Below are 124,153 nucleotides of genomic sequence, written 5' to 3' on the forward strand. Positions count from 1 at the left end.
AATAAAAACCATTTTTTACATCATTATATTTTATATAAATTTTATTGTAAATAAGTGTAATTTTTCTTGAAATACAAAATAATTTATTTGAAAGAAACTTATTCTCTGTCATTTTCAAAATTCTTTTAAATATTATTATATTATCATTTCTTTCCTTATTAATTCTAATATTCTCCCTAACTTTAGATATTTCGAAATACAGTTTCAATGACAGTTTCATGACTCAGATTTAAAAGCTAAACATTAACAATGATAAATCGAATCCAAAAAATAGAAAATTGAATTATACTATAATTTCATGTTATTTTAACTAATTAATGTAAGTTATCTCAATATATTTACGAATTGAAGTCAATCCAATACTGAAAAAATAATACTATAAGAGAAAGAATGGAAAGAATATAAAAATACACGAAAAAATTTCTCTCTTTTCTCAAATATTGATCTACAAATATCTAAAATATCTAAAAATAATTTCCACGTGAAATTAAAACTCGTGCCACCGTGATTCTCAATATCTCATTTTATAATTCTTAATAATTATCTTGATTCTTGATTAAAAAATAAATAAATTCGATCGATCTGTCGCAATTTCAAATTAACAAAAACGGCATCTTTCTCCTCCCACCATCAAACGATCCACGTTCTCGGATGTGCCCGCGTCGTTGGTGGATTCCTTCCATGGAGGAATCCACATAGAGGAACCCTTCGATTCGTCTACTTGACGCTCTCCTCGTTCGACCCTCGCCTTCGAAAACGAGGCGACAGGGTTTCGTTGCCCGAGGGTGGGCTCGAAGAAGCATGCAACCGAGGAGGAAGGGCCGCCATAAAGGAGAAACGCAAAGTTTCAAGAGCCTCAGCGTCTTCAAAGTTTCTCGAAGTTGAGCAAAAAACTTGGTCATCGTTCTCGTCGCAATACCAAGAATCAGTTCATTACTTGTGTTGCTCGTATTTAGGTCATCCGTCTTATCGCCTTGTCGTTCCTTTTTTCGCGATCGTTTTCGTGAATTTTGGAAGAATAGAAAAATTTTACTTTACTAAAAGTTGAATATTTTTGATTTACGAAGGTAAATTTATTAGAAAACTTGTTTTATTTCAATCAATATGCGATATATTTGCAAATTTAGTTTTTCTAGAACCATTGTTCTAAAAAATTGTTTAATTATTAAAACAACAAAACTGTTAATCTTATTAAGTTTATAAATTTGTATATATTTTAGCATATTGAAATGTTCTTTTTTTAATGTAAACATAAATATTATAGCACAATAATAGATATAAGTATAAGAATTATAAAAGTAACAATTTCATGTTCCAATAAATTTTCATTTGTATGCTATAATATAAAACTTTCGTGATATGAAAATTAATTATTAGCTATACCCATTTGCATTTATCAATAGTTAAGAAGTTATTAAAAAAGTAAGTAATTATTCTTTCTTTTTCTTATTACCTAAACTAATTTATTAAAATTATTATCTCAACAATTTTGAAATTATGATAAAACAAAGTATACAACACGATGATTAAAATTCAACGTAAAATACTTTTATAATAAAAAAGATTTACTTTTCCTTCAACATACGTTCAGTCAAAATTCATAAATTAATGATTGGTTTCGAAGAACAATCGACAAATCCACAAATTTTACCAAATCTTGTAAAACCAGTTTTTTAATTATTTTAAGTCTTTCGTCTGTGCAGGAACTTGATCCAGCTATTATATCTGTTTGAATTAAGATTGATTTCAAATAAAAGGAAAAAGAAAAATAGAAAATGCTTAATATTCAAGAAAGAAAGGTAATATTCATAAAGAGGGGAAAATATTTCGATATATTGAATCGAAATGAAAAATCTGAAACACCATCACCACCATCACCACCTAATTTGATATTTAATGAAACACGATATTAAAACATCGGATTAAAACGGCGCAACGAGTTAACGGAGAAATAAAGGATGAAAAACTTATTCCGAAGTGGACAAAGAAGCAAAGAATCGGGTGGTGGGGGACAAAGAAAAAGAGGACAAAAGGCAGAAGATTCATAGATTCCAAGAGAGAAAGAGAAAGACTCGTTCATGGAATTACAAATCATCGAAAAGCCGTGCGGGACGAGTTTTCCACAAAGACAAGTAGAAATTCGCTGAAAAAAAGAGCGTATTCTATTCGTTACAAGCTCGCGGCGAAAGCAACTCGTAGGCAAACGATGCACGCGGCCGTGAAACGAACAGTTTCTCGACTGGCGCACGTACACATACACATAATACATATATACATAACAGTTAGGTCAGGTATGGGGTGTACGTTACAATCAAATACCGAAAACGGGGAAGGATTAAAAAAGCTATCTGCCGCGGGGATAATAAAAAGGAAAGGATGGAGGAGCGAAGAAGGAAAAGAAGCACAGAGAGAGGGAGAATGTGTGCGTGCGTGTGTAACGACAAGAGGGTGTCGAGGAAGAAGACGTGGACGAGGACGTGGACGAGTAGTATATACGAGGCGGGGAGAGAGCAAGGATGACGATAGGGACGCGAGGCCGAGGTGGAAATGGAGGTGGTGCCCGGTGGTGGTGAGGAACATATCGGGGCAGAGACGGGACGTTTGTGTGAGTGGTTGGAAAAGCTAGATGGCAAGGTGGAAAAGAAAATCGCTCGCAGGCTATTTTCCGGAGGAATTTTTATTGGTGGGTCCGCCATGTTGGGGCAGGGGTGGGGGTAGGCGGGGGTGGCAGGGGACGGTTGGCGATTGGCGGTCGTCCGGGGCAACGCATCCATCCCTCCGTCCAATAGGGCGAGGCGAGGGGAACCTCGTGCTCCTCGCCGCCCGAGCGAAGCAAGGGGTCGGAAGGGAGCGCTGGTTACAGGCAACAACCCCCCTACCACGGGCGGCAGCAGCCCCTTCTAAACGTTCTCTGCGTTTCCCCCCGCGGAGTCACCGGGATAACTGCATTTCGTGGACAGAATCCCACAAGAACTCACGGCGAGCGGTCGCCCCTCTAACACGGCCGACTACTCTACCATCGTTTCGGCTTTTTCCTCCACGTAACGCGTTACGTAGCACCGGCGACGTTTACCGAAGGAAGGGCGCGCGAGTCATCCTCGACCGGCTTCCGTCCTCGTCCTCTCGTCCTTCCCGTCCTTCTCGTCTTCGCCACCGTCTTCTCTCTAGTCCCTTTGTCGTCTTCTTCGTCTCGCTCGCCTCGCCGCGTTGCCCGGTCCGCATTATCCGCGCGTCCTCCGGCCAATCCTACCCACCAATCTTTCCTACCCCCCCGCGCGCTTCTCGATCGGGGCACGCGCCATTTCTCGCCAATTATTTCGATATTTCAATTTTCAAGGACGTACCGTGTCTCTGCGTCATATACTTACACCACCCGCCCCTCCTCCTCCCCCACCCCCTCCACCCCAGCTCTAACCCGCGCCTAATTGCATCCACGGGATAATAAGATTTGAATTTCGAATCGAGGCCACGGTAGCGAGGTAACGTCCGCTCGCGATTAACCGAGACGCGTTTCTCTCTACCCTCTTCTTCCTGTTCCCGACGACGAACCATCGTCCACGTGCATTTCTTCCTTCTCGTTGTCGTCGAGGAGGAAACGGTTTTCTTTCTCTCTCTCTCTTTCTGTCTTTTCTTTCTTTTTTCGTTTTCTTCCCTCTTCGCCCCCTCTTCGATCGGCCGCTTCGTTGTTCTGGATTCTGTTCGGGGAACATTGTTGGGATTTGTCGAACATTTGTCTGGTGAATCATCGTCTACGCCCAAATTTGGATCAAATTTTGGAAATCGTCGAAAGTCGTACACGAGGAGAAAAGTAGAATATAAGTTGTCGTATCCATCCATCTGAGAGCTCTGTCGCGACATCTCTGCGATCGTTACGAGTTACCAACCGGAAAAGGGGACAGTGATCTCGTCGATTTGTCGCAAGTATTGGGACGAGTAGTAAGACTTAATTGAACGAGTTCGAAAACGTGACGAATTATATCGCAGTGCATTTCTAGACGATTCACCAAGATAATCAAGGATTACGATTATTTTTGCAACTTTTTTGGGAGGATGAGAAGAGGCTGTGAATGTTGGCCGCGAAATAACTGCCGATAATTAGCAAGGATTTAATCGAGAGTAACGTAGAGGGGGAAAGAAAGAAAGAAAAAAGAAAGAAAGAAAAGGATTCGAACAACAAAGTTAATTGAAACAGTGTCGTCGATATTGTGTTAAAGAAGTGAACATTCTGAATGTGTGTAAACAAATAATAAAATTGTTTGTAAAATTCAAAGTTACATTTTATATCTACGAGGAATAACATTCAAGATCCAATTGATCGAAATTTGCCAATCGTTCGTTGAAGTCGCCAGGAAATCAACGTATCCTCGAATAAATTCGAATATATAGAATCGAATCGAACATATGATTCGCTGATTTAATTCGAAGAAAACAGTTACATTTTCACAAAATAAAAAAAAAAAATAAATAAAGAAGGGAAACATCCAAAATCTGATACACAAGATTTAGAAAAATCAGAAAAATATTTCTTTCTCTGTTTCTTAAAAGAAACCAAAAAAATTCTGATGGAGATCTGATAAAATCGGGAAGGATTTGAAATCTGATCAAAAATCACTGGAAACCGATCCAATTGAAATTTCGAAGATCGCTTCTCTTTCCATCGATCGCTGCTGAAAGCACAGAAATCCTCGGATATAGATCGAAACTCGAACAGAAACGAGGATAAAAGGATAAATCAAAAAAAGAAAGATCAGTTCCTCCTCCGAAGAGGAACATCGGATGATGTCCTGGTAGGTGGTGACAGAACGCGAGGATCATCCGGTTCGAGAGACCTCAACAAGGTCAACCCGGCATCACCCTGGCTAACGACTTGTCTGGAGGTACCGGGGGTCCCGGTGCAGGCGGCGTCGGTTCCGTCGGGGGCACCTCCGTCGGCGGCGGTGGTGGCGGCGGTTCATCGTTGCCGACGACCGCCCTCAGCCTCGATCATCAGCAGTTCAACATATTCCCGGCGATTTTCAGCAGGCAGTTGAACTTTTCCGCGGCGGCTGCCGCCAACTGCGGCCAGAACAAACTGATGGACGAGTTAAGGCCGAACCTCGGCTTGCTCGGTGTCGGCCTCGTCGAGAACGAGACATTCCACTTGAACCAAGAGAAGAGAAAGTGCAGCAGCACGAGTTCGAACGAGCAAGATTTCAGTCTTTACGGGGTGCACCAAGGCCTCGAGGCTAGCCCGCCGACACCGGCCGCGACGCCGGGAAGGAGCAGTGTTGGGGCTACCTCCACCGTTGGTAAGTAATCCTTCCCTCTCGTGATAAGTTTCGTACCGATTCATATTTTCGTATCACTCTGTTCAGATATAGTTGCAATCGAGTCTTTAGCTGGCTAAATAGAACGTATAGTTATGCTTCAGAGTTGTGCGTGAACTTAAACCCATCGAATCGATGTGTACAAGGATCTTTGGATATTTAGATTCGTGTCATTTTATTCGATCTTAAAAAGGTACATTCAAATGAGTAAAATATGTTACTAATAGAGATATTAATTTGAGCGATGGGTTTGAGTTGATTCACTATTCAAAGTGATGTAGCGATATTTTAGCGATAATAATAATAATACGTGTTTCAACGGCTCGTATCATTTTATGTTATTTGACATAATTCTAAAGCGGCCTACAGATGCTGAAACGTGTTGCGACGCATCGATATGAACGATGGGCTCGAGTCAATAGCTCACCCAACGCTGGTAGTGATACAGTGTGAATTATTGACTTAGACCCATTGCTTGGGTCGATGCGTCATAACGTGTCTCAAGATGTGTACCGGCTTTTAGATAGATGGCTTGCTCGTCTTGTGTTATTTGATACAATCGTAAAACAATCTATGGATGCTGAAACACGTTGCAATGCTATTGGCTTAAGTGATGGGTTCGAATCAATAGTTCACACAATGCTGAAAATTGACTAAAATTGAATCGATATATGCATATGTGTTTTAACGTATATGAAAAATTTAGATTGCATCATTTTATGTTATTTGATATATTTCTGAAGCGGTCTAAGGGTGCTGAAACACGCTGCAATGAAGATATTGATTTAAGTGATGGGTACGAGTCAATAGTTCGCGTAATATTGGAAATAGTATTGCGATATTTAACATTATGTAAGATATTGACTTAAATCCATCTTTCGATATATGCATCATAGCGTGTATAGAGGGCTTTGCTACAAGCCTGCTTTATTTTGTGTTTTTTGACGTAATTTGGAGACGGTTCAATATTGGAAAATATTGCAATGCATCGACTCAAGCAATATTTAATATTTTCTTTAATTATAGGAATTTAGTATGAGTCAAAAATAACATTGCCATCTATCATTCGATTGTTAAGTCAATGTTAGATACAGCGATATTTCAGTTTAATCTCATCGAACATGCGTGTAAGTTATTTTAGAGGTAAATCTAAGATATCTTTTTTGTGATAAGTCATATAAATTGATGTACTTACATTTATTGAAATCCAGAATGACTAAAAAGTTGTATAATCTTTTTTAATTGAAAAAATCATCCATTTAGTTTAAATTAATATAATAATGATATAATGAATTAAAATAAATTTAAAAAATAAAACATCTATAAAAAGATATTATATAATTATTTATATGAAAATACTTTCATTAATTACTATATATGATTAATGGCTTTTTACATCGATTGTTGACGTAACTATGAAAAGTTATCGAATGTTAAGCAGTTCTGAAACGCCGTGAAAATGATAAGATATCGATAAAGATTCAAAATATTTTATTGGGTTAGTATAATAAACATGTTCAACAATTGAAAAAATTTTGTTATATTGTTATATTGTTTGTCGAATTTCAAAGAAATGTTTTATCATATCTATATTTAAAATACTTAAAACACTACATACATTAAAACAATACACATACTTAAAATATTTAACTAATTGATTGAAAGCAACTGAAAGATATCCTGAAAAAAGTAATTTCATTCGTTTTGCTGCAATTATCTTGTTCCATTTGATTTTTATATTTAATTATTGTATCTGGGAAATAAACATATATTATTTATCTGATTTATTTAATACGAAAAAAGGTCAATTTTATGTGGTTAAAAATAAAATCATAAGATATAGATTATTAATTGTAAATTCTATATAAAGTTACATATCAATATTTAATATTCTTACAAAGAAACGAACGAATTTATTGCACAACTTAATATTATATTTTAACATGTTCCACTCATATACATTCAGTCACAAAAATCTTTATGTATGTTTAATTAATTTGTATTAAATTGACGATTCGAATAAAAGTTTCGTAATTATGTAGATAATATAATGGGTTATATTATTTGGAGCAACTTTTTTTTTAGTGGAATATTATTTCGAACGAATCAATACTTAAATTGTCTTTTTCATTTCTTTAAATACAATTTTATAATGATGCGAGAAAGAACGAAATTTTTAAACTTACAAAATGTAGAGATTTTCAATTAAACTCTATCACTCTGTTGTAAAATATATTCCTAGTCAAAATTGTGTTCAAAATATTAAAAAACTTGAAAATTTTGAAGGTTAGTTTTAATTCAATAAAATTTTCCGTCGATAAAAAAGATCATATAACCATAATCTTATTGCTCTACATACCTACAAATAAACTTTATCAAAATTAGAATTTCCACAATTTAGATATGCGTTAGATAAGTTCTTTTATATTGAATTCTAGTGTACGAAGATTTTATGTACTAACTATACATATATCAAACGAAATTCTAATTTAATGCGAAACTATTAATTTCATATGAATCAGATTTTATGATTCCCTATCATTTTTTTTTTTTTGGTTATCTGTAAAGCAGTGATATATTAATACATAAAAAGAATAAAATTTTCTCGATCATTTTTTTAATTCTGTATATCGCATCGAAAATACAAAGCTTATACACATTTATTGCAGTAAATAATGATGGTAAAAATCAAGATAATTTCAAATTAGACATTTTGTATATTTTTTGTTATATTTTGTATTACTGATATTTTATATATAAATATTATATTGTTATTTTTATAAACTATTTTCTGGCATAAAAAACTAACAATATTTAATATTTCAAAAACACATATATAAATAAATATATATAGTATAAATAATATATATATAATAAACACATATATAAATAGTATATATATTATTTATAAAGATTATTATAAAATTATTATAAAGATATTTATAAAAACTACTGATAAATAACGATAAATCTTATTTTTGTAATATTACCAGATATATATTTTTTGCAAATTTTGCAATTATCAGAAATTCCAGTAATCCCATTTTTATAGAAAAGCTTTATAAAAACTTATCATAGATATATCGAAATTTTAATTTATGAAATAATAATATTTGGATTTCCACATAATGGAATTTATTTCTCTTATTTTGATATTAATTTCAAAAACAAATATATTTTGAAAAAATCTTTGAGTTTAAAGGATTAATACTTACAAAATAATCATTTGTCATTTTTTTAAAATTAATTTGTTTTGTATAAAAAAAATTTCAATTATTGTCGATTTTCACGTTTATAATATTGAATTCATCAAGAAATTTTTCTTTTTTAAATTTCAATTCTAATTTAATATCTATTTTTAATATTTTTAATATTTTATTTAGATTTTTATGTATCTATCTCTACAATAATTCTTAGTTATTTAGCACAAATTATTTATCAAGCCTTCAAGTTTACTATATCTGATTTTTTTATACTACAAACATATAATTGATAATATTTTCATCGCTACGATAATAATAACATAATATTTATAATTTATTTGTCTTCCATTTTCTCAATAATGAATAATAAACTTCACAAATCTTGACATTATTTTTTTTTTGTAAAATGCGTTCAAACGTGAACTTTAAATTTTTATATGCATTTAAAAAAATAAAAATTCATTAAAATACAAGAATTCATAAATATAAATGTTATTAATATCATAGCTTAACATAAATAAAAATAATAAATATTATTGGCCAACTGAATAATATTAACAGAAAATTTTTTGAAATTACATCAAAAATTAATGACATCAAAAATTTTATATATTGATACATAACATGAATTGTGACATTAATTTTAAAAAAATGTGAATTTTCATAGAAGGCTTTTTAAAATTTATTTCAATTCTTTTTTATTTATAATTTTTATTATTAACTATTATAGAATTACAACATATATTGATCAATCATTCTAATTTTTTATTCTATTTTTATATATATCATAAAAATAGAAACATACAAAAGCAAATTCGAAATTTTTTTTTTCAATTATATCATTTCCAAGCATCGATATACCGAATTTGTCGAGTCAAAGTTTAAATAAATATTGTTTTCGACGAAAAGCTATAAATAATCATATTAATAATTGGGCCACATTATTGCAACAAGTTAATATTAATCACGAACGAAAAAAATCTGTACTGTACTGTTAAAGACGGGATTCGAGGCGGAAATGGGCAACGTGTCATCTCGATATAGATGAATTTTCCGGTTGTTGAGCCTCGAGTACACATGTACGTCGACAATACGATCATGGTGTTGACAATGGGGTGAAGGGCTATACCATATGGTGGTACCTGTTCTATAGGCTATTATTATGTGCTTGCAGGATTTAAGAGAGCTTAGCACCGAGGGCGTGTTAATGGGGGTTCGTTCGAATCATTGGTTATAGACGTGTGTCGAGTCTTGTCATTGAAGCGAAATAGCGCTATGTCTATCCTTCTTCCTATAAATTGACAGTGACTACTGCCAGAATATGGTCCAGCTGTTAGTTTCTGTTAACAAGTTTGAAAAGTAACAGTGAAATTCTGTGAAAAAAAAAAGTAATAGTTTTCAAAATGTAAGATGTTATAGTTTAAACATATGGAGATCGAGTAATATTGACATATTTTGTCTTTCATTTAACAGCGCAGCAGTGGTGTAACAATAATGAGATGACATGAGATTACATTTTATAAAAATATTTATAATTAACATATAAATTATTATATATCATATATCATATATCTTATACTCAAAAGTATCCTTCTTTATTCTGTACAAGATATAATTTGAGATTTGTAAAAAAAAGAATTTACAAATTATTCTTTTTTTTTAATTCTTAATAAAATATATAGGAAGTATTGTAGCATAATAAAATTTATTTTATGTGAAAATTATCGTAATTATCAGTAATTACGTACTTATAGATAAAAACGCAATAATATAATTTCATAAAAATAATGCTCTTAAATCTTGTTGTTTGAGAAGCTCTTGTGAAAGCTATTTAGAAAGAAATTATCATAGTTTATCGCAGTAAACAATAATATTAAATTTTATCTAGTCAACAATAATAAATTTATTCCATAATTATATCTAGTAAACAAATAATACATAGTTTAAATAACTAATTCTGAAATAAATAATTTTAAATATAAAACATCGTATAAAGTTTAGAAAAATAATAAAGATTAATTTTAGTTATTAAATGTTATTAAATAGTATTTATGCGTTGATTTTATAAATTAATTCTAACAATTTTATTAATTCAATTTTTCGTAGTTATCTTATTAACAATAAATGTGCAAACAGCATACAAATGGCATGCAATCATTGTATCAAAACATTTGGATTGCTAGAACTCGATAATATGTTGTTAAGCGAACGTATTTTTATTAAAACATATATAACAATGATATATAATAAATAAATAAAAAAATAAAAAATTTTTCAAATTATAACATCAGCAATATTACGATTTATTAATATGTCATTGATATCTTTTATTATCAATTTATGTCATCGAAATAAATAGATCACATATACTGGGTGGATTTAAAGTTTACATTTTTTCAAAAGTATCTAAAAGAAATTTTATTATTCTTACTAATCTTCATACAGATATAAATAACTATAACTGTACATACAAAATATTATTTTATGATACTACTTTATAAATTTAATTGTTATTGAATTGTTATTAAAAAAATTGAAAAATTTTAACAAATATATGATCTATTTAATCGAAACACTTGATAAATTTATCTATCTGATAGTAAACTTAATTTTTGTTTATCATTTATATGAACATCTTACATATAAAAATAATTCATTTAATGCATCATTTCGATACAATCAAATTTTTCAATGTCAAAAAACGTTCCAAAAAAAAAAAAAAAGGAAAGAAAAAAGAGAAAAATTGAAGTCGTTAATATTGCTAAATGTCAAATTCGCTTCGAATGAATATTTAATTTAATCTCTCGTTAAAAGTTAAAACGGTTCCGTGCTTTTTCGTTAATTCGTAAAATAAACTTTCGAAACTTTCAAAATTTTTTTCATTAATCCATTCCGTTTCGAAATAAAATCCAAGACCTTTTTCCTCCGCCCTCCCCCTCCTAGCCAGAAGTAATGTTGAAAAAGAAGAAGAAGAAAGAGGAAGAAACAGAGAGAGAGAGAGAGAGAGAGAGAGAAAGAAAAAGAAAATACGAAGTTCAACAGGTGAAATTTTATTATATTTCTGCAGATCTTATTATTCGGTAATGAATTTCACGCGATGGGTCCAATTTAACCGGAGAACGGTTCCCGCGTTTTGTTTCTCCCTTCAAGGTCAGACTTTTTCAGAAACGAGATGAAACCGCCATAGTATTCTAATGCAAATGGAAAACTCTGCAACGTGGGCGAGAGGAGGGAGGGAGGGGGAGGAGGTGGGGGTGGAAGGGGAAAAAGAAGAAAGATATGATGAGAGAAGGGAGAGAGAGGAACGAGGAGGGAAAAATTAATGTCGTTAACCTTCCGCGTTCTCCACGGCATTAAAAGTACTCAAGCGATGGTCTTCCACGCGATTCCCTAGCCCCTTTTAATACGCGAGCCCGCGAAATTTCTCTTGCTACAAACGATGCCCCCCCATCCCAATGTTTTTAAAAAAGAAGATTTAATATTACCATACTTTCGAAGGAAATTACGAGAACTACTTGGATTTCCGTGCGGTTCATAAAGTTTATTTTCTATTTCGTGTATTCAGTTTAAATATTTTCTTCGTTGCGAGCAACGATGATGGTAATAAGAATAGAAAATGAGAATACACGAAGGGAGGGGGAATTTGATGAACGATCACCCGTACGAAATGATTTTTGAATTGTACGAACGGAAAATGGGAATATAATAATGGCGATGACAATAATAATTATCGTGATTTAATTTCTTCTAATCTAAAGTCGGAAATGTGGCTTTTCGCTTCACGATTATCTGGTTCTTTATCGTTTCGAATATTTTATAAAAATCGGATAATATTCCCGATGTATTTATTTGTACAGTTTCTGATTTACTGTACAAATTGTAGCTGCAAGCCAAATGTTTTTAGAATGTTTTTTTGCAATAGATATAAAAATTTGAAAGAAAATGAAAAATTTTACATTGGAGTTTATCGATTATATGGCGAGGGGTTAATAATAAATGCGATTTTTATACGTTCGTATAAAAAAAATTTTTAATGGTTTTTTTGACATAAAAATAGCGCAGTATCTTCAATTTTTGTTTGATAAATCCTAGCGTGTATACATTGTAAAAGAAAACTATAGATATTTTATCTTGTTAATTAAATTATTTAATTATTTAATCGTAAAATGATAAATCTCATGATTGAAATTTGACAATTTTGTAAATGAATCTTTCGATTTACATCGAAAGATTATCATTACACGTATAATAATAAATTTATTTATTTAAGGAAAATTTGAATCATTTTTCTTTTTTATAGAAAAGTACGAATTGATATTTTGACGAGAAATTAATTTATTTTTAAAAGTATAAATATATTTTTCAGATATTAATATTATGAATTAATAAAAAGGAAAAATTTGAAGAAAAATAATTTTCTTGGAACAATCAAAATTAAATTAAAATTAATTTGAATTTTACATTATTTGATTATGTAAATTTTTATGATATTTTTATTTTATTAATTAATTTGAAACAATATATACATATAATTTGCTTTAAATAATAAGAAATAATAAATAAAGTAGAACAAGCAATATAAATTATATCAGATTCTATCTCTAAATTTTTACTCGACTTGAAAATAATGTAAAATTGTAAACCTCCAATAATAAATGTAATTTTCATATTAAAATTGATAAAAATTTAATATCATTGTAATAAAATATGTTCTTAAATAATATTATAACTTAAAGACATTGTAAAAATTAGTGATAAAAACAATCAAATATTAATGTAAATATTGCATTTACTTTTTTTATTTTAATTTAGAAGATATAACAAATTATTAATTTATATTGTATAAAAATATATATATTATATTATTATATATTAACTAACAAGCAATATTCTCCAGAGATAGAATTTATAATTTACCCATCAGATGGAAAAAGAGATTATAGAGAATGAGGATGAGACAATCTTGTACTTGATTTATACAATAAAATCTTGAATTTGTATATTTGAAATCTTGAATAAAAAAAAGGGGGAAAAACTTGTTTGCACATTTAATATTATAATATTTTCATTTCAATACAATATTACAGACAATATTACAGACAAGAAATTCTTAGGTATAATATCATACAAATATCATGGCATTTCTATCAAGTACTCGTAGAATAGTTTAACAGACAAATTCGTAATTAGAGGAAAAATCGGTAGATAGAGTTGGAAGCACAGAAATAGCTTTTCACTAACTGGAATTCGAGGGCAGATGGCAAAGGAAACAGCTGTGAAGGCTATAGAGAGATCTGCATTATTAGTAATCCTATAGACCGTGTCATTTATTAACTCGTTCACCTCATTAAAATCGTCCTTAATTATTTCGAACGTAGCACATTTCAAGCCAGATAACAATCTCATTAAAAATCATTTTAGAAAAATTATATTTAGAAGAATACACAGGAAAAAATAAAATTCAATTTTAACGTAAATTTTTATTGAAAAATAAATATATATATTACATTATAATTTGAAAGATATAATAGTGTATTCGTTTTTCCTTCACATAATGTTTTATTAATTTTAAATTATAATATCTCTTAAATTAATAAAACTTTTCGATATAAATAATTATAATATTTTTTTAAAATTATGTTAAAAATGACATAATTCCATTTAAAAAATTAAGTTAAAGTTAATTTCATATAATTTTTACATATCTACCAAAAAAAACTATTAATGTAATATATTTTCTTACACCAAATAATTTTTGCAAGAAAAAACATTATGATATATTATAAAATATACTGTGTTATGTAGAAATATGAGATTTTTATTTTATTTTTTGATGTGAAAAAGCTCAAAATAGTAATAAATAAAAAAATTAAAGATTTGAGTAATTCCATATATAAGATGTTGCATAAATGTACATAAATATTGTCGATCTTATAAAATTTCTGACTTTTTCATTAAAAAAAGACACATTATAATAAATTCTATATTAATATGACATTATTACTTTTGAGGAAAATAAGTTATGAAATAATTATGTTAAAATATATATATAATAGTAAGATTTTATCGAAGTAAAAACATAGATCACAATTAAACAAATAATTTATTTTATTTAATAATAAGCCATATATAAATTGTGTTCCCGTACAATACAATGATGAGCCTATTATTATCATAATAAACACTATATTTATAATTCTTTTTGATATAATTTTATTCATATTCTATCAATCAAGTATTTTCATATTTTTACAAATTTGTCACTTCAGTTCTTTCATAATCAAAAATATAATTAAAATTACTATTATCATAATATTAATTTCTACCTTTTCTGTTTATTTAAAATATAAATTCAAATAAATTTCATATCTTGTATAGAAACTTTGTATTAGAAACAAAAAATTCCATCAAATAAAATAAAAGATAACAACTATTACTATGAGAAAATCTTTTAATCATCATAACATTTGTAACATAATATTTGTATATACAGAAACTTTCTGTTACAATCTGCATTATAAATAAAACAAAAATAATTATCGACAACAATTATTATAACGAAGAGCATTTTAATCGTCTTAATATTCAAAATCTATCAATACTCTCCATTATGATATATACATCAATATCTCGATATCTCATATTTCTATCCAATCTCATTCATATATACGAGAAGTATTTTTCCAGATATTTTCAAACTCTATAATAATTGTACCCTATAAATATATCGCCTCTATCCTTCGATCTAACAAGCGTATAAAATAAACGAGGGGCACGTTAGCGGTTTTGCTAAGAAACAGAAGATCATAACGGGGGAAGATACCCCCCCGTCTTCACGATGAACTTGACCGAGTTTCACTGTTCACCGGGTAACGGGGCAAGGTATGTAAAGTGGACAGCATTCATCCTTGAACATTGAATCAGCATGTAACATGATTAGGTCATTAACGCCCTAACCAAGTTAGCATAGTGCGAGGGACTTCGCTCGCCGCCGTTACCCACCGTACGTTCGTATGTTCGTTCATAAAGCCGATACCGTGAAACAACCAAGACGAACGTGCACTTCTATATCGGGATACCATGCGACTCATAACAAACGATCTGATGAATGGGCGGTCTTTCTTACCATCGGACGATATGATTTTTCGTTCCATTTTCCAATGAATCGATGATGAGTGGTGGACTTATTACATCCCGTGAAATATATATTTTACATGAATATTATATTATAATCGTGTGTTGTATTAATGTCGTGGATTGAATATAAAAATTTAATATTTTTTTAACGAAACTTTTGCGAGCAGAGTATAAATAAATGTAGCAATTTCTTTTTAACGGATATCAAAGTTTTTTTTTCTTTAAATATTGTCCTTTGCGATGGAGGTAAAATAAATTTTTAAATTGTAAAATAGTTTAGTTTAGTTTGTAATCGTCTATTAGTCTGTGTGAAGAATAGATGAAATTGTTTCTTTTAAAATTGAAGAGAGGCTGATTTTAATCCCTCGACGACATTTTCTGTAAATGATAAACAATTTGTTTCATATGTTCAATTCGTTCATTTTATATACTCATACATATAAAGTGGAAAACAGAATTTTTCAATAAGATGAATTTTCTTTTATACAAATATTTTTGAGATTGATTGTATATATTTGCTATTTTTGTTTTTTCAATTGTTTGGATGAATTTATGTAACAAAAAATGTTTTGAATTAATAATAATTTAATTGCATTAAGTGTACAATTGGCAATGAAAAAAAATTTTAAAAATATTTTATTTTTAGTGATTTTGAAATTTATTGTATTTTATTTTTGAAACTAATTGTAAGACCAAATATTACTTGAATAATATACATATAATATAATAATAATATTATTGATTTATATTACTGATTATATTATTATTATATTATATATTACTTTAGTCGTAATTAAATACAAAATAAATGCAGAATGTATAAAAATAAAATTAAAAATTGCATAATATTTTATTGATATACAGGATGTCTTATTCGAACATCCAATTCATGGAATTTTCTCTTAAACTCTTTATTTTTGAAAAAAATATTTGTGATACAAATGAAAATTGTTTTATTTTGGAGGAGAACATCTCAATAATCTTATCACAAATCTTATTTTAAAAATCTTCCCGTTTCAATTTTTTCAGATTTTAATTTTTGTTTTGAAATCGTATATATTATTTTTATTAGTTATGTTTTAAATGAATTAAATATTTCTTATTTTTTTAAAATGAAACGATTTTAATACTCTTAAATAAAATGTACAACTATTACATGAAAATTTTTGTTATAAATTTAATAATTTTTGAATTATTATTTTTTAATGTCAAAATCTGATTTTTTTTATGAATATAATAATAATTTAATATAGTTTAATGCATAATAGTTTAATTATAGTACAGTTGAAACGCTATGATGTTTCTCATTACGAAAAATCACAATATTTTTAAAAATTATTGTTTATTTATTATATTGTTTTAATCGAAGTTCAATAAATTTATTTATATTATTTATATTATTGCAAATTTAATATCTATATCTGAATAAGAAATTTACTTCACTTTTTTTTTTATCAATGTTTAATATTTGCAGATTATAATTGGAATTTTTTAAATTATTTCTTATTATTTTTAATTTTTTAGTTATATATAATAGGAAATTAAATTATCCCTTTTATTAATTTAAATCGTTTATTAAAAAATCAAAATGTTAATTAATGTGATTTGCATTATTTAGAAAAGACATTATGAAGAAATATTTGTACATTTTGTTTTTTACATTTTACGATTTGCATAATATATGTAAATATTTTTCATGAGAACAATTAAAATAAACTTCAATTACATAATAAAATTATTTTATTACGTAAAAATCGCAAATATAATTTTTTATTCCAATTTTCTTATTATTTTTATCCTAGAAATTAATAAATAAATTGAATAAATTAAATAAATAAAATTGTTCAATGGAAAATATTGCAAATTTCAATTAATTTTCTATTTGATGAATAAGAGTTTAAGAACAGAGAATTATTTTAAAAACATCGTTGTCTTTATTGTCTTTAAAAAAACAATTAAAAGATTCTATAAATTTACTTCTATATCTACTATATCTAAAATTAAGCAATCAAACATATCATGAAGAGAAACCAATGAAACAATTTCATAAAAATCATTAATAATGAATAAACAATGAATCATAATGATTATAATTTCATTGTTAATTTCATGCCAATATTCTGAAATATTTGTTCCATTAACGATATCCATTTAAATAAGCTAGGAAAAAATGTAAAAAGAGGAATCCGTTTTAATTGCTTTGCTCTATGAATATAGATCTATAATGCTTAGAACGATAAAAACTAATTGAATCTGATTTCTTTTTAATTCCAGGCGCGGAAGGAGCGTTTAAGAAACTAAAACCTGACCCCTGTGCTTCGAGTCCTCACATAGGTCATACGCCAACCACCGCCAGTTGTCCAACACCTGCTCGACGACGGCACAGGACTACATTTACGCAGGTTTGTTTTTAAAAACATTAAAAATAATTTTGTAATCTTTGAATTACAATTTCCCTAAAATTTTTTAACATTTTCCGATAAAATTGAAACTTTACAACACAATTTTAATTTTTATACCAACTTTCGTGTTTGTTTTGTGCCCATTGATTTTTCAAAAATACATCTACACTATAGAATATAATCCGTATATAATATAATTATTTCAAAAATAATGGTTGATAATAATTTGACGCGTATTCATAAACTTGGAATTATTCTGAATTAGAATTCAGGAAAAAGATAATGCATTTAAATATTCAGCAAATAATTTACATGTATATTTTTTATTCATTATAATATACAGAATGTTAATATACTTGCGAGAGCTTTGAATGGATTGATTTTAGAAGCGAAAATAAGCATAAAAGTTGATATATAAAAATATTCGTTAAATTTTGAAGCTGTAGAGTATTGCAGAGTATCGTAGAGTAAAATTGAAAATTTTCTGATTCTAAAGTTTTCATCTAAAAATTATGATTATTTTTCACGGAAATGAACAATTCTTGAAATAAATTATAAAAAATAGTAGCAAAAGAAAATACAAATCTATTTATCACAGAATAACATTTTTAAAACGGGAAAACGATTTGAATTTTTTCGAATAAAAATGACGAATAAAAAAATTTGAAAAAGTTGCAACTAATCGAAATCACAAAGAAAACAAAGATTTCTTTTTTACAACTTTTTTTATCTGTAATGAAAATTTGAAATCGATGCAAAAACAGGAGAAAAACTGGGATTATCATTATTTTTCTTTTATTTTCTTCGTGATTCAATTACAAATTACAAAATTTTGACTAATTTTTCAAAAAAATTCAAATCGTTTTATCCAATTTCAAGAAAGTAATTCCATTTTATATATATAAATCTATCCTTTTATATTTTTGTTATGCATAAACGTAATTTCAATAATTCGTTATTTGTTTCTAATATTTAATAAATTTCAACATTATGAATTTAATCATTATTAATTTAATTATAGATTACTTTAATTTTTTTTCTGTCTATATTGAAGCATTTCAAAAATCATTCATTTCCATAAAAAATAATCATGATTTTCGAATTCAATCAAATCCAAAAATATCCCGAAATGATAAATTTGAACCAAAAATTTTCTTGAACAATATTATATATATTCTTTACAATTAAAATTCGTGTGAGACGAAGCGAAATTGTTCTGTCTTCGTCACATAACTATCGCATTGTATTCTCTGCCTCTTTTTATCTAGCGCAAACTTAAATTGCTTAGAAGTTTAACCTCAACCTACATTTCTGTGCACCAAATTTCATACTTATTTTGATCGATTCTTCAAATATATTCCACGAATATATTAACATTTTGTATTTCGAATTTTTAAAGATCAAAACGAAGAAGATTATACTTTTATAGAAGTATATTTCTCGAAATACAAATATAACAACACCTATAATTTTTGGTACAGAAACTGTTTCTAAAACTATTTAAATAGCGTGATCATAATCATAAATAATCTAGAGTTAGTTGCCTATGCCATCCATCGATAAAAATCTGCCAAGAAATTCTTATATTCGATATACAACTCGTAATAATAATTTCGCACGAATTCATATAATTCGAGTTAGAAAAAGAAAAAAAAGAAATCTTGGCTTAAATGTGATACATTTCCTCCAACCACGTTCAATTATTGTTACGGTTCTAGTGTACATAGATAGATACTATATAGATAGAGGGATTATTTACGGATAAACTCGTTGCACACTTTTTCGATTACCTCGATACGAGTTCTTTCGCTATAGCGGCCAAATTTCCTGCCGGATAGTTCAGATCGGCTTCACTACGGCCCTCCCAATTGTTTCGCAGGAGCAGCTGGCAGAATTGGAATCGGCATTCGCAAAATCTCATTATCCAGACATATACTGCAGGGAGGAATTGGCAAGGTCCACCAAATTGAACGAAGCTAGAATTCAGGTGAGTATCGTACTTTTTCTAGCTCAAGAAATAGGAAATATGAGAAGTTGTTTCGTTTATCTTCTTCTAATGTATTATTAACCTTTTGAGAATGGATATTCTTTCGATTCTCTCTGATTTTTTGATAGGTACAGATGAGATTATATGTAATTAAAGAAGTAAATATAAATATTTGGAATAAAAAAAAAACATTTTAAGATCATAGAAAACGATTGTATAACATTAAAATTTTATTCAATTTATATATATAACATTGATATCGTTGTAACTGTGACATTTGTTTGCAAAAGATTAACATTTGGGAAACAATGTATAGCTATAATATGCCGAAATATTATCATAATATTATTGAATTTATTATCTAGTCTTTTTGCAAAATAAATTAAATAATGATGAAATTTGATGAAATGATATGACTGTTTATTGTAATAATAATCTTGTATTAGATTGATTCTATCATTGATGTTCACTTTTGCTTGAATATCTTTGCAAAGTTCATTGTTTATTCTTTTCATCATGCACAAAAAAAATATATATCTGTATTGAATGAATACAATTTATGTTTCTATTAATTGTAAATCACAAGTGCAATATTAATGATTATACACATTAAGGGAAAATTATCGACAATTAATCGATCAAATTTTTCACAATAGATACTCGTGAAAATGAATGGGTTGGTAATTTTTTATTTCTTTAAATTTTTTATCTCTTTCGAGAATGTTTCAAAGTAACTTAGAAAGGATATAAATTATATTTCGTTTGAATACATTTTATGTTATTTTTCATAAAATTTTCATCAAGTTTTTACATGCTGTTTTCTCTAAAACTTTATGTATAGATGTATTCTACGCGCACCTATCTTTTTGGCCATGAGTCATGCAATAATTGAATAAAAGACGCATGTAGGGTGACAAAATGAAATTACGCGCGCAAATGTCGATCCAAGATACCCTCGAGTCTTTCGAGGGTTGGAGAGTCGATCAATGGAAATGGAGGCGTTTCGAATAAACTTTCTCTGATATTCACAGTAAAGTGGTAAATACAAAAATTATCCATATCGATGAAAGATTATAAGCATTGTTTGTTCGTTTAACGTCTTTGAAAAAAAATTTCTACTTTATTATTTGTTTTTATTCCTCTTAACATTTTAGCAAAGAAAGATTATAGATAATTATTTCTGTAGTCAGATCAGCAAAACTTGATGTATCATTTCTTGAAATTGAAAACTGAAAATTCAAAATTGAGATGTGCGTTTTTTTGTATCTACAATGGCATATAAATAGAAAATATTTTCAATTAATTGTAAAATAATTGGTATATTATCGAAAATTTTATTTCTGTTTATTTGTGTAATACAGGAAAAATGCATTGTACATTTGTAAATTTAGAATTTTTAAAAATTTTTATTCAGGATTATTCTTACTATATATTCTTATGTATTTATTGATAAGATTAATTTATAAAAATAATGAAGTTTAAAAAAAAACATTGTATTTTAATTATAACTGAATAAATTAAAAAATTTTTGTATAGAAAAGCGCAATATCTCAGATTTTGCTATCTAACAATAGAATTAATTGTTAAGAATTTAAAGAAAAAAATGTTATATTAACAAAAATATTTATATGTTAAAAGTATTAAGTAAGAAATATTAATAAATTACGTAATTTTATTTTATCTTATTTTTTTTTCAAAATAATTGAAGCAAATTAATAGAAAAAAAAACTGGATCTTGATGATATATTTTAAAAAATATTAAATATGCAATTTATTATTTATTTTTGTTACTATATATAACGAATTTTAAAGGTATTTTTTTAGTCAATATTAAATTTTAAATAAATTCATTTTAATTATTTTAAATAATAAAATATTATAATTTTTAACAATTATTTTTGTTAAATTAGTTATCGATTAACTTTTCTCGTGAGACAAAATAAACGTCAAGAAAGACAAATTTATTTAATATTTCATGAAAAATAAATTATTTTTTATTTCTTTTTGGCGAAAATAGTTCTTTTAATAACAACAAACGTTTATATTGTTATTATTTCTAATATCATCCGTTTATTACAATAATCGCTACATTTATTCAATAATAAAATTATTTCAGAAATTTTCAATTTAAAAAATAAACATTATCCACAAACAATTAATTCTTTAATTCGTTATTTTTTACTTTACTTCAAATTCGATTGAAATACATTACTCATCAAATAATAAATACTCCTATTTAATTTAATACAAGCATAGCCTCGATTAAAATTTATCAAACGACGAATATCTTTATTTAAAATTATTATTTTTATTAAATTGTTACTCGAATTAAATTCGAAAAAAATTTAAAATAACGACATCTACATTAAGAATTTTCTTCGAAGCAACGTTTAGGGAAAAAATGAGACCCATCCATATGCATCGTCTGGAAAGTGAAATATAAACATGCAATAGATTCGAGGTGGTGCGGTTTTTGACAACGTTAAAGAATGGACGGGATGAAGGGGTACAGGCAACAGTTAGGATCCAACCGTTGCAGAATCACTCGGGTGGACCCCGAATCCTGAGCGGTACATATTAAAACAGCCAGTGCGTTTCGCTCTTTTGATATATAATGCAGGACGGTGTTGTTCGAGTTAAAAGCCCAGGAACCGCGGTGACTTAACCCTGTTAAACTGCGATGCCAAGTAAAACGCGGTTTGCTTTGCTTTTACTCGTTGGTTATAATCCATGCACAAAGTGTCCGGCCAGGAAATGGCTTCACCAATGCGGCCGAGACTTTCGAACGCGTTCGTTCGTTTCCAACCCTCAAATGGCACAAGTAGTCCAGCGCCGGTCTTCAATGTCGTTTTCAGTCATTAACTTTTGAAACCCAGTCGAACCCCTTGCCTTTTTCTATCGAAATGTTTTTCCGTTGAGAAATTCTCGTTATTCGCGGTATTAACGGTTCAATAAGAGAAAAGGAATGAATCGTTCGTTAAGGAAACGAGATTTACGTGCGCGGTGATGATTTATTGGAAAATTTACGTAATCTAAAAATCCTGCTTTGATGATAAAAATTTGTTACGATTCTAAAATACGATGAGAAAATTTAGATAACTATTTCGATATAACTTGATAAACTTAAACACTCATTGTATGTAATAATATATTTTCGTATTACGTCGTTTTTCTTGATATTCCTTTAATTCGTGTCAATTTTAATTCTTCATTTCGCGCTTATCGACGAATTATTATTGCACATTCGTAATTGTGAAAGAAATATGACATCTGTGGTATCAGAGATTCGCCAGCATTGGTTTGAGTGTATTGATAATTTATCTACAAAATTAGGAATAAGTGGCACAACATGTTTTTGATATTTTCTTCAACACGATTTCGATAAAACGAATTAATCGTATTATAAGTACATTAATTGTATACTTGTACTAATTGAAACGATACATTGCAATTATTCATTTTTGAAAAAATTTTTCAAATTGAAAAATTTTCGTATTGTGAACAGAATTTCATATTTTTATATTAGTACAGTAGAATATTAAAAAGTTTGAATTTTTGTAATTTTTGTAATTCAAATTTTGCTCTATTTCCCACTATTATAGAATTGTATTTAAAAATGGGTTGAAAGAATCATTTCATCTCTTCAAAACCATATTCTACTAGAAAAAAATTTGCATAAATATTAATATATTTGTGGAAAAAATCTTTAAAAGATCGATTTTAGAGGCAGAAACAAAAAATATTTAATCTTAAATTTTTACAAATTTTATAAGAATTAGATTAGAATTTCAATAATAAAAACCACAAAAACAAAAATTAAATTATTAGATATATTCAAAAGGGCGAAAATGAACATCTATTTCAATTCTTTTCGATCGTAAAAATTCGTTGCACAAAGATCCACAATCTATCGAATAATATTAAAAGATCTCCCTGTTTCTCTTTTATCGATAATATCCCATGCCACGGAATTCTCTTTAAAAGCTCCCGCGCCAGCTACGGCATTTTGTATTTCGAAAGATGGCGACACGCGGACACAGGGTGCTGTGTGGATGAAAGAGAAATAGGTAGGGAACGGCGGCGGTGGCAAAGTTGAGATGAGTTGGGGTGGCGAAGGGTGGGGGCGGGTGGCGCTGTACCGGAGGCTGCCATTATATCTGAGCCGCCATTTTAAATTGAATTTTCTCCACCCTAGATAGATCTGAAACGTCTCGAACCTTGCCGAGGTTCTTCCTCCTCCTCGTTGCGCGACGCCGAGGGGTAAGAAGATGAGGAAAAGTAAGAGGGAAACCCCCGTGCCTAACCCTCCCCTCTCCCTATGGCTCTCCATATCCCTATCTTTTTCTTATCTCTCCAACCCCTGTTTAGCGATGGATATCACACACACTTTCCCTGTCCTCACTGACACCAGAATTTCCCCTAACGAGGAACAAACTAAAACACGCGGGAATGTAAGTAGGGAAGTTGATTGCAATTTCAATGGCGTTTTGAATTCGTCGAGGAAGGCGAATGGTTGATTTCGAGTGGAATACGATTCTTCGAATTAATTCTCGATGAATAATAACCGATCAGAAAACGTAGGATAATAATAAATTAGGATTACTCGCACGTTTCGCAATTTTTCTTTTTTCCTTCGCTTTTAATGAAATTTATTTAAAGGATCTGGAACTGGATTTGAATTACAAATTGAAAATGAATAATTAATCGTATATTTCATGTAGATTAATAATTTGTCGATTGATATTTTACTATTTTTTTTATTAAAAGTGTTTATATATGTGTGATAGCGATTATTTATGATAAGATTTATATCAGTTATGTATGATAAATGATTGAAAAAATATATATATATTTGACAAAATAGAAGGGAAAGTAAAACAATGTATATAAGAATTTTATGTGTTAAGGATTATAATTGAAGAAATGAAATGCTAATTATATGTATGTGTATTTAACAGTTGATAAAAAACTTAATAAAATATACTAATTAATAAAAATTATTATCAAATATAGTTCAGACTTTTAAATTTTACTTAAAAATTTTATATAAAAAATCTTGTACATTGCGAATAATTTTAATTTCTTAAACAAAAGTTGTAATGATTATTTTTTAATGCAAGTTTTTCTTATCAAATTTTATTATACATAATGATATTTAATATTTATTAAAATGTGGTTTAAAAATTAATTCAAAATATTAAAATTAATTTAAATTAATTTTACAAAATATCTGTCTTACAACAGAATTATTTTATTTCCTTAATTATCTTAAAAATAATAATTAAAACTGAACTAATTAAATTTTATCAAATCTCACTTTATTAATTGTACAAAAAATTTTCTTTCAATTTAGAAAATCTTTTTTTAATTTATTCTTATAGCTTAAAATTTTCAGAGAGTCTTTTTATTAGAAAGAAATATCAGTAAAATTAAGATTAGCGATAGAGTAATCAGAATGAAGTATCTTACTCGTCATTTATATAAAATTATTCTACTATTAGAAATTAATTCTGTATTTTTTTAAAGATAAAATTATTATTTATTTAAAAAACAATCATTTTTATTTTTTGAAATATTCGCCATTTTTCTTGATTTTGTTACATCTTTCAAGTAATTTTCGAATAATGACAAAATAAATATGATAATTGTGAAATAATAAATTCGAACTGTTTTTTTTTGCATTTTTTCTAATGTTTGAAAGCATATAACGAAATAATATCGAAATATATGAATAAAAATTATATGATAAAGTTAGATTCAAAAGAATAGATTCAAAAAGAATTTTTTTCATCAAACAAAAATTTGATTTTAATTTATAATTATTGTATTTAATATCTCGTCGTCATTTTTGTTTCAATAAGAAATTTTGGTTGTAATAAATCAATTATTTGAAGTTTTTTTACTGTTTCTAAACTTTTGAATAGTACATTTAACTCAGTTTTAAATGGATTTGCAAAAAACAGTAATAACAGTTTTTTCACGTACAATTTTAATTTATAATCAAACTGTTACATAATTCCATGATTTTTAAATAATTAAATTTACGGGCAAAGTCTAATTTTCGTTACGCGATCATATCTTTTTATAGTGAAACGTAAGTAATTTAAAAAGGGGAAAATTCAAAAAATTAAATTTCATAATTTTAAATTTTGTTAATATTATTTTGTTACATTCTGCCTTTTCCAAAATTCATTGAAGCAATTTTAAAAACGGCGATGATAACATCTATGATAATGATAATAATAAAAAAAAGGGGAGCATCGTGGTAAGAGAATAATTCTCGAATCACCGCACAAGAAATCCTATTACGTCGAGGAAAAAGAAAGGTGAATCCGAGCTCCAATATTGAGTTAGCTAAGTTTTCATTCGACCTTTTTACTTCGATTCGACTTCCGATCGAAGCCTACCTAGTGGGCGTTTTACGAGAAAATTGACATCCAATGTAAGAGGAAATAAGAAAAACTGGGAGACGAAATAAAAATTGTCTGCGCGTATTCCTCGTTTTTCCTATCGTACAATACGATTTTCCTATTGATGCATTTGATAAACAAATAAAATTTATTATTATGGAATGATAATATTATACAGAGCGTCCTAAAAACATAGGTTAATCGAAGATTTCTGAGATAATTTCAAACAACTTTTTTTCTTTGTAAAAATTTTAAACGAGTTATTACAAAAAAATATTGATCAATCGTAGAATCCGTAAAGTTCGCCGTCGATCGAACAAATAAATTTAACATTATGCATTGAAGCAAAATATATTGAATATTTATTGGACAAAATATCGAATTATATTTTATTCGCAAACAATGAATAAATTTGTTTATTATCTAAGGTTCAATATGATATTATTTTCAAAATTTAAAAAATTTTATATATACTATGTTATAAAAGGAATCTTATATTATTTGATGAAAAAATATAAAATATAAAATAATAATTTTTTATTCTAAAAATATTAATTTACTCATGAATGCATAAATACGTAAAATACATTCTAGAGTTAATATATAGATTTGTACACTTTTTGAAATAATTTCCTTAATCTTTTCAAAATAATATATTTGTCCAATAATAATTAATATAATCTAATATTAAGATAATAATAATTATTGATATTGCAAAATTGATTTTTATTTTCTTTAGTTTATTTATGTAAAGTAAATTATCTTTAATAATAGTTGTCATTAGAAATAGCCATATAAATGGAACTTTGTTGTAAATACTAATATAGTAATTATTTATTTACTTCCTATATATTGTAAACACATTTTTTAGTAGACATTTTGATAATATTCCTTATAGTTTATCTATAATTACTTTCGATATTAATTGATGATTATAATCATTTTTAATCATTATTAAAATATTAAATAATGTGATTTTTTTTTATACGTTTATTAATTAAAATATTTTATCGTATCTTAAAAATTTATAACGCTTTGGTGTATTATTTAACACGTTACTTTTGACTTCACTTGTAACTTTTTATCCTTTTATCCTATTAGAATTAAGAATTTCGAAGAATATTGAATTAGTTTGTAGTTTAATTTCGAATTTGGATTAAAAGTTATATACATATAACCAATAAATTCCCTAGATTTAATATCTCTAGATTATTTTTATATATAAAATTATAACAAGAATTTAATTAAATTAATTAAATTTATAATGAGATACTTGATATAAAAATGTAGAATATATCTGAAAAACTTTAAAAATTATTAATTTGACTTACAATTCATTTCAAAAAGATTTGAGACATGAAAATATTAAATATCCAGGAACGTTTTTTCTAATTAAAAAATTAAAGAAATGTAATAATACAATTCTATATGAAAAATTATACATAAAATAAAAGACTTTTCTAATTATATAATATTTAAGAACATGTAATCTATGCTCAACATCATTGTTCTGAAATAATTTATTCTATCCCTTCAAAATTATTTTTAACCTTGATTTTGATTTTCAACAATTTTTAATAAAATCTATAAAAGAAATGGATCCTGTACAATATATTCAATTTACTCCATATATTAAAAAAAAAGAAAAAAAGATAAATGACAAGAAAGAAAGAAAGAAAGAAAGAAAGAAAGTAGTAAGTACTTAGATATATTTTCTTACAGAAAGTAATCCATTATCTCTGGATCCATTTTCTGTCTCTATACATAGGTTAGCTATCAGAGTGCACGATATTCTCTTAGGTATACAGAAGGATAGTTTTCTCGGTCGTGGTCCTCAAAGTAGCAGACATTTTGAGCTGTTCTCCCCTTGAGAGAAAGATGAAGAGAGAGCTGCACTTTCGCTACTCTCCTCGTTCTATCTTTCTCTATCGGGGAACATAGCTGGAGGGAGGAGGGTTGGAGAGCACGGTTATTGAATTACGAACTCTTAGCTTTCCAGTTCTTGTAGGGTACGCGCCTTAAGGGATGCGCGCAAGTATGTTCGCAAAAAGCTCTTTCAGAGAAGTTGTAAATAAAAGGAGTCATCCACTTTTACAGAATCTAGTCAGTTAAATGTATCTTATATATATACGATTTGTATATATGTATGTATATATGTATTTTTTCATTTGCAAATTTTCGAGAGATTTAAAAACAAGAACCATTTAATAAAAATATATGACTGAATATAACGTTAGATTAAAGATTTGAAGCTGAGTGAATACGATTTTAATATTATTTAATTAATTGTTTTAGCAAATTTTATATTATACGTTAATGTGAACTCCTCGATATCAAATTCTCGAGTTTAAAATTCAACATAAGAAATTTCTCAAAAATATTAAGGAAAGAAACAATCTTCCATTGGTATGAAAAATTATAATTGACAATATATATATAAATAAAGGAAGAAATTATCAATAGCAATCAATTAAATTAATCAAATCGATTAAATCGTAATAAATTTAACTTTGTTTTTCAATGGAAAAGATGTAGATAGAATTTGTTAATCGAAGTTACTAAGTTAATATTATTTTCAATAAAGCTATAATTAAAAATTCATTTCATTTTTATTTTTATAATTGTGCAATTTGATTTTTAAAATATTATCATTTAATTTTTATATTTTTTTTTCAAAAGGTTAATTCTATTACGAAAAGAAGAAATTAGTCAGAGGAACGTGAAAAAATGTTATGAGATTATTTCTGTAGTACAATTATGATAAGATGATTTTCGTAATACAATTACATATAAGAAGAAAGAATAGATATATATGCGATATCCTTTGAATGAAATCTATGAAACTGTATAAATATAAATAATGTACAATTTTAATAAATTTATGAATTTTTTTATTTCTTTTAAATTAAAATGAAATCGGATAAAAATTCGGAATTATATGGGATGATATATATAACTTTTAAGAGAGATAAGTTAATAAAATAATATTAACAAATAATAATACAATAATACAATCATAATTTATTTTATTTTATAATTATATATTACGAGCCATTCGACTTTTATAAATATTATACATACAGATCAAAACTTGTTAATTCATATTTCTGCCATATTCTAAACGACTAAAATAAACATATTTAATCTTAATCTTATCACATTTGAAACTATAGCGAAATGGCGAATATTGATTTTCGATAAGTATAAAAATAGTTATAAAACGGCGAAAAATGTAATGAAAATCAAAATGAATATACATAATGATGACAACATTTATACTAAACACGTGTACAAAAGAAAAAAAAGATACGCGAAACATTTTTTTTCATTTTTTACATTTTTTATTATGAAAAGTCCAATTATACACGTCAACTACGATAGAATAGAAAATTTTTCATAATACATGACCGATCTCAAAAACGATCTTAAAAGATTGTTGCTAAATCATGTTATTGAAAAATTTGTATAATTCTTTTTATTTTGAAAACATGAAGATATATGTGTGTTGAAACAAATACGGTTATTTTCATCTCTTGGCAATCTCAGTGGTTTTAGTAGGGTTAATTTGAGAATATGACGGCGGAATAATTCAAACCATTTAATAATGTAGGTACTCATAAATATAATATCCTTTTAAAAAGACATCAAAGATTAGTGATGTCTTTGTGTCGTTTGGAAAAATTTATAAACTGTATATCTAATTGTATAAAATTGCTTATATTTTATTAGAAATTTTATTTATCGTTATTCAACCGATCGTAAATTTGTAATAAATTTGTAATAAATTTTAATTAAATACTTTGAAATGATTTTGTTTAATTGTAAATACTTGTTCAATTATATTATCAAGGAATAAATAATTTACTTACAACGTAGTCATAATCTTTCATCTCGTTACCTCGTGTTAATTAACTAAATAAAAACTTTATATTTTCTTAATAATATATTTATTTAAAAAAAACATTTTTATAAATGTGCAGTTGTATCTTTCAACTTAATCAAATTTTTAAAAAATAAAAAATTATTAAGAAATGTTCAAATATCAGAATAATTTATAGTTATCATTTTAATTATTATTTATCATAAAAATTATATATTTTTTGTATATAAATATAGATAATAATAATACATAAATAATTATTATAAAATAAGTCACGTTTTAAGTATAATTTATATCGCAACGACATATTTATATATATTTAGATATATTTATTTATAGAAACTTATAATATATATATATCTATTTCATTCAGTATACTATATCTCCATTGCATATTATATATGTAATATATATAGATTATCGAAAAAAATTTAATAATTATTTTAATATATTATATAGAAATTATTGCAATAATCTGTATTTAAATTTTTCTATTTATTCAATCAATCATATTTTTCTTATTGCACAAATATTAATATCTACCAATTTATAAAATAAAACAGTTATATCATATTATTTATATAGAGTGATGTTATATTTGATAAAAAAGAAGATAATTTTAGAAGTATTCAAGTAAAATAAAAATAGATAACATTTTTGAAATATGAAAAGCTCTCAATAGATAAAAAAAAGTAAGCACTTGTAAGTGTATTTTCTTTCGAAAAACAAATAAATAAAAAGAATTTATATAATTTTATATAAACTAATACAAATGAAATAATTTTTTAATATTTTAATATTAATAATAAAATATCTAATATTTTATTATTGCAAAATATACATTCAATTTTTTTATTAAAATTTGTTTTTACTTAAAGTTTTTAGAAATTAATATCATTGTATTTATTTTTTTAAAAAAAATTCTTTAATAATTATATATTATTAATTTTTCAAATATAGGAAACAAAAAAAAACTGGAACATTTTTCAATGAAATATTGATAATTTTTCAAAATATACCTAAATTATTTGCAATCACATAATAGAATAATAGATAAAATTATGAAAACAAAAAAAATCAACAAATTAATAGGATATTATAGTACTATTTTTTCATAAAGAATTTATTATTTTTTATTATATGTAATATAATTATACTATATCCTGAATATATAATATACATGTATATATATATATATGTATATATATATATATGAATCTCAATATTATTATTATATTAATTACAATTCTATTAATTAAATTGTGAATATTATTTTGTAATATGATAATATTTACATTATATTATAAAACAATATTATCTCAATTTATGATTATATTAAAATTTAAAGAATATAAATTTTTAAATTTTAAGTTTTAAAGATATGTATATTGCAATTCAAATTAATTACATTTATAATACGTTTTGACTCTTCGATATATTTCATCTTTCCTTTAAAAATTTATAATAATAAATTAAATTGAATTAAGTAGAATAATACGAAATAATTTATTAAATTTTCTTGTTAATCATTTTTTAAAGACATTCACACGCATTTTTTTTTTAGAAATACATTCTATAAATACATGCTGTAGTATTAACAACATTTAGATCCATCATTTTTATCGATTCGAGTCCTGTTCATTTTACACAAGCATGTATTAACATGTATCTGCGTATGTGTAAAGTGAAATGTCGTTATATTTGCTGAGTAATATAATTTGCAACGATGCATACTCGAATACTTTGAACTTTGACTTTTAGATCGAGGCTTTATCATGGAGTAATATATCACCATAATCAAAAATAAAGGCTTAAAAAAGAATAAATGAATCGGAGTACTTTTTGACGCGAGATAGAATGTCCTCAAAAGGAATGTTTCAAAAATCTATGTTTCAATAAAACATCAAAAATCATCTTTTTTTTTACGCATTTTATACAGATACTTACATGTATACGTTACAATATTTAATCTCCATTTTATCCAAGACAAAATCTAAATTAAATTCGAAATTTATTATTAAATCTACTATTATATCTATTTTAAGTATGTAGTAATATTAGATATTAATAATATTATATAAAAACTTAATTTGGTGTTTTTATAATAAATTATTTATATTTGATCCATACATTTATAATATCTTATTTGATGAGATATAAATGGAATAGTATAATTTGTTTCATTTCTTAAATTATCAATGTAAATTATTAGCATCGAAGAAATAAAAGTGATTAATTTAGGAGAAAAAGACAGTTTACTAATGATATGAACATTTGATAAAAATTGATAATATCAAAATGAACAAATATTTCAACTCTTATAAATAACTGTCGATAATTATTTATAAATGAAAATTGTCGAAATATCATTTAGCTTATAATCATTTACTACACTATAAATAATTTTTTAATGCTTCTTTTAGATACATACTTAATCCTTATTGAATGTACGCATATATTATAATCATAACGATAAATAACCAATTATCTTCAATCATGATTTTCAACTTAAATCATAAATTTTTATAAATATAATTAAATAACAATCATTATTATGTTTATAAAAATTAGATTAAAGATTAGAAAATATGCATATATTTATACTTGAATACAAGAAATATATATTTAATTAGATATATCATAATTTTAAAAAAATAGTAATTTTCTTTTTTTTCTCTATCTATTTTACATTCGAAATGTGGATATATATATATATTTTAATTATTAGTATAAATTTTTATCATATTAAAAATATGTAATTATGTATCTATAATATTTATTTTTTTTTATTATTTAATTTATCTATCTATTATTTTCGATTCAATTCTACTTTACAACATTTATAAAATTCCAAAAAATATTTAAACACAAAAAATTTGTTTACTGTACATTGAAAATAATAAAAAATAAAAAATAATTATACAAATATTTCTAATTATATATTATTAACAAAATTTACTAATCCCTGTTCTACTAATAACTTCTAATAATTATTTTTAATAATAGATTCTCGTACCAGGCAACGAGAACTTCGACGTGAAACTAATGACTCAGGGTGACACGTAAATTCAAATTATTTGGGATGCAAGTATCTTTTGTGCAAGTGCAAATCGGCTCATGTGCCGTGAATTCAAATGCGGGTCGTAATTGGTTATGCATGGTGCTTCGCTTGTTCCATGATTTCCGTATGTGCAGTTTAAAATGATGTTGGTATATTCAGATACTCACGTATGCACAAGTGCGTCTCTTTTTGAAATTATCGGCACAATCTCTTTGTCTAACAATATTATTGTCGATATTATTGTATTCAAAAAATTTAATTTACAGAAAGAAATTATATCAATCCTCCATGCTAATGATAATATTTTATATAAAATTTATTAATTGTTTTTTCAAAAAAATTTCGTAATAATAATTATTAAATAAAACTTTTTGTTTTCAAGACTTTAATTATTTTATTAATTATCTTATTGGTTAACTTATTATACTTGAGGTTTCAGATCTATAACTTTTTAATTCATAAAACAAAATATTCAATTAAAACTAAATAGATATTTTTTAAACACTTTTATAATGAAAAATATATAAAATTAAAGGATTGAAGTTTAATATTTACGTAAATTAAAAATGAAATAAAATCTCTTTTTTTATATTTTTTTATAATTTATAATATAATCAGTACGATTATGCATGCTAAATGAAAAATTTGTCATGAAACAGTTGTAACTTTTTCATTCTATGCATATTATGATATTTCATTTGTAGCGATAATTTTTCGTAATTTTTATATTCTTTCTTTTTTTTTCATATTTTATGTTGACTTATTCATCTGCTACAGAATATTTTTCAAAGAGAAGTACAGATAAATACATTACAAATCACACTTCGAAATATGTTACGAAAGAAAAAATTTATGGAATATAAAGAAAGAAAGATAACACTATACGATGATCAACTCAAACAGAAATAACAAAAAATAACAAAAAAAAAAACAAAAATAACATATAAAAAAGATATATACGGAAAATGTAGGAAGCAACAGAACAGGCCTGATCGAGCCACCCTCGTGTATCACTCGTTTCACCGCACGATAATGTATAAGAACGATAGAGAAACAGAGAACAGAAGAGAGTACGCATATGTATGTTTATATATATTCTCTGTATGCGTGTGCGTGAGAATGAGAGAGAGAGAGAGAAAGAGAGAGAGAAAGATAGTGTGAAGAGGAGGAGAGACGGTGTACAGTAGAAATGTCGATAAAACATGTTGGCCAATGAGGAAGCTTGGAGTGACGTCACAGTCGTGGCATTGGCCAATCAGGAGGCACCGGTAACATCACCACGAGGGTGGAAACAAGTCGACCCCAACCAGGGGAGAGGCTTTTCTCTTTCTGGGGGGTTGCACGGGAAAAGGGTCGGTTGGGTAGGGAATCACGAGAACCCGGAAGAAGAGAGGGGAAACGAAGAAGGAGGCACTGGTAGGAAGGGTGGTTGTAGGCGGGATAAGGGGGTAGGCGATCAGGGGTTCGGGGATTCGGTGTGCATACCGGGGAGCTGGTGGTGGCGGTTCAGGCAACCCCCAATATGGGTTTACTAATCCCGCGAAACAATGGAAATTGCCCGATGCAAAATGGCGATAGATAAACTAGTCTACCTCGGGGAGTCCGAGAAAGGACGAAATATATATATATATATATATATATATATATATATATATATATATATATATATGATATGTGATATATATATATATACATATATACATATATATATATAGCTCGGTATGGATGGTGGAAGAGGACACGGTTCGTTTACGCTATGGTTAATGCGTTTCGATAGATTGAATTTTCGAACACGCATTCGAATATTGCCAGATTTTCCACGTATTTTGGTTTTTCATTTAATGGGAAGGATCTCGATTAATCTACTACTTAGATAAATTACAATATAATATTTTATATAAAAAATGAAAAGTATATTATCGACAGAAGTTAAGAAATGAATTAATTGTTTGTGAATTTCTTTGTACTTTTTATCCTCTGAGATCGGTAGGTTAGGACTAAGGATAACAGAGGGAGATAATGGTTCATATGTCATTAATTAATAATTTTTTCCAATATGTATGGATAAACTTGAAAACGAATTTTATCTTTTAACTTCAGTAAGTAGGTAAGTTCAAATTTTTAAAGTTGTAAAAAATTGATAAAACTGAACTAAATTTTCTGGATATAACTGATTCTTCTTTTCATTACATTAGATAAATTATATATAAATGTATTAGACTTGTCTAATTCTTTTGCTGATCACTGAGCATTATATTAAAAAAGTGGATTTGTCCGGTTTTTGTGCGTCTTCGATTAAAATAGTTGTATTGAAATCAAAGAATATTTGAAGATTTATTTATAGTTATAGTAGATACAATAGTGAAAAATGATGATAAATATATGTGTTTTGTAATTTAATTAGAAGGGCCTTGATTAACCTAAATAATAATTTGATTAATATTAATCTAAATAATTTGTTAGTGTTGAATATTTTAAATAAAATATATAGGAAATAATTATTGAAATAGATTTCTTGAAATAAAATGATATTTGAAGATTTATTTTAAAGTTATAATAGTAGAAAATATTATTTAAAATTAATTAAATTACATTAAATATAATTATTAATTATAATAACAATTTATTAAATTGTATTGGAAATAATTATTTAAATATATGTGTCTTAATTTATATTATTTCAAATATAAGTTTTTAATTATAATTTAACAAGAAAAGTGAATAAAGTAAATGATAATAAAATGAATAAAAAAATAAATATAGAAAAGGAAAATAACTTATTTATAAACTCTCTTATATTTTTAATAAATTTAAATATTGTGAAAAGTCTAATTATACATGTCAATCACGATAGAATAGAAAATTTTTCATAATACATGTCCGATATCAAAAATGTTAAAAGATTACTGCTAAATCATGTTATTGAAAAATTTGTATAATTCTTTTTATTTTGAATTCTTTTTATTTTTATTTTGAATATCATAAAGATATATGTGTATTAAAACAAATACAGTTATTTTTATCTCTTAGCGATCTCAGTGGTTTTAGTAGGGTTAATTTGAGAATATGACGGCGGAATAATTGAAACCGACACTTAATAATGTAGGCACTCATAAATATAAATGTCCTTTTAAAAAGACATCAAAGATTAGTGGTGTCTTTGTATTGTTTGGAAAAGTTTATAAACTATATTTAATTGTATAAAATTGCTTATATTTTATTAGAAATTTTATTTATTATTATTCAACCGATCGTAAATTTGTAATAATAAATTTTAATTAAATATTTTTATAAATAATTTCATTTAATTGTAGATACTTGTTCAATTATATTATCAAGGAAATAAGGAAAAGGAATAAATAATTTACTTATAACGTAGTCATAATCTTTTATCTTGTTACCACGTGTTAATTAACTAAATAAAAACTTTATATTTTCTTAATAATATATTTATTTAAAAAAAACATTTTTACAAATGTGCATCTTTCAACTTGTATCTTTCAACTTAATCGAATTTTTAAAAGATAAAAAATTATTAAGAAATGTTCAAATATCAGAATAATTTATAGTCACCATTTTAATTGTAACAATTATTTATCATAAAAATTATATATATATATTTTTTTGTATATAAATATAGATAATAATAATACATAAATAATTATGTAAATCACGTTTTAAATATAATTTATATCGCAACGACATATTTATATATATTTAGATATATTTATTCATAAAAACTTATAATATATATATCTATTTCATTCAGTATACTATATCTCCATTGCATATTATATATGTAATATATATAGATTATCGAAAAAAATTTAATAATTATTTTAATATATTATATAGAAATTATTGCAATAATCTGTATTTAAATTTTTCTATTTATTCAATCAATCATATTTTTCTTATTGCACAAATATTAATATCTACCAATTTATAAAATAAAACAGTTATATCATATTATTTATATAGAGTGATGTTATATTTGATAAAAGAGAAGATAATTTTAGAAGTATTCAAGTAAAATAAAAATAGATAACATTTGAAATATGAAAAGCTCTCAATAGATAAAAATAGTGAGCATCTGTAAGTGCATTTCCTTTCAAAAAACAAATGAAAAGAATTTATATAATTTTATATAAATTAATACAAATAAAATAATTTTTTAGTAGTTTTAATACTAATAATAAAATATTAGATATTTTAGAAAATATTATTTAAAATATATTAAATATAATTATTAATTAAAATAACAATTTATTAAATTGTATTGAAAATAATTATTTAAATATACGTGTCTTAATTTGTATTATTTTAAATATTATTTTTTAATTATTATTTAACAAGAAAAATGAATAAAGTAAATGATAATAAAATGAATAAAAAAATAAATATAGAAAAAAAAATAACTTATTTATAATCTCTCTTATATTTTTAATAAATTTAAATACACGAATATTAATCTTTCACTTATTTTATGATGCACAAATATTAAATAAAATTAAAATTAAAATTAAAATTAAAAGAATTAAATATTCTTATCCTAATAGTACAAATATGCAATAAACACATGTTCATTTAAGAAGGAAATCACTTTTTGATATTTTAAATTAATCTTTTATTATTTCTGCAATCAGTATTTTAAAATTATAATAAGTATAAACTTTCTCTGTGTAAAATTTTTTTTTCTAATCTTTAATCTGACTTTTCTAAATATAATAAAATTCTCTTTTATATATTTCATTAGTGAAAATTTATGATTTAAGTAGAAAAATGTAAATGATTTTATCTATTGGCATCGAAAATTGCAAACGATATGCAATATTTGATAAAAAATATTATTTTCTTTAAGCAATTTAGGTTAAGTTATTAAATGAAAAATAAATACAATGATGATAAGAATTAGATATATGAAAAATGCAAAAGAATGATTTAAAAATATGATTATCATGATTTTGATATAAATCTAATTTAATAAAAATTTAATTTAGTAATGTGTAAATACGTTTAAATATGTTCCTAATATTATATGCATATAAATGAATGTAAAATCGCTTATTGTATGTTGTTGTGTATAATTTATAATAAATATTTTAATTTTTTAAAACAGAAATTACAATTAATCTGATATTAGATAAAGTTGTAATTTCAATAGTATATTTTGAATAACTTTGCCATAAAACGAAGTTGTTTTCTCATTAAATAATGTTAGAATAAATATGTAATATTATTATGTTAAAATTCTTATTATAAATATAATGCAAGTAAGTTTTTAAATTATGTATATAATGTAAAATGAAAATATTACTTTTGATTTTAGTTATTCTAATTATAATGCTATTAGTCAAGACCATTTTATATAAAAAAATAAAATATATGGCTGGACTCTTTTGCATAATTAAATTAATATTATTAACGAAGTTTTATAAATTACCACTATAATAAATTCTTTTATAAAGAGAAACTTTCTAATAATAAAAAATTTTTTATGAAACAAGCAATTCTATAATTAAATTATTCTAATAATTTAATTATTCTATAATTAAATTTTACAAATTACAAACTAGATAATTATTACAAATTCATTGTAAAAATTAATTTAGAATAACAAAAAACTATATATCTATTACTTGTTATTTGTCAATTTATTAAATTACGTACATAAAAATTTATAAATAATCTTTATTGATATATAATATAATATACTGAATAAATAAAAAATAAATATACAATCCAAAGATATTTATTTTTTAAAATAATATTTATGCATCTCGATTTATTTTATGAATAATATCAAATATTATTTTTAAAATTAACAAATTTTTTTTAGATTTTATTGCATTTTTATTTTCTTTGTACTAATAGGTCTGGTTTCAAAATAGAAGAGCAAAATATCGGAAACAAGAAAAACAACTTCAGAAGGCTTTGACTCCAATTCCTGCTTGTCAAGGTGCTATGATGAGAAATATATATCCTGGTGCTAGCAGAGGTTATCAACCGTATCCTCATCCTCATAATAGCATAAATGGAATAAATCGCTATCCTCAGGCAAGTTATATTTATATTCATTTATTTGTTTTTAAATTAATTTTTATATTAATTTCATTATAACCACCATATTTATTTTGATCAACTATCAACAACATTTTTGTACTATTATGATTGTATACTAATATTTCTCCTTACTTTTTAAATAATAAATAATTTAAAAATTTTATATTTTATATAAAACTAATATAAATTTAAAAAAATTGCTCTATATATAATCCATATGTTCTAAATACATATAAATATATTTAATAAAATCAAATTTTCGATTAGGTTAAATTTCTTCGTAAAGTAAAGTACGATAAATGGATAATAACAGATAAATTTTACTGTATCCAGTAAAATATGAATATTTCAAGATATTAATCCACTATCACGTTCCAATCGTGATATATGTGTATTAATTAAATGAAAAAAAAAAAGGAAAAAAGAAAAAAATTCGTTAACGGTGACAATCGATGCATCACGCCTAACAAGCAACGTATCGTATCTCTACGAATGAATTCGATGCGTTTCTCGTTAATGATTTTAACCGAGGTATTAAATTGAAGTGCACCTGAGCGTCCGGCGCATCGCTATCGGTCGATGTAGCTAAATTGCATTTCGACTGATTAGTTGGGTCGGACGGATTACCGAATGCCTACCGGTTTAATTAAGCCAATAATTCGTCGAGCGTATCGGTTTGCCAATAAAAAAGCTTCGAGATCCTCTTAATCGATCTTCGAAGTCACGTTTGAAATACCGGAATAAAATTATTCGATGATATTCAGTGTAATATTTATTTGATCTATGTAATCTTTATCGATTAATTCTAATCATTATTTATATATTTATAAGTTTATAAGTTATTGGATACTTATTAATTTTAAACATAACCTCATTAATCATATTAATGTAAATTTGTTTTTTGTAATAGTTATAAAGTTCTAAGTATTTGTTTAATATAAAATTTTATGATTGATCTTGATTATATTGATTTTAAATATTAAATTTGAAAAAATAATATATAGATTATATTTTTTTGTAAAATAAGAAAAGTTTTTAAATTTGAATAATAGACTAACATGCATTATTTAATGTTTTTATTAAAATATTTTAAAGTACTTTTTGTTTATTTCTCTTCGAAAATAATATAATTTTTTTACATTACGAAACTATTAATATTTATATTCATAAATTTCAATTATTAAAAATTTGATATCATTAAATAAATAATATTCAATATTATAAATGAATATTGCTAAATGATCAACAATTTTTAAATACCTTTTACACTCGTACATATTATTCACTTCAATCTTAATGAATAGTATATTCTCTTAAATGATTTAATGGAACATTTTATCGTATTACCTTCGTGTAATGAATAACTAATTTACATATAAATTTATGTTTATAGATGGGCACGACGTCCTATCCAAGTATGACCCAGCCATTTTCTATGTCACATTCAGCATCAAATATGTCTGCAGTTACTGGTATGAGACAAGATGCAATGGGTAAGTGTATATTAATTTTATCTACATATTAAAATAATTATTACACATATTTAATCCATTAATTAATTTCATTAACTGACAAATTTTATAATATAATATTTTATTATATATTATATATTATATTATAAATATATATAATTATATATTATATTATATAATTCCAAATATCATATATTAATTATTGAAAAATATTCAATATAAAAACATGAAAAGAAATAATAATTCAAATGTAACTATCGATATCATTATTGATAAAAACTAAAAATAATTCTCATTTTTTCTTTTTAATTCGAAGTTTATTATTAGAGATATTGTTAACAATATGTATCTATCTATATATATATATATAATATATTACTTAGAGATTAATATGTTATATATATTATTATATATATTATACTATTATATATATATATATTAATACTATATATTAATAATATATTAATATTATTATTAATATTATTATATAAAATGAAATAATATTAATATTTGAATATCTTGGTTATTGTTATTATTGATAGAAAAATCTAAGTTGTATATTATTGAATCGCATATAATTGGATATAAATAGTTTTTTTTATAAGTGAACTTATAGAATTCAATGAAAATCAATTTCATTTTTTTAAATGATATATTTTTTTTTTTCAATAAATATATAATTCAAGATTATTCAAGCAATTATCAATGAAAATCTATAAAAAAAAAATAATTTTATTTATATGAGGAATAAAATTTTTTAAATTTAAAAAATAAAGTTATACAATATGAACTATATGAAACTATATGAAAATAGTAATTTAATAAGAACAATACGAAGAAAATAATGAAAAATTTAAATTCTTCTTTAGAAATACAAACAAGATTTTTATGAAAATAATCAGAGATTAGTTTTTCTTTAGTTTCTTTATTTTTTTTATTGTGTAATTATTTATTAATTATTAAGGTGTTGGTCTAAAATTATTAAATAACTCAGTAAAATGTTGGACCGGAAATGACGAGATCGGACATCCGTGCAAATATTCGTTCGTTCAGTCCAAGACGTTTTCCCCATTTCCGCTCAAGCGCCGTCTTACATCATTTCCGGTGCAAGATGGAATATCGCTTTAAAATCAAATCAAGACTATTCGCGAATTGCCTACTCACTAGTGTTGGTGTTCTTATTCAGTATCGAGTGTAGGTCTTCGCTCAATATCTTTGGTTCTTATAACGATTTAACGTTTTAATTTGATGGAAAATCAAGAGATTAATGATAAACCTTTTGGAAAATTCATTAAATCGAATCCTTGAATTATTAATTCTAATATAAAAGAAAAAAATTTACTTTCGTTTTTCAATCGTTTTTAATGAGAAAATGACAATGAATATTTAATATTAATAATAATAATAATATTTAAATATTATTAAATTCTTAATTAAAATATATATATATATATACATATATAGAATTGAATCTTGGTAATTCAAATCTTAAGATCAGATCTAAAATCCAAAGTGATAAGTTAAATGAATAACCTATAAATGAAAAGATATCTATGAATATATTAACATTATGCATAATATACATATTATGAATTAATTCATTTTTCAATATTTTTAAATTGAAAAAAATTTTTTTCTTAAAATGTTCAAATTAAAATATTTATAAAATATTTAGATTTAAAAAACACTACAATATTTTAATTCGTGCAAGTTGTTCAATTAATACCAAAATTAATAGACAGTTTCGTTTTAATGAAACTAATAATTGAAAAGAGTAATAATAGTCATATAGTAAAAAATAAGATAAATTAATTTATTGCTTTATTTCAGGAATGTCAGCCGAAGATGAATGGTACAACAAAAGTATTTCCGCTCTGAGAATGAATACGGCACATCATCCTAACCTCGCTGCACCAATGCTACAATATCAAACATAATTGTAAACGTATATGGAATGGATGATTCGACGAAATCGTTATGAGATATTATATTTGACTGCGTATCTTCATTCAGACAATTGAAAACGTGTTGTCAAGAGAAGAAGAGGAAAAAATTGTTTCAAAAATACTATGAAGCATTAAATTAAGAAAAAAAAGTGAAACGAAATCAAATTAAATCATGTGACATTTTACACAAGAAAAAAAAGAACGAAAAATTCGAATTTCTAATAGACACGAAAATAAATAATCGTGTTCCCATTTTAACGTCTTACCAGGATTATTCATTTATTAATAATGTTATTGATAGAGAAATCAGTCCTGACTATTGCGTTTAAATTAACGAGAGATATCACCTGACATTTCATCATAATGTTAACGATATTTTGGTAAAGTAACTTTGTTAATATCATTTGATATTATTAATAAAAAAATATATATATATATATTATTCATGTGCGGCGTTATGCATATACACGCGGATGATATGTATATTCCATTAAATATATGTATACGCACATAACACTATGATTATTAGTGAAAAATGGTTATGTATGTACACAAATTTCTATTATTCTGTACAAAGCGTAATATATTTCGATCAAACTTTGAGTTTTTAAATTAAATAATACATGTTCTTAGGATCGTCATTTTTTTCTAGTAGTAGTAGAAATGCATATTGCCGCGTAATGCAATTTTGCATTAAAATTTATTATGAGATTATTCGTAGAACATAAATACGATATGTATATATTCGTTTTGTTGTTTGTTCCTTTTGTTTTTATTTGTTTTTATCAGGGATGGAACATTTGGAATTTTGAAATTTTTTTTATAAAAAAGTCGAAATCTAGGTAAATAATAATATAATTTAAATAATGTAAATAAGTTACAATAATATCGTGAGGATATGAATTATATTTTTATTTAATTAACAATTTTTAAAAATCAAAATGATGGCTTTTATTATTATTGGCTGATTATGAAGCAAGAATTTAAAGAATTTATATAAAATCAAAATTTGTTTGTTTTAAATACTTTTCTTGATAAAGTATATTGAATAAAAGAAAGAAAAAAATAAAAATTCTAAATTTCAAAAATTTTGAAAAATAATAATAGTTTTAAATTCGAATTTAAAAATCAGGTTTCGATCCATCTCTTATTTATATATCTTTCACGCGCATTTTATACCAATAAAAAAGAATATTTAAAAAAATGATTTTTTTTTTTAACTTTACCATTTCTTTTTTCTTTCTTGTATATGATAAATGCTATGCATAATTATAATTAAAATAATCGATATGCACACATGAAGTGGAACTCGAGAAGAGCGCACAGTCCATATCTTTTTGTTAGTTTCTTAACAACGATCCAAAACAGTTTCGTTAAATGAAGGAGATTGTAAATAAAGAAGAGATACGTATACAGTGTAATCAACAAATATTCTAGCATATGCGATTTTTCAATGTCCTTTTAAAAATGTAAGCATACCTAAACTTAGTGGAATATTAGATATTGATTTGTGTGCTTATGTTGGATAGAATTTTAAATAATCGGGATGAGAGATGAGAATAACTGATAATGTGTCTTGCGTTTGAAATTTGAGAGACGTCAGGGGTTTGTGAATAATTATACAAATTTATATTTAAGGGTACATATTTTGTTTCTGTCATATAATGCTCAATCAAATATACTCTGGATTCTGATAATTTTACAACAAAAATTTTGTATCTGTCTTATAAAAATAAAAACAATGTACTTATAATATCAATTGTTTGTGAAAAATGTGCTAAAATTATTTTAGCAATTAGATAAGATGTTTTCAAATATTAATATAAATCAATATAAATTAATAAATTAATTGTACTCTTAAACAATATTTCTTGAAATGAAAGCTTATTTTAATATGTGCGTGCGTAATATAAAAATCATATACTAAATTATAAACGAATTTGATTACTTATAAATATATTTTAGTTAGAATTTTTGAAGAATATAAATTTTTCTTTTCTTTTTTTTATTATGTGATGATATTTAATAAATAGGATCCAAATATATAAGTATTAATAAATATTAAAAATTATAAGTTCTTATAAATCATATATTTTAGGCATATATATTTATGCTTATATATATTTAAATAAAACAAATTAATTATTACACAAATAAATATATGGTGATGGAAAACATATAATATGTTTTTAAATTAGATAATATAGATTTTTAATTTTGATTTAAAAAATTGTTAATTAAATTTTTATTTATTGAAATTAAATATGATTTATGTAATAATGCAAATACATTTGAAAATAAAACTTTCCAAACTTATTGTCGAGAATTATTTTTTATTTATTTTTTATTAGATATATTAAAAGTAAAAGTTAATATCGAAGAATTGAACTTATAATGTTATAAAAAATGTTTTCAAAAATAAATTTCGAAAGTATTATTATAATATCTGAAAATTGTTTTAATAATATGTAAAACATTATTTAAATATTTATAATATAATTTTTAACAATAATTTTTTAATACTTATATTATAAAACTTATATTTTTGGATTCTAAATAATTATCAAATAAAAAAAAATTATGTTAACTCCTTAAAATTGAATTTAACCTATATTTTTTTTGTTAGCTGCACTAATTAATTGACTATATTTTTTTTAATTTCAAAATATTGATTTATGAACGATCATTGAGTTTAAATAGAATAGAACTAAATAAATATACTTAATTTATTTCAAAAAAATGAGAAATTACATATGTAATTATAATTTAATTTACGAAAGCTAACGTGTTTTTTTATTAGATACAATACTTCTATGAAAATAAACAAAGTATTTAAAAAAAATTCTATTCTATTTAAACATTTTTGAACATTCTCCCTGACGTCTTTCAGTGGTGATATTTGGATCTGTCCAATCAACAATCGTCTATATTGGTGTCATTTTTCGATAATTGTCTAATTAATATATTGATCGAGAATGAAGCTGCAGACTGCATTGTTTTCATGTAGTTTTGCTGCAACCTTAACACTAATATCGCCCGCGATGTTCCACGCGAAATGTTCCTAAAAATTTGTAACATATCACACGATATACAAAACATATATGCATTAGCATACATGTAAAACATACGCATACGTGCATTTCTATTATGATATGCATGGGTGAGAAAAACATTCATACACGTACATGCACACATACACACATTAATAAGTATGCCGAGGAGAAATGATGAAGTGGAGATGTATACCGGGCAAGCGTAATATAGTTTTAAGCAAGGGTCACGTATTGTACGTATGTGTTGTACATAGCCTAAATAAAAATTACATTTAAAATTATTCGCTGTTCTGAAATATGCATCCTATTATAGTGATAAAAATGTGAAACGAAAAAAAAAAAATAACAAATAGAAAAAATACTAATTTAATAGAGATATCGAAAACATATATGTATATACATATATATTGTATCAAAATTGATATTATTTGATAGCAAATAAAGAAAGAGAAATATTAATTGGATTAAAATATAAGATATCATCAAAAGTCATTGTAAGATGATTTCTCGCAAAAAAAATAAGAAAATATATTTAAACATTGAAGTAATTTTTTAAGATAAAAAATTCATTTTAAAAAATAAAATAAAAATCAAAAAAAGATGTTATAAAAAAAGATGAATTTTCAACTTTGCTGTTTAATTATTAATAATTAAAAATCGATAAAAATATCTCTAAGTACAGATTTTTTTATAAGAACGAATATAAATAGTTCAAAAAATAAGGCACATAATAGTTAATCTGTTTTTTCTGCAGTCGAATATGAAATACTTGCCATATAGGTATTTTTGGATTCGAGAGGCAACAATAAATAATATTTCTTCATAAATAAACATATCTATCATCAGTAATTTATTATCAATAATTTATTGACGATAAATTAAATCCTTTTAAAAATAGATAAATTTTAAATCGTTATAACTTTGAAGATAGTAATTTTCAATCAATGAATGATCATTAAAAATATGAATCCCTATCCTTTAAAACATTTTTTCATTTATCCTACGATTACCAATTCAAATATCGTTATGTAGATTCCAAGTTATAGACAAGTAAAACTGGTCAATGACAAACGCAACTAGTTTTTTTTTAAACACATGCATTTGTAAAAAAAATAAATAATATATTTAAAAGTAAAATTCTCGAAAGTTGCTCTTAAGAGAATTTTTCACGAATAGATACTCTGATATCTAATAACTTTCACTTTCAATGTAATATCTATTAGCAAAAAATATTTATCGACAACAACTTTCGAATATTATTTTCAAATCTATTTGTACAAATCTATTCGTATAAATTGCAGCATTTGCAGATTTATTCATAATTTCTATTTCAAACATCGTAAATATTTTAAATTCTTATATCTTGGCAATTGATTGAAATATCAAAATAAAACAAAAAAATGATTTTAATTGCATAATTTTTTTTTATTTCTCGAGAAAATTATTGAGGAATATTGAATATTATATATATTTATTGTAATTTATTACATATTATCTAAAAAATATTAAGTAAAAAATAATTATATCAGTAAAACAATACTATTAATTTATACGTGAGAATTTTTAAAAATTGATACAAATTTCTAATAATAATTAATAATGAATATATATAATAATAAATAAAAATAGGAAACTAATAAAATAAAACATGTATTTTATTATATATAAATTATTTTTAATAATCTAATATAATACAAAGGTTAACATAAATTAATAGCGCTTATATAATTTATATACATTAATTATTACGTATAAATTTAATTAAATTTAATATTTCATATATATAATGAATGAATAAAGTTTTAAGCCTAATTAATCTCAAAAATATTATAATACAATTATTTCTATAATTATATTATATTATAAATCTATAGTTATATATCATATTATAAAAATAAATCTATAGTTATGAAAACTTAGATTCAATAAAAATAACAATACATTTTAATGTTTCAAATAATCCTATGATTTCATTAATATTACATATGATATTCATAAAATGATCATTAAAAGGAATTCAACTATATATTCGTTAATAATATATATATATTTATTTATTTATATATGGCAAATAACTTTTCATAAATTGTTTAATAGCATGCACCAGTTTGAATTATTAGTTTTAAAGTAAAATAATAAAATAAATTAGTAAATTTGAAAAATAAATTAATAATCATATCTTACTATTAATGTATAGAAATATGATATATTTTTATGTCATTTAAATCTTTTCATTTTAAATTTCATTGTCAAGTTTTATGTATGAAGATATAGAAAGTTTTTGATATAATATCAAAAATCTATTTCTAAAAATTATTATATTGCTTAATATTAGATTTACAACAAATATTTATATACTTACAAGTTTTGTACAATATACTAAACGGTTTTTATTTTATATATTAATTAATTTACAAAAAATATGCAAAAATATATATAAAAAAATATGAGAGACATAAATAATATTAAGAAATAAAAAATTACAAATTACAAATTATGAAGTGACTTTATCGATATTTATCTTTATCAGAATATTATAATAAAAATTATCATAGAATAATTAAAATCTAAAAAGAGTTAATTAAAAATTATTTGAAATATTTTACATTTTTATAATATTTACTAAATAGTAAGTTTAGTGAAAAAGTAATAAAATAATATAAGTAAAATTTTTTAAAAAATTATATATTGTTCCTCTTATGTCAGAGATACTAATGTGCAAATTTGAATAAAGACATAGATAGATATATTTCTTTTATTCTTATAATGTATATTATTTATAAAGTATATAACAATAAAACAATGTTTTATAGTGAAATTGAATTCTGATGTAAATGTTGATATCTTAAAAATATTGGTAATTTTTCTTCGATAATTATTCTCTTAAGATGCATTTAGATTATTCTAAAAAAATCAAACGTAAAACGTAGAATAAAAATATTCATTTTTTTTTTAATAAATTAAAAAAGTTAAATTTTGTTGAAACAGAAATAAAACATTTTCTCATTTGGTTTAAACGTATCTTTATATAAAGTGTTAATTTCGAAATATCTTTGAAAGTTCAATTTCAAAAACTGAAGCAAATATAAAAATTGATATACAAAAATTTCGATTAAGAATAATTTATTAATTTATAAATCATTTAAATTTTCGTTACATGAAACAAGAAGATATAAGATAAAATGAATGGTGTGATTATAAATCTATTTTTCTTCATTTAATTTATAAATTAAGAAATTTAAATTCTTAATAAATAAAATATCTTAATAATTAATTGATATTTTAGTAGTTTTTGTGTTTATTTTAGACTCTAAAATCAATCCTCCAAACATTTTTTACGAATATATTAATATATATTTTATATTATATTAAATATAAATTTCTATAATGTATTCTAAAAGTTAATAAGATTTCAATTCTTTTTCAACTTTATTGATGATGATGATAATGAATTATTAATAATTAATCAAATATATTATTGTGCTACAATAGATAGTATTAGATATGTGACAAATTGTCAGATTTGAACAAGTAATTAAAACAATATATATTCAGCCCAACTATAATGAGTACTTTTTATTTCTTTAATTATTAAATATTATTAAAATTAATAATTCGTTAATAAAATTAAAATTTTATTTAACTTTACTTTCACAAAGGAAAAAGTTATTTGAAATTATGTTAAGAAATATCAGTTAAACCTTATTTGCAGAAACTTGAAACATGCTGTATTTTATATTTATATTAAGATATAAACTTTTATAAGTTATAAAATTGCATATCCATATCTCTTGCATAAAAGGAACGAAGAATCGTAAAATTTTATTGTAAAGTACCCAATTCTATATATAATATCAATCTTTGGAATTATATAAGTTTCTCTTTTAATTTAACTTTATCACAAATGAAAGAAGGAATTTTCACAAATGAAAGAATATCATTTTCCTTTAAGTTTTCTCTTAAAAAAACTACTATGTAATATACAAGTATCTATATGATATCTATTACATTTACAACAATATTTATTTATACTCGCTAATTAAATAATAAAAATGCTTTTTGTTAAGTTAGACAGTATTAATTTTTCTTGTAAATTTTACATGATTTTGCACGTATAATTATAATATTTCTTTAATCCTTTTATCAGGCAATCATAATTTAAACAATATATTTAGAATATTATTAATTTCATAAATTGAATTTAAAATTGTATGTATCTTTTATATATTTTCGCTCAATTTATTTGAAATAAAATTAAAAAAGTGAAATAATATATTATATTCAATTAGTGATGTTTTAGTACATGTATCAGAAGAATTTATGAACTTATATGAATATATTTTTGAATATATTTTTTTTTATATATTCGTCTTTCATTAATTTTTGTTTTATTTTTATTTATAAAAAAATACTATTATTCTTTCTTTATTTCATGTTTTTGCTTTACTTATTATTAAAAACATAACATAATTTTTTTCTTTCTTATTAAAAAATCTTATTCTTATTATCAAAAATCTTTCTATTATTCTTATTATCAAAAATCTGTAAATCAAAAAATATCAAGCTGTTTTTCTAATCAGTTTTTGTATTGACTAGTTCATATTGAATAACTCTAATTTAATTTATTTTAATTTAATTTACTCTAATCTAATTTAATTACCTACTAATTTATAAAAATATTATTTGTATTTTTATTTTTATTAATTATTATTTAATATTATCATTAATAGTTTTGATCATCAATATATAAATTATTATTAAAGTAAAAATTTTTAAAATAATAATAGTATAACAGAGAAATTTTTCAAAAATTTTTTTTTTGGTGTAATTTTTCGATGTAAAATGATAAAATCGTCATATATATATTATCATTTAAAATATTTTTGCATAAAATAGAAAATCTTTTGAAAAAAAAAATCATTATGAAAGTAACCACTTAAAACAAATAATTATTAATATTGATAATTAATAATTTGATAATTAAAATTTAAATGGATATTTTTAAATTGATATAAAATGAAATAATTAATCCAGATTACCAAAGAAATGAATATGAATCAGAACATTGTATTTGTACGAAATAATGATTTAAAACATCATAACAAAGCTTGTAAAGATTATATTTACAAAAGGGTTTTTTTTCATGTATATTAAAAATACATATTATTTGGATATATTTTTATTTTTTAAAATTATGCAGCTATTTAAAATATTTATATTTTCAATTGTAATAAAATAATACATTTTATATCTTATTTAAATATTATTGTTTTCTTAATTTGTTACTTTTTTTTTATTTCTTTGAAATTTTTGAATCATTACAATAATATCAAATTAAAATTCAATGGAATTTATTCTTTTTATTAAAAATACGATATAACATTTTTTTATATTTACTATATATTATCTCTTTATACATTTGAACAAATACATGTAAAATTTGCAATGAATAAGACCTCAATTTCACTTAATATGTTACTTTCTCTATAATCATTTAAAGCCTAAAGTAGATACTGGTTAGAATATTTTTAAAGAGAAAGTATACACAAAGAAAAAAAATTAATAAATTGTCATAATAATAAATCTTTGTAATATTATCATAATTTATGTATCTACATAATTAAAATCTTCTCATATAATATTTCCTTATTCTCTGTAAATATCTATTCTGAATATTATTTCATTTATAATAAAACCAAATATATCTTAAAAATGCATTAAATAAAAAACTCAAAGATATTGATCGAAAATAAAAAGTATAATTTTCATAAATAAATTTTCGTTTTTAAAAATATACTAAATATATGTATTTAATTTTAATATTAATAATCAATAAACCAATAAACCAATAAAATGGTAAGTTTATATATACATATGTTTATAATTTTATATCATTTAATATTGAGAATAAAAAAAATTTAATAAATATTTAAAACAATGTTTATAAGTAAATAAGTAAATTTATAAATTTTTATACATTTCATAATAAGTTTCATTATTTGAAAATTTATTTATATTAAAAAAATGATAAATATTTTTGATAACAAACGAATATAATAATATAAAATTATATAACATTATAAAATTTTCAATTTTTATCAAATCATATATAATAAGATAAATATTGATTAAATATAATAATTTTTTATTCATAAAAAAATTGATAAATTTAGATTATAATCATAATATTTAATAATATTAAAGTCAAAGATATACATATAATAAAGAAATTATATACCAAACATTGTATATGTTTGAAACAATTAATAAATCTAGATAATTAATAAATATCTAAATTTACTATTTAATATTAATTTTGTTTTGTTTATTATTTAATATATTTATTTAAATATTTCATTTGATATTATTATAATATCTAATATAATCATATTATAAAACATTTTTTTTTAATCATTTTTAAGTTAAAAATAAACTATAAAATATAATTTATAGATATTTTTAATTTTAAATATTTTATTATATATTTTTTACTTCTATAAGTTTTTTTTATATTCAAATCACAGATATTTTTTTCAAATAAAATTGATTTGAAATAACTATCGAATTTAATATGATATACATTTTTTTAACATATACTCATTTTCATAAAAAATGATATATTTATAAAAAAATAAAATAATTTTTTTAAAAAAATTTTTTATCAAATAATTTTAATACATAACAGTAGCAACATGTCATTATTTATCATGTTACATGGATAAAATCATACTATAAAAAAACTTTATTCTGTACATCTATTACTAGTTAAATAAATTTGTTTACCTATATGTATACAATATAACAGGAATCTCAGTGTTATATCTGCAAATGAAAGTATAATTCCATTATACTTTCGTGTATTTTACATTCTTTTGTATGTAAATACGTAACGTAGTTTTTAAAACAACATTGGCATCATTGCAAATATTTAATAATTTAATAACAAAAAATCACATTAGTTTTTCATTTTACTCTTCCACTATCCCAGGCCTAGTACATACTTTGGTAAATTGTATGCAAATCGTGGGATTGCCATGAAAACAGACATTCTGCAAAGAAATTATAAAATATAATTGATTCTTTCTTTATGAATACATATATATATATATTATATACTGTATATAGATGTATAGATATACACTTTAACAATTCTTTAAAAATATGTTACAAATAATTATTAATAATTAACTCTATTTAATAAAAATAAATAGTAACTTTGTATCAATTTAAATTAACATTTTCAATATAAATAAATAGAATTTATTTCTAATGTTGGTTAATTAAAGTGTATATTTTTTAATATTGACTTATATATTAATAATTAATTTACAAACTAATTTCTCTTTTAATATTATTATTATTGTTATATTAATATTATTATTATATATAGACATATAGACGTATAGACAATATAGACAATATTATATATAGACAAAATGTTAATGTATTTATAGTACTTTACAGTCTCTAAAATCAATCCTTTAATATTAATTATATACATAATGTAATTTTAAAGATATAAATATTAAAAAAGATTTTTAAATATTATATAAATAAAGTCAGAAAAATTTAAGAATTTTAAGAAAATATATCTTATCTTGATATATATATTAATATTATTTCTTATATGAATCTCTAATAAAAATTTTGTGACAAAGATAGAAAAGAAAATTTTTAATAATGATCTTTATAATTAATTTTATATATCTAAACTATCTCTTTTTTTTAAATATACTGAAATATTTATTAATTTAAAATTTTATTATAAAAATGTAAAAAAAAAATTTTTTACAAAATTTTTTATCTATAATAGATATACTATTATATTATATAAAGCTAATTTTTATTTTTTTTAAATAGAATCATATAATTTTTAATATACTAATCAATGCAACAAATTGTTATTTACAAAAAATATTAAATTATATTAAAAAATTATTTATATTTAAATATATATTATGAAATAATTTTGATCATTAGTTTATATTATAATTTTAAATTTTATTGAATGAAAGATACGAAGAGTATGAAAATATTAATAAGTATTTATTTATACTATTATAAGTATTTATACTATTATAAGTATTTATATACTATTATAAGTATTTATTTATACTAGATATCTTCGCATATTTCTTGTCAGCAAATTTTATAAACTTTAAGTTAATATCTTTTTAATTTAGCATTTTCGATATAATATTGCATAATATAATATTATAATATATAATATATAATATATATTAATTAATATTGCATATTATATTTCTTTATATCAAACAATTTTTTAAGGACATTTTTTTAACATTTTTTTTTTATAACATTCTTTAGTTCTTAAAAGACTCACTATATTTAAATATTTAGATATATAGTAAATGTATATATATAAATTGTTAATAAAAAACTATTATGTATTTTGTATAAAAAATGTTATCAATTCAAATTATATACAATTTATAAAAAAATAATTTAATAAATAAATAAAACTCTAACCGAAAAATTTATGGTTCCCTTTTTTTTTACTAATATAATTTAGATGCTGTATTTTTAAAAATAAATAAACTTTAATGAACATTAATTACATGTGCAAATAATACATTAATTTAATAATGTATTAAAATATTAAAAGAGAAATTAGTTTCAAAATTATTTGTAATTTATATTAGTGAAAGCTTTCATAATTAATAGATACTAATTTATGAAGCATTCAGCATAATTTAAGCAAACAATTAAAATCTATATACATGTGTACTACTTACTATATAAGCAATGTAGTTTAATGTTGAAAATTTCAACCACCATGTTAGATGTTCCATCACCATATAATATATTGTTTTTTATTTAATTACAAAGTGCTATATACCAATAAACATATATAAATATATAATATTTTAAATATTTAAAAATATATATTTTATTTATTTATTTAATGTTACAATAAATTTTATTTAAATGCATTAATAAAAATTTAATTTAAATTTTAATTTTTTATATTATTTAAATAAATATAATATATGAATAGATGAAATTTCATAAATAAAAAAAGAAATCATATAAATTTAATTTATTTAGATAGTTTATAATTTTTAAAATGAACTAAATACTAAATATGTTGCAACGCAAATGATGAACTTTTCAATAAATATTCAAAAAGAATATCTTATTTTTACATTATAGCAATCATTATATAAAAATATTTCAAATTTTAAAACATCTTTTAAATTGATAATAATTTTTGCTGAAATCATGAAAGCATTAACGTACACAAGCATTATAAATTTGTAATATAAATATGTAATATAAAAGTTTTTTATATTTTATTACAAAATAACATATTTACAATATTTATGTGCTACTGATAAAAGGATTTCTTAACAATATTTTTTATCTTGGTAAATTAATATAACATTTATGGCATTTGTTTATATCTATATCATTTCAAACTAAATATATTCAAATTAAAATAATTCTAAATTGAATAAAGTATAAACTAATACTGCACGCTGAATTTCTTTTGAAATTTTATGACAAATTTCTTGCAAGGGAAATGCTGAAACATAATGAATAACATATTTAATTTATATGTTTATATATTGATTTAATTTTTTATGCATATCAAATTCATGCATCTAATTTTCAGCAATCCATATTATAATAAAACAGAATCCATAATAATATTTATAGTAAAATAGAAATTAATTTAATTAACCCTTTGAGTATTTAATTTACACATTATATATATCTTGAAATCTTTAAAGAAATAATTTACATTATAACAAAATGTGATTAAAAATGATACTTAGTTATGAATAAATAAAACTAAATATCTAATAAAAGATCTCTTTTTAATTTATATAATTTTATGTTTAATAGATATATTTTATACAAATTTAATTGTTTAAAAAAATTATTTAAATAAAGAAGTACTATATATTGTTATTAATAAATAATAAAAATATATTGTTGTTAAATGTGTGGATGAAAGCAAGATAATAAAAAAATAAGAAAAGAGAAAATTAAAATATTTTATATTTTTTATAATTATTTCATAATAATAAATATATTATTTATAATTATAAAAACAATTATAAGCATTAGATTGCAAAAAATTTTTTATCATATATTTATATTTATATTAACAAACATTCAAAGGATTAAATAAAAGAAAGTTAAGTACAAATTGATAGTTAAATTAGAAATAATTAAAAGGTAACTATTGATTTGAAATAGTAATACTATTTTCTAATATTAGTATGTGCTAACTATTTGTGAAAGTTCATTCATAATTAGTAATGCAAGTGTTTCATGTAATCATCATCATCATCATCTTAAAATATACAAAGTAAAGATGTATATTTAGTTGTAACGTGCAGATTAGTAAAATAAATTGTACATATTAAATTTTGTATAATTATAATATAAATTTGTTTGGTCTTGTTATCTATTACTTAATAATTAATAGTTATTACTACTTGTTTATATTTGTACTATTATATTTGTAACATTTTTAATTTACATATTATATTATTAATCAACAATTAAAGTATTAAGTAACACATTTATTTTTAAAAATTTCTATCACAGATTTGTATAATTTTTGGAAATATTATTTTAAGTGCTTACAATTTTTTACGTTGTTAATATATGATATTATTTTTAACTAATTTTATATGAATAAGAAATTTTTTTTCAAATTTATCAAAATTAATTAAAATAATTTTTCAAAATATAAATGTTTTTCTTTTTAATATTTAAATTATTAAAACAAATAAAATTAAAAAAAAATTGAATTATATTTGTATCACAACTAACTTCCACTGAGAACATCTTATTAATTACTAAATTAAAAATATTTCTTATTATTAAAAAATTAAAATAATAAAATATATTATAATTTATGCAAATAAACAAAATATTTTCATTATGCATAAAAGTGCTTACAAAACATGTACCAATTATTATATACAAAAGAATTAATAATAATAGCTGAGAATAGAAATTGAGAGGCAAAAATATCTGTAGAATTATATATCAACTCTGTTGGTTTCAACATCACCAGAATAATTTTGAAGCCACCAATTGTGTACGTACGAAAATGCAAGTCCATTGTAAATCCAAGCTCGCCAGCCTATTCTCGTTTCATTATCTATTCTAGATTCAAGACTCTGGCATAGCGCTTTTCGATCATGACTTCTTCCACTTCGTAAATCACAAAGTAATCTCTTTCGACACTCATCACTACATGCTGGCCTTACAGGAGAATTCTTATAATAATGTCTAAAACATAACAATATATAATCATTTTTTAAAAATATTTTGAATTAAATTTTATTAATTCAAATTTCAACTTTATGAATTTTAACTTTATAAACTTTATAATATTTTTTAAATTAAAAATTTTTTAATATAAATAACTTAATATGATATTTTTTTTTATAGAAAATAATGAATTGTATTAATTAGTACAATAAGAATTATAGTTTTAAAAAAATAAAAGTTTTAATATTGTATAATATATTCTCTTATATCAAACTTTTGTAAAAACATTTTTTTCAATCTGTTTTTTAAAAAATATTTTACTATATTAGATAAAACATAATATATTAGATAAAACGTAATAAATATTTGTAATATAATATACTTACATATAATAATATTATAAATATAATTATATATTTATTATTTCTATTCATTATTAGTTAAAAATGCAGAATTATTATGAATTTCACAGAAAATTTTTGAAAAAAATCAATTTAAAATTTTGCATTACAAAAATTCCTTTACAAATTTATAAGAAATAAAAGAAATTGTTATATTAATATTTGTAATTTTATTAATATTAGTTTTAAATTATTAAGAGAATAGTAATATTAAATTATATTAGAATTTTTAGTCGATAATATACGTAGATAAAAGTTTGAAAAAATTAATTTTAAAAATCATATAAACTATAATACAAAAAATTTTTCGTACATGTCATATAATCAAACTATATGTTAGAATATTTTTTTAATTTTTGAAATAATTTAATGAAACTTACTTATAATATAAATCGAAAAGTGATGGCTCATTGCTCATTTTATCTATTAAAGAATCCCAATCCTTAGGCAAAAGTGATGACATTTGATATGCTTGTCGAGCACTATACATTTTGTGCCAAATAGGATAATCGTAAAGATTTGCTTCTTTTAAATTCATTACCCAAGTTTCATGATCTACGACCATCTGTAAAAAAATTAAATCACAAAGATTATCATATTAATAAAGTAAAGCGATAAAAAAATATCACGAAAATTTAATTCAATTTTTAAAAGAAATTCAAATTGACTATTATCTACATATAAAATATTAAATTGATCGCATTAAATATGATTTCAAATCAATATTTTTGAAATATTAGCAAAAACAAAAAATTTCTCATATTCATTTCATTATGTATCTGATGAATGAATTTATATATCAATTAAATGTATACAATACAAAACTCCAAAATAATAAAATATTTTTTTATTTCTCTCTTTTTTAAATACACAATTTATAAATGAGTAAATTGCAAAAAATGATCATTTTTAGAAGTTTTTAAGAAGTCTTGCTCTATAAAAAGCTCTGTCCTAAATATTTAATTGTAGCATTTTTAATTAATAATTATATTTCATAACATATCTAATTAATGAAATTTGTCAAAATTTATGAAATATATTTTGAAATATATTAAATATTAACTTTCATATCTTAAAAATTTTTTGGAAATTATGGAAATAGAAATTTTAATTTACCCTCGTTGTTTTAGGATGATCCCCATCTACGTAATATATTCTGTATCCTGGATTAAGTTCATAATAAGGAGTAACCGATGGCCCGACATATGCTATGCTCAGAGCTCTGCCAAAATCAGCGGTATCGTAAAATAGTTCGAACTCATCGTAATGGGTATGTCCGAAAAATTGTGCCGTGATTGTAGATTCGTATCTGTTATTAAAATAATCATTGCTTATAATTTTTAAACAAAATTCTTAAAAAAATTTATTATATTAATTGAAATGAAACTTAAATACAGATTTACTTTATTATTTGAATATTATACTTTAAATATTTGTTTTTTAAATGTATGAATATTAACAATCTAATAATTTAATGACATTCTTGAATTACATATGTTGTTTTCAAAGAATGTGAATTATATCGATTGATTTCTTAAATATTATAGTACAATTGATCTTTTAAATATTTCCTATATTAACCTGTTAATGATCTGATAATAATTTCGAGACCAAACTTTCAAACAATCCGAATGTCCAGGTGGTATATGGCCGATAATATGAACTTTCTCGCCATTCATTTCAGCTCCTTGTAACTCATAGACCAACCACTGAAGTTCACTCACTGGATCCGTGCTATTTATTAGCAACCACCAATTCTTGTTATTACAGTAATTCATGTTTACAGAAAGGATTCTAAATCCTGGTCGTACTAAAACCGAATAAAAAGCACCACGTCGAACAGTGTGTGAAACACCTGCTGGTAACCATCGTCTCCAATGTTTATCAAGCGCATCATACAACCAAGATATACTATTTTCTTTAGGAACAAATGATGGTGGAAAACTGAAACATTTATAAATTATTTTTTTTTCTTTTTTAATTCAATTATACAGCGTATTCATTATTTAAAGAATATTATCAAATATTATCAAAATATTTTTTTCAAGTTCAAGACTTTTCAAATCTTGCAAGACTTATTCATTTTTTGCAGTTTTATCTTATAGCAATTCTGAATTATTTATTTGTATATTCAGTTAATTTTAAATTATTTTAATCGAAATAATATCGAAACTAATTAGTTTATTCGTTATTTATGAATTAGAATAATTCTAAATAACTTTCGTCCAATAATTACAATAAAACATATTTTGAAAATTTTTAATCTTATATCATATAGTTATTTTGTATTTTTATTAATTTCTCGTTTTCTAATATTGTATAAATAAAGCAGAGTAAAAAAAAAAATAAATAAATAAATAAATAGAAAAAAATAATATTTTAAAGAAAAATCTTAAGCAATTTATGCTAAAGAAAGTAAAAAAATCTCTTTAAATTTGATTTTTCAAAAATCAGAAGAAATGAAAATCACAGATTATTTGGCTATTGTAAAAGGTAGGTCACGACTAAAAATTAAAAAAAAAACATTGTTATAAATAAATACTAGTTATTACAATAAAATGGTGTCAAAAATAAAATCTTAAGAATGTTTTCCTTCTTCAGAAATTAGAACAATTTATGATGAATAAAAAAGATGGTCTTAAATTATTAAAAAAATATTCAAAATAAAGGAATGTACCTGTTAACAGGAGAACTTTCGTGATTTCCTAGTGCTGGGAATATCGGTATTCCAGGAAACATTTCAATAAGCTGTATCACTGTATCGTGCAAAACTTTCAAATTTTCTTCTCGCGTTTGATTCCACACATCATGAGGTGGTATATCACCGGTCCATAGAATATAATCTATATCCTGTATTGAATTGAAATATTTAATAACAAAATTAAAATATTTGTCTCTTTATCTTGTTTGAGAAGTAAATTCATTTTTTTTCACATCCTTTATTCTGATTAAATTAGAATAATAGATAATAAAAATAGATAAAAATAAATAATTTAAATCGTTATTATTAAATTTTAAAAATGACATTTAAAAAAAATAAAATTCAAACTTGTTAAAATTTTTTATATAGAAAAATTAATTTGATCCATATTTTAATTTTTTTTGTTGATATATTATTTAAATTGAAATTTTTTCATACTTTATATATTTACCTAATAATTTTAATAAACTTTAATAATGTAATAATATAAAAAAAATAATCTTAAAAATAATTTAAATAGAAATATTTATTTTATATAATAATTTGACTCAATATAGTCAATTTAAAATTTTGATAATTTTTAAATTATGCATTTTTCATTATCTTTCTCACAAATATTATACTGGATATTTTAATTGAAAGTTCTATAAAATATATCTAGAAGAATTTTAATTTAAAATTTACATTTTAAAATTTATATTTAATCTTTTCAATGAATGCACATGATTACTAATACTACGGACACTATGCTATTCTCTATCATTAAAATGGGTCAATTCCCCTTCGACAAATTTCCATAGAAATATGTGACATCATATTATCTTACTACTATTAAATTAGATATACATATAATATAGTTCATCAGAAAATGGTAGAATATTTATTCTATCTCTCGCTCTCACATTTCTTCTATCATCAATGCAATATCGTTCGTTAGGACAGTTAAACGATAAGTCTTCCCAATTAAAGAAATTCTATTTATTTGTAATTGATACTTTAATTAGGAGATCAATGTTGTAAAATCATTCTAGTTCTTCGCTTATCATTTTTATTAGCCAATAATAACAATATGCGTGATAATAAGAAAGATGGAATAGAATGAGAGCGCCGCACATTTTATCTAGCCAACTTCTGACGAATGTATACACGTCACGTGACAATCAAGCCAAGCGTTACACGTGACGTGTCTATAGCAGAAGATAATAACGTTACGTAGAAATTGAATTACGTTTAGTGGTAGTGGGATAGCATAGAGTCCGCATCTAACAATTCTGCAACTTCGATCGTCGACTTTAGTGTGCAGCGACAGGAGAAAAGGTTGAATTTCTATTAAAAAGAAAAATGAGGACACAGACATTTTGGACAATCCATTTAAATAATTATTTGATAATGATTGCTTACAGAATGGGTGTCGACGATGTGTTTGAGCATATGTTCAACGGTTCTCTTCGGCGTATCGCATTTTCTATAATCACCCCATCGGCCAGCAGCTGCGGCTGGTGTCAGGGGCGATCCATTTGTCAATCTGCAGCATAACGGTTCGTTACAATCCGCATTCGCGCCTTCTTGATAGTAAGGATCGTAGTGAGTATCGGAGATATGAAGGACTTTGAAGGTCGGCGCACCTTCTTGGGGGGGCACTGGTGGTTTCACTGGTGGTTTATTCACCGGCGGGAATGCCACTTCCCATTCGTGTAGAGGATTGTACGTGTCGTCGCATGCGTCACCAATAACAAAGCTACAGATTTGCGCTGGTCCCATATCAACTTGTTTGAGTACGTAAATTACTTCTCCCTAAACAAAATAGTTATTCAATTTCTAGTATTGATTTGATAAAATTTGATTTTGAATAGAAAATAATGATATATTTGATATGTATTTGATTATTGGATACTTTACTTTTTTGCTTGTCATTAATTTTGATGGTTTTGATTATAATGTCATCAGATTTATTATCTTGAAGAACTATTACTGATACATTAATTATTATATATAAAACTACTTATATTTATCAGTAATGGATCACGTGAATTGTGTATAGTAATGGGTCGATTCGATATGGTTTTTTAATCATAAAGAATTACAAGCTACAAACAGGTATAATTCTTTGGTTACTAAAAGAAACCGAATTGTAAATAATATTTATTTGAATGTTTCGAATTTTTATAAATACAGAATGTAAGAAAATATTTTGTCGTAGTGATTATTAATGAATTCTATAACTCTGCAGATTGACAAAAAAGTTGTCATAAAAATTGATCTTGAGTATAATTTTTCAAATTATATTTTTATATTTTTTTTTTTGCTTTTGTTTGCATTGTATTTTATTTTTCAAAATAAAAAATACCATAAATTGAAACTTAATTATTTCGTTTTAAAATGCTAAAGTATTGTTTTGTTTCATGAATTTATATATATATATATATATATAGCAGTTACATTTTTTTGATATATTATAATTATTCAAATGTATATGGAATTATTTAAAAATCATAAGAAAGACTAGTATTCATATTATTAGTATTTATAAATAAATTTTTTTAATGAAATTGACAATTCTTTATTATATCCAAAATAGATTTAAATTATATTTTGATATGATATATGATCATATCTTCTTTAATCCAATCTTTCAACTAGAAATTGAATAATTTTGATTTATTTGATTTGATTCGAAAGATAATTAAAATTAAATATATTCTTCCCTTGGATGTAAAGTATTTAAATTAAACATTATGACAAAAATAAATTATAAATTCTATTTATTTTAAATAATTAAAATAAACTTTATTTCAAATTTGATATTTAAACATTATCTACTAATTTAATTTAATCTATTTCAATATATCCTAAACATAATTCAAATCTATTATAAATTTTAGAAGTAATAAATTAAATTATAAATATATATAATATTTAAAATATTTTTATATCTCTAAAATTAAAACCAAAAGTAGCAATTACACATATTTATGAGAAGAAAATGTTAAGAATAATTAATCTTGACAATATTCAAGGCTATTGAATTTATACTCTTTATTCTAAATAATTAATTTTTGGCAAGCACAACAATATATAAAATTTATTTAGTAAAAATATTTTCTGTAAAATACTATGATATAAATTATTTAAATTATATATAGTGAGTAAAATGTATCAAATTTAAAATGATGATCATAGTAAATCGTTATATATTATATTATATTATCCAAGTATATTTCAAAATATTGTTCAGAATAATTTCAAAGAATTAAACAACACTTTTATTAACATAATAAAATTAAAATATAATAGAAAGAAAATATAATAAAAGAAAAATTTATAAAATAAAAAAACTCACCCCAAAAAGTAACGTAACGCCTTCACAAACTCGAGGACTTTGAATATTTAGAGATACACAAAATTGGTAAATACTGTTCATAATTTGTTTATCGTCCTTTCCGACCTTTATGTAATGTTGAAGAAGGCCTGCGCCAACTTTGCACGCTGTGCACGACACTTTTGACATCACCGATGTTTCTACCTCCATCATAACTTGTTTTAAGTCTAGTAATTTTAAAGCTTTATCCACAAACCCTGACAAATGTCCGGTTGGTTGCACATTTTCCATCTCCCATAACATTCGAGAATAATTATACTGAAAATTATTCGAGATCGATTATTAATGAAAACTATATAGTTAAAAAGAAATAATATCTTCTTGTAAAAAAAAATCGTTATAATCAGAAATTAATTTTTTTAGAATTAAGAAATTCATCAAATCGAAAATTTCAATTTTCTACAAATTTATTTCATTTATTAAATTTAGAAATTATTTGAATTTTAAGAATTTCGAATTATAAAAATAAAATAAAATGTTACGACATTCGAGAATTGAAAATCTTTTAAATTTTGAAAAATCTTCGAAAGTTTTCGTGTATGTTCAAATATTTTATATATTTCTAATTTTAAAAAATTGTACTAAATATAAAATAAGATTCCATATTCTTCTTCTTTTCTTAAGAAATATTGAAAAATATTGAAAGATAAAAATATATCTCTATAGAAAATATATTTTTTTTTTCTTTATCTTTATTTCAGAATGAATTTTTTACTGAATTAAAAAATTATATCGATTATCAGAATGAAAGTTAATTACATTGAATTATCCTACATATAAATACAAATACAAATAGCAAAAATACAACATATTGAATGTTTCATGCAACTGAATCCAATCATAGCTTTCAAGTCATAACTTTGATATTTTAAAAAATAAAAGAAAATTTATTTAGATAAAATTAATATTGAATAATAAATTATTTAATATATATATATATACGGAAATGAAAGCGTTCTAATGTTTTCAAAATCATTTTCATTTTTAAAATCTATTATTTTCCAAGATCTTTTTAAATTGATTTTTTCAATATTTTGATCTATATACATTTTAATATTAATTTCTTATGCTTTTTATTACTACTTTTTAAATTTTTGAAAATTTTTGGCAAGCACAACAATATATAAAATTTATTTAGTAAAAATATTTTCTGTAAAATACTATAAATATAAAAGGCATAAGAGATGTTAAATCTGTTTGATATAAATAAATACAAAGAAGAAAAAACTAAAATAAAAAAATAAAATCTTAAACAATGTAAATAATAATTTATATACTGATATAAAATATATAGGAATATAGAAATGTCACAAAATATTAGATAAATAGAAAATATTTAGAAAATATTTTAAAAAATAATTATTATTATTAGAAGATATTTTAATTTTTTAGAGTTTCATTTAATTTTTCATTTTTTTTTTGTGTTTTTAAGAAATTGAATGTTATTTTTGAAAATTTAAAAATTAAATATATATACATATATATATATATATATATATATAATAAATTTAAATTATCTTTTAAAAGTTCTCATAGTGATTGATATCTGAACTTGTAATTTGCTTTAATTTATTAAAAGATTGTTGTCACATAAAAGTAACTGATTGATTGATTGTGTCTGATTAAAAGATTGCTTAATGATTAAAAGATTGTTTTAGAAGTTTGATATGAAGAAGAATTATATGTGATAAAATTAATAAAATTTTTACATTATTTTACATATTAATTTTTACATATCTTAAAAAAATATGAATATCAAATTAATTAAATATAATGTAATTTTTAAAATATAAAATATTATAATATAAAAATTTATAAAAATATTAAATCAAAGTATGATATGAAATAAACTCAAAAAAAAAGATTTTTAACTTTTTTATATTATGAAGAAAATATAGTGAATTAAAAGAAATTAAATATTTAAATGAATTTTAAATATTATTTGGCTGAACATTTCTCAAAATAATAATAATAATAAATATCATATAAATATATATATATAGATCAAAATACAATATTAAAAAAATCAATTTAAAATATCTTTAAAAAAATAATCAATTTTTGACAGAAATATTATAATATTTTTATAAATAAATATATTTATTTGTACAAAAACGCACAGTAACATTTGAAAAAAATAAAAGTAACTTTAAAAACACTAAAACTTTTCCATTTCAATTATAGACGAATATAGCAAATCATCCACAATTAAATATTATTTTTTTACATTTACCTAGAGATATTTTCTTATATATATATATATATATATACATATTTAATTTTTTTCTTAAATTAAAATTATTCTAAAAAAAAAAAATTAAAATTTATTGAACTATTAATTTTAAAATATTTCAACAATAAAAACTTAAAATAAAAAATTCATCATATAGAAGCACTAATAATTTTATTTTACTTAACAATCATTAAGGAGAAAAGATTTTGTTGAATTACATGAAGCACTCTATACATTTACATCCTTGTTGATCAACTTAGTGAAAGTATTTTGGCACTGAAAGTGAGAGTCGACATCGTCTCGTCAAACATAAAACAGAGAAAAATAACAGAAGAAATATGGAAGAAAGACGAGATAAAGAAATTGTATTTAAAAAATTATAAAAAATTATAATTCATCTATATTCATAAACGTATGAACTATATATACATATATATTATATAAAAATAACATATAAATATAATATATAAAGAAAGAAACTGAAAGAAAAAAAAAAGTAATGTTTATTCTATATTTATCCGAAGAGAGTAATTTTCACATTAATCTGACATAAGATGGACTAATATAATGTGAAAGTAAAAAAAAATTTTCTTACTCGTTGTAATTGATCAGGACTGGTACCATTAACGATGAAAGTTTCTGCGGTCGGTGGTAATTCTCTGACTGAGTCAGTAAATGGTAAAATGGTGACTTCCAATTGTTTTGCCACATTCGTTCTGGAAGCGAGCCATTCGTCTGCAAGTCGCGTCCAGTTGCTCATAGGCATTTCTTCGCCTTTTGATTTGTCTCTGATAGGACTTCCTGTATAAGCAGAGCAATAAACGCTTTTCTCTTAGGAAATATAGTAATCACTTTTTCACGAAATGGTCGTAAATATAGAAGAAACGTTATATACATTTATGTAATGTTAAATATACTAACGTTTATAGGGTGTTGAATTCGATCGAATCTAATCTTTACTAGTTTCGCATTGATCTTAAAGAATTTTTTCTCAATTTAAAAAAAAATTTTTCTTTGATCAGTTCATAGCTTAGAAATTTCATAGACAAAAGATTTTATTAAAAGAGATATCAAGATATTAAATCTAAGTTTAAATTAAAGAATATCATACAATTTTTATTCTCTAAAATATTTCTTATTAGTTTTGTAATATTATTCCATCTCTTGGATATGAATTTTCGAATTACCTGACAAAATAAATAAAAAAAATTGTTTGAAACTGTGTGTCTGTTAAATGATATCGAAACAATCTGAATAAATAATGATCAAATAAAAACAAATTAAAAAAATAATTTGCATGTGAAAAAAAATTGTTTGGTCCAACAAATAATATTTTTTTTACTTTTTTTGCAAAGTGTATTTGAAAAATTGCCATATCTCTTCATCAATAGATTATTTTTTCCTCTTAAATTCATCATTTTTATAAATTATGATAGCGATTTGTATTGATAGTTTGAAAAATTAAATAAATAACAAAATATTGTTCCATAAAATTAATTAATAATAAATCTCACCAAATGTTATAAATGTACGAATCAAAGTTAAATGATTTAATAAAAAAAAATCGAATTAAGTTCTAGATATATCATTAATTGAACATATAATGTATATTATATAATTATTTAAAAATAAATATTAAGCATTATGATTTATTATTAATATTTTATCCAATTTATGAAATAAAATAATTTGATTTTCCTTAAGATAAATTTGAAAAAACTTTAAAAATTATTCATTACAGAACTATTAAATACATTATTTACACATTATTTTATTTATAACTTAAATATTTTTAAATTTCTACGCATTTTTCGCAGTATTATTATCTCGAATTACTATTATTTATTATTATTATTATTATTCTCTATTTAACTCAACCATAATTTTTCTATTTGCAACAATTAATATTGTAACGTTGAAAATGAAAAAAGAAGAAAATAGAACAAAAAAAAAAAAGAAAGAAAGAAAGAATGGATTTCATTGTAAATATGCCAATGAACTCTTCAATAAGAGAAATTAGCAGACTTCTAATTATTTCGACATGATGCAATATAAAAAAAAAATTTCTCGAAAAGAAACATGAAAAAAATTACGATACAAAAAATTTTGTATATAGCATATTTTTTTAAAAAATATTCATATATTATTAAAGACAAAAATAATATTTTAATTGTTTCAATTGAGACACTCTACATAATGAAAAATTTTTGATATTTATTTTCTCATTGAGAAAAATTCATTTTTTAAAAATATTTCTATACATATTTTAGAAAATTATTATGATTATCATTTATTTTAATAATATTTAATAGATAATTCTTATATTATGGATTTTTTATATTAGAATTTTTATTTTAAATTATGCATAGAAACAGTAAATTAATCAGAAAACTTATGCAGCAATATATTTTTTGTCATTTTTTAAATATGCAAATCTTCTGCTTTTAAATTTTTTTATGATTTAATAAAATTATTTAAATTATTTATTAATTTATTCTTTTATTTTTTTATTTATTCTATATTTTAGTTTTAATCTATAATAAAATTTTGTCAATATTAATCCTAATATTAATGAAATCTTAAATAAATAACAATTTTTTTTATCTACAATTTCTTTGAAAAAATTGAGTCGAGAATTTATAATTAACTAGTAAATTTTTTATTTAAATTATAGAACAATTGTTAATTGAATAATACAAATAATAGAAAATACTAATTTTGATTTCGCATCATATCATATGGTATGCACAAAAAGATATTCTTTTTCTTACATATATATATATAGATGTACACATCTGTTTAAACAGTCGTCTGTTTCTTCAATTACAATTTATGTGCATGCTATTTAACATCTGAAGAATAAATTGATTTCATTTTATGAGAAGTATTTAAGAAAGTATTTAAAAAAAATGTTTATGTAATTTATTATATGGCATATTAATTTAAAATTCAAATGATAAAATGTTTTAGATTTCATTTTTCTTGTAGTAACGTAAAAAATTTATTTTACTTTTTATCGTTCATAAAATTATTTTTATGTAAAATTAATTAATCTAATTAAATTGTATTTCAAAATAAAATTTGATTTATATTGATATTGTATTGTAATTGTAATAATTCTATACATAATATATAATAACAATATGATATATATAATAATAAAAATAATATATTCTGAAAATATAATAAAAATTAATAATAATATAATAAAAATATAATAAAAAATAATATAATAAATTTTTTATTAAAAAAGACATTAAAGAAATTAATAAAGGTTTAGAAAAAAATTCTATAATAACAATTTGTATTAAAAAATAAGCCATATATTTATTATTGATCACTCATTACTTAACTAATCTTTAATAATTGATTAATTATCTCAAATTTAATTACTTTAATTGATCAATAATATATAAAAATTATATGGAGTGTGTGTTTGTTTCAAATTAAGTATACATATATGTTGTTTGATTCTGACTATAAAATTTTAATTCTATCTATAAAGATATATGAAATCTGTTTGTAATTCTACAAATTTTTTTTTCTTTTCTTTCATTCCTCATTTAGATAAATAATATGTTTTATAAATAAATTAAAATAGCTGATTAAGATGACATAAATTATTAAAATAAAAAAAACAATATTTTGAAGCAATCTATAATTTTTTCTTCTTGTATAAAATCTTTATATATTTAAAGAATTTTAGCAAGAAATAAAAATAATAACATGATATAAAATTTAGAATATATTTAGTGCAAATAATTATTATTTATAAAAAAAGAATGACATTTCGCGAATGATATTATATTGTGAGATATAACCTTGTTTATAATTGTATATATAACGATTAGATCAATAAAATAATTTTGGAAATTATTTTCATATAAATATTTCATTTTACGATAAAATATTATAGAAAAAATATATTTTATTATTAAATAAAAATTATTGTTTTAAATATAAAATTACGATATTGAAAGTTTTAATAAATTCATACATCTTAATTCTTATAAATAAATTCAGAAAGTATGTCAATATTATACATATGACGTTGTATATATAATATTATATATAATATTTTATTATACAATGTATTTTATAGCGTAAATCAGTTTAAATTATATAATTTCTCCGATATAATAAAAATATTTAACATATTTGAAAAATAGCATAATTCGTAATCATAAATCGAAATCACCGAACCGAACGTAAATTTCAAATACTTTCTCTATAAAATGAGGTTATGATATTACAAACGTTTCGCTCCATTTTCAATTTCATGAGTAATAAAATATCATGTAATTTCCCTAAAGATATATTATAATGAAACCTATTTAATATAAATGGATAATGTTTCTGTTAGATTCTAACTTTTTATCCTATATTTTCGCAACTTTCACATAAAAATTATTGGAAGTATTATATATATATATATATATATTGATGCAATTTCATAGAAAAATTAAAAAGATTATACGAGATATATTTTTAAAATGAAATTCGTTGAAAAAAAAAAAAGAAACCATGCAAAACATAGATGAAAAATTGAAAAATTCAAGATAAAATAAGATTGATATTATGAATTTTGATATCCTGGTTTTCTAAAATTTTTGTATTAATTCTCTTCGATAAAGTTTTCTGTCATTATTGTTAATCGATTATTTCATTCTTCATCATGAATAAACGAAGATTTGTTTACTCTTATCAAAACAAACGATACCGTTTATTTTATTATCAATTAGGTATGCTCTATAAGCTATCTATGAATTTTAACAATATATTATTTTTTTTTGCTAAAAAAAACAGATAACTATATGAATATCACAATTAAGATCATTTATTTTTAATGATTATTATGAATAAATACAAATTTAATTAAAATTAAATGGTCATTAAATAATTAAGTAATTAATAATAATTAAATAATAATTAATAATAATTAAATAATAATTAAGTAATTAAAAAAAAATATTATATAATTATGATCTTGTTTTCCTATCTCTATTAGCAATAATTATATGTACACACACACACACACACGCGCGCGCACAAACTTTTAATATTAATTAAAAATAAAAATAAAAGATTAAAGATTAGAAATTATTAATAACAAGAAATAATAATTAAAAATAAATAAAATATAAATAAAAAATATTCTTAAATACAAAAAATAATACAATTTACATACCAATGGAGATTTCCAAAGTGCCAAGGAAAAACATAATAAAGATGCTCGTTTTGATCCATTTTTGATTTGGCATGCTATATTAAACTTTGGTATTGTCAACTGAAACAAAAAAAAACATAGATATATGAGATTATTCTTGTAAATATTTAATCTTAATTCAATTTATTGTTACAAGTATTTAAATTTATAAATATTATGATATTAAAATATATATATAAAATGTTAATATATTCGTGAAACATTTTTTTTTTTAAGTTCTTGTTAGAAGATAAAAAATATTCAAAAACGAGAAAATTGCTGAACATTATTATTATTATTATTTATTATAGTATTTATTAATATTTATAATCACTGTAATTATGATATAAATAATATAATAGAAAATTTTTGTAGATTTATGAAATTTAAGTCAATCGGTAAAATTAAATCAAACCCAGATAAAAAGAAATGATAATTTCTTAATTATATATCTAATATAATTTTTCATTTCATCAAATTTTTATTTTTATTTTTATTTATTATATGCTAGTAATTTTGATTATTTATTATATTGATTATTTAATTTTTTAATCAATTTAAAAATAATTAAAAAGATTAAAATTGAAAGTTAAAAATTAAATTAATTAAAAATAAAATAAGAAAAAAACATTTAATATTTAATAATTATATAATATATATATATATATATATATAAGTATATATATAATATATACTGATTTTTAACTTTAATTATTATAATATTAAACGATAGTAAGTACATAAGTAATTTAAATTTTGGACGATACTTGTGATACTGTTATACTTAAGTATGTCACCATAAACACGTATTCAAAATATAACTTTCGAAACAATAGTGTCAAAATTTAATAAATAATTAAGAATTGTCACGTATCTTTATAAATTAATGATATGATATTTATAATTATGATATTTATCATATTAATTTAAAATATTTACAAGAGTCTTTCTTTATTTCCGATAACCTCAAAATATGTTTTTAAGCTCAACATTTTTTTTTTCTTATACCATTATATTGGTATATGATATTGTGATCTTAGTGTCGAGATATTCATAAAAAACTATCTCTGTAACTTTATAATAAATTCTGTATATAATTATAGCAACATATGTCTTATATTGATTACTTCATCTCAAACTTAACCTCATTTTTGTTTATAGTATTTATAAATCGATCGATCAATCGATGAAGGATCTTTCAAATAGAAGTTTTATGTGTATAATGATACATATTAGATTTAAACTAGGATTATCTAATCCAATCTTAATTTCATACAAACTAGAGTGTTAAACGTATACTATCTTCTCTATCATTAAAAGTAACTCAATTCTTCTAAGTGGAGAATACGAGATGCCACATTACCCCTACTACCACTGTTATATTAGGCAAAGATACACATCACATGACTAGGCTTCTGCTAAAGTTAAACGCATCATATCACGTGATGTATTTCTGTCTAATCTAGCAATAACAGTCACGTATAAGGAGATAATCACGTTGTGTATTTTATTTTTGCAAAATAAATAGTAATAGTCCAGTTTCTAGTAATAGAAGGAGTATATAGAAATAATACACAATACGAATAATATAATTTATTATAATAAGATATAAATGACAATTTATTTCATTAATTATAATTTTATTATATTAAATATTATAAAATATTATAATATTATATTTATCGAATTTTTATATTATAATATTTATATAAAATATTATAAAAATATAAATTTAATCATATTATATTTCAATCATGGAATGGATGGATCGTTAAATTCACTTTCGTTTATACAACATTATACACATATATATATTACATATATACAACATTCTATATCTATAAATTATATTATCTGAAAATTCCTTTTTTTCTTTTATCAATCGCTTTTATGTATCGCATTACAATGATACTTGTTATAATATTTTTATTGTAATATATCATATATTTCAAAAAATGATAAAAAAAAAGTATGATTAAAGGAATGCAAGTATTATGCATTTCATGAAAAAATTAATATATATATATACATATTAATACATATCATAATAGAAATAATAATAAAAACAATAATACTAAGTTTACTAAATATTATACTTAATATATCCACGTAAATAAAAATTTTCGTTTAGTCAAGATTCGATATTATCCGCACAAAAACTTCAAAATAGAAAAGTATCTCTACTTTCTCAAATAAAATTTCCTGATGAATTTCTTTTTTATTTAAAGTTTTTAAATGTGAAAGAAGATTAAAGATTAAGATGATATGGATTAAATCCAAAGCTAAAATTTATTTATTCATTTTTCTTTTTTTAAATTTTTTTTCTTCTTTTTTTAATTAAATAGTAAGATCAATCTCTATAAATTATCAATGAATTCAATTTATAGAACACATTATAACATACACATATCTATAAGCTTTGCAATTCTTTTCAGAAAATCTTTAAAATTTTTATTCCAACATTTCAACATATTATATGTTTTTTTACTATATTAATCTAAAACAATATTCAATAGAAACTGATTACATTAATTTTCGAAAAAATAAACTCAGATTCCATTCTTTTCTCTAATATTAATAAATAAATGAAATAATAAAAATCATTTTTTTTTAAACCTTATTCAACCATACAATGAAAATATTAATACCGATTAATTTACGTTTCACAATCGATCAACCTGTTAATAGCAGCTCGTGCGTCGTAGTCCGTGAAATTGCGATGGATGTTCTTTCGATCGTAACGCGACTACCGGTTGCAGTGGGTCAGTGAGATCTGTTTTGGCGAAAGTTCGATGCGCGATCGTATCCAACCGATGCGCCATTTCCGTATATATCTTTCCTTTCACGTGATTCTCACTACGTTAGCAATTAATCGAGGCAAAATATGACGGGTGAAAAATATTGGGCTATTATTATTGGTGTGGAAAGCATGGAAACGATGATCGATCATCGTTTATCATTGTTTGTCGAATAAGAGCGGCAAATTAATTTAATTTAAATGAAAAATTAAATTTTCAATCAAATTGATTTAGGAAGAAGAGAAAGAGAAAAGGAGAGAGTTTCGTATTTGTTTCATAAAATGGATTCGAATGTTTCATTTACATTTTACTCGCAATGATTAACATTTTTTTTTTCTTAAGTTTCTAATTTTTTAAAGATCATATAAGATATATTTTTGTTTTCAAAAATATCTAAAGAAAAACGTCTAACAATAGATATTTTACGATTCACAAAAATGAATTTTACATAAATTGATTTTAAATTTGCATAGCATTATTATGTATCCTTTAAAAAATTATATTTTAGTATGGACATATTCTATAATTACATATTTTTAGATTAATAAATATAGATTCCTCTAATTTCATAATTTTTTATCAAAATATATAATAAGATTGATTTGTATGATAATTAAATACAATTCTAATTATTTTTATAGAAAAACAATTTATTTTGATTGAGTTTATTTATGTTTTCTGTTCAATATTTATTTCATTATAAATAATAAAATTAAAATGATATGTAAATATTTCTTACATATGAACATATAATTTCTTTATTTTTTAACTTAAATAATAATAAATAACTTAAATAATTTAAATAATAATAAATATATTTTATAACATAATTTATATAAAGATTAATAAAAAATAAAAAGAGAAGATTAAATTTTTCAAAAATTATGTGCATTTTAATAAAAATACACTATTTATTAATCTTGATTATAACTTTTAATTATTAAAATATTTCTCAAGAAAATTAATTTTGAAAATGTACACATCTATGTTTAATTTTCAATAATAAATAATAAATTAAATTACCTTGACATGATATTTATACACACGCTTATACATACATATTAGAACATCGGCTGATCTTTTTTGCAATAAAATCATCGATCAATAAAATGATTAACTGATCAAAATATTTTATTCAATAATTCAAACATAAAAAAAGGATATTTTCTATAATTCTAATTGTTTTTAAAAAGAATATTATTTATAAGAATATTATTAATGAACTTAATAATTATATATATACACAAGCCAGAATTCTCTCTAAAAAAATTTTGACAGTAATTAAAAAAAAAATTTGAAAAATTATAAAATATAAATATAATAGAAAAAAAAATAATCCATATAAAATTTGCTTAACGAAAAAAAATTTTTTTTTGTAAATAAAAATAATTTTTTTAAAATTTTTTTATTTTTTTTTATATATTCTAATATTTATAAATAGAAATATAAATATATATTTATGTATCTTTTTTTGTTCCATTATTTGTTCGTAAAAAAGAATAATTATAGTCAATTATCTACTACATATGTATGTGTGGTTATTAACTACAACCTATTGAAACAAAAAAAAAAAAAGAAAATTATTAAAGTCAATTAATTCACTGATATCAAAATCAAAAATATACTTGATATAATTTTTCAAAATTTTTTCGACAACAAAGTTTTATTTGAAAAAATAATACTTTTGATCAATTTTTTCATGAAAAATTCTATTCAACAATACCACACCTTGTATAGGAATTTAAAATGAGGTAAATCATTGAAAGTATGACCTTGAAATATTTTTCGCTTCATTTCTGTATCAGAAGAATATCTCTTACAAAGTTCCAGTTAAGATCCAATTTTTTTTCTTTTTTTTTTTTTGGTTGTTTGAAAATTGAATAATCTATATTTCAAGAAATATAATGTACCGCAATCTATTTTGTTGTTTACATTAAATATAATTTAAAAATTAAATATAAAATTTGTATAAAAATTATTCACATATTATTTATATCTTTTTAAATGATTATCTTGACAATTTTAACATTTACTTTAGCATTTTATCATATTCTATATATATACATAGATAATAATATATTTGAAATATATTAAATGTCATAAACTAAATTATTAATCTGTTTATCATTTTTATTCAAATATTCTGATAATTGTATTGTCTATTATTTTGTACAAAAAAAAATATAAAGTAAAATATAAATAATCAATAGTTGCAAATAATGTTATATATATATCTTATAATTGTATATATAATAATCAATAAATATGTTTTTCTTTAAAATAATTTATTTAAATATTAGAAAAAAAAGATATTTATATTATATTAATTAATATTTATTTATCTACATAAATATATAAAAATATTAATATATCCTATTTTAATTTATAATCAAAATTGTTTTTGATTCAATTTTAATTTAATTAGATCAGAAATCTAACAATATACAATAAAAATATTATAAATTGATATAAAATAAAACAAGTGAAAATTAATATGCATAATTTTTTTTACATCTTATCATAAAATATAAATAAATATTAAATAATATATTTATCAATTTAAATTTACTGTTCATTGTATATTTAAAAAACATAGAATTATAATTAAATTAAAAGCAATTTTACGAAATTAAATTACAACTCACAACATAATTTTTCGTGAAACTCTTACACTTTCGATAACAATGAACAGGAAAGAGGTTAAGCGAACTCAGGCGCATGCAAAAAAAAAGGAATGAGTAAACGCATTCCATTCGATTTTCCAGCGAACCATCTACTCGCCACCAGACTTAATGGATAATTTTATGTCCCATTTATCCGTCTTAAGCCGATTATTCGATTGAGTTCTGTCGATAAAAAATAACGGTGAACCAGAAACCACTTCGAATTTCCTAGCACGAAAGAATTCCAAAGAATTCCTTTTCGTTGATGAATCAAATGGCAGGAGGAGAACGAGTAAAACAGCCAAGTGGAATAAGCGGTTAACCGTTATTCGACCCACCAAGGGACCTTGGCTGCTGAAAGAAGCTACACTTCGGCCATGCTCCGTATTTCACTCATTCAAAACGAAATCGTCGCGGAGGGATCTCTCAAACTTTCAACTTCCGCGCATACTTCCTACTTTTGGCCACGAAACTCGTATGTTCTTTGTTACTGTCATCACATGAAACAATTTTATGGATAGATCTAAAGTAGAATTGAAATCGATATCGTTATCGATCAATATCGATAATTCGATATATCGATAATATCGATGTCGATAAATCGACAAATGAAAGTAAATTCTAATTTTTTCGAAGTTATTATTGAAGATGTTGATAATGATTAATTATAGGTTAACAATTTTATCGAATTTTGGATATATTCGAAATCATTAAGATACCAATCACGAACTAAATATAAAATATAAAATTAGAACTAAATATTAAGATTTCAATCTAGCTTTTCAATGAAGCATGCGTATTTTTATTGCAACTTATTTTAGATAATATTTTTACGTATCTTGATAATAACTTTGAATAAATAATTTTGGGAACTCTGATCTCTTCGTTAACGATATATCTTAACGATATATCGATATTTTAAAAATTATCAATAAGATATCGATGATATATTAATAATCGATAATTATAATTCTAACTAAAAAATTACAAAGAACACAGAATTAGAAATTCTGTAACAAGAGAGGAACAAATTTGCATTTGACAATTTTTGAATTAATATAATTTTAATATATGAAAATTTTAATATATGTAAAATATTTTCATTGTAAAAGAATATTCAATTATATACATGATTAAAACAATGATAATTGTCACAAAAAAGTTATATTTTTATAACAATAACGAGTTTTGCTAATTATCTGCTAATTTAAAGTTCATATTTATGAATTTTCAATTTTTAATTTATTAAAATTAAACATCAGATATAAAATCGAAATATAAATAAGAAATATCATTAAATAAAAGAAATCTTTCATTGATTTTATATTTATGCATTAAATTTAAAAAAATTATTAAATTATTAAATTACTGTATAATAAATGCGCGATTTTTTTTATATATTATATAAAATGTCCAAAATAAAATATTATATACTAAAGTTGTAATCGATTATCGATATATTATCGAATAAAAAATTACAATTGACAAATATAATCATAAAAATAAATAAAAGAATTATTAATAATAATTAATAAAATTAATTAATTTATTTGTAATTATTTTAATTTTGTTTTTCTTTTATATAAGATATATTGAATATAATTTGTTAAGTCAAATTTTGATTATCATTACTTTCAGTGAAATTACAAAATGATCTTATTAAAAATTCGATTATTCTATTTGCACAACTTAATAAATACACTTAAAATCATGCATTCATAAACTGACACTTTAATATATGCGTACATTATTGCGAACAATGGAGCAAATAAATTCTTATATGCGTGACTGTAGGAAAGTAAGTGATTTTCTCGCCTTTTTAATTAATTTTCTTAAAGCTATTATAAAAGATTGCTTTATTTTATATATTTTTTTATATAAATATTATTAAAAAATATAATAAAAATATAATAAAATATATAAATATTATATATAAATAATTATTGAATTGATTTTTTTTAATTGAAATATTACTTATTAATAAAAACATAAATTTACACAAATAATAAATGATAAACTAAATAATACAGAAAATTAATATCATTCAATGTCCAACAAATTTTTTTAGAAAAAAATAAAATTTCTAATTATATACTAACTAAATATTAACTATAATAGCTTTAATATATTAAAAAGAAAAAAACAATCAATTGAATAAATAAATATGATTATATGTATAATTTTTATAAAATCTATACATGTAGTTTTTGTATATGAGAAATGAAATTTATATTGTGATAAATATTTTATGAGAGAAACTATTTGAATGAATGAAGTTTTCCAAGCGAATGATATATAATAATCCTATGAAGACAAATATTGAAAGAACATCATACGTAAAATTAAAAGATGACCAAATTTATTTTAATTTAATATTCTCCATTTAATTATCATTCAATTATTTCAATTATATTTTAATACTTACAGAAATATATTATATTATGTATTGCAAGAAAAATTTGAAGGTCATCGTGTTTTTATTAATTCTACTTACAAGTATTTAAAAAAAAATATTAAAAAAGAATAAATTCAATATAATAAAATCTTTATTATTAAAAACATCAACTAATAAAAATATTCAATAATCCAATGTTATCTGAAAAATAAAAAAGAGAATTATATATATTCATTTCTAATATAACATATATTTCTTTTCTTAATATTCATTCAATCTTTTTCACTTTCTATAATTATTATTCATTATCTATGACAATAATATATAACAATAATAATATAACAGTTCTTAATCTTTCGTTTAATTAATAATTTTTGTGAATAAAATTTAATCTAAGACTTGAATCAAAATTTAAATTTCTAATTATATATAAATATGCATAAAATGTCTGTTCACCAACAACTTTTAAATTTTAAAAGATTTATTACGAATAAATAAAGCAAGAAATATCAAATGATTTTTTTCACTTTTGCTTTTCTCATCCATGCGAATAGGTTAAGAATCATTATATCTTTGGATTATTATTAGCATTTGCAGATTGCATTCTATTAATACTGTTCGCATTACTAATCATATCTAAATTTTATTAAAACGAAAGAATGTTGTCTTATTAACAGAAACGAAAAATAAATTAAAACGTTGAATAAGATACTAAAACGATTGATTAATATGAAATCGATAAATCGATTATTTGTAATATTAAAAGAAGAAACGAAAAATTAGAAAGCATGTTAAAACTTAAAAGTTCATTCAGCAATAAAATTCCGAAAAAGTATGTTTATTGATAATAATACAAATAATAAATAATTACCGGAACAGCAATCATATTTTCAGTTCAGACAATGAAAATTCTATTATTTTATTAAATTCTATTACATTATAATATAGACTATATTACAGTACATATTCTATTACACTATTTTAATAAATAAATATAGAATGATGATCACTCAAATATCAATGCAAGTTACTTAATACCATCGTTAATCGTTTCTATTGAAATCAGTGTTTTTAAACATTGACGTTCAAATAATGGAAAATGTTATACAGAAATAAATTATAAATATTACAAATTACAAATTATTTTCTATATTTTATCGCGTTATAAAAATTTTCAAAAATGTTACAGATTGAATTCTAATTGAGCGAGCTTGAATTTAATCTTTATTTACCTAAAAATCATTTATGTTCTAAATGATCTTTCTTACATTTCATTAAAGTAAAACGTTCAACAGCAATTAATCATCTTTATTCAAAATATCGAACTAATTTATCTATGTCTAGACTAACGTTAATCGATGACAATTAATGACCCCTTTTCTTGCTAGATTCTATTCATTATGTTTTTCATTGGTTGACAACTTTCAACTTCGCGTGCGATTAACTGTAATATTCGTAACGGCTTCCTTTACATGTGGTTTGAATAACTTTAGATTTGATGTATATAAATATAAATCTATTTCTGTAAATAAGATAAGAATATAAATAATTTGTGATTAAATGAAATTTTGAAATCGTGTTATAATTATAATTTATAATGCAAAATATTTATACGAAATAAAATTTTTATAAACAAAAATAAAGAAATGGAGCTTAAATATATAGAGATTTGACTTATTCTTCAAATATTATAATATTTTATATTTTGAATATTTTGTATTTTTTTATATTAAATTTGTATTATCTAGATTTTTATATATTCTAATTTTTCATAAATATATTAACATTTGTAGTTTATAAAAGAAATTATTTATAATATTTCAAATTGTGTTTCTTTTGAAACGAAATCGAAAATAACTTAATTTATAGCATAATATATCATATTATATCATAACTTAATCTGAAATTAATTTCTTCTTGAATGACAAATAATTTAAAAATAAAAAATAATTGTATAGAAAACTGAAAATAGAATATAAAGTGCACATTCATATGCACGTATAATAAATGTACAAGACAGATTAATTTTATAAATCAAATTGTTAAAAACATAACAAAAACTTGCTCCTGTCATAAAAATTAAGATATATCAGAAAAACATTAATTTCTATTTCATCATTTGGGAATTATTACTTTCGTTATATTAAGATATTTAACAAGAAACATCTGTGATAAAATTAATTTGAATTATTTGTTTTATTTTCAAATATTCATATTCTATTTTATATATTGCTATAACAGTTAATAAAAGAATTAACTATAAATGACATAAAAATCATACAAATCTGAATAATTAAAAATATCTATTTAATATTCAATATTAAGTATAAATAATTTTGCAATGAAATCTATATTAATCGTAAACTTTATATAATTTTATATAATTCTTGTATATATTTTTTAATTATCAAGATTATAAAAAGTATGAATTTTAAGCTAATGAAATAAATTCTTAAATCACTAACCAAAATTAATAAATTCCAATAATTCTTTGATAATAAAATTCTAAGTTGAATATAAATAAACAATAAATAATAAGTTAAATAAATATGTCAAATAAAATAGTTTAATTATTTGAAAATAAATAAATAATAAATTTTTAATTTTATTATGTTGAAATAAAAAAAATACATTATATAAAATAATTAAAAATAAATTTTAAATTAAAATTAAATTAATTAAATATATTTTAATTTTATATATTTATATTAAAAAATACGTGAATACTAAAAATTTTAATACAAATAAAGATTTTTATAAGATTTATATAAAATATATTGTATGATTGAAATGGAAAAAAGACCATATCAGTCAATTTTCAAATAAATCATGGTAAATTGTGAATCAGCTATTGAACGAGATAAAGGGAACTTTGACAAAGAGAGATTCTTTTTCAAGTTGAGACCATTCAGCGAATCATTCAATAATACAACTCAATGACATTTAAACAGGAAATGGTAAATTTTATTCTCGAGGTCAACACTAATACACTCTACTGATAAAATCCTCTATTGATACAATTTCTGGAATGGAGTGTTTTTATGTAATCAAAAAAGTCCTGAACGAATTTAATTCAAAAAAAAAAAAAGAAAAGATAAATAAGTATAAAAGATATTGAAATTCTTTTAAAAATAAGTTTATTTAAAAAAAAAAACAATTTTCAAAATATCGACTCTCAAAAAATTACATAACTTTGTCGTCGATTCTTTTGAGATTAAATTTAGAATATTATAAAAAGTTAAGTAATTTTTATATATATTTATAATTTTATACAGAAGATGTATAATTTTTTTAATATTATTGACTATATAGAGATATAGTGTTTCATTATTAATACTACTTTGAATATTAGATTCATATTTTTAATCAGAATATTAGAACATATTTTTAATCAATTTGTACTTACTATTATAAAAATTATTATATAAATTTTGGTATTATTATATTCATTATCAAAAGAAAATTTCATCGTAAAAACGATAAAAACGAAATAATATTAGCAATAACTATAAATATTGATAATTTCAAAAAATTGATAATAATAATACATTTAAACGAATTATTTTATTATTTTTTTATTTTAAAAAAATTTTATTTTTATCTCAATTTAGAAAATTTTAAAAAATTTTATATGAATTCTCTACTTATTTTTTTAAAAAGAAAAGATATAAATAATTTGCTTTACAATAATTTATGATAACAGTAATAAAATCACTGAACAATAAAATCAGAAAAACAAGATATTATCCGATCATAGATATATCAATTTGAATAAATCGAAGTGCATTATTCATCGATGTTTTTGAATCAACAATTAAACAATCAAAATCTGATAGATTTTTGTCGTTCACATTTAAAAATGAAACAAATTGAAATGTAATGAATATGAATAACCAGAGAGCGTTTGAATGCTGTTTAAAATATTCAAGATGACTCTTTCAATAAAATCATTGTCAAGAATTAAAAAAATTTATGCAAATCTCATTCAGATTATTCAAATTATTTGAATTCAAGCGGCAAATTCAAATAATATGAAGTAAGGTGAATCAATAACGTGATCACTTATCTTATTTGATTTGAAATATTCAATCAAATATTCAAATTATGATTTGAAATTTAAGTTTCCTTTCCATTCATATTAAGTTAAATCATTTGCTTAAATAGCTTGAATTCAAACAATTGTTCATTTATTTCACTTGATTTTTTGAAATGATTTTTTCAAGCTTCAAATGAAAAAAGAGAAAGAAAGATTTCTTGGCAATGAAAAAATTGCTTGTATATTTATTATACTCTTCATACAACGTTCAATTCAAGAATTTTCAGATTAGATAAAATTCTTTGTAATATAGTGTTCAATTATTTTTATGATCCATTGTAAATATTTTTTAGACGACTTCCAGGCAAACCAATTATAATAGAAATTCTCCTGTAAAGATGAGGCTTATGCAACAAACAAAAAGAGATTAGAAGATCGTATCGAAAAGGAAGTACATTGTTTTGACTGTTATCAATTTGGAATATCTTATATGCAAACAAAACATTAGTTAAGAAAACAAATATCGAAGCAATATTACGAAACAGTGTTGTTGAATTTTCATTTTTTTTTGTTTAATTTAATTGTAAATAATTATTCGAAAATCAAAAAAATACTTCTATTTTTTTCTATAGAAAATTCTATGTAAAATAAATTTTTTTTGCCATGATTAAAAAATATAATGCTTAGCAAATAATTAAAAAATCTTCATAATAAACGAATATTTTTTCATTTTTATAAATAGTTTAAATAAATGAAAATTTGGCAAAAATATATATTACGTTATTAGAAAATTTTATATATTTATTTTCTTATTGTATAAGAAAAAATAATGTAAAATAAATACTAAAGATACTTTTTTTGTTAACAAAAAATAAATAAACATAATAAATAACATAATAAAAAAAGTATAAAACAAATATTTTTATTTTATATTCCAAATTTTATTATTTAAAATTGGACAGATTCGAATACTATAAATACTATAAATTTGCTATTTATTCTATCTCTTATGTTACAATTATGATATTATGTTATAAGAATCATGATCTATATATAATTTATATATATTTGACAAGAATTATTTTATTTCACACTAATTTTTTTCTGCAATTTTTTGCATAGATTTGCGTTACAATATTAGATTATTTCATTATAAAAATTTATTAAATAACATCATCATAGATTATGAATCTTATCTTTATAGATTATAGATAATCTTTATAGATTTATTATAAATAACATAATCTAAATTTATCATCATCATCATCATTATCACTGATAATTAAAATTAGTAAGATTTTGTGACCAATATAATGATATTTTTAAAATATAGAATGATATTTTTTGCATTTAAATTTATCAATTTATCAATAAAAAATTATCATTTTATCATAACAATTATTATTATTTGTAAAATTTAACATATATCACAATAATTTATTTAATAGTAATTTAATTTTTTACAGTTTAATATAATTATTGAAAAATTTCATAGATATATGTATATATAGATTTATACAAGTACATTTTATAACTATAACGTACAACTTTTATTTGAAGCATTTTTCAGTATTCATATTTTTGGAAATATTGAATAATTTGAAATAAAATATATTATAAATATATAATAAATAAATATATAAAATATGCTATTTAATGTATTAATTAAATATTACATTATCAAAAATACATATATATACGTATATATATATATAAAGATACATATAATAAATTTTTTCTAATAAAATTTATTTTTTACTTTATGGAGAAAAATTTACAAATTTACAAATACACATCTCGACAGTAAGAGGATAATCAATCATAATTATTATTAAATTAAATCAGTAGAACGAAGGAATGAACTAATATGATATTAATCAAAATAATTCTATTAATTCCAAACAAATGCATACTAGTGACGAATGTTCAATATTTGTAAATATAAATAACGATAAACCACATCATTAATGTGGTTTTGCGTTTACGAGTCGATTTATTATGTAAGAAAAGTCTAGTAAGTAATCAACAAAGGGAAAGACGATAATAAATCTTGACCTTGAAGATGAAATGTAATAATCAGAATTGCACAATTACTATTTACTAATAGTGAGAAAATTTACTCTTTCAGATTTCGCAAGGAAATGATAATTTCTATAATATTAATTTTTAAGCAAAAATTTTTATTTTGCTTTTTTAATTTTTTTTAAAGATATTATCTGATATTTTAATTTTCATTTTTATTTTGCTATCAATTATAATATTATTTTTCTTTGATTTTACGTTATAATTTTATCGATATTTTAAAATAAATATATACATAAAAAAGACATTCAAATTATAAATTAAAAATTTTTGCAAAAATAATTTTTTTTAATATATTTCAAATTTAATCTAAAATTATTTGCACATATTATAAAATATTATTTGGCGAAAATAAAATTAGTATTTTTAACAGAAATTTATGTAAATAATAATTTTCATAACATATTACTAATAACAATTAAAAAATAAATTAATCATTCATAAGTTTTTTTATAGATTTTTCTTTTATTTTTAATTTTTATGCAAACATATTTGAAAAATTTATTGACATACTTACAAACTATTATTTCTTTATATTATTTTTAGTTTCAATCTATTCATCTCAGAGAATGAGAAATATACATTCACAAACGATTAATTTTTTTACTTTCTCAACTTTTGTCTGTAAATGTATATATTGTAATTTCTATATATTATAGATATTATTTTAATTATAAAAATATTTTAATAAAATATTTTAAGAAAATATTTCATAAATATAATATAAAATAATTATCTTGCGAAATTGGAGCAAAAATTATTTTTTAAAGATAATTTTGTGAAGAAGAGAAAAAAAATTTATCAAAAATAAAATTATATTGGATGAATTTGAAACATTGGAAAAAGGAAAAGAAATAATCAAATATTTTATGGAATTTCTATTATATAAAAATTTATAATGTTTGAAGAAAATAATATTTATAATATATCTTATAATGTATCATAATTTTGAAAAATTTTTTTTTTCATAATAAATTCAAGATAATTTTAAAATTATTAAACGGAATCATATTATTTTTTACATTATATAATAAAAAATATTTTTTTTATTTATGTCAAAGCAATGAAATTTTATATTTATATTTGATAAACACAAAATAATATTGATACTGTAAATCTTTTTTTATTATCATAGAGTTGTTATTTATTAAACTATCGCAAAATAAAATAAATTAAAATTAAAATATAATAAATTAAAATAAAATATATTTTTTGAAATTATTTTAATTGGAAAATAAACGATATAACATTTTAAATATTTGTTTAATATCTTTTAAATATTTAATTTTATATTAGATGCATGTAAAAAATGTGCAAAATATAGTTATTTAATCTAGCCATTTTTATTTTTAACGTCGAATGACATACTTGTGTAACTATTATCACTAATATAATCATATAATATAACAATAAAATCGCAAATATTGTCAAAATTAGAAAAGACTATCACTCTATTTATAATTCATCAAAAATTATAATTATAAGCATATGATTTTGAAAAAATATAGAAATATCTAAATATAATTTTTTTAGGGAAAACTAGTTTCACATCTATTCAACGAATCGTTCATGACCAATCATCCTATGTCTGAAGCACCTAACCTACTTAATCCTCGCTCTCTCTCATAGTGACGTCATTTACTGCCATCGTGAGTGAGAACTAACTTCATCAAGCCCCCACAGATTTATTTTAAATGTACATTCATAACTTACACTCACAAAGTTTCACGTTATAAAGAACTGTCATCAGTAAATAATTTTTTAATCAAATGTTTAAATATAAAAAAATAAAATCTTTCATAGCAATTATATGCTTTTTTTTGTATTATTTTGAAATATAAAAATAATTACTTTTGATTGATTGATTCTTTTTTCGAACATTTTCTAAATTTTCTGTATTCAAATAATTTTAATTGTGTTAATACTACATTATTTAGAATCAATACAATAATATAATCTATATCGAATTATATCAATGAATATATACTAATTATGTAATTACATTCGTATTATAATACCATTTTTTAAATAAAACAATTTTTTATATATTATAATTCAAAGGTTCACTTCAATGTATTCTAATCAATATGAAGCATTATTAAAGCATTAGTATGCAAGGCTGCATAATCACGACTGTCAAGTTCATTGCAATAAGTTAAAAAGGAAGAAATCTTATTTCTTCAATATGTCTTAATTTTAATAATTTTCAACCTTCTTTATTTCACGATATGAAATTAATTATTATTAAAATTTTAAAATAACTAATTGTTCTAATTCTAATATATATTTTCAAAATTTATTATTTTTTTTAATAATAATAAAAATATATTTAACTAATTTTCTAACAAAAAAAAAGAGAAAATAAATATAATAATTATTTTTCCTATTTTTTGTTAAATAATATTTAGTGATATAAAAAAAAATGTCTAATTTCCTTTTTAAAAAATATTTTTAAAATTTCATTTATTTTTAAATTAAAACAATATTTATTTAATATTTTTCTCTAAATTACATTTTATAAAAAATCTTAAATTAATCTATAATTATCTTGTTGCACAAAATGCAACTTTAAAATATAACTAAGAATATTAAAAAATTTTCGAAAAATTTTTTATTTAAAAGAAATAAAAAAGAAATGTATTAATTATGTATTAATTAATGTTTTATTTTTTTAATAAATAAATAAAACTATCTTGGATATTGAACAACATTAAAATTATAAAATAAGAAAAATCATTCATTGAAACTAAAATTACAAGAGCATCAAAAAAAAAGAGACGAAACATATTTCTTTGTTACAAACATATAAGATTACATAATAGAATTTAAATTATAATAATATTATATTGTGTCATTGTATATATATTCGTATATTTCTCTATAAATCATCAGATACTTAAAAATATATTACAAGATATGAATCTTATAATTAAATATTATATTGATACTAATTGTGGAAATATTGTGTTTTAATAATTTTAATTCTTAAATTTATTTTAATCGATTAAATATGAAATAGCAATAGTATCCAATATTATTGAAAAAAATAAATATTATTATATCAAAATAAAAAATATATTAGGATAATATATTGATATTTTTGATCAATGATTTATTATTATATATACAATAGATAATTTACTACATGATTTTATTCTATTATATATAAAATAATTTCTTTAATTTGAAGAAAAATTTATTATAATAAATATTTCCATTTTTTAAATTTTATAAGATTATATGATTTACAATTAGATAAAAGAAAGAATCATAACGAAAAATTATTAAACAAATATTATGAATTTTATAACCATGATATTAAAGATATAAATTTATAAATTAATATTAACTATTAAAATAATAAATAAATATATTACTATTTAAAATTAATAAATTTGATTACTTATAGACAAGAGTGTACCTACAATTTTCTACGATATAATAGAAAAGAAAGTGAAACATATATGTATATACAAGATGTTAAATATGTTATAGCTTTTCTTCAGAATATCTTTAATCGATTCTAGAGGCTAAAATAAACATAAAAATTGTATATGCAAAAGTAACAATTGAGATTTATTTATAATTTATCGAGATATAAGCAATTCAAGTTTGCAATAGATGAAACAAGACGAAGATATGATAGATATAAATCTGTCTCATTTTATTTCTCATCTTACTTCATCTAAGAACTTAAACTGCTTATAAGTTGATAAATAATTCAATCGATATTTTTTTATACAAACTTTTATTTGTCTTTATATTGATCTCTCAAATTGACTCTCTAAAAATATTCCAGTGAGTAATTAGCAGTATTATAATCTATATGTATTAATTGTATAAATGATTCTCGTGAATCAATTATAATCTATACTTATGACAGAAAATAATTAAAATTCATTAAAATAATTATATATATATTTATTTATATTATATTAAACAAATATCTTATAACAATTTTTTATATGTATTTATCATGTAATTATATATTTATTATCATGTACATACATTTAATAATAATAATATTAATTGCTGTCAAACACATTAAATAATAAAATACATCCAATACAGTTTTATTTTTTTTTTTAATCGGTGTGATATCGAGAAAAATCATCAAAATTATAAACAGAACAAAAAATATTTATCATTAATTGTTCAATCATCCAAACAAGTTTCACCGCGGAAATGTAGAAAGGGATGCCAAAAAATTAACTATTAAAATAAATATTATTTATTTCAATTTACAATTAAAAAATAGTTTCATCATTAATTACAGAAAATAAATATTTGATTCTTTATATCGTTAAAATTTTTGATTATTTAATGCTTATGATTAAAATAATTAATTATTGAGTAATTAGCAATTAATTTACTTGATTAAAAAAATTAATGATTAATCAATAACAGTAAAAAAATTACGTAAATATAAAATTGTATTTCTTTTATCAATTTATTTATATATAATATTATATTAATATTATATATTATATTTATATCTATGTAATATTAAAATATAAAATTATTATAATATTAATTTTAACTAAAAGTTATACGATTAAAATGAGATATTTTATAAAGATATAAGATAAAGTAAGATATTCCATTTTAAAATATTTTTCATAATTACCTAACATAGCACATAAATGTTTATATTTAATTTTTTTTATGACATTGAATAAAAATATTACATTATTTTCTTTGTTTCACGATTTTTAACATATTCAATGCAGGTAATATGAACGTAGGCGTCATGCAGATTTCCTATTTTATGACATCTAATACATACAGTTCTGTCATAAATTTATTTCCATGAAATAAAAGTTGAAAAAGCAGTTTTCCACATATCCAACTTTCCTTTCGTATACGCATTCAATACAAGTTGTCGTTAATGTGCATAGATATTTTGAATTACATTCTCTACATTTTCACTTTTTTTATAATCGTTTTTTGCATTTTTCAAAAATCTATATTCGTTATCCGAAACGTGATTTTTGACACATTGAATACGATCCTAACCTAACTTTAAATTTCTTGTTAAAAATAAAATAGAAAAATATAAAAAGATGGAAAACTACTATCTTTATCTTCTTCATAAATATCATTCATTAAACAAAATTATAAAAACAAATCATTTTTAATGAGAACTTCAATGATTTTTATATACATTTTTATATATTTTGTAATAAATTATATTCGTTCAAAATCGAAGCAGGATTAGATTCAATGCATTTCATATTATGAATGGGTATATAAAAATTATATGATATTAAAGTTCAAATAATATTCATTTGTAATTTTTGCAATTATAATTATTTAATGAAATGCAATAAAATAATATCTTTCGATAATGATTATTTCGAAACAATTTTACTGTATATATATTAATAAAAATTTAATTTTAATTTTAATTTAAATAGGAAAAATATGTTAAATTCTTTTCACCATATTACTAGCTTATGAAAAACAATTGAAAAGATAATTGAACAATAAATTTAAAAAACGAAAAAAAAAGAGAAAGAAGAGAAATAACGAAATGTAAAAAAAAAATTTATTTTAATATATTTCAATCAAAATATAACTAATAAAAAAAAATAATAATAATATATATCAATTATATTTGTAATATAAAAAAAATTACTATATTACTATATTACTATATTAATATATTAATATATAGTATAATTATTTTATATTTTTATAGATATTTTATACATTTTTCTTATATTTTGTATATATTTTGACACATTTTGACAGATATTTGCTTAAAGATTTTTAGCATTATAAATAATTTATATAACTTTTAATTATTTTTTAAAGATATTAATAAAAGATGACATGTTCTTAAAATAATTCTCTTTCTGTGACTTCTCATTTATTCAATTTTCCGAATGATTATTTTAATAAATGTTCAAAATAATTTGTAATATTATTTTTATTGTTTAATAAAAATTATTTTTGTTGATTTTATTTTAATTATAAGTTAATTATTAATTATAAATATTTCAATATTTGAAATTCAATTTTATATCAATTTTTTTATATTCTTTAATTTTAAATTTTAATTTTTAAAATTTAATTTTTTTTTATTTTATTTTATATTAATTTACGTAAATATACTATTATATATACGTTATATACGTTAATTATTACGAAATAATTAACTTTTACAATAGTTAGTAATTAAAATAAATAAATTAAAATAAATAATATTTTTTGAAATATTTCTTTCTAATAATAGAATTAAAAACACTTGATAATTACATATTCTAGAACTTTGGCACAATGCTATAAATACGAAATCATCGTAAAACGATTCAAGACGTAATCTGTTACTCAACCAATTTTAATGACGCAAAGATATAATTGATTTGCAAAACAGAAAAGACCTTATGAAATTTCTGACCATGGAATTTTCATCATCAACTCTTTATACATTGTGTTTAGTTCGATTAAAATGCACATCTCGAAAGTCTTTCGTCTTATTCGAGTGAACGCAAGTTAAAAAAAATTCTACAAGGCGAAGCCTTTCGCGTAAAAGCGTTCTATCCTCACTAATTCTAAGGTTTCATTGTTATTTGCTTTTACATTTTTCTAGCTTTTGATTTTGTCTATATGTATCAATATTCCTAATCTTTGATTTTGATTTTAATTTGGAATTGGTAATATATTTTAAAATTAAACTTTATGGTATTATATTTTCAAATCATAATTTTTATTCATTGAAATAATAATACATTTTAATATTTATATAAATAATAGAACGTATTATTTATTTAAAAGAAAAAATATTTAAAAAATATATCTTTAAATATAAAAAAATTTCTAACTAGCAATGAAGATAATATAATATCGTTAATAAAGATATTTAATTATCATATTGATCGATTTTTTCATAAATTATATTTCTCAATGTTATTTACTAATATTATTAATATTAATAAATATATATAATATAATATATATAATATATAATATATAATTTGATAAATGTATATTTTCTGATACATTCATAGAATTTTTTTAAGAGATATGATTATATTCATATAATTTAAATAACAAAATTTATTATAATTACAATAATAAAAGAAATATTTAAAATATTTATAAAAGAAAATTATCCAAAAAAAGAAATTATATTTAAAAAAATTATTAATTCTTAATTGTTAATTTTTGTAATTGTTATAATTGTTAGCTTATAAATAAATATGAAAAAAATGAAACTTTTTTATTTTTACCATATATTTTACGCGATTAATATTGTTAAATTATCATGTGAATATAAAACAAAATTAAATATTTTTAAACTAAATATTTTATTTTATTAAATATTTGAAAAATATAAATATTTTATAAATTAAGATACAATGTATAAATTTGAATGATATAATTTAAATCATATTATATTTTATTTTTTCACAACAAAATTATTTATGAATGAGCATTTTTATTAGAAATTATTTATTATATATAAATATAATATAAGAAATAATAAAGTATATATTAATTATCATTTTTATTATATAGAAAACAAATATATTATAAAACTATAAAATAAATAATTATATAAATAATATATAATTATATTATATAATTATATTAATAATATATTTATATAAATACAAATATTAAATATAAAAATACACTATTATTATACATAAATCTTGATATTATTTTATTTTATATAAAATTCCATATATATTTTTTATTTTATATATTGTAAATAATGTTTTATTACATTTTTATGCCTTTATAGAAAACAAATACAGAATCATAAAAGAATGAAAAAGAATTGCTTTTTAAGATTCAAAATTTTATTATAATTATTCAAAATTATATAATTATTATATAATTATTCAATATATAATTATTCAAAATTTCAGTTTCTAAAAATATTTAAAATATAATTTTGAATTTTAAATAATATTTCAAATAATTTCAATGATATATTTTTTTATATGAACATAATGATATATATATATATACATAAGATAAATATATAAATATTCGAAATTAAAGATTAACAAATTTATTATTTTCGAAACATAAATATATATATATTATATATATTACACACACGAGATACACACTCGTTTCAAAATACAATTTACCAAATTTGTCACTAATTGAAGAAAAGATTTATTTTGCTTAATATTAATCAACGATAAAAATTCAAAAGAAAGATTCAAATATATATGTACTTACGAATTTCGAAGCACGTAGAGTGTTGCGTGGTGCATAAAGAACCGTTCGAAAGTGCTAAGTTTGAAAAGATAATAAAACGATTTGACGCTTACAAATGGCTCAAACAATGGGTTCGTGTATTCCGTATTAAATTAGTTTTGTAACATTGCAAGATTCCACCTAAATGTTCGGCACGTTTTTCTAGATTACTACAGACAAAAGATGTATGAACACGTGTTTACTGCACAACACGATATTGGTCGAAAAACAGTTCTTTTCTCTTTCTCCCCCCCACTCCTGATGTTTTCACACACGCGTGTATATTTTATTCTAAATAAATATAATCACCAAACTGGTCACAGTGACGACTCAGCGTACACTGAGCAATGCATAGCGTTTGCACTGTAATATTCTACAGTTTTGTTCCCCCACCACTTCTATTCCCCACTCCTGATATAATTTATATTTCTTATAGGAGAAATTTATATGAAAGCATATACTTGAGTTTGGATCTGTAACAGAACATAATTTTTGACCATAATAAAAATGGAATTTAATATTTTTAAAATAATGTTATAAAGTGAATGAATTTATAATTACATAGAATATTGTGAAAAAAAGCGTCAATTTAAATATAATATTCGTGCATAAAGAAAGCATATTTTGAATATCGTTGATTTGAATTTGAAAAATCAATGTTGAGTGAGATTTGAAAAATTATTGATATTATTTAATTTTCAATGATTTTATAACCAATGGCAGATAAACCCTAATTTTAATATTTTCAATGTGCAGAGAAATAAGACATCAATTTAAAAAATTTTCTTTAAATTTATTGAATCGTTGGAATCATTAAAACAAATCAAAACTTTAGACTAAATTTAAGTTAAATAAACTATTTATTTGTATATTGATTTTACGGTTTTGTATCAATTTTGCAAGAAATAAAATTTAACATAAAATTTAAAATTTTAATATTATATCATTAATTTGAAATATTGAATAAACATATAAAAATGAATATAATTTGAAATATTTTAATATCCACTGAAAAGGATGCCTCTTCTGCAATGTGAATTACAATGAAGACAAAGAATAGAAGATTAAATTTCATATGTGAAATATGATATTACTATTCTGAAGATTATGAATGCGCTAATTATAATTGTGAAAGTTATATCTACTTATATCTAATTATGATTATTGCGAGTAATTTTTAAAGTTTAATATTTTTTTATATTTTACTTAAGAGAATTGTTTTTATATTACGATTTTTATTTAAAAAAAAAGATTCTATTATCTATTTATTTTTATATATGAAAATAAATTAAATTAAAATTGAAAAAAGAAAAATATCATTACTTCAGATTATGTACATTATAAGAAAATCATTACTTTATATCATTATTAATTAGAAAAATTTGCATTAAAAATGTATTAAAAAATTTCAAATATTTTTTGTTTTCTATTATTATTGAAAGTTTAAAATATAAAAATGTTCTATGATATTATGTTTTTATTTAAACAATTATTGTAGAAATATATTATATATAACATTATACTTTAATACTTATATATTAAGTACAAAAAATAAAAATTTTATTGATACATTTATCAAGAATGAAAAATCTATCGATTTATTTTTTAAGCATTAAAATAAAATGAAAATATTCGAAAATATATTTCGTAATTTGCGAAAATATTTAAATACTTCAAACATACATTATCAAATTAAGATAATGAGCTTTATATAGTTATATAACTATTCTTATGTAATAAATTGAACTATCAAATATATAAGATAATAAAAAAAGATAAATAAAAAAATATAAATATATATTAAATGGTAAAACATGATAAATTCATCTAAATTAAAAATAAAACAGTTTTGTCAACAAAAAATACTTTTTAAAAAAATGTTAAACTGCCCAATATATGTCATCAAAACAATATAAATAAGAATATAAAAAAAATACAACAGTTATAAAAAATAAAAAATTTATAAAAAATTGTTATTAATATTCTTTTAATTTAATTTAAACTTATTATCCAAATATTTTCCGATGTTAAATTTTCCTATTACTTAACTTATCGCTTATTATACAAAAAAATTATATGTATTCCAAAACTAATTACAATGAATATTTTAATATATTAATATATATTTAATGTAATATATTTAACATATAATATATTTAAAAATATATTTAAATATATATAAGATAATCAATTTAATTAAATTATAATAAACGAATATATAAATAATTTCTTGCAAACTATAGTGTTCAAATATTAATTTATTTTATTTTATTATTTATTTTCATTTAAACTTAAAATGAAATTAATGCGATATATTTAATATAAATCTTGATTGATTTGAACTTCAAAATTCAAATCATTTCTATGAAAGAATTAGAAATATTAGTTCAACGTGTTTCCAAATTTAAATAATGTCATAAATACTTATGTGATTCTACAAAAAAGTAAATCGAATACTGAAAATAAAATTTTTTCATCGATCTTTTTATTTTTATGTAGAATAACTATGTATTCAATCGGAAAATAGCTAATTTTAATTGTATTTGAAAAATTTTCAAAGTTGATTTATCCGAAAACGAAAGCTCAAATAAAAAATTTATTCTATAAAGTCAAATTTTAGCGTAATCACTAATTTTTCTATAACCACCAGTTACAGAATATTTTATATATTCGATAATAAAAAATCTTACTGAATTTAATCGATTACATTCAAAATTTAGTTATAGGCAATAAGAATCATTAGTAAAATTTCAATAATCAAAAAAATGTATTTTTAATTTTCTTAAAACTTTACAGTTATTTATTTATTATTAGTTATTATTTATTATTATTTATTATTTATTTTATTATTTTATTATTTATTATTTTATTATTATTTATTATTAGTTATTTAGTCTAATTATTTATTTAAGTCTAATTATTTAATTTTTTCTACAATTATCTTTATTACGCATATATTTATTTGCCAAGATAATAGTTAGAATAAGAAAAAGATTAATAGCTTGTAATGTAAGTTTTATTATCTATTTTATTAGAATATAGTCTATAAGACTCGATCAACAATTTCTAAAGTGATTTCCAATTTTTTGAATTTTTTTAATTTTTTCCTTTCAGTACATTATATTTGTATTTGTTATAATTAATATATTCAGTATTTATTATAAGCGAAAAATCACACAACACATATATCGCAACACTGGAAAAATAAATAAATTATACATAAATTTTATATTCCCCCTTATGGGAAAATATTTCAGAATCAATAACCGAAAATCTGGAATCAATGCCAAATCATCGAACACAGATGTAAAAGCAAAAAAAAATATTAATTTTCTATAAATAAATTATAATATATGTACAATTTATATGCATCAATTTTATTTGTAAAATATAATTTATTTTTAAATAAATATTAAATTTAATATTAATGTTAAATATAAGCAAATAATTAATGTTATTAAAAAAATAATTAATATTAAAAATTATAATAATGTAAAAATAATTAAAAATAGTTAATGTTATTAAAAATTTATATATATTTAATTTATATGAGTAAATATATTTGTAGGAGTAATATGTTTTATATTTAATGAGTAAATATATTTTTTCATATAATAGTACAAATCATAACATGTTTTCATAATATTATATATTGCGATATCAAGTTCAATTACAACGCAATATCCGTTATAATTTTCACAATGTCAAAAGTCACGATATATATATTTATTATAATGATCGTAAAATTCACAATTTATTGTCGCATGGTGACTAACAGGATTTTAATAACAATGAAATAATAAACAAATAATATATAATATAACAAATAACAATAACAAATGAGATTGAAAGTTTCAGTCACAAATGAGGCATGTGATTATATAACTTTATACAATATAAAAAAAAAAAGAGAAATATAGAAAGTGAAAAAAAAACAAAAATCTGAACAGTATTGTTTTACGCTTTAAAATTAATGAAAAATGATAATAAAATAATTAAATCTTAAGAAAAGGAAAAGAAAAAAAATATTTAAAATTTATATAAATAAAATATATATGAATAAAAAAAATGATAAAATAAAAACTAGGATATTTAGAAATACAATAAATAATTTTTCAGGAAATTAGAATCAATATTGTTCTAACCATAATTGAAATGAATGTGTTGATAGACTTTTTTATTCATTTTTGCTAGTATTAAAATTAATTATTTAACAAAATAAACTGATCATTCATTGTACAATGATGTTTATTATGAATTATTTATCTTATTTCTTATATTTTAATTATTTATTATGAAGTTAAGATAGTTTGTAAAAAATTAAAATTTTTATCAAAATAGAATCATCAGATTCAATTTCTAATTTTAAGTTTTATAACAAAATTTTTATTTTTATAATTATCATAATTTACTAGGAAATAAATATTTATATTATTATTATTATTACAAATTATTTATATTATTATTATATTATTATATTATTATTATTACATATATTTATATTATTATATTATTACAAATTTATTTCCTATTTATTTCATTATAGTTTCATATTTTATTTTATTATTTTAATACTTTCAATAATTACCAATGTTATATTGCATGCCAGATCATTCGAACCCTAACAAAATACATGAGGGTTGGTTTATAACACGAGATTATTTTTGAGTGAAAGTTTTTAGAAAGTTTTTAACAATAAACAAGATATTCCAAGATTTCTGCCTTTCTATTCTCAATGCCACAGACGTTATAAATCAGACACTCTGAAGGGTAAGTCGGAAGCAATTTGTCATTCTTGATCACAGCTCTTACACAGAAAACGATTTCGAGACCTCGCATATTTTTATTCCGGACGTCACTTCAGCCCTTCCATTGAGAGCATTCAACACCACGAAACATGATCCTTGTCAATGTTTCTTGATTGATTTTTCAAAAAGATCACCAATTAGGAATGAGTCAATCGAACGAGATGCATGACGCAAAAAGAAAACAATCATTGTGCGAATAAAATTGACTATCACAAACAACAGACTCATTTCAACATCAAACAGCATTTACTTCTCATCAATTAACCACGAACCAATTATTTCAACGAAATTCAACATTGTTAAATTGAAACTAAATCATTGGAAATCCTATGATAATGGATGTTCTTTCTTCAACATTTATTACTTTGATCAATCAAGAATATCGATAATAATATTTTTCATATTTGACAACTCGCATACATTTTTGTTCCTTTAATCACCCAATCATATCATACGATCAAAAGTAAATTGATACAACACAGTGATTATATTAAAACTTTTTATACGCATTGCAGAGATTGCAATATCTTTTTCTTAATATGTTCGACGAAAGTATAAAAGAAAATTCTAAGCTCTGATCAAGTCATACATTATGAATTAATTCTTTTTTCAATTATTGCAAAACTTGATTAAAATAATCAAAGTATAAATAAAAAAGCAGGATTATGAGATTATTAGTTCTTAATAATACATTTGTTTAATACTAAATGTTTCAAAAGATTGTTTATTCGTTCATAATCATTTATTTTATTATTATATTGCATATTAATTTTTTTAGATAAGATAATCTACTGTTTCACAATACGTGCACGATATATAGGTATATTGATACTGTTACATTGATTTCTCAGTTTACTTTAAGATATGTAACGATATATATATATGTATCTCTTTTTTGTATAATTTCAAATCGATAGTTACTTCGATTCGAGAAAAATCGATTTGATCAGTTGTGAATAAGTGCAAAAAAAAATGTTATTAACATCATTATTAATATCAATGACTTTTAGCAATTTATTCGATTTTAATTATTGTACGGTGCTTCATAGAACAATTAATAAAAACGGTGAATTAGAAGAAAATAATAATTTGAAAAATTTAAAAACTGAAATTGCTGCTATTTTATCAGAACCATCTAGTCGTGCTTATAATTGTTTCTTAACGATTAATTCTGATTGTGATATATTCGAATCTAGTAAAAATGTTGGGACAATCGTTGGATCACCGGATTTCTTGGAAAATGGACCCAGAGATGGAGAAATTGCCAGCGCTGGAAATTTATTATACAATGTATTAAACGAACATCGTACTGGACGTTGGAATCCATCATATCTGAAAATAAAAAAATATAATGCCACTCATTCCGTTACAAATATTGTTTGGATGTTCAATGAGAAAACGGTGTTAGTCGACAAAGTGGAAGTATACTTATCCAATGGCGATTATACAGAGGATCAATCGATTCGAAGATCTTCATTAAATTTGGTGTGCTCGAACAAAGGGTCGACAGATGTCGTTGATAATTACATTCTTCGATTCGACTGCTACATTCGTGACAAATTTATAGAAAATCTTCTCTATAGCGTCAAAGGTTCGGCTATCCTTTTATCGACCTTAAGAATAATTGGACAAAATTACGCATTCTATCAAATTGCCGATGTTTCTCTTCATGAACCTGTCAAACAGATAAACAATTATCATGGCTTCGTTTCCGAACCGCTTAGCCGAGCTAAATTATGTCAATTGAGGATAAATAAAAATTGTGGATTAATCATATACGAACCGCAAAGCGTAGAAGGATTTCAAGGATTTCCTGATGAGGAATACAGTCCACCCGATGGTAAAATTGCGAGCGGTAATAATGTTCGTTTTAAGGAACTCGACCAATACGGTGTGGATCGATGGAATCGGGTCCAATTTCCCAAAGTGGAATGTCACAATCAGACGCACGTGTCTTTCAATTTGAACTGGTTCTTCACTGCAACTCATCGCACTAGCAACATTCAAATCTACATCAGTAATGAGAATTATACATCGACGGAACCATTATCCAGAAGACATTTAGATCTGGATCCATTGTGCACAACAGAGTTTCACGGGAAACATCCGCCTCATCAATTTACTATATTATGTCCAATTTCGTTGAAAAAGTATCAGGAATTGAGCAGAATGAACGAATTATTGTTGTTAAGCATATGGAATGTGTATGACACTATGATGGCGTTTTATCAAGTTATAGATATCGAAAGACTGTCCGAGGAACAATCGTATGAAAGTATATTGCGCAAATGTCAGTAAATATACGTGAAATATGTATGACTTTTATTTGAAATTCTATTTTGTAATATTTTGAAATATTTGTTTACAATATTATTGTTTAACATATGTGTATAATACTTTATGTTATTAACTTGATTGTTACAAAGAGTATTATTAAATTAGATATTAATTAATTAATTAATTAATTAAGTTTAAATGTTATAACGTTAAACAATAAAAATATTTATTATTTTTAATCTTTCTGTGGAATTTTTATCATCTTCAAATATTTTAGATATATGTCATTTTATCCTTAAAATTGTATAAAATATCGTCTAGTCATTCGTATTTTTATTTTGTTTTTTATATCTCTGTACTTTTATTTGTATAAAAGAAAATACTATCAGACAACTTCTAATCTATTGTAAAATTATTTTTATAGATCTCTCTTATAAAAATACGACATAGATGGAAGTTAGTCATACTTAAGAGATAAGATAATTAATAAAAAAAAAACATAATTATCTAAACCAATTTTGATGATTTTTGAATATATTATAAAGAAAAAAATTTTTAATTTTTTTATATGTATATAATCAACCTTTTCGAGATATTTTTACAAAAAATTGTCACGATTATATAAAAATTTTTTTATTGTGGAGATGTTATCTTGCAATACTAATATTTTTGTTCCACGTATGATATAATTTCGATTTAATTATAAGCAATTGGTCGAAAAAGACTTATTTCTTGTAATTGGAATATTTTTATTTTTATAGATATTCTAAAATGTATATGCAAAAAAGATTTATATATATAAATAAATGGATAAACAATTGTTATTTTTATCTAATAAAAAGAAATACTTCTTTAATTTTTTCTTTATATGTCTTTTTTTTTAATCTACCGAAAATGAGGATTCTTTATATCGCAAAATCTTTTCTTGTGCATATAAAAGACAGCAACATTATTTAGAGAGATATATTTCAAGATTGGCAGAATTGGATGGAAAGATTTCTACGAGAGATCTCCATAATTTTCTAATTCCATAGTGTATATTAATATAATATAATTATATTTTAATATAGTATATTTTAATATAAATATTATCATTATTATTTAATATTATTATTGTATTTCTTTTTTTTACATAAAATAAAACAAAATATTAATGGTATGAAAGATTTTAAATAATTAATTATATTTAATTAAAAAAAATGAGATAATACAAAAAAATACAATCCACACATTATATAATTTTATCATATTATTTATTATATTATTCTTATATCATAAATTAATGACAGCATTATCAACTTTATTTTTTTTATTATTAAATATTTTTAAAAAACTGTTTTGAAAACAATAGGATAGGAAAAGGCGATAGGAAAAGATAAAATATAAAAAATATGTAAAAGTAAGTTAGTAATAAATGGGATTCTTAGTAGACAGCCTTGATATGATGATATTATAAAAGGTGGTAAAGACTTTTCAATATAATTTCATAATTTTTCAATAATTTCATAAAAAGTGCAAATATAATATAAATTAAGTATAAATTATTAAATTATGAAATAAAATTCAAAGACCTGTTGCAAGAAACACATTTATTTAATTATGAATGGTATTATATGCATAAATTATTATATATGCATAAATATGCATAAATCAATGAAACAAAGAAAAGAACGGAACGAAAAAAAAAAATTAAAAGAAATTCAAGAAAAATTATTATAAAAATTTATTTGATTTATTAATCAAATTTCGATCCGATAATTTAACAATTTTTTAAAAATATAGAAAAAAATTTAATAGAAGTAGAAAAGATAATAATAAAAATATAAAATTTCCAGAAACACTAGTATATAATGAAACTGCTGCAATATTTTTGGATTTTTTTGGATTTAAGAAGAAACGATGAGAATAGATCTCTCTAATAAATAAATGTATAATTAGTATTACAAAATGCTCTTAAAAGTGAGATAGAATCAATTCTACAATTATAATTATCAAAATTATTTCAATTTATATTCCTCAATTGCATTTTTGCACTCTTATATTTTCTGTGAAAAAATTAATTGAATTGAAAAAGAATTAAATTATGAAATTTTTCACTTTACTTTTCATTTTACAATATTACATTAAATTTAAATCACACACATATGTTTAAAAATTAAATTAAATTAAAATATTTTTTACATAGAAAAAAAATTTATAAAACACTATGACTTTCAGTAACAAGAGAAATAATATTCTTTTTCAACAAGATGTATTATATAGTTAGAAGTAAGAATTAGTAAAAATTAGATTAGATGGTAAGACTAAAACTATTTTCTCATATTAGAGAACAAATTATTCTAGATTATATCAAATTAATAAATGGTCGTCCACCAAAATTAAATGGATATTATCACCAAAATTTATTTACAATAATAAAAACTACAAAAATTAATAATGTATTGGCAATTATTAAAAAATCATTTTAAAGTAGAGAAAATTGAAACAAAAAATTTCTATGCTACGAGATAAAGTTTAAAAAATAAAATTGTTTCTTGTGACATAAAAACATAAAAAAATTGAAGTTTACTATCAATCATCATTTAGATTGATAATTGAAATTAAAAAGAGTTATATAATTTAATAAGATTAAGATTAATAGATTAGGACCAACTATCATGAAGAAGATAATTTATCTTTATTTTTTTGGATTCTCTTTGAATGCAAAGAACGAAAAGAAATTTTTGTTACTTTGTCACTATATATTTTAATAATATATAATAGCTGTATCCTAGCCAAATACTGATCCATCATTTATCTATCATGGGCAAAATGCGATTTTGTATTAGTGTTGCAATAAATAAATTATAATTTGAATTAATATGACAAAATAATCCATATCTATCCATATCTAGCATTTTAAATTAATATAAAAAATTTCAAAAATAATGAATTAGTGTTGCATTAAAATATTTCAGTATTATGATTTGAAAAAAATTTCATAATTATTGTCTAAGTATTTTGTGATTGTTAATTAATTGTAATATATTTAAACTTGAATTAAATGTAATTTTCATCATTGAAGTTTTTGTTCATTCAATAATATTGAATTCATGTTGTAATATTATATATCGTATTTATTCCAAATAATAAATCAATACAAATGATTTTATCCTTTAAAAGTAGTTTTATATTGATGAATGATTGTATTTTTTAACATTGTATATTTTATTATATACACATTGCTCAAAATTCTTTTATCCTGGAATTATTGTTTCTAAATTATTTAATACAATTAGAAGAATTATAAAAACGATTATATAATAATCAATATTGCAACATTGTTTTCTTTTTAATGTTGCGTATAATTAAACATGAGTGCATAAATTAGTAGTTAGAATTATTAAATAATAATTATAACATTCATATATATATTTCTTCAAATTTTCTATCTTTCATAAAAAATTCTTCTCTCGTGCACTATATTAATTATCATGAGAAATGCATACATTATGAAATAGCATGTTGCAATTTATCTAAAAAGATTTCAACATTTGTTTAAATTTTTTAATAATGTGTGATAAAACAGTTTTTATTATTTATATATATGATTATTATAATTAATAAGCTATTGTTCATAATATAAAAAGATTTCAATCTTTCTTTCTATTCTAGTAGTTCTATGTGCTATTTCCATTACTAAATAGCTATATAATTTTAAGTTTAAGAAGAATACGTCATATTATCTCCCTGTTACTTCAAAATTAGAAGCGCCATGTGATATAATGCAATTTTTTGGAAGCTTAATCATTTGATTTTTGCCTAACATAGTGAATAATATAGTGACAGTGGATGTTGTAACATCACATATTTTTTCTTTATATAAATTTGTCGAAAAAGAATTGAGCCACTTTTAATGATAGAGAGAATAATATATTATGCTGAAAACTTTGATAAAGAGTATAAATCTTTTATAATATTAATAAAAAGAAAAAAAATAAGTGTTCAAATAATCATGAATTGCACCAATTATGGAAAAAAATATATGATATATCAATCTATATATATAATGAAATGTCAATCTTGAATAAAATATAGTCTTCTATAAAAGAGCGACGAAGAGAGACATTAGTAAAACAATCATCATCAAGGTAATTTAGCTAATTAGCTTCTGTTATGTTTTTCAATAACATATCTTCTAATAAATCTTGGAAATAATTGAATATTGATAATGAGCATTAAAAAAAAAATGAATTTCAAAAAAAAAACGAATTAAAATGTACAATAATAAAGAGCACATATCATATTTTTAAAAAGATAACGATACTATGAATATCAATTACAATAATGTTGACAGATAATAAGATAAGATCATGAAAAAAAATTGATGTTATACATATATCGTAAAAAAAATGTAAAAGATAAAATAATATATTTTTAAAATAGTTGTACAATAAAAAACGAAAAATGCTAGAAAATAGAAGAGAGCAAAACATGTTATACATTGGGCTCTAATGCACTATAAATCATAATTGCCGCAAAAAAAAAGAAAAAAAAGTTATAGAAATTACAATTGATATAAAAAAAAATCATTTGATATCATATAATAAAATCATATAAAGAATGTATTTTACTTCAATATCATTGTTAAAAGCAACAGCTAAAACTATAAACTCTATACTTGTTATATGTTCGTATCTTGTTATATATCGTAACATCATTGTATGATACACTTTGTATTATTATTATTTACGTATCATTTCTTATGGAATGATCAATGCCATGAAAAATAAGAGTCTTAGTTCTTTCTTATTACATTTTTCAAATTAATAACAGTTTTGTTTATTTTTATCATATTTCATTCATATTCATATTCATCATATATTAAAATCATATGTTAAAAAAAAATCAACATATTGATGAATATCACAAATGTATAAAAACCTTAGATATATATATAATATATATATATAATAATTCTGCAACTTCTTATAGTCTAAAAAATAACTATATACAATGAAATTGATAAATATAATTTTGATGCGGCAATGATGCATTGATGCTTGACATTTGAACTGTTATGATTAAACTCTGTCGCTCTGCGATGAATAACAAAAATTATCATTAACCAAAATAATTCACAGTGAATTAATCGATTCGCAGTTTTAATAGCATAAGGATTATATAAAAAATTCATAAAAATCCATCATCTTCATAAAATATAATAAATATCTAAAAGTTTTTTTAAATTTTTGCTTCAATTAATTAATCTTAAAATATTTAAGATACAAGATTCACAAAAAAAATTTAATATAAGAAAGATTAATATTGAAATATTTTTTGATCATCAATGAATCGTATATATTTTTAAAATTTCGAAGTAGCAATAAATAAGATCGTTTTAGAAATGTATAATGTTTATATGAAATTTGTGAGATATTTAATGAAAAAAAAAAATTAATCTAGGTTAAGAGCGAAGCATGCTTTAACGAAAGGTGAATTACTGATTTGAAATGTATCAATTTGTTATCGTAAAATTATAATTATCGATTAACGATATATTATCGATATCTTATTGATAGTTTTTGAAATATCAATAATATCGTAAATCTTTATTTCTATTTTTTCTTACTCAAAATTATTATTAAAAAGATATAAGTTACAATAAAAATAAATATTTGAATATAAAGATTATCAGAAATTTACATATTTCTGTAACAAATATTTTGACTTCAGAATCAATTTCACATTAAAAAAAAATTAGATTTATTAAAATATTGAAAAAATTTATTGTATTATTCATTATATTGTCCTTTCATAGATCGTAATCATCGATATTCACATTATATAAATAATCATAATTTCATGTTTATGTTTCATACGTTATCGATGTTCATATATCGTATGGATTTCGATATAATCAATATACATTACTGTTATTGCTATCTGTAGACAAAATAATGGTATATCATCGTTCGCATGGACAGATTAATGAAATGACGAATATTATTATTTGTTATTTTTTATGAAAAGTATAAAGAAACATCATTATCGTTCGTGTAGACAAAATATTGAAATATATGTTATTGAGGTTTTAAATAATAATGTTGGAAAAATAATAATAAAACAGAATATCGTTAAATTTATCGAAATTTTTAATGAAAAGTATTGTAGAAGAACAAAGTTTCTGCTACAATTAAATCAATCCAATTTAATTCAAAAGAGACATTGAATCGATGAATAAAAAATCAATAAACATTATAAAAAAAAATAAAAAAATAACATAAATATACATACAATACAATAATAACGAAATATAAAAGACGCAAAAATCATACAAGGGACGAAAATAGAAGAATTATGAGAAAGACGAACTTTGAAAAGGTTGTAGTATTCCACGAGTGACAAAAAATCAATACGATACAAAATCGAAGCAAAAATTCGCAATTAGAAATAGAGCAACAAAGAATAGATAGTTTATAGGAAAAAAATTATGTATCTATTATGTATTATAAATATTTACTTCATCAGATTACAATAGATATTATATATTAATTGTATTATAGATAATGTTTATTGTAATTTATGAAAATAAATAATCACAGAAATATTCCAAATAATATTTTATCAATTTATAATACATTACTAAAATTATACTACTTGAACCATACAAGATGTATACAATTGTTATTTTCAATAAAGTATTTTTTTAATAATATAAATTAATTATATTACTTATCGGTTCTAATCTTCATTAGAATAATAAATTTTAATGAGGAATATTATCTAGCCTCTTTATCTTACATTAACTTCGCCCCATTAAGAACAATTATCGAATTATATTATTATCGAAATAAAATATCTAGATATATCTAGATATATCTAGATAGATCTGATATACTTTGGAATGAATAAAAATTATCATTATTTCATTATTATGGAATAAGTCTATAAGGATATGCATAATGAATAATAAATATTTATTTCATTCATATCGAAAGAAATGAAAATTATAAAAGTATGATTGACGTAACAAATTTTATAAAAGTATGAAGATGATAAATTTTAGGCAATAGAAATAAAACTAAAGAAATTTTATAAAGAAATTTTTAGATGAATTACATAATATCTAAAAATTATAGATAATAATTGTAGATAAGTAGTAGTCAATAAAGTTGATTAAAGAAATTCGATGCTAAAAAAAGAAAAGCGTGCTTAAAAACATGCATAATCATAATTTAATAATCATACAAAAATCTAGCATAAATAATCTAGCAGTTATGTAGTTTTCATGAAAGAACTATTTTCTATGTAAGCAACTCGATAATAAGTTCATCAAATTATATCTTGTCAAATGATACACAAGCAGTTTAAAAATAAAAAAAATTTTTTCGAAATTTCTGAATTCATCGAACATTAACATTATCTAATTTTGACTACAAAAAACGATCAAGATATCTCTGCTGTGAATATTAATATATTGTATTTATGCAATTAAAGTATACAAAGTATACATTCTTATAAAATATACAACTATTATAAGACTAATTAAAATGCTTTCGATTTATGTAAAAGACTATTCCCGATAAAATTTCGAATATTATGGTCAGATAGTGTGAATTTATAAAATAGTGAATACAAAATAAAACTTTGTCATGAACAAAAAACAATATATTGTTTTGTATACTGGCGCAACATAATGGAAATGCAGCTATCATTATCATGAGGTATAAGTTAAGGTATGAATTAAATCCAACAACTACATAATTACTTGATTTGAACATTGTCAAGGAGACACTATTTGTTCTACTATTAAAAATAACTCTCTTCTCTGTTAAATTTTTGTAAAAAATGAGAAAAATAGATAAAATCATTATCCTTTCTGCCATTGCTAGATTAGAGCCAAAGTTACTATCATGTGACATGTTGCGATGCTTGGTTTGGTAGAAATTTGATCATATGACTTTGCCTAATCTAGTAACAACAGTGAGAATAAAGTTATGAAATTTGAAGACAATAAATCATTTTTAATAAAAGGCATAGAGTATTGTCTTCATCAGGTAAGTTTGATCAGAGAAATTTATTTAATGCAAATTTAAAAAATATTTTATTAATGAATATCTTTATTTCGTTTTAAGTTCAATCTATTCAGTTCTAATGACAATATATCACAAGTTGAGGGAATATAGATAGGTACAAAATTTGTGATTATTTTTAGTTCGGCTGAGGAAAATAAAATGAAATTCTATGTTTTGCAAATATATGTTGTGGACGGATAAAGCACTTTTCACAAAACAAGAATATTCTAATCATCACTTATTTAAAGTTTAAGTTTTATTTATACTTATATACTTTATACTTTGTCATAAATCTATTAGCCATTTTATGAATCAACTTTCTTTTAGTTAATTTTATTGTTCATAAATGATTTCTGATAAGAAAGACATTTCTGATAAATGTCAATATAAAGCATTCTTGGAAAATGTACTTTCGAATGATATTGGAATATCTGGATCTGGATCTGAATAAATATATTTATTGAATATGAGAACATATAAAATCAAAAATGCTTATGCTTATTTAAATAAAATTTTTTAAAACTAAGGAATTGGAATTGTAGCCCCATTGATGAATATATACCGAATATATGCTGAATTTTTTCTTTTAAGATTTATCTAAAAATAATTTTGTTATTAATATTATTTCATATGTATCAATATATATATATATATATATATATATATATATATTATATATATTTTTTATTTTCACAAATAGATTTTATTTTAGAATGAATTTATTTTATATTTATCGATATCATCAAGATTTAAAAATCGGATCGATGTTTACAAAATAAATGCAAAAGCATGTTTATGAAACATTGAACGGTAGGTCTTATAGAATAGATAATTAAACTTTTTCAAAGCTTCTATTTTCTCTAACAAAAATAATTTAAGAAATAATTCAATTTCATCATTACAAGAAAAAAAAATGAAAGCAATAAAAACTAGAGCGAAAAAGGAAAAAAAATGGAAGAGAATAGAAAAGAAAAAAAAATTAAAATTTAAAAGATTGGAAGAAAGATAGAAAGAATTTTAAAGTGACCGGAACCAAAATAAGAATCAAGAAACAAAAAAGGAAGTTTATGATGGAAAAATCAAAAAACAAAAAAGGAAGTTTATGATGGAGTCAGTAATATTATTGCTTTTAAAAAAATATATGAAAAAATAAATAATAAAAATAATATAAGATGTTCTGTTGTAAATTTCATCTTTCTTTTTAATTTTGGCATTTTAGATTTTTTTTAGATTTCAGATTTGAAGAAAAAAATAATAATAAAAATAATTTCAAATTCTTAAAACATAATGTCAATAGATTAATAGTATTATTAGAAAATAATATTAGTAAAAAAATTTCTATCCTTTATCTTCTATATCTTTTTCTTATTTAAATAAGATAACTAAATAAGATAACTAAGTATTCGAATAATATTACAATTTAAACACAACAAAAATAAACAAAAATCATCAAAAGTAAATTTTGCAGTACCATCACAAAACAATTCTCATCAAAAAAGTATAGAGATTTAACAGAACTTTCTCCAATATAATCAAATATCGAACAAAAAGATTTTCAACATATGATCGAATGTTTGTACACGCATATAATTTTCTATAAGCATGACGAGAGTTCAACGAAATCGCAAACACGAAGTGCAATAGTCGAGGATGCTACTTCAAGATGTCAAACATAACCTAAATATTTCGAAGAAATTGATTTATACCACTATTGACTGAAGAAGCATATACAATAAAATATACAAATGTTTTTTTTTTTTGTATGAATTGCTATTGCAGTATAGCATTTTCACAATGATTTAAAAAAGATTGGAATGTAATATAAACATCGATTGATTTCCAAATAAATTATTGGAATATAATATTGATCCAGCAATTATTAATTAATGATTAATGTAAATTCTGTTTAATATTATCAGCGCTATGAATATTAAAAGAGAATCAATTGTATCTTTATCATTATATCAACATATCCAAGAAATCATAAAATAAGATATTCATATTAAAATCCAACAAAGAAATCAACAAAATATTTTTAATAAGCAAATTTTATTCACTGATAAAAAAAATTTATATAAATTAGATTTTTTAATAATGCATAGATGAAAAAATCTTTACTCATTACAAAATAGATATTATAAAATAATTTTCAATGGCAATTTAGTATCAATATAATATATAATATCAATACACATATATCATTACAATATACGTATACATATGTAAACAAAATACTATCGACAAGTAAATTTTAAAAATTAATAATTTAATAATAATTTATGAAAAATATATGTATAGACGGTGTTTCGAATATATTGTACATACAATGTAGATTAAAAGAATATGCAAAATATATATTTCATTTAAAAATTTAAATGTAACCTTCATATTTTCTAGCATTAATTTAATGTCAAATAATTAACATCATAATATGTTCCCCATGACATTATTATATCTTTTGAAACATTTTTTTCTTCAACATTTCTGCTATTTATAAAAATCATGAGATTAAATCAGAAATTATTTAAAAGAGAGTACTATATGTATATACGTATATATATACATATGAAGAAAAATCAAGAATTATTTAAGAACATTAGTGATTTTAAATTTTAATTTGAAATGAATAATAATTTATTGGTAAGATAAAGATATGTACATGTGTTCATTAAGAACAAAGCAAATATCAAAACTGATTAATCAAAAGTATTCAATTTCACCCGCATTTTATTCAGTAACATTCGCTTAACTATACTCATGTATTAAAGTATTGTTTAAAAGCATAGTCAAAGGTGAAAGTGAAGAAGAGAGAATATGGAAAGAATTTTATGTGGGTGATTGGAAGAAGCAATTTACATCAAAACAAACAACCATATATGCATATATCCTAACGAAAACAAAATATTTAAAATATTTATCTTAGAAATATCAAAAAAAATATTCTAAACAAAATCAAGAATTCTAATCAACAATTTAATTATCTTCACATGAATTCAAAATTCGAGAATAATTATATTATAAAACAAAAATTTACATTGCAAAAGTAATAAGTAAATGTAATATAGAACATATTAACTAATCAATGTTTCAATAAAAAAAATTATTACAATCATTGTCCACATCCCAGCAAAAGAAATTGTCCACATAATCAAATATATATTAATTATTCAAATTGTTAAATTCAAAAAATAAAAAAACCAGGAAGATAGAAATTATCTGTACTTTCCAGAATATAACATCATCTGATTATTATCTATTTTGATCGTTATAACAAAATATGTTATAAGAGAAAAAATTTTAATAATGAAATTAAAATTAATAAAAAAGTTAAAACTTTCATATAAAATTTTTTTCTATCAAAAGTTAAAAACTTTTACATAATAGCAACTTTTACAAAATAATGTTACAAAATTACATTAAAATACGATATTATTATAAATAATAATGGTACTTATACTAAATTGAATTTTTTTATTAATAATTTTATAATTTATTAAAAAGTAAAAAAATATTGACTTTAACTATTTTTAACCATTTGAATTATTTTTAATAATAAAAGGAATATAGAATGTACATTTTATAGCGTTAAATTAAAGAATAGAAATATTTTACAATATTCGAAAAATTTTTTTGCTAAATTTAAATTAAATTAATAATTTAATCAATTATTAAATTAAATTACTCAACTTGAGTTTTCTTTTGCTTAACTTTATTATTTAACAATATCTTATAATCTAATAATATATCTAATATAATAATAACAATAATAATAATAATAATAATAATAATAATAATAATAATAATAATATCTAATAATATAAAAAATAAATAAAAATCAGATAGTAGTGAAATTTCTGAAGCATCTTTGCATCTTTGTATACACAGTTTTTTTTTAGAATCAACTCCTCAAACATGTTTCATAAATATATTAATTCTACATTATTTTATTCTATATAATATTTTTTATTTAAAACTTTCATTCAAATTTGACAAAATATCGAAATATGCTTTATGATATGGCTAAATAAATTTAAATAGTGTTAATATTTTTAATTATATATTATCAGATTATCATGTAATACAATCATGTAATACTATATTATCATGTAATACAATATTATTTTTAATTTATACAATATGCACAGAGGATTATGTATAATGAATCATCATTATTTTTTATACAGATTTTTGCAACAATTTTGAAATTTTTAGCTTAACTTTTCGATGTTAATTATTTATTTTATTATTATATTATCATTTTTTTTTATCGAAATTTATCAAAGGAGATATTTCATCAAGAAATATATGAATATTTGAAAATTTTTAGAATTATAAATCTATTGTAAAATTATTAAATCTTTTATCGATATTTAAATTGTAAATCGTTTTTTTTAAATTTTTTAACTCAATTAGTGCTATTATTGTTCTTATGGATGAAAATTTCATCCATATTTTTAATCATTAACTTTGTATTTAACTTCAAGAAACATTCCAATATCTTGATTGCTTTGATTGAAGTTTCTTTCAAAACTTTCTCTTCTTTTTGACTTTATAATTATTTTTTGAAATTTTGAAACATTGGTTCCATAGTCATGAAGATCAAAATTAGATCAAAATTATGAAATCTTCATAATTTAACATAAAACTAAAAATCATTAACAGTATTATATGATATAATTGATGATTACTGTATAATATAGTATTCACGATATTGATAGATTGTCTGTACAAATACAATCGATCATTTTTTAATAATAGTCAAGTGATTTATTAAACTTAAATTGTGTTTCTTTATATATATTACAAAAATTTATTATATATGTTAAAAAGATTTATTTCTCTTTCATTTTGCAAGACATTAATAAATCAGATTAATGAAATTTATCAAGAAATAAAATTTGCTATCAATTTTGATTTTTAAATTAACATTAAAGACTTTTTAATTAAATATTATTTGATTGATGATGATAAAATGAAATTTCATCTTAATCAATTTCTGTAAGTTTTGATGATCTTCAATTTCTTCAAATTAACATTAAAGATTTTTCAATTGAATATAAGTCCATTATCTCATAATAGATGAGTTTTTTTACTTAAAGAAAAACTTAGCTTTATAATTTTTTTACTAATTGAAATGTTTTTCAATGATTGATCCATTGTTAATATATCATATAAATCATATCATATCATCAGCAATTTAATGTGCTTGGATTAATGATATTAATCATACTAATCATACTAATAATTATACTGATTATACTTCAATCTTGTTGCAATTTAAAATAATTTTGTATGATACATTGTTGTTGAGCTGAGTTGCTGTTTAATGGTCTTCATGAATCATCAGTCTTCATGAATTATCACATTATTAAATCCATCAACAATTCATAAGTAAATCTATAATATATTCAATGAATAAAATATAATAAATCCAGTTATTATAGACGTTGTTTTTATCATCCTGGTCTTGATTGATTCCAAAATCGACGAATAAATTATTATTTTATACAACATAAAATGAAAACTACAACATAATTTCGTTATGAAGTAAATATGCAAGAATTATCTTAAATAAATAGATCAAAAGACTTGATATATGATAAACTTCAAGCACTTTATGTAATTTGAACTTATCATCCTTAATTTATTTGTTGAAATGTGTATAATATATATTAGTATATTAGAAATATATATTAGTTATTCTTTTGAAAATCAATTATTGATTTGTATCATATAGATCAAGTTGATTTATCTCATGTGAAATCCTGATATAACAATTTATTACATGTTTATCAGATTTATCAGATATCTGTGAGCCATTTGTTTCATTTATAAATTAATTGATAAATAATTAAATTGATAAATAATTTTTTAGTAAATCACTATCGATTCGGATGATCTTAATGTTATTCTTTTATTCTTCTTACATACATTTATCAGATTTCTCTTAGAACTCATTTTTTTCATTTACAGAATGTAAATAGTTGTATGTAAATAGTTGAATGTAATTAGTGTTGTTCGTTGTTTATTATTTACAATACAAATGAATGCGATACATTTTATATACCATATTGTTTTCGAATTGCGTTGAAATAAAATAGCTTTGCACAGAATTTTGACATTTTTAAATATTTAGATATCAATAGTTTATCATTCTTTCCACAACTAGTTGGTCAATAGTTTATCATCATTCTTTCCACGACAAATTGTTTTCGAATTTGTTTCGAATTTGACAAAATAGTTTTGCACATAGTTTTGACATCTTTAAATATTTAGATGTCAATAGCTTATCATTCTTTTCATAACTGGTTAAAATATATTGGATTTTGAATGTTGCATATAAACAATTTTCACATGAAGATGATAATATCGCTACGAGTTTATCTTGAAATATCGAGCTTAAAAAAGAGATTATCGATATCGATATATATCGATAAAATTATAATATTTTTATTCTTTGATCCAATTACTGATAAATGTTCAATTAAAATTCATATTAATTTTAAAATTTTAAAATTTCGCAAGTTCTGAAGATATCGTAATTTGATGATGAAATTTCATTCTCTAGATAAAAATAAATGTATAAAGATTCAACATGATTTAAAGATGATGTTCTAATGTATTTCTAATAGCGATGCATAAATTCATTTCATTAGACTATGAAGCAAATTGAAGAAATAACGTCATTCTCATTTTTCAAATTATTTGACAAGATATTTTTTATATTCTGTTTAATAATACACATTTTATAAAAATAATTATGTTTTAGTTTTTTGTCACATTAATTTAATCTGTATCTATTTGTAACATAAATATAATAAATTCATTAGATTTAGTACGATTTACAAATCATGCCACCTTCAGCTATTAAATATTTTTGATCATCATTTCACCAAGTTTTACAACATTAATATAATTATTCTGATAATAGTATATCTATCTCATAATTTATATATATCAAAAAAATTTTTTCAAATATTCATATATTTATATATAAATATATAAAATATAATAAAAAATATAATAAAATTTATTGAATAATTATTAGTTTCATTATCAACAATTGTGCAGAAATAAATATACTTTTAAATACAATTTTGTTGTATATTATTTATGAATAAAAATGATAAATAATAACATGAACAAATATTTTATAGAATATTATTGTGAATCATGATTTAAATAAGTAAATGAATAAAATTTAAATAAATGTAACAAAATTTTTTTTGAATTTTCAATGTATAATGGATAATTTCATAATAATAATTCATCAATAAAAATTGCATTTAATATTGGCATTATTGTTATTACTTATATTATTTATATTATTTTATATTATTATACAGTGATATCTGTAATTTAATGTAACGATAATATTTATTAGAAATAAATTTTTATATGTCAATCGATATACCATCTCATTGTTAATGTTGAATTAAGAAATATATCATGACTAGGTTTCCGCTAAAGCCAAGTATTTCATTGTATCACATGATATATCTTTATTATATATTTAATCATTTTTTATTATTTTACATTATTTTTTTCATTCATTTAATTATATATCAATTTTTTAAATTATAAAAAGAAGAATTATAAAAACATTCAAACAATTATAAAAACACTGATTTAATTTACAAATATCAAGATCAAATTCTGTATACATAATTTTTTCTGAATTTAATAAAAAAAATTCAAAAACAATATATTATAAAGAATTAGAATCTCGCAGATAAATTTTAAAAATTATTATTTATAAATATATAATAATGAATGTAGCGAAAATGTTGAAACTTTTGTTTAAAATAATGCGCATAAAAGACAAAAAATATTTATAATAGAAGTATTAAATATTTTTGTTATAGAAGAACTTTCAAAATTCCAATATATTATTTATTAGAAATAAGATAATATATATAAAGATAAAATAACAATCAATAATTTTTTTACTTTAAATTAATAAAATTAAATTAATAAAAAAAAATATAATTGTTATTTTCTTAAAAATACTATAGAGAATTTAATTTATAGAAATTAAAAACTTATGTTAAAATTTATTAAATCACACAACTCTAAGAATATTGAAAACTTTAAACAGATTTAAAGAAAATGTACGAATGTATACAATTTTTATATCAATAATTTGAAAATATAATTTTTATTTAATAAATAATGCTTTTTTGAACATATTTTTCTCTTAAAAAATACGCTAAGATTTATTTGTAGATGAGATATTTTCGGTTAACATGTGTTTATTTTTGTGAATATTTAAGTCCATTACATCCATTACATTTTTTCATAAAAAACATAAATTTTAATTATACAAAAAAAAAATAAAATAGCAATTATCTCTATATATGTTATCAACAGTTTTTAATACATCGAAAATATTATTAAGATAAAAATAATTTAAGTTCATATTTTTTTATTATTAAATAACTTTGAATTACTATCAAACATATAAAAATATAAAATATTATTTATATAATAAAGATATATAGATTTTATTGAAAATCTGTATTATTTCTATTCGTATTATTGTTATCCTAACGATACTTTAAATATATCAGAAATTTAATTTTTAAGTTATCGTTAATAATATCTCTAACAATAACTTTGAGTAAAAAAAAGAAAGAAAAACTTCAATTATTTTCATCCGTTATCGATATTTTAATGATATTATCAATATACTATTAATTATTTATTAATAAATAATAAATAATTATTGATAACATTAATATATGTATTAATGTATGTAAAATTCATTTATAATATTCAAAAATTCTCCGAATTAAAATACATGAATTTAATTATTTTTAATCTTTTTTTCGCTTAAAGCAAAGTTTTATATTCTTATATTAATTTCAAGATAATATGAATTTAAAAAAATAGAATTTTAAAAAAGCAAATAACAATGAAAATATAAAAATTAATAATTTTTCATTTATAATAAATATCAGAAAATTATAATTATAAATCAAAAATATATAAATAAAATATATTATAAAAGGAAATATATAAAAAATAAAAATCGCATATTAAATAAAATAAAATAAAAATGAGAAGATTTTAAAAAAGATTATAAAGATCGATAAATTTTGCAATCAATTAAAATTAATTTAAAAGAAAATGTTGGAAAAATAACATAAATATTGAAAAATATTTTACACAACTTTGTATTTCTTATACAAATGACTAATTTTTATTTTTTGATGATTGTTATAATATAAAGTAAACTTAAAAGAATTTAAAAAAATGTTATATAAATGGTTTTTTTTATGTTTTACAGTGTATCATCTTTATCTCAAAATTACAGTAAATTTTCTAATTATATTTTATGAACAAAAAAAAATTATATTATTACATTTAAAGTAATACATAGAGTTAAATAAACATTACAAGCTCATAATATAATGTGTGGATTTAACATGAATTATATAGTTTTGACAATATTCTATGTTAGTTCCAAACCGTTTGTAGAGCTATGTTATTAAGTAATAAAACAATAATAGAATAATTAAATTAATTAAATAATTAATAAAATTGATTTTTTATAAAATTACAAAGTATAAAGTTCGTATAAATTAAATGCAAATCTACGTATGAGTTCATTAAATATCAATTTACAGAGTTCTTAAGTTTCAAACTTTAAATTCTAATAAATTTCTAACAAAATTCTTTTGTTTAAGGATTAAAAATATGCATTCAAGAAATAATGAAGTTTTTTAAGGATTAATAAAGGGAGTAATGAAGTTCTAAAAAGTTAGTGTTCTAACCTTTTTCTAATTTATAAAAACACTGATCTATCTCATTTATTGTGACAATCGCGGTTCAATGACACTGCAAATCAACAATTTATTTATTTATCAATTTCAAACAATTTATTAATTTCCAATAACATCCTCAAACTAAAAAAAATTCCTTAACTGAGAGAAACTGTTACAAAATGTGACACGAAGAATCCATTTTATTTTCATAAAAACCATCTACGAATATTTGTCAAATTTCTTCTGTAGCATAATATAATTCTATTTATCATTTAAAAAAAGCATAACTGAAAAATGGTGTTTAAAGTTTCAAGATTATATTTACAATTTAGTTAAGCTGAAGTATTCTAAGAAATATATGCCAAGACTTCTCAAATATTTTTCTCAAAAATAGCATTATTCTTTCGCAATATAATTGTTTATATTTTTTGTTAAGTATAATATTCTGTTTATTAACGCTATCTATTATCTAGAAACAGTATTACTAAGAAATATACATATATATATATATTAGTCTACCTTACCAACTGTACAGACTGTACGACTATATAATCTAATAAAAATTACAAAAATATTTTCATTTTTATAGAATTGTGTTACAATTAATTTTAAAATAATTTCCAAATAATTTCCAATGTGATATAAATACATTCAATAGTATTAAATATTGAAACATAAATATTTCCAATAGTATCAAATGTTTATGATATATATATAAATATTCAATAGTATTTTGGAAATATATCTAATTACTATCTAATGTTGAAAAGATTAAAAAATAAAGTTCATCCAGAAAATATTTATTTATAAGAAAATAATTATTATAGAAGCATGAAGAAAGTCCAATCATTTGAAGAGAATAGAATAAAGAATAAAATCAAAAAAATAGAATTCGCAAGAAAATACAGAAAATTTATTATAAAAAAAAAATAAGAAATTTACATTTTAATATTTATTATTTTATGTATTTAAATCAATATATTTTTCTTGTATATGTGCCATCATTTTATCGTATTGATTTTTTTTTTTAATTCATATAAGTAAAAAACATTCTTTGAACTTTTTTATTTGTAATAGCATATTTCACAATAAAAATATATAAATATTAGAAATAAATATATTTTCTATATTTAAATAATAAAAACATTTCAAAGTGTGTTTTTTGTCATGGTATTGTAATATCATTTAAAAATGTATTATAATTATAAAAATGTACTGATAATTGTAGAAGATAGAAAACAATTGAATGTATTATGAATATTATAATAATTGTAACTGAAATTAGTATAACAGAGATATATATTTAATAATACACATTTGCAAACTGCTTAAAATAGATATAATCATTATATCTATATATTATTACCAAATTAAAAAAGAATAATGTTGAAGAAAAATTTTAATTTTATTTTAGTTATGTGGAAGTGATTATATAATATAAATGTATGCGTGATGTGATAATACGAGAAACATATGTGAGGCATATTATAATTTAATGAAATATCTACAAAGGCATTGATTAGCAAAAGCGAATCAATAAAAAGAAGAATGAATCATCATTGACAAGAAAAATCTAGAGAGAGATTATAGTGAAATAAATAAAGGAAAATAAAAATTCTAAGTTATTTCATCCGAGATTGATTATATTTTGATTAAATTACATTTACAAATAAATACTAATTATATTCTATAATTTTCAAAATTAATAAAAAATATGAGATCCATGTTTAATCTTTTATTAAAAATAATAAAATTTAAAAAAAAAGTAATAAGATAATCAAACAATATTAATCTTTTTTTAATTTTATATTCAATATATAAAATTATATATAAACTAATATTTCTATTTCCTTTAATTTGATTAAATATAAAATTATTTTGAACGTTTATTTTGTTATTGTAAAACATTATTATTTAAATATTTTTTGCTTAATTAATTCACGTAATTAAAGTTCCATTATTATGAAGATTATATTATGACTTTATATTCAATAATTTTATATTCAATAATAAAATGTTCTATAATCTAAATTTATTTTAAACTCATTTTCTTTTTTTTTTTTTTTTAAATAAAGTTATTACTTACCTTCTTTTTTTATTATCTTAAAATAACAATTAAAAACAATCAAACAAAATTAATAAAAAATTAAATAATAGACCACAGATAGTAGAATTTCCTTTATAAAAATATATAGAAATACAAGCATAATTCATAAATAAATTTTTCATGTATAACATCTAATTCTTTCATCATTTATGATTTTTTGTTCAATTAATAGAATTCATATTTATATAAAAAGATTTCATGATTTACTCTATAATGCATGACAAATTATTAATAATATATAACATCAAATATATATAAATATAACATCAAATATTATATGTACAAAATAATTTATAATAATAATAATAATTTATAATTAGATTATAATAATTATATTCTCATATTTAAGAAATCAATTTTTTATTGTGTTTCATAGATATGTATTTTCAATTGTATTGTAAAATCTTTCATATAAATAAAGTGAAGCAATAATTCAGATAATAGAGAATTAGAATTAAATAATTAAGTATTATATAAAATTTCGCTTATATAAATATTTATGTAAATATAAAAATTTTATTTTTAATCATTTTTTAAAATTTGCTAGTTACTTAAAGAAATATATTCATACAATATATTCAAAGTCAAATAATTAACATATTAAATCCAAAATTGGTTTAAATAAATTGTTCTAAATCGCTGCATATATCAAAAATGATATACGGTATAATTTGATAAATATATTATATAAATTATATATTTTATTTTTTTAAGAACTGAAAATTAATCGAATTCTTTTATGTATGAATAAATTATATGTATGAATTAAAATAATAAATGAAATCAATTATTATAACTTATTATATTCTCGAATGTTTATTTTTATTTTAAAATTTTTTTATATTAAACAATTTATATTATTTTTATATTGTATTAAAAAATTTATTATATATATATCGTTATAATATTTATTAATTATAATATAATTTTATTAATTATTATTATTTTATTTATTTTATTATTTTATTTAAAAAACTTTAAACATAAGTCAAATTTTTCACTGTTTATAATCACATTGTTCTTTTTAATCCATTCTTAATAATAACACAAATGAATTATTCAAAAGAATATTTTTTTTATGTATTTTAACAATTAGACAAAAATTTCATTATTAAACTACTATTAAAATTGAAAAAAAAATATTTTTGAGAAACTTGTAATCGGATAAATTAATTGTGAACAGAAAAATGTATTTCGAAAAAAAAATAAATTGAACAGTGAAGTTTATGTTATTTCTATTATTTTTAATATACATTTAATATACACTTAAAAAAGCAATTTTTTTTATGTTATGTAATAACAATAATCGTTTGCAATTTATCTATCAAACATATAAAAAACATATAAAAAATCACATATTATGGAAAAAAAACTTATAATATGCTGAATTTAATATATATAAATCTATGAAAAACTAATAAAAAAAACTTACCGCAGTAATAAAGAAAAAAAAAATAAAAAAAGGATTTACGAATAATTGATAATTTAAATATTTGATGTTATACGAAGATAAAATGTATTTATTTATTAAATAAATATTTAAGAGACTATTTATAAAATCCTAAAAAATATAATATAAAATAAAACTAATATAATAAAAAATAGATATAGAAAATTTATCTCCTTTGATTTCGATGATTTTTAAGTATATTATAGAGGATAAGATTTTGAATAACTTTTTCTTATACATATATGTGTATACTGAACAATCGGTTTTAACTTTCAAAATATTTGCAAAGAAAAAAATTGCTAATTATACATAAAATTTCGCTTATATATATATTTGTGATAAAGTAACTTGTGCCTTTCAATTTTATCATTTATATAAAAATATCAAGACAATCAATGAATTATCATTATTATTATTATTATATTTACATTCATGTTTCACAGATTCGAAAGTCTTGATATCAATCTAATAATTTTGTAACGTATAATAAATAACGTATAAATAAATGAAAATTAATAAATGACAGTTATATATTGACTTTGTCAACAAATGTGTTTGTATGTATATATATATATATATAATAAACTAAATTTTATATAATAACAATTTTCTTTTGGAAATATGTCAGAAATTAACCATCATATAAAGAAAAAAATTTTTTAGAATTTCATCTATAATATATTTAAAAACTGTCGAAATCGAAGAGAAGATAGTTTTTTTTACTTCATCCATTGAATCACATAAAGATGAATCATTTTTAATCTAAAAATATATTTCATTTGGAATTTTAAAGCTTCTAAATTAAATTTTTAGAAATTGGTCAAAAATTCATTAATAATGTCTATATTATAATAGAATAAAAACTACAAATACAATATAGTTTACGGATTTTTTAAATTTATATATATTTATATATATTAATTTATATTAAATATATATAAATTCAAAAAATATATAATATTTACCTTGAATGATTCAATATATATATATATATTCAATATGTATATTCATTTCTTTAACAGAATTCAAAAATCAACTTCTTAACATAGCCCAATTTTTATTTCTATTTTTCACATAACACTTTCACTTAATAAATGAAGAAAAAATAAGATTTAAATTTATTATTTATATATATCGATTAAAAAACGATTTTTTATTTATATAATATAACTAGATACTAGACTTAATAATATAATTTTTAGATTTAGTATTATTTTTACACAATTTATTAATAATTTAGTAAACGAACTAAAATTGTTTTCTCAATTCAACGATCTACACTCTTTCACATCTTAAACACAAAATGCGTTTGAACGATGCTGAAGCGACACCAACTACCTTTTTTTGATTAAGCTTCAGTTAGTTGGCTATAGGAAAGGACTATGATGGAGACTGCGCGCAAATTCTGCGCAGAAAGTTTCTTTCAAGCATGCTTACAAAATCTAAATATAATTATTTTATTAAATATAATATATTATATTTTAATTATAAAGTTAAATAAATATTTAAGATTTGAGAAAAATAAATATTTAATTTCATTCAACAAATGTTTATATAAATATATGTCAAAATACGAGATTTGTCTTGTGTAGAATATTTCTCTAAGTGTTATAAAATCTAAATTATTATTATTTCAATTTTAAAAATAAATAAATAAAATTAGTGAAGATTAAAAACATCACAATTTTTATAATAAAAAAAACTCGTGCTTAGAAATCTTTTATCATATTTTGTAAGAAATCAATTTATATTACAGTTACAATTTATATTACAATTTATATCACTTATAATACAGAAAATACTATTCACATTGCAAAAATGTATATTTTTTTTTTGTTATTGAATACGAAAATAGATAGATTCGTAAAAAAATGAACCGTTTGATTTTATTAATATGATTATATCATATATATGATATATAATATGATTTAAAATTTTATATACAAAAAAATTCGTAAGAGAAAAACTATTGTAAAAGAAATTAAAAATTTGTAAAAAAAATTTTTTTAAAATTGAGAAGAAATGTATGTATATTTTTGAGATGCTCATGTTGAATTATTAATTATTATCTACAATCATAAATTCGTTTTTAAATAAGCGAAACAAAAATGATTAAACAATTATATCAATATTATGTCATATTGTTATCTGATATTTTTATTAAAAAATAATACTAATTAAAAAAACATTCCTACCTTTTTATCTTTAAATATTTGTTTAAAATTATATAATCCAAAACAATAAATGACTTTTATTCATAAAAATAAACAATTTCATTTAATAAACCATATTTCCTATATATTCTTTATATATTTTTTATATATATGTTTTGCATATGATATGTTAAATATATATTATATTTATATAAACATTCATTGTTTCAAGCTCACGATTCAA

At 21.4% G+C, this 124,153-nt stretch overlaps 2 protein-coding genes and 1 long non-coding RNA gene across 9 annotated transcripts; 2 read left to right on the forward strand and 1 right to left on the reverse strand.

Annotated features, from left to right (window-relative positions):
* The first annotated feature begins 2,575 nt into the window (after window positions 1-2,575).
* Window positions 2,576-43,065, forward strand: LOC107996943 (homeobox protein unc-42). 2 transcript variants are annotated; one of them, XM_062083481.1, is made up of 6 exons: window positions 2,576-5,288; window positions 17,921-18,048; window positions 19,928-20,035; window positions 39,261-39,443; window positions 40,843-40,942; window positions 42,752-43,065. In XM_062083481.1, exons 1-6 carry the CDS (start codon window positions 5,075-5,077, stop codon window positions 42,856-42,858), a joined length of 840 nt encoding a protein of 279 aa, XP_061939465.1. In that variant the 5' UTR covers window positions 2,576-5,074; the 3' UTR covers window positions 42,859-43,065. The 2 variants fall into 2 exon arrangements, 1 of the variants encoding a protein (XP_061939465.1); XR_009832302.1 differs by lacking the exons at window positions 2,576-5,288; window positions 17,921-18,048; window positions 19,928-20,035; window positions 39,261-39,443; window positions 40,843-40,942 and adding an exon at window positions 41,796-42,115 and having other exon boundaries at window positions 42,752-42,893.
* A 9,770-nt stretch (window positions 43,066-52,835) lies between these two features.
* LOC107996942 (sphingomyelin phosphodiesterase) lies at window positions 52,836-93,639 on the reverse strand. Of its 6 annotated transcripts, none has more exons than XM_062083482.1 (11): window positions 93,273-93,639; window positions 71,079-71,177; window positions 66,486-66,691; window positions 63,619-63,915; window positions 61,680-62,072; window positions 60,255-60,427; window positions 59,159-59,521; window positions 58,694-58,886; window positions 57,958-58,142; window positions 57,009-57,194; window positions 52,836-52,969 (listed from the first exon to the last, which is right to left on the reverse strand). In XM_062083482.1, exons 2-11 carry the CDS (start codon window positions 71,149-71,151, stop codon window positions 52,900-52,902), a joined length of 2,139 nt encoding a protein of 712 aa, XP_061939466.1. In that variant the 5' UTR covers window positions 71,152-71,177; window positions 93,273-93,639; the 3' UTR covers window positions 52,836-52,899. The 6 variants fall into 6 exon arrangements, with proteins under 6 accessions (XP_061939466.1, XP_061939468.1, XP_061939467.1 ...); XM_062083484.1 differs by lacking the exon at window positions 93,273-93,639 and adding an exon at window positions 72,241-72,461; XM_062083483.1 differs by lacking the exon at window positions 93,273-93,639 and adding an exon at window positions 72,036-72,454.
* LOC133667141 (uncharacterized) lies at window positions 61,421-62,467 on the forward strand. The gene is made up of 2 exons (XR_009832304.1): window positions 61,421-61,595; window positions 61,682-62,467. It is a non-coding gene; the product is annotated as an uncharacterized LOC133667141 (long non-coding RNA).
* Window positions 93,640-124,153: the final 30,514 nt, after the last annotated feature.

Source organism: Apis cerana, linkage group LG13 (genome assembly GCF_029169275.1).
Source record: "Apis cerana isolate GH-2021 linkage group LG13, AcerK_1.0, whole genome shotgun sequence".
NCBI classification, from domain to species: domain Eukaryota; kingdom Metazoa; phylum Arthropoda; class Insecta; order Hymenoptera; family Apidae; genus Apis; species Apis cerana.

Bases quoted from the DNA above. Each gene is read 5' to 3' on its own strand.
- LOC107996943 (XM_062083481.1), top strand. From the start codon at position 5,075: ATGGACGAGTTAAGGCCGAACCTCGGCTTGCTCGGTGTCGGCCTCGTC. The intron at 20,036-39,260 runs GTGAGTATCGTA...TTGTACTAATAG, and splicing joins TGAACGAAGCTAGAATTCAG to GTCTGGTTTCAAAATAGAAG. The intron at 39,444-40,842 runs GCAAGTTATATT...TTATGTTTATAG, and splicing joins GAATAAATCGCTATCCTCAG to ATGGGCACGACGTCCTATCC.
- LOC107996942 (XM_062083482.1), bottom strand. From the start codon at position 71,151: ATGCCAAATCAAAAATGGATCAAAACGAGCATCTTTATTATGTTTTTC. The intron at 63,916-66,485 runs GTAAGAAAATTT...AATAATTTTCAG, and splicing joins GTCCTGATCAATTACAACGA to TATAATTATTCTCGAATGTT. The intron at 58,887-59,158 runs GTTAATATAGGA...TTTTAATAACAG, and splicing joins TATTATCAGATCATTAACAG to ATACGAATCTACAATCACGG.